The sequence below is a fragment of the Leopardus geoffroyi genome, chromosome B3, assembly GCF_018350155.1.
Source record: "Leopardus geoffroyi isolate Oge1 chromosome B3, O.geoffroyi_Oge1_pat1.0, whole genome shotgun sequence".
Taxonomy (NCBI): Eukaryota; Metazoa; Chordata; class Mammalia; order Carnivora; family Felidae; genus Leopardus; species Leopardus geoffroyi.
The window spans coordinates 116,380,636-116,502,531 of NC_059337.1; the positions used below are offsets into that span (position 1 = coordinate 116,380,636).

General features: G+C 46.8%; 1 protein-coding gene and 1 long non-coding RNA gene across 4 annotated transcripts; one reads left to right on the forward strand and one right to left on the reverse strand.

The window, feature by feature from the left end:
* Positions 1-22,737: 22,737 nt before the first annotated feature.
* On the reverse strand, positions 22,738-104,750 carry MAP3K9 (mitogen-activated protein kinase kinase kinase 9). Of its 2 annotated transcripts, XM_045451394.1 has the most exons (12): positions 103,993-104,750; positions 96,594-97,007; positions 56,035-56,215; positions 44,863-45,011; positions 43,816-43,991; positions 39,468-39,708; positions 37,644-37,766; positions 36,131-36,284; positions 33,724-33,792; positions 32,198-32,310; positions 30,417-31,220; positions 22,738-29,113 (listed from the first exon to the last, which is right to left on the reverse strand). In XM_045451394.1, exons 1-12 carry the CDS (start codon positions 104,390-104,392, stop codon positions 28,629-28,631), a joined length of 3,309 nt encoding a protein of 1,102 aa, XP_045307350.1. In that variant the 5' UTR covers positions 104,393-104,750; the 3' UTR covers positions 22,738-28,628. The 2 variants fall into 2 exon arrangements, with proteins under 2 accessions (XP_045307350.1, XP_045307352.1); XM_045451396.1 differs by lacking the exon at positions 33,724-33,792.
* Positions 104,751-104,990: 240 nt separating this feature from the next.
* LOC123584047 lies at positions 104,991-120,722 on the forward strand. Of its 2 annotated transcripts, XR_006705139.1 has the most exons (5): positions 104,991-105,152; positions 106,077-106,132; positions 115,144-115,222; positions 116,650-116,828; positions 120,494-120,722. It is a non-coding gene; the product is annotated as an uncharacterized LOC123584047 (long non-coding RNA). The 2 variants fall into 2 exon arrangements; XR_006705138.1 differs by lacking the exon at positions 120,494-120,722 and having other exon boundaries at positions 116,650-116,965.
* Positions 120,723-121,896: the final 1,174 nt, after the last annotated feature.

The following is a 121,896-nucleotide window of genomic DNA, read 5'->3' on the forward strand; positions in this document are numbered from 1 at the left end:
ACACCCCTCCCCACTCACACTCTGTCTCTCAAAAAATAAATAAACGTTAAAAAAAATGTAAGAGAAGGCCAATAATACTACCTTAAAGAGCCATTATAAGAATCAGAAAATAATTCTAACACAGAACATATACTTAACACAATACCTAGTGCATGAAAAGCACTCAGCAAATATTTGCTCCTTTCCCTAATCTCTATTTTTGCATCTAAAGGACTTTGGTAATTATCATTACATATAGTACAAACCTGAGGTGCCACCACCATTTAGCACTATCTTGTATGCATTAGTTAGATTATCTGTTTGTCAGTATAAGGGATAAAATAACAGTGGGTTAAACAAGATGGGAACATCTCCCAAATAACAGGCCAAATAAAAGCAGCCCAGTGTTGAGGCAGTGGCCATGTGTTGTCGATGTCCAGGAGAGAAGGAAAGAAGGGTGACAGGGGAGACATGCCTCTTTCCTTACATGGGAACAACTGAAAGTCGTCCACGTCACTTCCACTTACATTCTACAGAACCTACCCACACGACCACACCGAGAGAGCGAAGGAAACATCTTTGGGCAGGTGGCCAAGTGGTCAGCTGAACCTATTATTCCCTTGGATGAGAGAACAGACATCAGGACATACAGGAGTGCTGGTCTTTGCATGCCACTCCATCTTCCATAATTCCACTCAAGTCACCCTGCCAATCCCAATCTTTAGCTTTCAAAGCTGAGCTCAATCCCACCTCCTCCTCAAGACCTTTCCTGATTGCCTCCAGCCCAGAGCAACGTGCTTGCTTCTTCAACCTCAAACAGTATTTATTAACAATCGAATTGCCCAAGCCGGAGGGTTATACAGGCTAGAATGGCCAGTCACTAATCTATGTGCTTCTTTTTTTTTCCTAAAAAAAATTGCTAACTTCCTTCCTAACTTCTATATAGGCTTCCTTGAGGGCCCTAGCCCATGTTGTTTGCTTTTTCAAATGCCTACCTAAAACATAATGTAGCCCTACATTAGTTGCTAGGGATGCCATAAAGAAGAACCACAGAGTGGGTGGCTTACACACAAGAAATCTATTTTCTTATAATTCTGGAGGTTGGAAGTCTGCCAAGAAGGTGGATTCCTCTGGATGCCTCTCTCCTTGGTTTGTAGATGGCTGTCTTCCCCCCCTGTCTTCACATAGTCTGCTCTCTGTGAGAGTGTCTCAATCTCCTCTTCCTTTTTTTTTTTAATGTTTATTTATTTCTGAAACAGAGAATAGATGGGGGAGGGGCAAAGAGGGAGAGAGAGAGAGAGCGCTAAGCAGTCTCCACACTGTCAGCATGCACCCCAATGTGGGCTTGAACACACGAATGGTGAGATCATCACCTGAGCCGAAACTAAGAGACGCTTAACCGACTGAGCCAGCCAGGCGCCCCTCAATCTCCTCTTCTTATAAGGGCACCAGTTATATTGGATTAGAGCCTATACTTATGATCTCATTTGAATTTAATTACCCCTTTAAATGCCCCATCTCCAAATACAGTCACATTCTGAGGTACTAGGGGTTAGGACTGTAACGTGTCTTTTGGGAGGACACGATTCAGCCCACAGCAACCACACTGTAGATGCTCAGTAAGTTAACTCCTGTGCCTAGGACCTTTCTGCAGTGTTTGACGATTGCTTTTCCTCATGTCCCTCTTAGAAGTCAATACAGTTTTCTCCTCTTATCTGTGGTTTCACTTTCTAGGGTTTCAGTTATCTGAGATCAACTGTGGTCCAGACGTGATGATCCTCCTTCTGACCTGTCATCAGAAGGTCAGTAGTAGCCTAACACTGTGTCACAATGCCTACTGCCATTCACCTCACTTCATCTCATCACATAGGCTTCTTTTTAATTTTTGTTAACGTTCATTCATTTTTTGAGAGACAGAGCACTGGCAGGGGAGGGGCAGAGAGAGAGGGAGACACAGAAGCAGGTTCCAGGCTCCAGGCTGTTAGCACAGAACCTGATGCGGGGCTTGAAGCCATGAACCATGAGATCATGACCTGAGCCAAAGTAGGACACTCAACTGAGGGAGCCACCCAGGTGCCCCATATCACATAGGCTTTTTATCATCTCCCATCATCACAAGAAGAAGAATGAGTATAGCACAAAAAGATATTTTGATAGATCACATTTACATAACTTTTATTACAGTATATTATTATAATTGTTCTATATTGTTATTGTTGTTAATCTCTTACTGTGCCCAATTTATAAGTTACATTTTATCATAGATGTGTGTACATAGAAAACATAGTAGGGGCACCTGGGTGGCTCGGTGGGTTAGGTGGCTGACTCTTGATTTTGACTCAGGTTGTGATCTCACAGTTTGTGGGTGTGAGCCCCGAGTTGGGCTTTGTGCTGATGGCACAGAGCCTGCTTGGGATTCTACCTCTTCCCTTCTCTCTGCCTCTCCCCCACTCAAGCTTGCCCTCTCTCTCTCTCAAAGTGAATACATAAACTTAAAAAAAATTTATATATAGGGTTCAGAACTATCCATGGTTTCAGGCATCCATTGGGGGTCTGGGAGCATATCTATCACAGATAAGGGGGAACTTCTGTATTCTCTTTGGCTTCTGTGACTGCACTCATTCAGTTCTCCTCCCTTTCAGGCTACTCCTTCTCCACTCCTTAGTGAGTTCCTCTACCTCCACTACCCTTCAAAAAGTCTGTGTTTCCCAAAAAACAAATAATCCAGTGACAAAATGGGCAAAAGACATGAATAGACGTTTCTCCAAAGAAGACATCCAGATGGCTAAGAGCCATGTGAAAAGATGCTCAACATCACTCATCATCAGGGAAACACAAATCAAAACCACACTGAGATACCACTTCACAACAGAGTGGCTAAAATTAACTCAGGAAATAACAGATGTTGGCGAGGATGTGGAAAAGGGGGAACCCTCTTGCACTGTTGGTGGGAATGCAAATTGGTGCAGCCACTCTGGAAAAGAGCATGGAAGTTCCTCAACAAATTAAAAATAGGGCGCCTGGGTGGCTCAGTCAGGTAAGCAGCAGACTTCAGCTCAGGTCACGATCTCACAGTTTGAGTTTAAGTCCTGCATCAGGCTCTGTGCTGACCGCTCAGAGCCTGGAGCCTGCTTCAGATTCTGTGTTTCTCTCTCTCTCTCTGCCCTCCCTTGCTCACAGTCGCTCTCTGTCTCCCAAAAAATGAATAAAAACGTTAAAAAAAACTAAAAAAAATTAAAAATAGAATTACCCTATGACCCAGCACTACTAGAAATTTATCCAGAGGATACAGGAGTGCTGACCCAAAGGGGCACATACACTCCAATGTTTATAGCAGCACTATCAACAATAGCCAAAATATGGAAGGAACCCAAATATCCGTCAGCAGATGAATGGATAAAGAAGATGCGGGGGGCGCCTGGGTGGCGCAGTCGGTTAAGCGTCCGACTTCAGCCAGGTCACGATCTCGCGGTCCGTGAGTTCGAGCCCCGCATCGGGCTCTGGGCTGATGGCTCAGAGCCTGGAGCCTGTTTCCGATTCTGTGTCTCCCTCTCTCTCTGCCCCTCCCCCGTTCATACTCTGTCTCTCTCTGTCCCCAAAATAAATAAACGTTGAAAAAAAAATTAAAAAAAAAGAAGATGCGGTATATATACACAACAGAATACTACTTAGCGATGAAAAAGAATGAAATCTTGCTATTTCCAACAACATGGATGGAACTGGAGGGTTATTATGCTAAGTGAAATAAGTCAGTCAGAGAAAGACAGATATCATGATTTCACTTATATGTGGAATTTGAGAAACTTAACAGATGACCATAGGAAAAGGGACGGAAACATAAAACACAAACAGACTGGGAGGCAAACCATAAGAGACTCTTAAATACAGAGAACAAACAGGGTTGATGGCGTTGGGGAATATGGGTGATGGGCATTGAGGAGGGCACTTGTTGGGATGAGCACTGCATGATGTATGTAAGTGATGAAGCATGGGAATCTACTCCTGAAGCCAAGACTACATTGTGTGTTAGCTAACTGGACAATACATTTTTTTTTTTCAACGTTTATTTATTTTTGGGACAGAGATAGACAGAGCATGAACGGGGGAGGGGCAGAGAGAGAGGGAGACACAGAATCGGAAACAGGCTCCAGGCTCTGAGCCATCAGCCCAGAGCCTGATGCGGAGCTCGAACTCACGGACCGCGAGATCATGATCTGGCTGAAGTCGGACGCTTAACCGACTGCGCCACCCAGGCGCCCCAAATTTTTAAAAAATAATAATAATCTGCTTCAGAATTAATTAATAAACTATAATGCTTAATCTTCTTCATTGAAGAAAAAAAAAAGTCTGTGTTTGTCAGCATTCTTTTCTCCTCGCTCCAAGCTCTTTCCATGGTGATCTCATGTGCTCCATTGTGGCCATCATCAACTGCATTCTGGTGGTTCTCAAATCCATAGCTTCCACCAAGACCTCTTCTGGACAATTTATTCAAAGCACCAAGAATTCTATTTGGACATCCTACTGGGCCGTCACCTCAATGTGCCCCAACTAGACTATCAATCCCCTCCATCTTTTTCATCATGGTACACTTCCCTCCCCTACACACACACACACACACACACACACACACACACACACACACACATTCTTCCTTCTCTAAAGATCTTTATCTCAGTGAACTATGTCACTATATCTCCAGGACTAAACTCTCTCTCCTCTATCCAACCCCTAAATCCCACCAGGATTTCCCTTCTTGAGAGCTTGTTTGGAGGTTCTAGCAGGGGAGCGCAGCTACTCGTATACCCTTGACTGAAGAACGGTCTTCCTCTATCAGGGAAGGTTGTCCTTTGGGATGCACATGGAGTGGTGAGGGAAGAAGGGGACACCTGCCTAGCCAGCCAGATCAGCCGAATCAACCCTGGCGATCAATGGGGTGACTGATGTTGTAGCCAGATCACCCTCACATGCCAGGATTTCCCTTCTTAATACTTCTTTCCTTCTGCCCTTCTACCAGTTGGCTTTGGGGCACTGTAACCTCTCATGTAAACTACAAAAACAACTTTCTTTCTAATCCCCCTACCTTTAATGCACTCTCATCTCTTCAACCAAATTGATTTTCTAAGACAGAGACAATGACGTCACCCCCCTGATTAAAACCTTTTAAGGCCTTAGACAAAATCCCAAATTCCTTCATCTAGCAAAGGGATTCTTCACACTCTGTGCTCTGCTGTATTCAGCTTCACCCGCCACCTGTCCTCCTATACACTATTATGTTACATTGCTTTATTCTATCATGTTACTTACAGTTTCCCAAGGAGTCCTACACTTTCTTTCAGTCTTTGGCTTTCATGCCTGTGTTTCACTCTGCCTAGACTCCTTTACTTCCTCCTCTTCTCCTGGCTAATTCTTATTCACATTTCAAGTCTCATTTTAGACATTACTTCCTCTGAGAAGCCTGATCTGCGTTTGAGATACAATTCCCCTGCACTTCCTTCCCAGGAACCAATTTCCTCCCCCAACTTACAAACACATTAACACTTTCTCTGGCAGAGATCATTTCCTATTTCCTAAACCCTGAACTCCTCTTGTACTTTGTTCATATCTTTACTAAAGCATTAATCATGCTGTAACCTACTTTTGCACTCCTATCCACCCCCCACCCTACCCCCGCTAATATGGAAGCTCCTTGAGGACTCAGGACTGTGTCTGATTTCTGTGCTAGAAATCTGTTTGTCCTCTGCCCTACTGTGAGTCCCCAAGAGCCTGGACCATCCCAACTACATCAGTGGAGTTCAATAGGAAGAAGAGAGGAAGGTCAAGGTGTTCATTCACAAGCTAGATGAGTTTCTCAACCAGAGGTCTGTGTGACCTTTGGCTCCTGCCAAATGGCCCTATCCACATGCTCTCTCCTGCATTCTGGGAATTTTCTCTCTTATCGTTGCAGCCTAGGTCTGACAATCTCTTTCTGATGTTACCAGCTTCAGGGTACCACACTAACCCTAGTTTTCCTTTACTCTGTCCTCACTGTTGAAAATAGTCTCTTCATTAAACTCTCCTCAAATTACCAATTACCCAATTTAAGTGTGCCACAACCTGACTAATTTACTCTTTGAATCCCTGACAAAGAGTCTAGCACCTAAATGTTGAATGAAACGAGGAAAATGACCTAAGCCATGGGCTACTTCAGCTTACTCCATTTCACCTCCATTTCACAAGAAAGGGGAAAATCCCTAGCTCAGAAGTCAGAAGTGAAGTGAGGCAGTTTCAGGGTTGGCAAATAAGAGGATTGTGGGGATTCCTTTGACAGGACATGTGATGGGGAATTGGAAGAGGCTGTCGGGCAGATGCCCTCTTACATAAGCAGTCCCCAAGCCCTTCTGCAGAGCTTCCAGAGAACTGAGCAGATGCCCCCTGTGATCATCCCCACAAGGGAAGTCCATTTACTACAGTGACTCTGTCCCTGGTTGGATGGGAAAGCTCTCAAGTCTTTCTTTTCTTCCTCTTGGTCTTGACCCTAGAGAAGTACTTAGAAAAATAATTGGAAATGCTGCGTCTTCCATCCTCACACCCAAATCCAGCAGCCTGAAACTCAAGCTCAAGAGGTGTAGGAGGGGCAAGGCCCACAATTATCAAAGCTGGATAGACTGCATTATTGAGCAGAATGAGGTCAAGGCCACAGCCTGGAAGCAGGATCCTGAGATGATTCATGTACCACACAACCCTGTGGGGTCCTCCCACCGTCCAGGGCTGCTACAGCTGAGAGAGACCTCAGTGTCACCACAACGGTAGAAACTGGTCACCAGGAAGAAGAAGGAGATCTTGGTCACCAAGATGACACAGTAAGTTAATGCAAAGGAGGTGCCAGAATGTATGTCCCCTAGTGAGCAAACCTACTGTCTCATTGTAAATACACCGCATTGCCTTTTTTTTGTTCTTTTTTTTTGTTTCACGTTTTTATTTAACTTCCAGGTAAACATAACAGTGTAATATTAGTTCAGATATAGAATTTAGTGATTCATCACTTATATGTAACACCCAGCGCTCATCACAAATGCCCTCCTTAATATCCATCCCTATTCAACCCATCCCCTGCCCACCATTCTTCCAGCAACCCTCAGTATGTTCTCTATAGTATGGTTTGCCTCTCATTCCCCTCCCCCCCGTTCATTTGTTTTGTTTCTTAAATTCCACATATGAGTGAAATCATATGGTCTTTGTCTTTCTCTGATTGACTTATTTCATTTAGCATTATACTTTCTAGCTCCATCGACATCATTGCAAATGGAAAGATTTCATTCTTTTTTATGGCTGAGTAATATTCCATCACACACACACACACACACACACACACACACACACACACACACACACCATCTTTATCCATTCATCAGTCAATGGACATTTGGGCTCTTTCCATAATTTGGCTATTGTTGATAATGCTGCTATCCTTTCAAATCAGTATTTTTGTATCCTTTGGGTAAATACCTTGTTGTGCAATTGCTGGGTCATAGAGTAGTTCTATTTTTAACTTTTTGAGGCACCTCCATACAGTTTTCCAGAGTGGCTGTACCAGTTTGCATTCTCACCAACAGTGTAAGAAGGCTCCTCTTTCTCCGTATCCTTGCCAACATCTGTTTCCTGTGTTGTTAATTTTAGCCATTCTGACAGGTATGAGGTGGTATCTCAATGTGGTTTTGATTTGTATTTCCCTGGTGATGAGTGATGTTGAGCATTTTTTCATGTGGCTGTTAGCCATTTGGATGTCTTCTTTGGAAAAATGTCTATTCATGTCTTCTGCCCATTTTTAAACTGGATTATTTGTATTTTGGGTGTTGAGTTTAGTAAGTTCTTTATATAATTTTGGATACTAACCCATTATCAGATATGTCAATTTCAAATATCTTCTCCCATTCCAAAGGCTGCCTTTTAGTTTTGTTGAGTGTTTCCTTCACTGTGCAGAGGCTTTTTATCTTGATGAGGTCCCAATAGCTCATTTTTGGTTTTGTTTCCCTTGACTCAGGAGATGACTCTAGTAAGAAAATTCCATGGCCGATGTCAGAGAGGTTACTGCCTGTGTTCTTCTCTAGGATTTTGATGATTTCCTATCTCACATTTAGATCTTTCATCCATTTTGAATTTATTTTTGTGTATGGTGTAAAAAAAGTGGTCCAGTTTCATTCTTCTGCCTGTTGCTATTCAGTTTTCCCAACACCATTTTTTTCCCATTGAATCTTCTTCCCTACTTTGCCAAAGTTTAGTTGGCGATATGGTTGTGGGTCCATTTCTGGGTTTTCTATTTTGTTCCATTGATCTATGTGTCTGTTTTTGTGCCAGCACCATACTGTCTTGATCACTACAGCTCGGATTATCTTCAAGTTTGGAATTTTGATGTCTCCAGGGTTGTTTTTCTTTTTCAAGATTGCTTTGGCTATTCAGGGTCTTTTGTGGTTCCATACAAATTTTAGGATCATTTGTTCTAGCTCTGCGAAAAACACTGGTGGTATTTTGATAGGAATTGCATTAAGTGCATAGATTACTTTGGGTAATATAGATGTTTTAACAATATTTGTTTTTCCAATCCATGAACATGGAATGTTTTTCCATTTCTTTGTCTCATCTTCAATTTCTTTCATAAGTGTTCTATAGCTTTCAGAATGCAGATCTTTTACCTTCTTGGTTAGGTTTATTTGTAGGTATCTTACGGTTTTTGGTGTAGCTGTAAATGGGATTGATTCCTTGATTTCTTTCTGCTGCTTCATTATTGGTGTATAGAAATGCCACAGATTTCTGTATGTCAATTTTGTATCCTGGGACTACTTAATTCATGCATCAGGTCTAGCAATTCTGGGCGGGCGGGGGGGGGGGGGGTCGGTCTTTCAGGTTTTCTACATAGAGTATCATGTCATCTGTGAATAGTGAAAGTTTGACTTCCTCCTTGCTGGTTTGGATACCTTTTATTCCTTTTTATTGTCTGATTGCTGGGGCTAGGACTTCCAGTACTGTGTTAAATGGCAGTGCCATGTTACCTTCTGAGAACAGGGGGTTCTTCCAAGATGTTAGGCTTTAGTGGGAGGGGTAGATTCACACACACACACACACATACACACACACACACACACACACACACACACACACACACACACACACGGGACAGACTACAAGTGTCTCCCACTGAGTGATCTGGAGAAGAGAATTAACACTGGTTGAGCCATGGCTACTTACCGGGCCCTGTGCACTATATTGGCAAGGTTAAGAGTCCTGGCTTGGGGCTCAGACAAATATGGACAAGAGTTTTATGTGACCCTGGATAGGTGACACAGCTCCTCCAAGCCTCAGGTTCCTCTTCTGTAAAATGAAGATAAACAGAATGCCTCACAGGCTTGGGGGGAAGATTAGATAAAATAATCCATGTACAGTAATAAGCCCTTGGAACATTTGAAAACTGGCACTGAATAAGCCACAAGACATTTTTTAAAGTTTATTTATTTATTTTGAGAGAGAGAAAGAGAGAACGAGATGGTGAGAGGCAGAGAGAAAGAGGTACAAAGGATCCTAAGTGGGCTCTGTGCTGACAGCAGAGAGCCCGATGAGGGGCTTGAACTCAGGAACCATGAGATCATGACCTAAGCAGAAGTTGGATGTTTAACTGACTGAGCCACCCAGGCGCCCCTGTTGGCTGTTATTTTTATCTACAGCAATTGTCTTCTTTAATCCTCACAACTTCTTTTTAAGAGAGGGAGGACATAGGCTCAGAGAGGTAGGTTACTTGCTCAGATTCATGTATTCTTGCAAATGTGTTAAGCTCCTGTCAAGAACCAGACACTGTTCCAGACACTGGGCATATTGCAGTGAACAAAGCAGATGAAAATCCCTGTCCTCATGGGGCTTCCATTGTAGCTGGGGAAGACAGACAATAAACAAAAGTCTAAGTGAACTGTATGCTATGCTGGGGGTGGGGGGTGGGGTGTCATAAGTGCCCTGGAGAAAAAAAGCAAGGAAGGAGATGAGGTGAGGGCACGGAGGATTGCAATTTTAGAGACTGGTCGTGGAAGGCCTTCACTTGATGACATTGACCAAAGGCTTGAAGAAGGCAGGGGTATAGGCATGTGGATCTCTGGCAGAAGAATTCCAGAGCAAGGGAAGCACACGTGCAAAGGCCCTGAGGCAGGCACCAAGTATTAGAGGGCCCACACGGGGTAGTGCTCAGAAACAGGAGTGCGGGGAAGAGCAGTAGGAGATGAAGTTAGAAAACGTTGTAAATCATGGTGCCGGAAGCTGGGATTTGAACCCAGAACTGATTTCCAAACCCATGCTCACACACACCCCCTGCCTTGCTCAGCCCCATCACAGGCTCCCTAGATGATTGGCCGGTATGGTTAGGCGAGTAGCGGGGGTTGATTCTGGTCTTTCCAGAGAGGGCTTTGTGTGGTTCAAAGTCAGACACCAGGAAGGGGGGTGAAGAATTCCATTAAGTGTAATGAAGAATTCCAAGTAAGTGTATTATTTCTATATTCAGAACCAAAAATCAGAATCTAAGTTTCAGTCTGTACATGAACTTATAAAGAAGGTCGTGATGAGGGAGCATAAGGCAAGCTGAGAGCAAAGCACAGACTAACACCCCCCATCCCCCAACCCAGGTAGGATATGTGTGACAATCCCCAGGCACTCCTGGGTGCCTAAGAACAAAGGAAAGGAAAGAAAACAAATGGTCAACTGATGGAGATCACAATCATACAGGACATGAGTCTCCTTCGGTTTACAAATACCTCAGTAAATTACAAGAAAAAGGCAATCTTATCAATAGCCTAATCTCCAGAAACGTATAGTCTCAGTTTCCTGGAGCCCCAACATCACCCTCCCCTCCATAGTGATGTGGGGAACAAAGGCAAGAAGGAAATGGCAAGTAAAATTAAATTTCTTTATAACCAGCATCGACAAATACTTGAAGTAAATATTGAGTATGGGAACGCCCTACTGTCTTTTTTTTTTTTTTTTTTTAACGTTTATTTATTTTTGAGACAGAGAGAGACAGAGCATGAACGGGGGAGGGGCAGAGAGAGAGGGAGACACAGAACTGGAGGCAGGCTCCAGGCTCTGAGCCATCAGCCCAGAGCCCGACGCATGGCTCGACGCAGGGCTCGAACTCACGGTCCGTGAGATCGTGACCTGAGCTGAAGTCAGACGCTCAACCGACTGAGCCACCCAGGCACCGCCCCCCCCCCCCCCCCACTGTCTTAATGTTAATGCTCTACTAGAGAGAAAGCAACCTTAGCTTCACAATAGCACTGCCCCTGGCATCTTAGGAGTCTCCTTTAGCACATCAAAGTCCTTCTGGAAACCTCCCTTTTGCCTTTACCTCCCCCAACTCCATAGTATGTAACCAGGCACCCTTCACAATCCCAGCAGCAGCTCTTTCTGCCTTTGGGTCCCCTCCCGCGCTTTGATGAAATCACCCCTTTTGCACCAAAGACATCTTCAAGAATTCATTCTTGGCTCTCAGCTCCAAACCCCCTTCACTCCAAAAACAGAATATTTGAAATCAGGGCACCCAAGACATCCAGAATGTGGTCACTTTATTTTTTTTTTATTTTATTTTTTTTTTAACGACATTTCTTTTTTTAACGTTTTTATTTATTTTTTTGGGGACAGAGAGAGACAGAGCATGAACGGGGGAGGGGCAGAGAGAGAGGGAGACACAGAATCGGAAACAGGCTCCAGGCTCCGAGCCATCAGCCCAGAGCCCGACGCGGGGCTCGAACTCACGGACCGCGAGATCGTGACCTGGCTGAAGTCGGACGCTTAACCGACTGCGCCACCCAGGCGCCCCAGAATGTGGTCACTTTAAACAAACACAAATGCTCTTCAATCCCAAAGATCCTCAGCTGCTTTAGCTTTACCCCCTCCAGGCAGGAGCGCTGGAGAGCGCCCCCTTCACTGGCCCTGGGAAAGGAGACCTGGGACTCCTTAAATGCCTCCATGTGCTATAGCAGCAGCAAGGTCCAAATGGACAGACAGAATGCAGGAGGGCAGCGGGGAGGCCTGGAGACGGGGTCCTGACTTCCAGGCACTCCCAGGAGTACCTTCCTCATCCTTCCATAGGAAGAGGACCTCCACCCACACCCCTCCCCCGCCCCCAGGGAATTGCTAAGAAAGATCAAAGAGAACCTCTTGAAAGGGCTGGCTCCCATTCTGAGTAATTGCCAGGTAAGCATACTGTGTCTTTACTTTGCCATGGGCCTGTGCTGGCAGAGCTGGATAGAGGAAATTGCTCACCTTGGGGAGGGGCAGGAACTCTTCTGGGCCATCACGGTCCACTGGGTAGGTTGCCTTGGTCAAGGTGAGATGGTTCCCCGTGACTGGAAGAGTGAACTATCTTCTACTCACAAAGCGTTTCAGTTATCTGACTGGTACATTCCTCTTCTTTCTCCGTCAGACCTCTGAAGCAGTCACCACACCTCCGTGCAGACTGAGAAAACAGGAAATATGTTGGAGAGGGTGGGAATTCACGTGGCAGGAGACAAGATTGCTCTATGGTTACAGGAGGAGGCCGTAGGGCTACCTCCGGAGAGGATCCTGTGCTGGTTCCCATCCTGGTCATTCTCTGATAGCACCCACCAGCTGAGCAACCTTGAGCAAATCAGCTTTCCACTCTGGCCCTCAGATTTCTCGTATGTAAAACGAGAAGATAAGGGCTAAGTTCACGTTGGGCTCTAAAATTCTGTGATTTTAAGCCGAAGAAGAGATTGCACGGGAGCATTTGTAACGAGTGGGATGGCTCATGATCACACTGAGATGATCCACCTGTTTCAGATCCAGAAACCCCTCCAGCTGAATGTCATTGCCACAGGCCAGACTGAGCCCTCGATGGGAATGTTCTTAGGGCGAGCAAAACCAAAACCAAAAAACAAAAACATGAAAGGGGCTGATGGGAATGTTCTTAGGGCGAGCAAAACCAAAACCAAAAAACAAAAACATTAAAGGGGCTCGTCCTTTTTGCTTGGAGCTTGGAGGCCCCAAGGAAAAACATGCAAATAGAGCTAAGGACACACACATACACAGCCCCTGAATTTTAGTATCACGAGATCGCTCTCAGAAGCTGCATCAACAACTTGGCCCCCCAGTTGGTGCCAGCTAAGCCCTCTCACTTAATTACATGCCTAGGGCACTGCAATTTACAATCCGGGCAACCATGTTCTATGCAATTACAAACGAACAAAACAGGTCCCTAATATTTTGTTAGAATTTGTCCCTGCCTTTCTCCCCCCCTTCCCTGGTAATACTAATGTTCCTCACTTACAGTCCCCTGTTCCCAGTGCCTGTCCGTGACTCTCCAATGTCAGCCAAGAGGCCCACTGTTGGGTGCCACTCACATCAACAGTTTTGCTCACTCCCAATCTGACCTTCCAGGTCACTGTGCTTCCATTTTTTCCCAACTGAGAAACACAAGATTCCTGGGCTGAGTGGGGACGCTGAATGGATTTTGCACCATCATTGGCTTCGAGAGTGAGATTTCAGATTCCAGCCTCGATTCCTTTTCATTTATGAATCAGCTCTGCTTTTTCTGCCTTTCTGGGTTTCTGAGCAAAACTTGGTGCCTAAGAGACACGACCAGCCAGAATCACAGGGGACAGGGAACCCTGAACCCAGTGCATTCACTTTTGTACATCATCTCAACCAAACGTTACCCCAACTACACACTCTTATGAGAGATGTGAGCAGCTGTGTGGTCTGGCTTGAATGTTCCTCCCTCCCCTCCTGCCCCCCCCCCCCCCCTGCAAATGCTACCACATCAGCAAGCCCTGGGGGTTCTACTTTAAAGATGGTGAATATTCGTCTCCCTTTCTCCACTTCCAAGTGTCACCACCCCTGTCCAGGCTACTATCACTTCCTGGGCGTCAGGCGGACAAGTGCTCCAGCTTCCTTTGACAGTTGTGACCTTTTCATTCCTCCTGTCAATCCATTCTCCACTCCGCAGCCCGAACGATCTTTTCAAAGCTCCAAGTAGATTATGTCACCCATGACTGAAAACGTTGACTTCTTTCAACTTAGAATAAAATCCAAACTCTTCACTATGGTCTGAAAGTCCTCCAGTGCGGTCCTCTCTCGACAGGCTCCGCATCTTTTGGGTCTCAGCTTAAATCAATGGTTCTCAACAAGGAGCAATGTTGGCCCCCGAGGGACTTCTGACAATATCTAGAGACATTTTTGGTTGCCACAAGTGGGATGGAGGGTGCTGCTGGCATCCAGGAGGCAGAGCCAGGCGCGCTGCTAAACATTCTGCAACACACAGGGTAGTTACCACAAGGAACTGTCTGGCCCAAAACGTCAGTGGTGCCGAGGGTGAGAAATCTTGGTTCAAATTTCCTTCTGCAGAGAGACCTTCCATGACTACCTGTATCTAAAGTGGTTCCCGGAGCTCCTGGGTGGCTCAGTTGGTGAAGCATGTGACTTCTATTCAGGTCATGATCTCACGGCTCAGGGGTTCGAGGTCCACATTGGGCTCTGTACGAAGGCACAGACCCTGCTTCGGATACTCTGGCCCCTCTCTCTCTGCCCCCCTCCTGCTCATGCTTTCTCTCTCTCTCTCGAAAATAAATAAATACATTAAAAAATAAAAAAATGGCTCCCATTCCCCTTGCCTTTCACATCACTAACAACAATCTGTCAGTGTGTTCTTGTTGCTTACACACTTGTTGTGTGCCCCAGCAGGCTGGAGACCAAGTCTGTCGTGTTTAGCTTGGTTGCCTCAGTGCCCACCATATAGTAGGTGCTCAATAAATACTTGTGGCATGAAGGGCAGGAAGGAAAGGAAGATGGGAAGGGGAAGGGGCAATCAAGGTTAAATATAACTCTTTATTTTTCTGAGAAGTATAATGCCCACCTCCATCTTTATGTAGAAAACCTGCCGTTCAGCTTGGCTGCCTGCACTGATAGTGTTACTAGAGAATAAGCCGAGTGGACTTTGAAACGTTCTAAAACGTCTGTGGCCGATGGTGGCACCAAGCTGTCAAGATTCCTTCGATATTGACTTTTTTTTCCCCAACAAGTCCACCAGAGGGTAGGAACTGTGTAATTCAGTCTTTATTGTAGACCCAGATCCTTGCATACTGCTTAGGACCCAGAGAGCAGATTAAACAACGCATACGTGAGTCAATGAATGAATGAATGAACAGCTACCAGAGGACATATGTAAATCGCCAGCCTAGATGCGAAGGAGAGCTGATACCCAGTTTCACCCACTTCTCTAGCAGCTGATGAACCCAGTCAGAGAGTCAGCCCCCAATTTAGGCTCTAGCTCCTTTTGCTGGTGACCCTTAAAAGAGCATTGCCACGAAAAACGTCACCTCTGGATGAGACCTCTACCCTCTGTCAGCTGTTTCACACTGCCCTTGGAGGGAAAATAAATTTGGCTTCAAGTTTCCCCAACGCCCATTTATAGTTCCTCACACAAAGCCCAGACATTTATACTATTTGGTCACCAAAGGCCAGCTAAGTCTCTCAGAGGTGACCTTTTCTCCACCCCGCCCCCAGCCCCCCAACTACCCCCTCAGGGCTTCCAAGGGCCAATGGGAAGGAGCTGCAGGCTGTGAGGTTTCCAGAATGCACTCCTTGCTGGAATGAATCTGCCTAAATTTCACTCTTAAACCCCAGAGATTAATGTTATCTTATTAGCAACACAAAATGGAAAAGACTGAGCTCTTTCAGTTTAATCTGCTTAGTTTCCCAGGGCTGCAGGGAGCTGCTCCAAGGAATGTGGTTGGCTTTTGTTTCAGGACGTTTTAAAAAAAAAAAAAAAAGTCCAACATATTATTTGGCATAAATCTACCTATCTAATTTAAATTTTGAAAACCCACTGATTAAGTCCTGGGCCTTTCACTTTTTTTCCTATGGAGTCTACAAATATCATTGCTATTAGGAAATCTCATACTATGAAACTCGCTGCTGCCAATCTTGCTTTTATTCTCTCCCTCCCTCCCCACCCACCGCCCTTCCTCACTCTCTCTCCAATCTTCTCTATTCTCATTAGCACCATCTGGTGGTGATTCACATCTTCTAGTACTTTTAGACCCCAAAGAGTGTATGTGTATATATACGCGTTATCTCTACTATATTTATCTATCTTATTCAAAAATAAAAACCAAGAAAAAAGTTTTAATTTCTTGATTCATTTTAAAAGGAAAATAATCAGGGGCACCTGGGTAGCTCAGTTAAGCGTCTGACTCTTAATTTTGGCTCAGGTCAGGTCATGATCTCGTGGTTCTCGGGAGTGAGTTCAAGCCCTGCATGAGGCTCTGGGCTGGCAGTGCTGAGCCTGCTTGGGATTCTCTCTTCCTCTCTCCCTGCCCCTCTCCCACTCGCTCTCTCGCTCTCAAAAAATAAATAAAGTTAAAATAAAAATAATAATCTTATTAAATGTTTCACATAAATAACGTTTTAATGAAAAAATAACCATATTTTCCAAAACGCAAAAATTTTACGAACAGAATGTCAATATTTCACATTTTTTTGCACCGCTCTTTAATGTCTGGCTTAATAAAAGACGGCCAAATTCTATATCTGCTTCTGCATTCAACCTGTTGTAATATCTTGTTTTCGCTGAAACATATAAAGAAAATCTGGCCTCAGATAGACATGTAGTTGGAAAAAGGAGTGTGTTGATAACTTTTTCAGATAATTATGGGCATTCTTTTTTGACACTATACCAAATCTCAAAAAGTTTTGGCTTTTTAAAGCTTAGTTGGAGTGTGGAATCTGAAATAATATCCATGCACTTTGTGTACTGTGCTGTGTTCATATCCATTGGTCTATCTTGGACTTTGAACGGAGATCTGATGCATGATTTTGTAACTTCATTCATTGTCATGTGAAAAATGTTAGTTTATGAGTTATGGAGAACTTCTAAATGTTGGCACATTTCATGATAACGACATCGAAAAAAATCACAGTCGTAAACATCGCTGCCAATCTCATCAGAAAAAGCGTTAAGTGTCAGGAAGCCGTCAAGCTCATGACAGACTCGAGTTTTTCCAAAATCCTAATTTTCACTTGAAAGCTTGAATTTTGTCATTGGGAACAAATAGTGTCAGCTGTCTGAAGTAACAGTCTCACTTCATTCATTTTTGGGAAAATATCTGCCAAGTCGTCAAGCCCGAATAACCACAGTCTGCCTGACAATCATTCTTGCGAGTAACAACAGTGTTGGGTGAAGAAACAGCAGCTCGTGCAGCTGGCGACTCAGCCACACGCGTGCTTTCCCTCCAGACAGCCCTTGGATTTGCATTTGCTGCAGGAGGGCTTTGTGTGAACTTTGCCTTGCAGCGCGTGGAACGTTAAAAAGGTGTACTCACAAAACCAAGATGCAATTACATTAAGAACGCTACCTGTTTTGTCAAGGACATTCTTCAGCGAGACTGGCATTTCCGTTACCGTGAGTGCGTGGCGGTGAAGGGTGCAAACGCTGTCCAGTTTGGTGTCGCTGCCACGACATGTGCCAAAGTGCCAGGAGTTTGCCGCACCACTCTTTTGCGCCCCTGGTGCAGATACGAACACAGTGGAAAGGTAAACAATAGTTTAATATCATTGGGAAAATAGCGTTGACCTTGACGACCTCCAGGGGTCTATGGAACAGACTTTGAAGGTCTTTCCTCTACCTCCCAACATGGGCTGCCAGAGGCTGTTATAGTCTGTCATCAATATCATTTGCTGAGAGAGGGGGTCAAGACAAAGATGCCCTGTGCCCCAAACCCTTCACTCCATATGTTATTTTCCGTTGCCTGCCCCTTTTTTGATTCTCTGGAGCAAGTCTCCTTAGAGACTCTTTAGAGACTCTCCCCCTCACTCCAGGGCAGACTAAATAGCGCAGGGGGAACCCAGCTGGAAGTACCCACACCTCCTCCCACCTGTGCTAAAATTTATCTTTTCTTTTTCTCGCCCAGTTATCACCTAAGCCTAACACTTACGTAAAGAAAAGTCTACAGGAATGAAGTGCCCTGTGAGGTGAGGATAAGATAAGCAACCTGGCAGGAGGATTAAAAAGCCCTAAGGGTGGCTCAAACAATCCTTGGAATCCCCCTTACCATCGGTCACCCAGAGACTACTTCAGTCTTACTCATCTTTCAGGCCTCAACTTACATATCGCCTTCCACCTCTTCCCCGCCCCCCATGTTCCAGTGCCTTCCTTGTGGCCTTACCGGATTTTCCCCACTACACGGTAAATTCCTAAAAGGCTTTTTTGTCTTGTTCACTCTCAGGAAGTTTAAAACACAGAGGGGATGTGTTTATGCACTCCTTTTTTTTTTTTTTTTTTCCTTTTTAATGTTTATTTATTTTGAGAGAGAGAGAGAGAGGCACAGAGAGGTGGGGTGGGAGAGAGAGAATCCCAAGCAGTTTCCACCCTGTCAGCGCAGAGCTTGGCTCGGGGCTCGATCTCACGAATCGTGAGATCATGACCTGAACTGAAATCAAGAGTCAGACACTTAACCGACGGAGTCACCCAGGTGCCCCCATATGCATTCTTTTTTTAAGTGGATGTCTTCAGATGGTGCAGGCCTCTCCATTCACCACCGCCCATTCCGCATCCTACTGTCTTAAGAATGCATCCCTCATTGCCTGTGCCCCAACAGAATTGGAATTTGCTGGTCACACTGAATCGCAGCCCAGAGTAGGCCCTCAATCAGTACTTATTAGAAGGATTCTTCTCTTTTCAGGTTGGGAGTCAGCGTCTTTTTAATTGGCTACTGTTCACGAACCATGGCCCCCGGGACTACCTTATGTCACAGGAGTCCCATTGTGCTTGGTAACCTGCTTCAGGGCACCCCCACATCTTCCATCTCACCAGAGTCTATGTCCTTCTAGAAAGCAGGGTCCAGTCTCTCTTCCTTTCTTCTCCTTCCTTCCTTCCTTCTCTTGACTAATTCTCCCTTGCCTCCTCCCACCCCAGATTCAAGCACTTGATTAGGTTACAGTCAGCTTAGACACCTGGGTAGGTAGTGGAGAGTCTGGTCATAAAGAAGATAATGCTCTCTCAGGCAGGTGGCCTCAGTTCCTGGAAGATGAAATCTTACCAGAAATAGGGGAGGGTAGTCTTAGGGTGGGGAAGAGCCGGGGGCAGGGAAATTGTGGTAGGAGTTTGCGAAGGTAGGCTGGGAAGAGGTCAGGAAGGGCCCTCAAGGCCATGCTAAAGAATGTGGATCTCTTCCTACCGACACTGGGGTGTAACATGACCAGACCTGTGTTCCAGGAGCATATTTCCTAGGGCTGATCTTCTCCCCCAACCCTCCCCTTTTCCCTTGATCACAAAGAAGCGCCCAGTGCCTGCCGTTGAAACTGTGCAAGAGGCCCTCCTGATTGGGTGGATGCAGTGCGACCGGTGTTGGAGAGGAGGAGCAGGGCTGAGCAGCAGACAACTCTCCCTCCCCCCACCACCTAGGCCAAAACACGTTCTCCAACTTAAGCTGGTTGGACTAGATTGGGTGGGGACTGGAGGGATCAGAGGATTAGCACATCAGTCCCAGCCTTGAATGAAGCACATTCCACAGTCAAGCAAGCAGGGTGTGGTTGTACCCAACCCCAGCCCAGCTCCTGGCCGGAGGGCTGTGTGCATGTGTGTTCCAAATGTAAGGGCATGCTGTGTGCCTGCCCAGGACCTGACATTCCTAACCAGCTATGCCCTCTAGGAGACCTCCATGGTACTTCCTTCCAGAACTTTCCCTGTGTGTCCTCACTATGTTCTGCTTGCATTTTGCAGATGACTCACCATTTCAGCACCATCTCTCAGTTGGGAGGAAGAAATGAGAAAGGATTACATTAGGAACGGGAAGCTCGTCCCTGTCCTGTTTCTGGCCTGGAGTCACCTTCCTGTATTGGTCAGGGCAGGGGGCAGCCTTGAAGCAAGGGACCTGGGCTTCTGGAACATCTGCAGGAGAAGCTGGTATTATGGGAAAGTACCCCAAACTACTATAGTCACCATTCTTTTGCTGACTGTGAAAGTGGCATATAATCACTGTAAGAAACAGTCTTAAAAATTCCAAAAGTAAGGAACACTTTTAGATCGTCTGTAACACCAATCCATAAAAAATGGTGATTATTGATCTTCTATCTTTTTCATATTATGCCTATCCAGTGCATGTTTTTTTAAAGGATGAAAATGAAGTATATTTTCTGTATATAATTGGGATCATTGTTTTAAAGTCTTCTGTATCCTGCCTTTTCATTTATGAACATTTCCCTATTTCCTTATTCTTAAACTATCTAATTTTAATGGCTGCATAATACCACATATGGTTGTATCATAAAACCAGTGATAGGATCCTAGAGTGAGGTTATCACAAGGGGTCCGTTTCAAAAAAGAAAGAGACAGAAGTGTGCTGCTTAATAAGAGAGGGAGCCATGCCATGCCTTTGTGCCTTTGCACCCCTCCACCACCTTTGGACTCAACTCAAGCATCATCCTCTCCATGAAGTCTGTGCAGCCCCAGCCTGAGCTCAGGCTAACACCAATCCATTGTGCTCCCCTAAGACCATCATAGCACCGATCCCATTATATTAAACAGATGTCTTCGTATTTCAATCTTTCCCACCAGACGATAAGATCTTTATCAACTGGACTCTACCTGAGCAAGCCATGAAGCTCCAGTGTCCAGCTGGTACCTGGCATATAGAAGATAATAAATGCCTTTTAAAGAAGCAAAGTTTAAGCAATCCCCCCATTGTCAGATATATAGACTATTTCTGATTTGTAGAGATAGCCTTCACTTTCTCACTTCCCCATGTTCTCACTTCCAACATTTGATGTTGAGTGAGGAAGAGGGTGGAGGTAGACCAAAAAAATCATATCCGGGGCACAGGGGTGCAAGACCACCTGGCTGCTGGGGTCCCAAACAGACCGAGTTCATCTACTTGCCACTGACAACATCCAAAGGCAGACAAACGAGTGGTGGGAAACAAGAAATGAGATCAACACGGGGAAGACAGAGGACGAGCGTCTCAAAGACCGTCTCCAAAGTGCTGAAAATATTTCCAGGTTTATGCAAGGGAAATGTGGGACAAAGCTCGGTGGGACGGTGGGTACATGCCGTTGCGCAGTGAAAGTCAAGTTGATTATTGTCTTGGGGTCAGTCACAGGGTCTTGCCGGCTCAGGGCAGCCCTTATTGTTTGAGGGGGTCCCTTCAGGGGATGCTTTGCCCATGGGGTCTTTTGCCTGAGTTAAGAGATAAGTTGGAATGAAGAACGTGATCAGTTAGAAAGAACAGACTGAAATCAAAATGGAGGTAGTGGAAGTCCTCTCTCAAAATCTTGTTTGGGTCACTTGTTGTCATTTGAACCCTCCTGTAAATGATGTTGGGAGACTTATAAATAAATCTTTGTCTTCATCTGACTCATCTTGTGGTATAAAGTGCAGATGCCAGAATTGGAAAAATCCCAGCTCCACTATTTGATAGCTCTGTGGCCTTGAGCATGTTACTTGATTCTGACGCTCATTTGCCTCAATATACAATGGAGATAAGGGCACCTGGCTGGTTCAGCGAGTGGAGCGTGTGACTCTTGATCTCAGGGTTGTAAGTTTGCGCCCCATGTTGGGTGTAGAGATTACTTAAACACACACACACACACACACACACATAAGATAAAATGGGGTCTACTCAAGGATGTCGAGATGTTGTAAATGAGATAATGTGGATCAAGTCTTAACACAATGCTTGGCACCTTGTAGCTAGTGTTTATTACTAAACAGAACTTTTGGGCCCATGTTATGGAATTCATGCCACATGGCCAAACTGCTTTCCAGAAACATGAGCAATTCACACACAGACCTATAGCATATGGCACCTTCCATGGCATCTTCTCCAGTAAGAAGTTTGGTCATTTTTTCTCTTTGCTCAATGTGCCTTACAAGGATCACGTGGGTCCTGGTCAAACTCATCGTGAAGTTCAACCAAGGGTCATCTTTCTTCTCACAGTCTAAGCACCAGCGTGGAACCCCATCTCAGTCACCCCTTCTGGGCTGCAGAAGATGAGGCTAAGCTACATGGCATGAAATACAAGGTCACACCAGTAAAATATGAGGGTGTCAACACAGAAGTTTCAGAAGCTGTCTTCCGCATTCAGCTGAATGAAGAAATAGGGGACAAAGGCAGCAGAGGATAGCCCCCAACACAGTTCTTCCCGTCTGTTTTCACCCTCATCCCACCCAATATACAATCATGGAAAGTGAAAGCACAAAGGCTGCCTGGTGATCAACTTGCTCCAGAAGAGGCCCAGAGAGGTTAAGTGGCTTGCCCGAGGTTACACAGCTGGCAAGTGCCATTGAGAGTATCAAGATGACAAGGAATCCAAGATTTTCCTCACAGGCAGAAAATCTCGTGTACAACTCCACTTGTTTGTCCTCTTAGCCCCATTTACAACTTCACCAGGAACATCAGGGTGGATGATGATAGGGGTGGGAGACAGCACACGCTTCCAGGGGCTCTGAAAGCCCAAAGCCATAGCCTGTGCAGAAGTCAGTTGTGAGAAGAGACTGAATCATCTCAGCAGGTGTGGCTCAGCACCATGTGCCAGAAGGGCCTCTGTGGTCCAGCTGGGAGCTCCAGGGGCTTCAGGGAGGCTTTCCCCCCACTTCTTGTTTCCTGTGCCACAGCCATGGTTTTTATTTTTCCCTACATATGGAAATCCCCCCACAAGAGCCAGTTACTTGGATATCTTGTTTAATTAAAAAGTGGGGAAAGGATAAGCTTACAAAGCACCACGGCAAACCAGAAGTCATTGTTATAACAGTTTTATTCAAGTCTGTGTGTGCTCTGGTGGTGGGACCAGGCTGAATCGGCATTACACTGTAATACGATAAGAGGTTTAGCCATTGAACCAAGCCTGCTTGGCATCCCTAGTTAACAATTTACAGTACCTTGAAAAAAAAAAAGCCAAAGAAAAGAACCTGGTAAGTTTCCTTCAGGACTTTTCTATTTTTAAATATTGTTGACAAATTACAATAACTTAAATCCCAAAGCAAAATGGGAATTCAAGGACACAGGGTTAGGACATATGAACAAGACACTGAAACAGGGAAGGCCTAGGGATGAAAACTAGTAGCTAATTACAGAGAAACAAAACGAACACATATGTGAACTTTCACTTTACCTAGACTCAAAGGCTCTAACAGGAAGGAAAATCCCAAAGAAAGCTTTTCTGCGAACTAAGTAAAACCCATCTCCAACTTCTTTCCTTAATCCTCTAGAAGATAGTCTAAATCTGTATGTGAGCATGTGAATATGTGAGTGTGTGAATGTGCGAGCGTGTGTGTTTAGGATGGATAGTGAGGAAAATCAGAGGAGAAAGTTGACAAGTTCATCATCTCCCTTCTTTGCTACAGCTGGGTACCAAGGGCATGAAGCTCAACACAATGGCTCTTCTCAATTTCTAGCTGTAGTCGTGAGCTAACAACCCGAAGCAAGGCTACAGGCGGGGGATGCAGGGAACCACAGGCAGTAAGAATCAGGAAGACCAGTCCTACTGGCTTCCAGGTTAAGGAAAGAGCCCGACCTTCAGAACAACAAATGACCCGGCTCCCTGAGCTGTCTAGGGAGGCCAGGGTGCTGCCAGTGCCCAAGACCGGAAATGAACAAAGCGGGAGGGCTGTCAATATCTCATCAGAACAAATGGGAAATCGTCAGCAGTCTGAGAAGATGATGAGAGGTTCACCTGACCTGCACAGCGAACCAGAAGCCCAGAGCTGGGTCAGGCTGGTTAGGCACCTAAATCCTATTAATTAGCCGTTATTAGCCGGGACTCCGGTTTCTGCCTCCTGCCTTCAAACACCAGTGCCTGAGATGCCAAGGGTCCAGTGGCAAGGCCCGGAAGGTGCCAGGGACCGAGAACTCCCAGAAGCAGCAGCGGGTTCTCCTTTCTGATGTGGATTTTTACTAATTTGAATTCCTGATCTAAGAAAGCAATGATTTGTCTGAAAGAAGAGAGCATTTAGGAATGTGTTCCTAGGACTAAATGTAGCTTGACAAGAAGCCATCCTCAGGCCTGAAGCCAAGGAGAGAGGCAAGTGGCCTAGTAGGCTGAACCGCAGGAAATTGCCAGTATTCGGCTGGTTTTGACCTACAACCACCCCCCACCCCACCCAACCCCCACACTTTTCTCCACAAAGGGAAATAAACTAGCAAGGTGAGGCTTATCAGTGCTGGACCCTGGGTTCCAGGACCACACATTTTAAAGTTAAAGGGCTTCGTGCTTCAGGTAGGGAAGAGAGCATCATCCTCAGTTCGTTGTTGGGCTCACAGGTCCACAGAGGGGAGGAGACACTTGCAACTTCGCACACTAGCATGTGGGCAGCTCAGGTCACCGTGTTCCTGCCGTTCTTGCCACCATGGTCATTTATGATCACAACACACTGCGGTGCGGGCTGCTCTCACCCCTGACCCAGGGCCAGTCTCTGGCAGAGCTTTCAGGAAAGGCCCAGCACTACAGCAAGGGCAACACCTGCCTCTTCCCCCAAATCCTCCAAGAGGCAATGGAGTGTTTCCAACCAGCTTGAAGGCGGGTGGGGGGGGGGGGGTTGCTCACATACCTGAGTCAAAAGCACAGGCTTAATTAAACACATGAAGAAAAGATCAAGGCTCCCTGAAGTGTAACCATTCACAGCCTTCCAGCCTTTCAGAACCCGCTGTTCTGTGCTTTTGTTAAAAGCAAGCTTGAAGAGTTAGCAACGCTCAGGAGGGGTCTCCCTCCTTGTGGGGGCCAGCGGGAGGAGGGGGGCCCAACGTGGGGACTGAGGAATAGGAGTGTTGACAACAAGCCACACCTAGATGCCCTTGGGGTGTCCTGTTGTGTCCCTGAGCAACCGTGGTCTGAAGGGAAAGGGGCCTTGTCAAGAACCTCACACCAGGACATGCATCCCAAGGGCCGGCAGACCTTCTCGCAAAGATTCTTCCAAGAATTAAATTGGCCTCATTCCAGTCTCGAAAAAAACAAGACTCTGGGAATGACTCCTAAAAACTCCAAGACCCCAAACTGTCATTCTGATGCTGACTCCAGCCTCCCGGTCTCCTATTTTCCTCCTTCCTAAGACACTAATGCTGGGAAAGACCAGCCTGACAAGTTAAGTGGGGGGATCAGGAAGGAGGTCTGTAAGTAAACACCAGGTGCTGCATAAACGCAGAAGAAGATGTGCCTGACCATGGCCCCCGTTAGTCATTCTAAGCCAGCTCCAAACCACTACTCTTCCAGAAACCAAAGTAAGAAACACTAGGCAAGTCCCTTAGAGGCAAAAGTGGTGAGGACCACACTGTTACGGTCAGCAATTTGTCCTAATGGGCGGCTGGGAGCTGCATGCTTCGCCGACCTGCTCTGAAACATGTTCTCATTGCCCTTGACCGGGAAACAGGTAATGGTTGCTTTTACAGGAAGGAAATGTGAGAGTGGCTAAAAGGGGAGCCAGACAGCAAAACAGATGGTGGAAGACAGACACCTTGTTCAAGTCTTAGAGCTTGGTGCCCGACTCAGCGACCAGTCCAGGCAGCTTTCAAATTTCCCTTCCCTTGAATTTCTTCCTCTTTAAGCATTTTCTCTTCTCTACCAGCAAGTGTATCAGAAGGAAAATGATGCAATTTTGTAAAGGCCAGGAGGAAAGGGTAGCACTATTCTCAGTTGACAAATAGAAGACATCATCATCATCACCTTCATCATTACTACCAGACCCTTGGGATACTAAAGGATGTGAAGTGAAGAGAGAGTAACCACCAAACCTCTTGGAAATAATATGAGGATAATGGAGACATCCACTCAGCCCCTGGCAGGGACCTGGATCCCCAAGGGGGGGTAAACAGAGGATAATCCTGTTTAGAATCAGTGGAAGGAGACGAGGGATCTGAGGAGAAAGGGCAGAGAGCAGTATCTGTTTCCAATCACCATCACTGGTGGCCCCTGTTGCTGGGGGCCACTGGATTCCAATCATCCAATCACTTTTGGGTAATGAACACCTGCCAAGAACAGAGAGAAGGAAAGAAACGGAAAGAGAAAAAGGGATTCTGGCTACTGCCAACGCAGGGGCTCAATCCCAGCTTCAAGGCCTGCTCCTGACCGTGACCATAGAGACAAGGGAGCCTACGTGGACAACTCAAATTCTATAGGATCCTTATCCCACCACGCCTCACCCTACAGAGAGAGAACGTGGCAGGCAGGGGCCCATCAGAGACGGGATATGGAGGAGCTGAGAGAACGCCTCTGTCTTTGCGCCAGCTCACGAAGCAGCCTCGGACTAATCCTGCTTCCGCCTCCGACAGGTGCAATTCTACCAATGGCAGACCCAGTCTTTGTCTTTCCTCTGGCTGGAGGGGTAAGAAATGGGTTCAGCCTCTTACTCAATGGCGAGTGGCCACCACTCCGTGCCCATTACATCAGTTATACTACCACTTCCCCAAAAGATGGCTGCAACCTAACAACAAAAAGTAGAAAACGGTCAATTGCCTCACAGCACAGAGCACTGCCCAGAGCCAGCAAGGTTTGGATTATGCTGTGTGCTGCGCCCCGCCAAAGGGCCATTTAGTGGAGCCAAGGGCTTATAGACACATTAGAGACTTAGGAACTGGGGCTATGGAGAGTCCAGGGAAGGGCCCAGAACACACCATCTGTGGCCCCCTCCCCAATCAAGAATGAAGAGGAGTCCCTCGGTTGGCTGGAACTGTTAATAGGATTCACATTCCACAACCCCTCCCCCCCCACCCCAGCCAAGGGGTGAGGGGACGGAGGCAAAAAAAAAAAAAAAAAAAAATCTCTACAGTCTTCACTGAAAAAAGAGGAGAGAGATGAGACACCATGGGCAACAAAACTGAGTGCCTCCCACCCAAGATGAGGGGGGGCCCTTGAACCAAAGTGCCAGCGAGCTCATAAAACAGGGAGCCATTCGAAAACCAAGGTCACCCCTTTCCTCATTCCCGGGTTGGGACTTGATCATAGTGACAGAGAGACAGAGCGGTGACCAAACTCATCATCTGTGCCAGCTTCACTGCTTTCCTCCTTCTGGCAGGCGGGCAGCAAATGCAGGGAACCTGCAGGCGGTCCGCCAACGTCTCCAAGGAAATATTCCATGATAAGAGACAGGGAAGCCACATTTGGAGAGTCTGGAGGGGAGAGGAGCATGACCCAAGGCTCTGCTCCCAATCAAGTTTACGTGTGCGTCCTGCACAAAGGCAACCGCTCACACTTGACACGGGAGGCCCCAGGGGAAGTGGAAATGGTGCAGGCACACAGGAGGAAGCTCCACAAGCAGCTAAACATTCCAGTTAAGGAAACAGATTCCAGAAAAGTCAGGGTTGGCCTCTGCTCTCCTTCCTACCCAGCTCAGGGTCCAGAGCCCAGCATCAGGGGCCACCTGTGCCCAGAGGCATGAGCCCTCGGTCAGTCTGCAGTGCCTGGGGCTCAAAGGTTCCTGTATATCAGTGGCTCACTAAGCACCCCACGAACATCATCGCCTCACCATATCCGTGCGTGGAAGGTACCACTAATGGCTCCGTTTTACTTCAAGGGCATTCCGTAATGGATGGTGTGGCTGAGAAGAAATCCCCACAGTTCCAGCTCCCAGTGTCCGGGACCCTCCCACCCCCCCACCACCAATATGCTATTTTGGTGCAGTGCAGAGATATCTACCAGCCAAACACATAATCCACTGGCTCCAGGGATTGGAGGAAAGATCCAGGGAAGGGCATAACACATAACGACCAGAACAACATAACGGACCAACACAGGAACTTTGTCTCTGGCTTCAGAACTGGCACCAGTGAGTGAGTCTCCCAAGAAACTATCCCTGGGATGAGCATGTTTGTATCGGAAACTGGTCTGGCCACGTCCAGACCCCGGGTAGGAGATGGATGCCATCAACAGGTGCTGGTTTCTGCCTTTATTTGTGTGTTTCCGAAAGGAACAAGGGCAGACTCTGTTACCCTCTTTGCTGCCACTCGACTCTGTTTTTCCTAATTCCCTCTCCTCCCCCCAGGTCCCCTTACCCCTGTGGGGCTCAAATAAATAAGCGGGGCACCTGGAAGGGCAGGCGGGTAAGTACCAGGTCCCTCAACTCCTACGTCCCACACTGGGGCACCTTGCCTTCAGTCCTCCAGCGGGCACGTAAGGGCTTAGGGCACAGAAAAGCGTGTATCTCACACCAGATGAGACTCTGATTCATGGATGCTGGGGAAGAATGTGGAAGAGGAGCAAAATCAATCACAGATCATCCAATACTGGTGTTTGGGAAGGCTGAACTCAGGGCTAACAAAAGGACTCCGGGACAGGCTCCAGGCTTACCCAGGGGGCTGAGGAGAGGGGGCAGCAGACAGATTTGGCTGAGTGACCCTGCAGAGTCACCGTAAAGGCGAGGAAGACTGTGGAGGGTGGGGGACATGCACGCACCCCTCCCTCCCCTACACAGCCAGAGCTGATGGCCGCAGCCCCTTCCAGTGGACATGGGCAGAAAGGCCCTACAGGGCAGGGGGCCCTCTGAAGTGGCCCTGCTTCCATCCCTTCCACCTTCAAAGTGCATTATCAGTGCAAGAAGTAGGGCTGGATTTCAGGGGGTCCAACTCCGAGAAAGGGCTGTGCCAGCCAGCTCCCCCCATCTCCTCCTGCTTCCCCCTTGCCCGCCCCCAACCCTTTTCGTGTTAAGACCAGAACTCTTGCTGAATCTCGTAAGGGGCGGGCCTGTGTGTGTTCAGTTCGGCTCTGCACAGCGGCACGGTGCTGTCCTGACTCTGGCCCTCTGCGTCCAGGTCCAGAAGCGTCCGCTCAGCAGGGGGCAGCGGCCCCGCTTGGAACGGGAGCAGGGCCGGGAGTCCGGGCCGCTCATCCACAGTGCTGCTGCTGCTAGCGAAGCAGGAGTCCAGGTTGCTGGGTGTCTCCGTGCTGGAGCTGTTGGCTGGGGAGGCGCTACGGGCATGGCTGGGGGACACAAACCACCAAGGGTCCAGCCGTTGCCGGTTGGCAGAAGGACGTGGCCGAGGCAGAAACTCCAGGGTCTTGGGTCTCTCCAGGGTAGAATCCTGCTGTGTGTTCCAGCGCCTTGGGGTCGGGGGAAAGACCACATTGGGGTCAGGGAGGCGGGGGAATTCACCTGGGTCTCGGCTGGGGCTGGGGGTTTTCAACATTCCTGGGCAAAGAGACAGAGGGAGAGGCATCAGGTGATGGCACACATTTCTAGACCAGATAGACACTGCTCCCTCCCCATACGTGCCACATCCCTATTCACCTGGAATAACACGAGCAACAAATATTTAAGCAGCACCTACTATGTGCTGGGAGGCACTGGGGATACAACAGTGAACTAGAAGGCCATGATCACTGTCTCCGATAATAAAATAAGAAGAGGACACACGGGGGTCACATCTGCAATGCAAAACCTACGACCCATGGGCCACCCTGTGGTCTGCAAATCAAGGTTTATTGTAACACAGCCACACCTACGGCTTGTTCTCCCACGACAGCAGCAGTGTTGAGTAATTACGACGGAGACCGTACGACCCCAAAAGCTTAAAATATTTACTATCTGGCCCTTTACCGAGAAAGTTTGCTGGCCCCTGACGTAAGGAAGTGTCTGTTTATTTCCAGTTCATCCATTTAATAAACATGTGAGGCCAGAACAAATCTAGGTCTCAAAAATCTGAAGATGAGTCATAAGGTCTCTTCCCAAAGAGGACACACACCTGAGTACAATAAAAAAATCTAAAGCCGAAAGGGAAAATACAATTGTCATTTACACTCAAAATCTCCCTGAAATCCCAGTCGCCATCTCCTCTCCTACTGGGTGAGAGGGGTTGCAAAGTCAGGTTTCGGTCTTCTAGGGAGCAAGTGACAGTGGCAGGAAAAGACAGGGATGTGGACACCCAGGTGGCTCAGCGTCAGACAGGGAAGGCGAGCTCATGCCCAGGCACAGGAATGTATCTGGATTCGGAGTCAGGCACGAACAAGGGATGAGCGATACAGGCAGGATGCATGGGAGGAAGCTTGCCCACGAGTAGGTCTGTACTAAGCTGTAATCACAGGCAAGAGCCCAGCTACGTGGCACAAATACCCCTCCTGTATGAGTGTAGCATTCCTCCTGGTAACTTTTGTCTCCACTTCAGGGAACGAGCACAGCTCGGCTCCTGCCCCTCCTATGCCCTGAAGGCACTGCACTGTGCCCTCCAAGACCCAGGGCCTGAACATCCTACAGGAGCCCTGGGTCCGATTCTTCCCAGAACCTGCGGTCTGCCTTCACTCCTCAGAGAAGCCCCCTGCCGAGGCACAGGACAGAGAGAAATCAGTCGGCCTGGCCATCTCTCCAACCCCAGGGCAGCACGTCCTGGTGGGCCGAGTCAGAGGAGGAACTGTCATTCTAATTTTGCCATTCACTCCAATCTTGCCACACCCGGGAGGCCCAAGAGCAGGAAAGAGAAAAGGAGGACGGGACTCACCTGTTCCTGGGCTGGGGCTCAACCCATTGCTGGAGGGGCTCCTGCTGGCTAGGAGAGCCGCTGGCTTGAGGGCCCCGTCAGAAGGAGTCCGCCGGTGACCGCTGGGCTGCGTGGGGGCCGTAAGGGTGACATGGGTAGGAGTCAGGGATTGGTTAGGGTCTCGCTTGAAGCGTTCCACTCGGACGTTGACCAGGGGGTTGTGGGTGCAAGGGGTCAGGGGTGGGGCTTCAACCGGACTGATGGGCATCTCGTACACCACGATCTCGTCACTGTCGGAACGCAGCAGGGAGCGGGTGGAGTTGCACTCGGAGATGGAGGAGAGAGAAAGCAGCGTGAGGGAGGCAGAGGGGTCTCCTAGCAACAGCATGGGCTCCTCCTTCTTGAAGAGCTTCCGGGATGGGGGGCTGGTGCTCCGACGAGGACGGCTGGCCCTCTGGAAAAGACCCTCACGCCTCTTCTTCTCCTCCCGGGCTGGTGGCTCAGGCTCCTCTGGGGGAAGCAGCTGGCACTTGCCAGCTTCAAGCAGGTCAAAGCCCAGGCCTGTGGCCGCGAGAACAGCCCCACAGCCAAGCAGAGCCACCTCACAACGGCGGTGGTGGGTGCCACCCCGCTTGAGGCTGTTAGTTGGCGTCAGCTGAGGGGTACTGGTGGCTGAATTGACTGGGGTGGGCTCCTCGTGGACTCCATCACTGGAGGGGCCCTCCCCATCCTCTCCGCGAGGGAACGGGATACAGAGGTAGGACTGGTTGGGTGAATGCTGTAGACGACTCTCCCCACTCCTGGGGCCTTCGCTGTCCTCATCCTCTGGAGACGACAAAAATGGCAGGGTGTGGGGGACAGGAAATGGGAATGAGGCAGCAAGAGTAAGAATCTCACCCTTCTCCCCAACCCTGGGCCTCCTGGTGGATTTTCAGGAGTGCAAGGGTCAAACAGTCTCACAGGCAGGATAAGGACCGGGCATTGAACCCACAGGGTTTTACCCCTCCACACTCAACTGTGGCCAATATGAGGCAATCACTCTTCATTCCAGAGCCTATTTTCCTGTGTACAGACAAATCTACTAATTTCCTGCTTCTTGCATTGGGATCCTCAACACAAGAGGTACAGTGTGTGAGTTTCCTAGAATAGTGGGTAGAACAGAAACATCCCTAATTGTTTTGCACCTTAAAACTGGAAGGGACCTTGAATTTCTACAACAGTGGCCTAGAGGCCGGTCTCAAGACCAGTGTCCCGCAACGGACTGGAATCCCCTACATGGGTGAAGGCCCATCTACGCTGTAGACTGACCTACTAAGACTTGGAAATCTTCAGAGAGAAGAGGACATCCTATCTGTGAGAGAGAGGGAGCCTGGAGAAGACCTTACCCATTCAGCAATCACAGGCAACTGGAAAGCTTCCTTAGAGAAAGACCACAGTGTCTTCCACCACCATCTCCTGTCTTGCAGACTCCCCACGTTAAAATACAAAGAGACCCAAGCAGATGGAAGCGCCTGATTCAAGTCCTCACCCTCTGCACTGCCCTAAGGAGACTACAACCGGCGCCCTGGGATAGGAGGCCAAGGGCAGGCTCCATGGCAGCAGTGGGAACAAACTGTGATTTGGGGAGGTTTGATGCAATGGGAGTAGAGCCAATGAAGAGGGAATAGGATGAGGGCCCAGGAGTTGGGTCAAAGAGGAGACAATCCCCATGAGGTGGTACTAGGAGTCCTCAAACACTCCCAGAAGCTTGGCCAGAAGTTCCCTGAGGGAACAGGGACAGTCAGGACAAGGGCCATGCTTACCCATCTCCATAAGGCTGGTGAACCCTGGCAGGGCTGGGCTACTCCTCGGGCCCTTCCCCAGGTTGGGGGCACTGGACGACCACTGTTTATATCCATCTACCAGGGACTTGAGGCTAAATAGGAGGAAATGGGGGAACTGTTAGAACTGGTGACTTCCCTTACTCCACCCTCACCTCCAGGGGCCCATGGAAACGTCTCTTTCTGTGTGCTTAATTCCACCAAAGCCCAAGAGCCTCGGGGTAACGAACATTACTGGGTCCCCTCGTGTCACAAACAGAAGTGCACATGCTCCAGGAAAAGAAAAGCAGGGCCATGAACCCACCCCTTCACATGCTGCTACGGAGCTGTGGAAAGATCTAGCAGGCAGGCCGGCAAGAAGACAGGAAGAATGAGGACTGCCCAGCACTGGCCAGGGTCTTGCCTGAGCCCACCTTAAGGCAGAGACGATCACTCCAGGACACTGTGTCCAGCACACTGCTGACATCAGAGACACTGCAATTCGAAGCCTTGTGATCCCAGGCGAGCCCTGGGCAGATGAGCTAGCAGGGATGGGCCATTTCTCAACTTCTCCTTCCAAGCTCACGGCATGCTTAGGCAACTTTCCAAGCCATCCACTTTTCAAAAACAAAAATCAGCCAACAAAGCTGCACCAAAGCAGTGCACTTTGGGACAGACCTATGTGGGTAGTACATAATGCTGCACTCGAGCCCCTGGTTTGTCTGGGAATGAAGAGGAAAAGGGCAGGAGCTTGCTTTCAAGTCCCTGTGATGAGCTCACATCTGCCAGCCAGTAACTCTGAGGATCCTGACGGGGCACCCCATCAACCCCCTTTACGATGGGGGAATCAGAGGCCCAGAAGCACTGGTCTTTTCTCTAATGGACAACGAAGAGAGAAGGCTGAGGACTCCGTGGGTTATGGCTGCCTTGGACATACCAGGATTATAACCAGAGGTGGCTCTCATTTTAGGGCCAGGAAAAGCTGTTCAGCTAAAGCCCACTCTTCCCGGTCCATCTCGAGGGAGAGAGAGGGACCAACTTTTCCCCTCACTTCAGATCTCTATTTCAAGTGCTGTCAGAAACACCAGTGAATTCAAGTGTATTCCGGCCACCATTGGTTTCAACCAAAATACACAGCCAGGGATAAGCATGCTAACCAAACCCACAGCCTGGGACTTTTAGCTGATGATCTTATAACATCACCTCCAGCTCTGAGTTCAAGGGGAATCCAGATTAGCAAAGTCAAAGCCAGTGCTAAAGTTCAAAGCATAAATAGTCATGTACTGCCCCCTAACACTAAGGGTGCCAGGAGAATCCCCACAACGGGAGTGATCAGAGAAGTGAGGAGAGGGAAAGTCAGACCAACACAGGAATTTCCCAGGGTGCACGATGGTACTGCTTTAAAGGAAAAAAATCAGCATAGCCTTGGCAATAATGAGGTTTGATTCTACCGGATGTGCTGTGAGGACAAGGAAATGGAAGGGGACTATTACGAACACATTTGATGAAAGGGTGAAGATTAGACTCACCCCAGGTGGAAATGTGGAGACTCTGATGGGGTACTTAAACCATTAGCTTTCTCACGTCTCTGAGGGGATCTTCAATGAATAAAGAAAATCAGTAGTAGGCGACAGTGGGTACATCCAATTCAGTATCTCCCACATGGGAGCCCTCAAGGCTTGACTCTAGCTACATTGGTAGCTGCCCTCCTCTGGCCCGGTAAGCAAAGCCCACGCGATGAAGGAATCCTAACAAGGAGACCCAGGACCTCCCAATCTGTGGGACAAAGGTCCTTGAGCAGCCACAGCATAACTGCAGAGGCCGTGTGAACCCACAGATACCCAAGCTATCTACAAGCAAGTGCATACGTTTCCTACAGATATGTACTCGTTTTTTAAAGGATGTATATTCACTTAACATTACTGAATTCAATATAGCTTTTTGTTGTTAGGGATTATTTTCTTCCATTGATAGGGGCTAAAATTAGAAATATTATCACACAGAGGCTCCCAAAATTTCTGACGTTAAAGAAGCTTTTACTCGAGAATGAACAGAATATACTTTATTTCTTCAACAGGAATTGAGAATCATAAAAAATTCAAGTCATATTTTGGGGCGCCTGGGTGGCTCAGTCAGTTAAGCGTCCAACTCTTGATTTTGGCTCAGGTCATGATCTCACAGTTTTTGAGTTCGAGTCCCACATTGGGCTCTACGCTGACAGTGCAGAGCCTGCTTGGGATTCTGTCTCTCCTTCTCTCTGCCCCTCCCCTCCCCCACCTCTATGAAATGCTTCAGTAGTTTTGAGGACACATCTATGCAAGGAGGAAGAAAATTCAAAGTTAATATTTTGAAACATGAACCAAAGTTAATTTACTAAACAAGACGAAAAACATCTATAAATGAAGCAGAACCAGAGAAGCTACTGAAATGTCAGAAACATCCAGGGATTCAGCGTGACTGACTTTCAGACCCATCCTAACCCTACTCTACCCCAGGGCTCGAAGGAATCCAAACTGAGGGAGATCCTGCCTCTACAGGACCTAGCACAGCAGAGCAATTCACCATTCCTAGAGGACCATCATCGAGCCCTCACAGAGCTCAGGCCGTTCACCCTATGTACCTAAATTTTCTATTCCAAGGTATTTGTGATTTCTAAAGCCTGGCTTCGGAGTCAATCCTTTTTGAATCAAATTGCTATTTTCGTTCTCAGCTCAGATCTGACATGAGAGAACAGATTTTGGACATGAAATCTTCTTAGTATTCAAAGGAATACCAAGGCCACTTACAGGTTCAGGCACAAGTTCAGGAAAGTCTCTGAAAAGGGCAAAGGGGATTACTGCCTATTCTCACACTCAGAAAAGTCAAAAAACAGGATTCTAGCCTCTAACACCAAGAATAAGGTAGGAAATAGAAAATGCACCAGGAGCAGGGAAGAACCATCACAGCAGGTATTACAAATGCTTCCTATGAGCCAGCTAATCTTGTATGCACTTCCCCAAATGGACTTATTTAATCCTCACATCAACCCCGGGAGATGGGTACTGGTATAACCGCCGATTTACAGATGAGGAAACACAAGGCCACACGGTGAGGCATGGCGGAGCCAGGATTCACGCCCAGGCAGCCTGGGGTCAGGGGTTATGCTCGCCACCACTACACAGTGAGCGACTGGCCTACGAAGAACCGGGACTTGAGAGAATTTAACTTGTAAGAACACAAACACATCCAGGGCACGAAGCCGGGTCCCCTGCTTCGCTCAGAGGACGCGCTCACACCTGTCCGTGTAGCAATGAGGTGGGGCTTAAGAGAAGCTCCGGTTGGCCCTGGGGTCACATCTGAGTGTACTCGCTACCAGGGCTGGGTCATTCCACGTGCCCTTGCTTCGGAATAAGCCTCCAAGTCAAGAGAGGCCTGTAAGCCTTGCTCTTCCTTCTCTTGGCTCCGAGCGGATGTTTTAAGGGAAGAGCCGGGTACAAGTAGGACACCTGGCTGAACTCATCACATTTGGTTCATGCTTAATGTACCTGCAACTCTGAGTCAGACCCCTATAGGTGTCGGCAAACTACAACGAGGGGGCTAAATCCTGTCCACCACCTACCTTCGTAAAGTTTTACTGAATCGACATAGCCACGCTCATTCATTTACAAAGTGCCCATGGTCTATGGCTGCCTTTGCACTACAACACAGGAGGTGAGTAATTGCAAAAGAGAGGATGTGACCCACAAAGCCTAAAATATTTATTATCTGACCCTTTACAGAAAACGTATGCTGAGCCCTGTCCTAGGAGGTTCAGGAAATGAGGACATTGGAAAACTGAAGCTTGTAATTTCTCAGAAAGCAATGAAACACAACAGAGGAGACGGTGTTTCATATCATAGTTTTAAAAGGGTATACCCATCTTTAAGTGGAAAGAATCTCTTACATTCTGGCTCTTACCCTTCGTCTCCCGAGGCAAGCTCCTTCTGACCAAGTGTACTTGGCCCCCACGTCCGTCCTTTCTTCTTGGGGGCCCTCTTCTCCTCCTCCTCCCCTTCTTCTTTGGGGACGACTGAGTTCCGGCCCCAGGTTTTGCTGCTTTCACCTGGTGTCACTGTGAATAACAAAAGTTGGATGGGATCCGGAAAGAAAGACAGGGCCCCCCCCCCCCCCCCACAAAACTAGCCTCTACCTCACCAGACAGACACAGACACATGCGCACGTGGACACACACGCACGGAGTTACAGGGAAGAAGTCACACCTCCTCAAAAACTCCGTGCCCAAGTGGAGCCTTCAAGTCCTCAGCCACCAATCACTGAGCACTCGCAAAGTACCAAACATGGAAAAACTGCCCAGATTCTCGTAAGTCCAATGCAAAGCTGGAGCTCAGGCCAGCCAGACGGCAGAGTTCCAAACAGAGCTGACTTAAAGAACTTGGTTTTGTTGGGTGGGACTGGACAGGGAGGGGCAGTGGGTGAGGAGTTAGGAAGGAGAGAAAAAATATAAGGGGGTAAGGAAGACTTGGAAGTGCAGAAAGAAAGATAATGAGGAACTCAAGACTATGGAGAAGGAAGTCAGGAGTAGGAGAAGGGGAGGGAACAGGCCTAGAGAAATATACTAGATAAGAGAGGAGGAACATTCTTCTGACATTGCTACCTTATAACAAGGGCTGAAACTCAAATGCTTCAGAGGCTTACATCATAAATGAGTGAATGATTCCAGACACCAAAAAATAGGGAGCCGAGGGGACTGAGGCAAAATACGGTGCATAAGGAAACTGCCATTGGTTCTAGCCAACTGCGGCCACGTGAAAAAGGGAATCCATTGATACGAACCGATTTTTCAAGGATAGCCAGAAATCTAGGGCTTTTAAAAAAATGAAATCTCTGTCTTTAAGTTAGGGGAACTACTTTGTTCATGTACACACACACACACACACACGTGTGTGTGTGTGTAAATTCTTTTCAGTAAACACGGTGGTGAAAATAAAATCGGTCCCAATTTGGCCTATCACAAAGTCTTTGACGAGTTCTCTTAGGAACTACACTTTGAAAACACCCTTCCCTGGGAAGCATGAACAAAAGCAAAACAGTGATGCCCCAAACATGGCGGAGAGTGCACAAGGTCCCTAGGCCAGGGTACCAACCAACCCAGGCCAGGTACCAGGGTATCTATATCACACACCAGTTTCTAAATTGCTTTGTAGTTCACTAAGGATCCCGTCGATACCCACAACCCCCTTTGCTGGGATCTAAGAGTAAAAGGTAGAGGAGGCAGTAGTAAAGCTAATGGAGAGAGACAAGAAGGAGGGCTACGGGTTTGCGTACATATGTGCATGTATATACACATTGTCGAGGAGAGGTGGCAGAAGTTATGGATGGAGCAAGCCTGGGCCAGTCGGTGGCTGGACAGAGCAGGGGACAGGTGCCCCCGGTGTGTTCTGGCCCCAGCTAATTTGGGAAACAGTCTCACACTGGATGGCTCGAAGGCGAGGAATGATGGTGGGGCTCGCAGGAGGACTGGAGCGGCTGTTGGTGAGACTCTTCCTTTTATCCATGGTGGGGGAGGCCTGAACCGTGAACTTGTGCTGGAAATCTGCTTGGGGAAACACAGACATGTGTGTGCATTAGCATTTTCCCATACTCTAGTTCCTATGAGAAAAGCGAATGCATCCCCGCTAGACACATTTTCCCATAATCTAGTTCCTATGAGAAAAGTGACATGTCCTGGGCTTGAGGGACAGGCCCCAGTTTCCCAAGAAGCAACTTGTTCACCTAGGAAATGTTCTCTTTCTCCCCAAAGAAGGCAGGGCAGCAGGACCAACATATGAGGAGAAGGAAAATTCACTGTCTAAGCGAATCTTATATATACAGATTTACAATAGTTGTTTAAGACATGAGACTTGTTGCGTATTCTAGGAAATCTAACTTAAAATTCTTTTTCTTGGGGTGCCCAGGTGGCTCAGTCGATTAAGTGTCCCACCCTTGATTTCAGCTCAAAATAAACAAAAACAATTCTCTCAAAATTCTCTCTCAAAATAAATAAAAACAATTCTGCTTCTTACAATCTATTAGTACATGCCCCCTTTTCTTAGGGACCAAAGCAGGGAGACTGATGTTTCTCATTGAGTGCAGGCAGGGCAGAGTAATTAGGACTAATCCTTGGTGGGAACCTAGGAAAGTGAGGGCAATGGGGCTAATGGTCCAGACTGTGACGTCTTCCAGAGGCAGTTATGGCAGAGCATGAAGAACGTAAAACTCGCAGCTCTGGATTTCTAAGTTCCAGTGTCCTCATGTATCGAGAAGTGTGAACAGCTGAGTGTTCACACCTAGGTCTCCCCACTAGATGCAGTGTCCCGGAAGGTGGGAGCTACTGTTTTCCTATGAGCCTTCCCCAGCACACGGCAGCAGCGTGGCACCACACGCAACACGTTTGAGAGGGACTCAAAGACTCCCTGTTGCCTGGCCAGAAAAAATGTGCAACATGGACACCAGTAAACATGTCCCACAAACAAAGTCACGGAATTTCACTGAATGGATTCCCTTGTCTGTACTGAAGCCACCAGTGCTTATAATCATCGGCTATTGTTCCTATTCCGCCCTTTTCCCTTGCTTCCTTACACTTCTATAGGTTTGCTTCCCAGACCTGATAAACTTAGACTACAACGAATTTTTTTTCATCTACATAAACACACACTCACCTCCCTCCACGGGTACACTACACCCCACAAAGATTCTAATTCACAGATTCCTTTTACTTTGCATTTCCCCAAGCCTGGACGTACTCCAGATATGCCTTTATTCACCCAATGTGCTTCTGAAAGGTTGTGCATAAATCAAATTCTTACACATTAATCCTGATCTCCACTGCTCACACACAACTAATTATTTAAAGAAAGCCAGAGATAAGTTATTCTGCTCTCTCGTCTCTGGCATACGCATGCCCCGGAATCTGCCCCTGCAGCTCTGGGCCTCTTCACCGGGCTTGCCTCATGTGAGACGTGTCTACGTGAGCCACCACGCGACTGTCAGTCTGGACCGTGCCCGCCTGTCAGGTCCAGCAGCCACCAGTCGGTCTTCCTTCACACCCCGTGATCAGTCACCCTCAAAAACTCCCCCGGAGCAGGGTAGCTTTTCCGCAGGCCAGTCTTTCCGGTGAGCGGAACGGGCCACGTCCAATCTGCTCCGTTCTGAGCCCCAGAGCCCCGTCCCTGGCCGCCCCCCCGGGTCCCCTGCAGCAGGCTGCCCTGCTCCCTACCCCCCCCCCCCCCCAGCCGCCCCCAGCCCCACCGCTGACCGGAAGGAAGGCTGATGCGGTTCCCATCCTTGAGCTTCAGCCGGCTCTTCCTGAACTTGCCCTTGCGTTTCTTCACCCGGGGCTTCTCCTGGCACAGCTGGTGGATGATGATGTTGAGCTCCCGCTCTAGGATGTCGATCTCCCGCTCGGCCAGCTCCTGCTCGCGGCGCCGCAGCAGCTCCTCCTGCGTCTTCTGCTGGAGCGCGGCCCGCGTCAGTTCCTCCTCCCAGGTGCGGAGCTCCTGCAGCGGCAGACGCAGCGGGGAGAAGACGGGGCGTTCAGTGCAGGGGTGGAGGCCGAGGGCCCCCGAGGGCCAGTGCTTCCCGGAAACCTGGACAGCGCTCCCGTGATGCCCATACCCCCGGTCCCAGGAGGAGATGCAGGCCTCACAGGTAGCTGGTAAACGGACACCTGACCACGCCGGACGCTGGGGACAGGCAGGCTGTGCACGGCCACACTGAGGACACGGCTACCGCAGCCCTGGAGACAGGGGCTGGTAGTTCCCAGGTGCTCCCTGATTACTGATAAAAATTGCCTGTGATTGGAAAAAAATGGGGGAGGGGGTTGGGTAGAAAATATAATCCTGTCCTTAAATTTTACAGACTTGGGGAGCGCCTGGGTGGCTCCGTCGGTTAAGCCTCCGACTTCGGCTCAGGTCATGATCTCACAGTCGGTGAGTTCGAGCCCCGCGTCAGGCTCTGTGCTGACAGCTTGGAGCCTGCTTCAGATTCTGTGTCTCCCTCTCTCTCTGCCCCTCCCTCCCCTGCTCATGCTCTCTCTCTCTCTGTCTCAAAAAATAAATAAAAACATTTAAAAAAAATTCACAGACTTGGTTCTATTTTAATTTTTTCCCCCATTATATAAGGGACGTTTCTTAAACCGGAGCCAACTAAATGTGATCTAGCTTAAAATGTGCCCCCCCTAGAAATGAATCACCCTCCAGGCATCACCTAACACTCAAATAAAAATATATTTCCAGAGTGATTGTTCAAAAAAGGGAGTCTTCTAAACCTCTGTTCAGTTGGTGAGCGACTCTACTGAGGCATGTGGTTTGAACTCTCCTCTTATCTCAAAGGACAACCATTTGCTCTGCAAGGACCACGACAGCACAGCAAAGAGAAGAGAAAACATTTCCCAAAGTCTTTGCCAGGTGCTTGCTCTAGTACCACTGCCCTAGTAGATGGGCAAGCCCTCTTGCCTGCTTCCCCTTTTTCCTTCTGCATGAATTTATGAAGTTCCTGAGATGGGGGGTGGGGGGGAAGGGGAGGTAGTATTAGGTATTAGGAGAGGAAACAGGAATGAGAACAGAACATGTACCTACAATTGTCAAATCTGGCATCTAAACTGTTAGCACTGGTTACCCAGGGCGTAAGACTGAAGTGAGGGGGCATGGATGTAGTCAAACCTAAAAAAAAAAAAATGGGCATTTCTTCAATAAAGTAGTCAGAGCAACACTTCTGTGGTCGAAAGCTACAGTTTCTCCATGGAATGCTCCACTCTAAGAAGTCATTCTGGACTGTAGAAAGGGAGCCTAGAGCTAGGAAAAAAGTTTGTGAACACGTATTGGCAAAGCTGAGCAGTGGGTAGAGAACAAAGAGAGAACAGAGACCTGAGGGGAATAAAATATTCTGACATTTAGGAACTTTCACTCAACTTGCCCTCTACTCTCAAGAGAGTATCAAAACTGATAATAGATGTTATAGAAAAGGCAGAAGTGAGAAAAGGATTAGCACCTTGAAAACTGTCTTGTACATGATAGGTGCTCAGTGTCAACGCGTGAATGAGAAAGCAGGGGGAGACAGAATTCAATTTTATAAATACACGCCTTTACGGGAACCCAGATTCATCCAAAGTGTCTGAGAGATGAGCCTGAACTTTTGGACTTCTCCTTCTTTAATGAAATAAGCAACTGTTGTACGCTCCCCCCAAAACCTTGGCTCTCCTTTCCCGGTACTTTGTTTTCACCATCAGGAGAACACACACACACACGGAAGATTGAGGAAAATCATTCCTGGTTGGTTGATTTTGCTGCCAGATGGGAAAGTTAAAAAGTTCAAGCTGCTTTCAGCTTTCCTAAGTCATCTTCTCCTGTGCGCTCTTGTCTAGGGGATGGTTTGTGTTGTAGCCCCCTCTTTTGTGGGAAGTCAGACCCCAGTCCAGAGACAAATCTATTGTCACTATATGTGGAAGCTGTCAAGTTGAGACACGCTGAGAATGAGCTGAATCATATGGGAAACCAGGACATTTGTGGAGTACTTGCCAATGGCACCATGTATCTGGAACACTCAAACATGTGAGTCTCCTGCTTGTGAAACGCCTATTTGGGGATCAGTCTTCTAGTATGCAAATCACGTTATCTGCATACAATGATTGAGTAGGAATCTCTCCAGAGAGAAAGCTCATTATCCATCTCGCCCTCACTTGCCCAACTACAAGCCTTATTATGGACAGGCATCATAGCAAGGGCTCTGGGGGCACCTGAGTGGCTCAGTCAGTTAAGCATCTGACTCTTGACTTGGGCTCCGGTCATGTTCTCAGGTTCTTAAGTTGGAGCCCCGCGTCGGGCTCTGCACTGACAGTGCAGAGCCTACTTGGGATTCTCTCTCCCCCTCTCTCTCTCTCTGCCCCTTCCCCACTTGTGGTGGACATGCTCTCTCTCTCTCAAAATAAACTTAAAAAAGAAAAAGAAAAAAGAGCAAGGACTCTGGAACAAACTGGCTGAATAGTGGCCTGGAGTGAATTACCATGGGCATCATATGCAATATGGAATTAACAGCACTGACAGCACATGGTACATAAGACAATTATTATCTTATTGTGTAAGATTACATAAGAACTCATATTAATTACTTAGAGCATGGCACAGGGAACATGCTCTATGAATGTTAGCTGTTATGAGAATGGGTTTGGCTTTTCCTAGTAACTATTTACTGACAAAATCCAAGTTCTTCTTAGTGGCTAGTACCCTTATAATTTCATCAATCAAAAGAAAGAAAACCAAGAGTCAAATGATTCAACAGTCTAAAAAGAACCAGCAACTCTAGGTTTCTTCTAGTTGGAATAGCATTAGTAACAGGAACAAACTCGATTAATTACTCTGCTCCAAGGTCAGTGTCAGATTCCCCCCACCCCCCAGGTCACAAAAGATGTCATAGACTCACTCCATTCCCCTGCAGAATGCTCACTGACTTGCCAAATAGTACCAGGTTTAGGACTGCTATATGGCATTAAAAAAAAAAAAAAAAAGTTTAATTTCTTCACATCAGCTCTAGAAATGATTTTTAAGTCATTTGTTTAGGGAAACAACAATGATATTGGAGAGAAAAAGGTTTTGGAATCAGAAGATCCAGATTCAAGATTCTGCCTCTCACTATACTGGCTGTGTGACTTTAGACAAGTCACTGACCCTCAGCCTTGAGATGAAAAAGATAATACCTGCCCTACATGCTGGGGGCAAGGGCCATAACCCCCCCCCCCCCAAGATAAAAAGGATACAAGGTTCTTTTATCATCAGACATTTCAAGTGAAAGAACTTGAAAGACATACACAATTTTAGCTACTGTTATTATATTAAATTGCTTCCCAAATGCCCATAATGGGGAATGAGAAGGGAAAACAGAAACTAACCAAGAGACACATGGACGCCGCTTATGCCCGCAGCTTTAGCCCTTAGGTCCAGCCTGGCCCCTGTAGTAGAAGCAACATAGGTGCTGGTGTTAAGCTTCACCTCTGTGGATACTGGCTGCTAACCAGGCATGAAGGGCAAAGAGAGGAGCCACATAGGGAATGGACCCCAAAACAAAAAGGTAGATCTTTAGTAAGCTAAGAATATCTGAACTCCTCAGTCAGTTTGGGCTTGAGCCCTTTTCATAAAAACACGCAAAATACCAAACAGTTTCAGAACCATAGTATTTTTAGCCCATTGCTATTTCTGATTCTGATACCTGTGCTCAGTGTTGAAGTATCCCTGTAACAAGTTAACCCGCCACCCCCAGAAGTCCACTACAGAACCAAGAAACATTTCTAGAACTTTCTCATACTTTCTGCTGGTACTTACCCAGTGGTGCTCTTCCTCTGGTTTGGACAATGAAATAGATACTCTGTAAGAAGAGCTTTGGATCGTGACTCCCCTACTTGTTCCTGCCATATCCCGGAAAGAAAGAAAACGTCTATACTATTTCAGGGCATACCTAAGGCCTGGAGAACTCTCTCCATGTAAAGCCGGGAAGAAAAAAGCTGCTCTGTTACCACAGACCAAGCAGGAAGGTGGTTGTATCGGAATTTGTCCAGAGGCCCCAGTGGGGAAGGTCCACTGATTCAATGCATGGCTTTTTCTTGTTTTATTTACCTTTTCTTTGGCCCTGAGTTGGTCAAACATCTCCTGAATCTCATGTTTCCAGTCATCCTGCAGGCAGTGGAAGGAGTCCTTGGGCATTTCAAAGAAACCAGACTCCTCTATGGTAGTTAGCTGGTCCAGGATATTTGTGAAAGATGGTCGTGAGTGAGGGTCGGGATTCCAGCAGTCTGCACGGAACACGTGAGCGGACAGAAAGCATGAATGGACAGAGACAAGCGTTAAGACTTAGAATATTACAGGACCTCACTTACCAGAAGTAGTTTTCCCTCCAGAAACTGAAACACTGGGTAGGTAACCACAAATAGGGCTAGGGAAATAAAACAAGCTGCCCACCCTCAATATTATAAAGACTGAATGGGGAAATATAATGCGGCCGCCCCCATCTGACTCTGTTGAGTTAGCATAAGAAAAGCAAGTCCGGAGACTCTGCCTGCGTGAAGTTCAACAGCCATGACTTCTCATGTTCCTACACGATTCCAGTCTTGACAGTGGGTCACGAGACTTGGGGCCTCAATCTCCCACAAATAAATGAGCCAGCCTTGCCCACCTCTATGGGATGATGATAAGGCAAGGATAAAAGGCACCAGGCTGGGCAGCAGGAAAAGTGAACTCTACCTACTGTCAGCTCAGACACTAGCTAATGGAGTGCACCTCGCCTCTCTCAGCTTTGGGTTTCTCACTTAGGGTCTGACCAGATGACTTCTAGAGTTCCTTTCTTCTCTGATGTTCTTTGCTTCTATATGTGTAATACGCTCATTTTTTATTAAGTAATAAAATGCTCAAGCCCTGGATAGCAGGCTTTAGTTACTGAGCCAAGCTCTACAGTCACTGTAGATGGACAGAAGGGACATCTGTGACATCAGCAAGGCTTGACATATCTTCAAGCAGGTCTTCCAACCACCCACAGTATTCCTCTGTGAGTGACCAATGCTTCACCTCCTCTTTCAGTAACCGACCCAGCAGGATTGTCTGCAACGTACCCAAGGGCTGCCGAAAGGTAAACTTTCTCCAGTTTCGTTCCAGCCAGGGGTCACTTACCTTCCATGAGTTTGGCAAAAGGTTCTGGGCACGTAGAAGGAATGGGAAGAGCGAGCTTGTTCATGGCCACTCCATAAGCTACGGCTAAGCCGTCGATTCCTCGGAAGGGCACCTCGCCAGTCAGGAGCTCCCAAAGCAGCACCCCGTAGCTGAACAGAGGAAGAAGACAGAAGCCACAAGGCAGTCTCACCGACAGGGCTCATGAGACCTTTCTGAGCTGCCCACACTCTTTCTGGGACGGAGGGACACCAACAAAGCAGATGCACCAATGGAATACAGACCGGGAGACCACGAGGCCGACCCACTAAAAGCAAAAGCTTTGGAGTCAGGCACACTTGATTTCGAAGGCTTGTTCCTCAGATTCCTCATCTGTAAAGTGCAAACAACACGGCCAGTCTCACAAGGCTGCCGTGAGATTCACTGAGCCACTCTAAGGGTTTAAATCCGTGCCGGCCAGCCACAGCTATTCTGCTGTTATCCATAACGTAACACTCTGGAAGAAGAGGCAGCCTCCCAAGAATACATTTTTTGTCTGTTTTAAGAAAACTTCAGCGTTAGCCACAGATATATTTCTTTGGCTTTAGAAAAGCAGAGACCTGATCACCTAGAACAGATTTTGCTCCTGTAACAGATTTCTTTAAATGCCCATTAGGTTGGATAGATTCCTGCCGCTGATCACTTAACAGAGACTCTGTCTAATTCCAAGGGGAAAGTTGCACAAGCGTGGCCGACATGGGGACAACAGAGCAGTGTGTCAGCTGTGAGGACTTCAGTTTCCTCTCCACCTTTCAAAGCCACATGAAGAATTTCTTTTCACATGTCCTGTGAGTCAGAGAATGGGGAGCACAGAATTTAGCGGAATAATTATTCTATGCATTCACAGTCAGAAAGAGGCAAAATCATGTAGGGTTCAATCCTTCCAGGAATAACAATCCTTTCAGGACAAGCACCATGAGGCCACGAACAGTAAAGAGTGGCTCTCCTCATATTTTTAACACAAGCCTCAAATTTTTAAAAATACTCATCGGTAGTTTATAACCAACAAAGTCATGTTATTTTCAAACAAAACATAGCTCAGGTGGGAAAGTGTGTGACTCTTGATCTCGGAGTCGTGAGTTCGAGCCCCACACTGGGCATAGAGATTAATTGGAAAACAGCCTAATATTTCATCATGGTACTTTGTATGCACATGATGCTAAGACCTTTATAAACATCATCTTAAATCCTTACCACGAACCTGCAAGATAAATATTATCACCATTTTGCAGATGAGGAAAGCGAGGTTCAGGTAAGTTTAGCAGCATATATTAAGGGCATACGTGGAATAAGTCATGGTGGGCCCTGGACCAACTCTCAATTTCTTCTCTCTAGAATCTCCTTGTACCATTTCTCTGCTTGGTGAACTATAATCGTCTTTCAAATTCAAATGCTCCACCCTTTATTCATTCATTTTAAACATCTACTAAAGATTTATTGTGCATCAAGCTCACTGCAGGCCACTGGGATACAAGACACAGATCTTATCTACAAAGAGACTACCGACAGGAACAGAAAAGATGTCAATTAGCACACAGAGTGGGTCACAACAGACATATTATGAGTGCACAAAGAGACAATGATGGGCCCCTGGCCACCTAAACCAGACCAGAATGGGGCCAGGAGCCAGCTAAGCCCGGACTGCTAGGTAAAAGAAGACAGGGATCGGCTTATACAAAGCCAAGGCTTGCCCTCAAAGAATCCCAGGTGACCTGGCATGGCTCCAAAGGAGAGCAATGTGCCAACCAATGCACCAGGGCATCCCAGAAGATCCCCGCAGACGGTCCTCCAGAGTGGCCTGGCCAGTCTCCTTGGACAACGGCGTTCCCCCAGTGCGCCCTCCAAATATCATCACTTTCTTTATGTATCTCAACAGCCACAAAAAGCCTGGTAGACAGTTACAGGTCTTGTCTTGACACGGACTTGGCTTTTAGTCTGAGGCTGATGGCAACAATGGACACTTTAGGAAGCCTTCCCTGATGCTGCCAGTGTTACTTCACCCTTGTCTGGGCTGCCGTGGACTGTGGTTGTTTGTCTGCCAGCCAATGAGCCCTGCGAGAGCAGGGATGGTCGTTTAACCTTTGCTTTCTCAGGGCCTCGTACACAGTAGGCCTCGTCTAGTGAGTGAGCTGGTGGGAAGCACTGTATGGATAGACAGTCCCGCAGGCTGCACTGGGCGCCCTGGAGTAAGCCCTGAATTCCCAGAATAGCACTGTTATTCTTCCTGCCAAATCTTTACTGTGACTCATCCAGACAGCAGTCGTGCTGGGCAGCTGCTACCAAGTGACCTCTAAGAACTGTCCGCACTGCGGACTAGACTCCTAGGCTACGGTGACCCTCAGCTTCAGTTGTCTGCTCCTGGCATCACTGCCAACCTCCACTCTGGGGAACAAAAACCCGAGGGCCCAAAGAACCCCTCTCCTGGTGTCTGAGCCCTAACTACCTGGAAAGACAGTAGAGGATTTCAAAGATCTAAACATGGGTCCTATTTGTGTCCTCACATCTACTCTGTGACGCTTTTAGTGTTGAGTCCTAGGTGACCCATGGAGATGCCTCGGGCCACCTCGAAGAGGGTGGAGCCAGGGACTCCGTCTCTCTCAGTTTCGACGAGGGCAGCCCTGCTCTCACCTGGCTTGTTTCTTTGTTCCACCGCATTTTGTTCCATGTGAAATGCCCCACAACTAGGAGAAACGGGTCAAATGCTGCCCAAGGAAGATTCAGACAGACTTGAGTCAAATGTGTCTGCTTCACCACTTACAGTGGTGGGGCCGTGGGAAAGGAAGCTTACCTGTCCAAACCTCAGTTTCCTCACTTGTGCAACAAAGACAGCCAATTCCCACCGCACAGAGTAACTGCAAAGAATAAATAACAGTAACTACTGCTTCTCCGGAAGCTACCCTCCACAGCTAGTAAACACTGCGTGCTTCCCCTTGGGAAGGTCCTGAAACAAGAAAGCCTCTGGTGGGATTTAGGGCGAGACTGCAGTGCCGGCCGAGAGCCTTGCTGAGGGACGACAGCAATCAGGGAAGAAGCATTCCTGGGGATGACTGAACCAGTTAGTTCTCCTCTGCCAATGTTCCTCTTTATTTCTGTAACAGAAGGTGGTGATGTAAATGAAGACTTGGCATTCCTTTGGCAGGAATAGAGTCCAAGAAAGGAACTAAAGAATGACACATTAGATGTGTCTGAGCCCCCGGGAGAGGTGGGCAGGAGAAGCCCACATGGTTTACCTCAGGTTTGACCCACTCTGATGCCCTCCCAAGGTTGAGAGAAGGTCAACAGGCCCTTTCAAGACCTTGTACAAGTGGCCTGGAGGTACCAGCTCAGCTAAAACTCTGCCTCCCTCTCCCCCAACGGGGAGCCACCCGTTCCCACAGTGCTGTCAGTGATTTCCCAGGCGTCCTTGCAAACCTTGGGGAATGCACCCTGTGTCAATGATTAACCACCTCTAGAGGTATGGTAATGCCTTCCACCATTTGGTGGGGTCACAGTTCAGGGAGGGGCGTTCTGTGTTCTCAAAGTGAGGAAAAGCATCAGAGTAGATAGCAACCCAACCAAAGGCACAGCAAATCCACACCTGAGCTGGACCAGGACTATTTTTCTTATTAACCTATGTTGTCTCTAAGACACACATCCTGATAGGAGAGGGTGTCCCTTGAATGGGCTTCTGCACTTGGTAATTGGCTGCGACCCCACATTCCAGAAACCATGCTATTTAATAATTGTTGGTGAAGATAGTTGAACTACCACATATGAAAGCACTCTGTAAATCGTGAAGTAACACAAAACTGTTCTTGTTGTTGTTGTTAACCAGACCTCATTCAAAATGATGATCTATTTGTTACTATATATGTAATATATAGATGAATACATTGACATGGTAAATATTTACTGATATGGTAATATGCGCATGCTATATTACATTATTATTTTTTTTTTAAGAGAGAGAGAGACAGACAAGCAGGAGAGGGGCAAAGAGAGAGAAGGAGACACAGAATCTGAAGCTGAGCTGTCAGCACAGAGCCTGATGCAGAACTCGAACCCACAAACTGTAAGACCATGACCCGAGCCGAAGTCAGACACCCAACAGAGGTGCCCCTGTATTATATTCAAAAGCAGCTTACAAAAGAGAATGATCTCATTTTAAGGGATGAGTAGATGAGCACAGGAACAGAAATAAATGCACCAAAATATTAACAGAAGTTATCTTTAGAAGTGAGTAATGGGTGTTTTCTTTTTCCCTTTTTTTTTCTTTTTGTTTACCCATATTTTCTAATTTTTTTTCCTACAGTGAACACATTTTACCTCTATAATTTTATTTTAATGTTTATTTATTTATTTATTTTGAGAGAGAGCCAGGTAGGGGCAGAGAGAGAGGGAGACAGAGAATCCCAAGCAGGTTCCATGCTGTCAGCAGAGCCCGACACAGGGCTCGAAACCACACACGATGAGATGGTGACCTGAGCTGAAACCAAGCATCAGACGCTTAACCCACTGAGCCACCCAGGTGCTCCAAGTTCTATAATTCTGAAAACTTAAAATGCCTCCACTCCATCCCCCCCACACCAGGCAAGAAGTCATTATAGGAGACCACTAACCACTGCACTCTGTGCACACACAACCAAAGGGAAAGGTTTTGTCAATTACTCCTCCTGAGGCGGTCTAATCCAAGCACATCAGGAAACACATGAAGTCGAGGATCTGGGCCGTGATCATCATACCCTCCATCACAGCATGTGGAAGAGACCCAGAGACCTACATTCGAAAAGCAGTAAGACAAACTCAGCTGGCCCTCGGCACACAGCAATAGAAGAGGCCCAGAGGCCCCAGACCTTGAGGAGTTCCAGGAGGGGTAGAGGACGGACACAGGCTCTGCCCAGTACCTGGCACACAGTAAATATTCCACAAACATTTCCTGAATGAGTAAATGAGTTACAAGTCGATTTGTGAACAAACGTTGTCCAAGCTTCTGGGCATGTGTGGACCCTCTCTGGGACATCCTGCTGAGCCCCAGGCCTAGTGGGCCAATCATCCTGGAAGAAGCTGCCCAAAATGCAGGCACAAGGGTATACAGATGGCAATATGGCTACACCACAAAGTTTTAGGAGACACCTATTAAGTTCCTTTTTTTTTTTTTTAACTAGGCTTCATACCCAGTGCAGAGCCCAGCATGGGGCTTGAACTCACAACCTTGAGATCAAGAGTTGGACATTTAACTGAGTCACCAGGCACTGCTCTGATTCTAACCACAGCTTTGTCTCTACCACCTGGATGAACTTAGACAAATGACTTAAACCATCTAAGCCTCGGTTACCTTATCTGTCAAATGGAAATAATATCCTCTACTTTTGGGGATTCTTGTGAAGAATAAAACGAGATAAAATAGAGGTATAGTGGGGTGCCTGGGTGGCTCAGTAGGTTGAACGTCCAACTTTGGTTCAGGTCATGATCTCGTGGTTCGTGAGTTCAAGCCCCATGTCGGGCTCCGCGCTGACAGCTCAGAGCCTGGAGCCTGCTTCGGATTCTGTGTCTCCCCTTCCCTCTGCCCCTCCCCTACTTGCACTCTGTCTTTCTCTCAAAGAAAGAATAAAACATTAAAAGTTTTTTTCAGGGGTGCCTGGGTGGCGCAGTCGGTTAAGCGTCCGACTTCAGCCAGGTCACGATCTCGCGGTCCGTGAGTTCGAGCCCTGTGTCGGGCTCTGGGCTGATGGCTCAGAGCCTGGAGCCTGTTTCCGATTCTGTGTCTCCCTCTCTCTCTACCCCTTCCCCGTTCATGCTCTGTCTCTCTCTGTCCCAAAAATAAATAAACGTTGAAAAAAAATAAATAAATAAATAAATAAATAAATAAATAAAATATAAAATAAAAAAAAAATTAAAAAAAAAGTTTTTTTAAATGGGGTCCAGGATTTAGCATAGAGCCTAGCTCATAAGCATTTGTGTGGGTAGCAAATACTGTCACCAGTGTATGCATATTGTACATACAGCAATGGGCACAAGTTTTCCTCGGACACAGGTTTGAGATCATTTGGAGCCACTTAGGTAAGTAGCCTCAAGGAGTAAAGGCCCATCTAAGGGGTTCCAACACATTGTTCCTTGCAGGGAATACTGCAGCACGGAAGCTAAAACAGCTGGAGGGAGCACAGTGAATTATGTCTTCAAACCACATTCCTCGACCGAGATGAGTCAGGAAGCTGAAGTCCTGGGAACAACTCTAAACTGAAGACCTAGTGGCAGAGCAGACCACATGACCATTTCCAAGCCACCTCATCCAAAGTGCTACTGATTTGGAGTTTACCTCCAAGCCATTCCCTTCAGAGAGCAGAATAACTTCATCAGATGATTCACCAAAGGCTCCTCAAGCCTGCTTTCAGGATCTGTGGTTGAAAGGCAAGACCTGGAGGTTAGCCTTAGAACAAGGACACTTTGGGTAAAAGATGAATGGTCCTGCCCTGTTCCTTCCATGATGGACAAACTCCTACAATGGCCTTGCTCTTCCTTGCCGGCCACTTCTGTCACCATGAAAAGACCTTACATTAGATATTGGGGCTTTCGCTTCCCACTAAGAATGTGCCTGCATACCTGCAGCAACTCTGTCCAAATCAGTATAGCGACAGAAACTTTTGGCGTCTGTGGCAATAAAATCTGCACAATTTCAGGGCCAGGCTGGAGAAGAAGCCTAGCAGGAATACAGGAAGTAGAAAACAGTAATGTTACTGAGAAGTCATGGTTTCCTATGAAGAAAGGTACGATCAAGTTGAGTGTGGCAAGTAGCTGATTGTCCCCCAAATCCACTCTCCCCTTCTTCCATCATAAGAGTTTTAGCTGGACACACAGTTACCCAGCTAGAGCCTACATCTGTCTCCCTCTTTTGGAGCCGGGTGTGCGCATATAACAAAAGAGCAGGAGATGTACACAACTTCTGGGTTGTTTCCAAATTAAAGACAACCTGCTTGTCATGGATAAGCTCTCTTTCTCTGTTTCTGCAAAATACAACGTGGAAGCAACAGTCACTTAGATGTAACCATTTAGGTAAGACCAATGCACTGAGGGACCCGGAAAGAACCTGGGTTTCTGAAGGATCTCACGGGGCACAGCTACCCCACAGCCTGGACTGGCTGGACTACTCTTTGAGTACTACTTTATTTAAGCCACTGCATCTATAGGTCTCTTTGTAATAGTAGCTTAGCCTAATTAATATATTAGCTATTGTCATTTAGCCTATAGTCAAGTAGTGGAAGCGTTACACTGAAGCCTAAGAAATTGCTGTTTTTGTAGGTCAAAAACATTGGAATGTCACTACACAGTTCACACTGATGAAATCTGGCCAGACATTTTAAGGGAAGAAAACTCTTTTCTGCATGATAGTCACTTCACACTATAATTAATGCTTGGGGATATACGATGCAATATACAGAAGCTACAAAACATCACTAAAAGAAATTAGAAAATATCTACGTAAATAGGAATATATCTCATGTTCATGGATTGGAAGACTTAATGTTGTTAAGCTGACAACAGTTCCCAAAGTGACCTACAGGTTTAACACAATTCCCATCAAAATCTCAGCTGCCTATTTTGGAGAAATTGATAAAGTGCTCCTAAAATTCATTTGGAAATGCAAGGCACACGGAATGGCCAAAATAATCTTGAAGAACAGCAAAGCTGGAGGACTCACATGTCCTAATTTCAAAACTTAGTACAAAGCTACAGTAATTAAAACAGAATGGTACTGAGGTGCTTGGGTGGCTCAGTTGGTTAAGCATCCAACTTTGGCTCAGGTCATGAAATCATGGTTTGTAAGTTCAAGCCCTTCATTTGTCAGGCTCTGTGCTGACAGCTCAGAGCCTGCCTTGGATTCTGTCTCCTCCCCTGCCTCCCTCTGCTCGTCCCTGCTTATGTTGAAAGAAAGAAAGAAAGAAAGAAAGAAAGAAAGAAAGAAAGAAAGAAAGGAAGAAAGACTGATTAAAACAAAAGAGTCGTACTGGCATAAGATACACACATAGACCAATGAAGTATAATTGACAGTCTAGAAATAAACCCTTCCATCTGTGATAAATTACTTTTTGACAAGGGTGACAATTAGAAAAGAACAGCCTTTTCAACAAATGGGCTAGATACAGTAGTCCCCCCTTTATCCATGGGAGATATGTTCCAAGACCCCCAGTGGATGCCTAAAATTGCAGGTAGTACAGAACCCTATAGATGTTTATTCCTATACACACATAAATATGATAAAGTTTAATTTATAAATTAAGCATAGTAAGAGATGAGCAATAAAATGGAATAATTATATTATAATAAAAGTTATACAAATATGCTCTTTCAAAATCTTATCATTCTATACTCACCCTTGTGATGATGTGAGATGATAAAAAGCCTACTTGATGAGATGAAGTGAGATGAATGATGTAGGCATTGTGACCCAGCGTTAGGTAATACTGACCTTCTGATGATAGGTCTGACCTTCCAGACTATGGTTGACCATGGGTAAATGAAACCATAAAAAAGCGAAACCACTGATAAGGAGGGACTACTGTAGTCACAGGCAAAAGAATGAAGTTAAACCCCTTACTTCACACCACATACAAAAATTAAGTCAAAATGGAACACAGACCTAAATGTAAAAGCTAAGAGTTTTATAACTCTTAGAACATGGGTATAGATATTCATAAAACTTGGGGATGGTTTCTTAACTATGACACCAAAAGCCTAAGCATAAGCACTCAAAGCACAAGCAATCAAATAAAAAAATAGATAAATTGGACCTCATCAAAATTAAAAATGTTTCTGTTTCAAAGAATACCATCAAGAAAGTAAAAAGAGGGCAGCTGGGTAGCTCAGTCATTAAGCATCTGACTTCAACTCAGGTCATGATCCCATAGTTTGTCAGTTCGAATCCCACATTGGGTGAGCTCAAGTCCTGCTTCTGGTGAGCACGAGCCCCGTTTTGGGTGAGCGTTGCCTCTCTCTCTCTCTACCTCTACTTCTGCCCCTCCTAGGATTCTCTCTCTCTCTTTGCCCTTCACTCAAAAAAAAAAAAAAAAAAAAAAAAAAAAAAAAGAAAGAAAGAAAGAAAGAAAAAGAAAAAAACAAGAAAAAAGAAACCCATAGAATGGGAGAAAATATTTGCAAATTATGTACCTGATAAAGGACTTATATTAAAAATATATAAAGAACTCTTTCAACTTAAAAATAAGACAGATAACCAACCCAGTTTCAAAACTAGCAAAGGATTTGAATAAGCATTTATCCAGAAAAGATATACAAATGGCCAATAAACACACAAAAAGATGCTCAACATCAGGAATCATTAGAGAATAAAATCAAGATTACAATGAGATACCACTTCATATCTAACTGGATAGCAATAATTAAGAAGACATATAATAACAAGTATTGAGACAATGTAGAGAAATTGGAACCCTCCTACATTGCTAATGGAAATGGAAAATGGTGCAGCTATGGTAAAAAAAAAAAAAAAATAGTTCGGTCATTCCTCAAAAAATTAAACACAGAATAACCATATAACTTAGCAAATCCACTTCCAGGTATATACTTAGGAGAACTGAAAATCTATGTTAATCTATGTTCACACAAAAGCTTGCACAAAAATGTCCACAACAGTATTATTCACAACTGCCAAAAAGTGGAAACAACTCAAATGTTCATCAACTTATAAATGGATAAATAAATTTCCACAGGATGGAATATTATTCAGGTATAAAGAGGAATGAAGTTCTGACTCATGCATGCTACATGGATGAACCTTGAAAACACGATAAATGAAAGCAGCCAGTCAAAAAGACCACATGTTGTATTGATTCCATATGTAAGAAATGCCTGGAATAGGCAAATCCATAGAGACAGAAAGTAAATTAGTAGTTGCTGGGGACAGGGGGAGGCAGGATTGCGGAATGACTACCAACAGGTATTGGGTTACTTTTTGGGATGAGAAAAATAATTCTGGAAATAGATAGCAGTCGTAGTGGTTTGAATGGTAGCCCTAAAAAGATACATCCATGTCCTAATATCCAAAACCCTTATGTGGAACAGAATCTCCCCCAAAGTCTCAGAGGGGGCATAGCCCTGTTAGTACTGATTTCAGACTTCTGGCCTCCACACTGCAAAGGTCTATTGTTTAAAGCCACCAGGCCTGCGGTAGTTTGTTACAGCAGCCTTAGCAAGCTGGTAACCATGCCGATTGGTACAAAGTTGGTAAATTTACCGTAAACCATCGACTTCAACATTTTGAAGGGTGAACTTCGTAATATGTGAATATCTGAATAAAGCTGTTTTTTTTTTTTTTTTTTTTAATACACACATTCGTCTTATACACACACAAGCTCACTTTACAACTCACCAGGAAGAAACAACTTCATAGACTGAAGTCCGATGATAACCTATGGCCCTTTCTTTCGGTGTACCAAGGTGATGCTACTTCTCACAGCCAGGAGGATGCACCCTCTGCACAAGCTCTTCCTCCCATCAGTGGGGATTAGATTTTTAGATGCATGTGCCTATGACCTCTTAGGCTGACATTTACTAGGGGAACGGCTAGTCTAATCTGTGACTCTGCAGTTCTCAGTACATGCTTGAGACCCATCTTTTCCCATTTCTGTATCAATGTTCAACAGATAGTGCCCTGACTAAAAGGTTAACCATATAACTAGAAAGCATAATTTCCAACCCACCAAAACAACAGAGATAGCACAAAGAATACTCATCAGCTGAAGAGCTTAGAGTGAGAACAAGTCCAGCAATAACAGCCGCAGTTGCTAAGGAAGCCAGGGGGACCCCGTGGAAGGTCAGTCCCCAGGAATGCCTGGGTGCCCTCACCACCCTACAGTCAGAGATGGGAGTACACACTGCCCCTGGGATCTACTGGTCTTTCCTACGGAGCAATCACTAACACATAGAGGCGGTACCTGCCACAGCACTAAAGGAATTTTGGATAGATGAAGGCGTTAGAAACTGTCCCATGGCAACCTGGGAGTTACTACAGATTGCTGTGAAGGGGTCACTTAGACCTACTTGGGGTGTCTGGGAGTCTATGCATCCTCAGTTCTCCAAGTCCTGAAACACGTGTACAGCCAAAACAGACCAGGGCGGCACTGCCCCTGACCCTTTGGACCTTACCTCCACACATCACTGCCTTTGGAAAACATGGAGGCACGGATGACTTCGGGTGCCATCCAAGCATATGTCCCTGCTGCGCTCATCTTTGTGGTTCGGTGCCATTCTCGAGCCAGGCCAAAATCAGTGATCTTCAGAATCTTGTTGCTCAGGTCTCCATTCTCCACCTTCTGGAGGATCAATACTGGGAAGAAAAGGAACATAGAAGAAACCAGAAAGTCTGCATTAATCACAGGGAAACCACCAACTACAGAGCCCTCCTGCCAGATTCTTACCCTCTCCTCTAGGCTCCACTGTGCAGCTACCATGGACTGATGGTAGGAGCCATCATTTTCGGTAAGATGCACCTACGATGCATCCATTTTCGTGGCAAGTCCTTTATAGGCATCATCATTAACTCACAACAACCTTATGAGGTAGGTACCATTGCCATCTCCTTTTTACAAGATGAGGAAACTGACATAAAAAATCAACTAATAAGCCAGGACTGACACAGGCAGCCTGACTCAAAAGCCTTCCCTCTTAACCTTCACAGCACACAGCCCATTCATGCCCTATGGAGGGACCCGTGATGTCACAGCTGACCCTTCTGAGGAGAGGCTCCTTGGGCTTCCTATCTGGCCAGGCACCCCTGGGCCATAACCACTCTCAGACCACAAGGAATGGGGTGCATTTTGGAGGTGCAAGGAATGGATTTTCAAGGTTCCAGGCAGTGCCTGCACAGTTCCCATGAACCTCTCCCAAGTTAAGTGTGTAAGAAAGCTGTCTCTCGGGCACAGAGATTTTCCTTTGATCCAGGAATTCCCTCCCCCACCCCCAGCCACTGAGAACTGCCTGACAAATTGAAGAAGTCAGAGGATACATGTATGTTCACAACCATGAATCTCTCTGTGTGTATGACCCAGGAGGAAAGAACTAGTTCACTGAATCAGTAATACTCTGGGCCTGTCTCCCAAGTTCTAACACCAAAGCACCACAGTGTGGAGCCATCTGGGCTCTCCTAGGACAGTACTGAGGCGGCTACGTCACCTACATGACAGCTCCAGCTGTCTGCATCCCCTTGCAGGAGTCAATCGTCCTAAAAAGGGCAAACACGCTAAGGGGCACCTGGGTGGCTCAGGTGGGTAAGGGGCTCAGGTCACGATCTCGCGGTTCGTGAGTTCGAGCTCCCCATCGGGCTCTGTGCTGACAGCTGGGAGGCTGGAGCCTGGTTCCGATTCTGTGTGTCTCTCTCTCTGCCCCTCCCTCACTTGCAATTTCTCTGTCTCTCAAAAATAAATTAAAAAACAAAAAAAGAGCAAACACGCTAAGTGACTGAAGCGCTGTATGCCAAGCCGAGAAGCTCTGAGTGGGCAGAGGGTACGTGCAAGCCAGGCCTCCATTTCCACAAGCAGGAAGGTTCTGAAGGCCTCATGAAAGCACAACCTCTCCCGGGCCGGACGCTGAACACCTGGGATTCAGAGCTTTATACTCAGGACTTCAGAGAAGGTAGGAAGAGTCTCTCCCCATCCCTGCTGTCCAAGTCCAAATGGGAAGGGGAGGGAAAGGAATCCACTGAAGACAGAGCAACAAAAAAGTTGACTCGGTTCCTCCAACCACTCTGTCTAGGTAAACAATGAAAAAAATCAGTTCTGAGCCCTACTGTGCTGGGTCACACCCTCCCAGGGTTGACTTTCGAGTGACCCTCGCTGAGGGCCTCTTCAGAAGGCTTTACCTTTACCTCTGAGAGGCAAACTCCTTCAATAAAGCGATGTGTGATGGTGGTACTCTGGGTACCATGGAGGGGTTTAGGGGTGCTTTTTAGGGCACAAGAGCCTTAGGCAGTTCCTTCAAGTCACACAGCTATACTTTTCTCATCCTGCCCCCAGCCTGCAAATGCCCACTGGATTGTTACCTATTGGAAGGATGGTTACCTATTGCTACCTATTGGAAGGACAAAGATCTTTCTGTCCTAAGTGCTTCTCAGAAAATCAGCAGTGAAGAGGGGATTACAAGCAGCTATAGAGCTGGAAGCACAAAAGAAAACAGTGCTGGCCCCTCCCCAGATCTAATGGACTAGGTCTCCTTCCTCCACACCCTCTCCCGGACTCCCCTGACACACCCCTCCCCACTCTGAGCTGAATGGATCCAAGTCTCTAAATGCTTGGACAGATTTTAAAAAAACTTTCTCCATCTCCTCGAATAACAAACATCTTTCCAGATTCTTCTGTGCCCCTCTCCCCTTCTCTGCTGGCAGATATAACAAATGTGCCCTCAAATTGCTGGGCCAGTGGCACTAAAGAAACCCACCATTCCCTGATTAGAGGCAGCCACCAGCTGCTGACCCTCTCTCTCTAAGCCTCCCTTAAACCAAAGATTCAGAGTGAGCCCATCCCCTTACGTAGCCAATGGGATTTAGTCTTATCACCCAAACTCCAGGTGCTGGGACAGGGTGAGTGGGAGGAGGGTAACAGTTTGATGATGCATCTAGAACCAGCTGACCTTCCGCAGATCCTAGGCTGGAAGGGGGAACAAAGAAGTTTAGGTTCTGTTACAGGACATGGGTTTAGAGAGAATGAATGGTACAGCGAAGATGTTTAAATACATTAGCCTGCCAGATGGCTGGAGAGGGATGGCAGAATGATGGAGATGGGGCAAGAATCCACCCAGGGAAGGTCTCCCTGAATACGAATGCCTTTAGACAGAGCAGGTCCAGCCTAGTTCCACCTAATCCCCACCACTCCCTGCTGACTTCTATCTGGCTGACCTCAGACACAGATCCCCATAGATTGGACCCGTGAAGGCATCAGAGTTAGAAATCGCCGGCCATGGGGTCCTGACCTCAGCAAAGAAGAGACTGTCATCAGAAGCCAGCTAGTGATCCTGGCTACATCTATCTCTGTCTAGTTCCAAAATATTTTTCATCACCTCCAAAAGGAAATCCATATTCATCAAGCAATCATTCCCCATTCTCCCCTCCACCCAACTCCTAGCACCAACCTGCTCTCTCTCTATGCATTTACCTATTGTGGACATGTTACATAAATGGAACCATGCAATATATGACACACTTAGCATAATGTCCTCAAAGTCCATCCATATTATACCTTGTATCTGCACTGTATTCCTTTTCATGGTTGAATAATATTCCACGGTATAGACGCACCACCATTTGTTTATCTCTCCACAACAGACATTTCGGCTGTTTCAACCTTTTGATTATTGTGATTTAGTGCTGCTATACACACATATGTACATAAATATATTCATTTGAGGACTTGTTTTCAGTGGAATAATAGCTATAATGGTAATTCTATGTTTGCTGTTTCCCATGCCAGCTGTGCCATTTTATTTTTCTTAAATTTTTTATTTTTAATTTTGGGGAGAGAGAGCATGCGTGAGCAGGGGAGAGTGGCAGAGGGATAAAGAAAGAGAATCTGGGACAGGATCCATGCTCAGTGTGGGGCCTGGTGCGGGGCTCAATCCCATGACCCTGAGATCATGACCTGGGCCTAAATCAAGAGTCAGACACTCAAACAACTGGGCCACCCAGGTGGCCCTTTCCAAAAAAATGTTTTAGTTGTGCCATTTTACACCCCCACCAGCAGTGTATGAGGGTTCCAATGTCTCCACATCCTCAACACACTTATTTTCCTTTAATTTTTTTAGACGATAACCATCCTAGTGGATGTAGAGTGGCAGCTCATTGTGGTTTTGACTTGCATTTCTCTAATGACTAATGATGCTGAGCATCTATTCACGTGCTTGTTTGCTGTCTGTATATCTTCTTTCAAGAAATGTCTTTTTGGGGCACCTGGGCGGCTCAACTGGTTAAGTGTCCAACTCTTGATTTCAGCTCAGGCCATGATCTCACAGTTCGTGAGCTCGAGCCCCATGTTGGGATGTGTGCTGACAGGCAGAGCCTGCTTGGGATTTTCTCTCTCCCTCTCTCTCTGCCCCTCCCTGCTCATGTGCTCACTCTCTTTCACTCACTCTTAGTTAAAATAAATATCATTTTTAAAAGTAATGTCTTTTTGTTTTGAGCTATAAGACTTCTTTCTATATTCTGGATACTAAACCCTTACCAAATAGATGATTTGCAAACATTCTCCCCCTTTCTGTAGGCTGTCTTTTTCCTTACTTGACAATGTCCATGGATGCACAAAAGCTTTTACTTTAGATGAAGTCCACTTTATCTGTTTATTTTGTTGGTCATGCTTCTGGTGTAAGAATTCCATGGCCAAATCGAAGTTTATAAAGATTTACTTGTATGTTTTAAGAGTTTTACAGGTTCAGCTCTTGTATTTAGGTCATTGATCCATTCTCAGTTCATTTTTGTATATCATATAAGGGTGTCCAACTTCATTTGTTTGCATGTGGATATCCAACTGTCCCGTTTGTTAAAGAAAATGGCTTTACTTTAAAAAAATTTTTTTTTTTTTCAACGTTTATTTTTGGGACAGAGAGAGACAGAGCATGAACGGGGGAGGGTCAGAGAGAGAGGGAAACACAGAATCGGAAACAGGCTCCAGGCTCTGAGCCATCCGCCCAGAGCCTGACACGGGGCTCGAACTCACGGACCGCGAGATCGTGACCTGGCTGAAGTCGGACGCTCAACCGACTGCGCCACCCAGGCGCCCCAAAATGGCTTTACTTTTAAAAACAGAACAGAGTAGCTGTCTCCCAACACACTTTCCCCAGGGAGAAAAAGGTTTAATCACAGCAACTCACTTATCTGTACCGCTGCAGTTAGACCATTCTGAGTTTCTACCACTGACAAACAGCCACAGAACTAACGAATGACTGTGCTTTACTTCTTAGAAAACTTAAGAATCGTTTATCAAGGGGCGCCTGGGTGGCGCAGTCGGTTAAGCGTCCGACTTCAGCCAGGTCACGATCTCGCAGTCCGTGAGTTCGAGCCCCGCGTCGGGCTCTGGGCGGATGGCTCAGAGCCTGGAGCCTGTTTCCGATTCTGTGTCTCCCTCTCTCTCTGCCCCTCCCCCGTTCATGCTGTCTCTCTCTGTCCCAAAAATAAATAAACGTTGAAAAAAAAAATTAAAAAAAAAAAGAATCGTTTATCAAAATCTACTGAAGTCCATCCAAGCGTGTTGCGTGGCCCTCACCTCTCATGACTAGGGTAGTGGAACAAACCCTAAAATCAACAAGTCCAGGCCTAAGTCAGTGGAGGTGCCGGCCAGGGTAAGGGGAACAGGGGGAAAAAACCAAAAACCTACTGGCTAACCAGATACAGAGGCTTGATGGAGAAGGGGGCGGGGTTCCCATCTTTCAGATATGCGGGACAAGTAGAATAGAGGTGTCACGGACTGAAGTCGAGAGGCACAGCCCTTTGAGGAAGCCAAGTACAGTTTGGGAAACATCATGGGTATACGGTGACAGTAACAAGAGTCAGTGTGGATCAAACAAACTAACAAACCAACACCCAAAAAGCAGACAATTTAAATCCCAGGCTCGACACTCCACATAGGACCCTGCACAAATTTCATCAACTCTGCATTTCTATTCTTGTTTCTGTAAAATGGGGATAAAGATTAAAGGTGATGTAGTAACAAATCACGTGGCAGAGGGTCTGACACATACACACTCAGGACACTATAGCTATTATGATTACTATCATGATTAAGTGTCTCATGCATAAGTGGAAGCCATGGGACTCGGCGTTAAAGGTACTGAGGACACTGGTGGGGAGCCTGGGAGTCCCTGACAGATGATAGCCATATAAATTTTCGCTGCATAAATAAATGGAGTGGTTGATAAATTAATAATGATAGCTACCCAATATTGATCACTTGCTATGTAGAGGCATGATGCTCTTTACATAACGTATGTGAAGAGCTTTACATAAATCACCTTAGTTAATTCTTAAATCAACCCTATGAGGTAGGTGCAAACATTCTCCCAATTCTACCCATACTAAAACAGATACAGCAAGGCTAAGTGAGGGATGGAGATGGGACCAAAGCCACATCTCTCTTCATGTGCTGTGCCATCCAGAGGACAGTAAGGAATCCTATGTGTCTTTAAGGCTTATCTCAAGTTCTGCCTGATCCCTAAACTGTCACTGGTTAACTAGTCTTCACTGCTCTCCCTTTTCCTGAATTATTCCTTCGGCACCCAAAATCAGTATCACAATTGAACTTTATATACTTCTTTTAAATCCTTCCCAACTGCTGCACGTAGGTGTGTCTCATCATCCCTGGAATGTGATGGATAGGACTCCTCGAGGACAAAAATCCCATTCTCTTTCTTCTGGAATCCACACCATTCCGTCTCCAGGAACCAGAACAGAGCCAGACTCTGAAAGAACTGACCCTTCACTTATTTCACTGAAGAAGTATCTTGTACATCTTCTCAGGCAGTCCACTTCCCCACCCTATGGGCACTGGGGGTGACACCCTCCAGTGTCATCCGTCCTGAGGCACAAAGGGGAGCCGATAAGGACCAGGCAAGATAACGAGACTGAAGAAAGAGGAATGCTGCAGCCAAGGTTTACTGATGAATAACGCATCCACATCTGGCTGCTTCCAGGTCGGATGGGGGTTTACAAGGGAAGAGAAGCTAGAGACTCTGCCCTTAAGGGCCTTCTACGTACTGAATGGAGAGATACAAGACAGGGGCACCTGGGTGGTTCCGTCGGTTAAGCATCCAACTCTTGATTTCGGCTCAGGTCATGATCTCATGGTTTGTGGGATCGAGCCCCGCATCGAGCTCTGCACTGACAGCACAGAGCCTGCTTGGGATTCTCTCTCTCCCTCTCTGTGCTCCTCCTATGCTTTCACACATGCATGTGTGCATACTCTCTAAAAATAAATAAACAAACAACAACAACAACAAAAAGAAAGATACAAGACAAAATTGACTATCAGGTCAAGACAAAGGGAACATCAATAATAAGGGCCCACATTTTGCTACAAGGAGAAGCAGGAGAAGCAGTCTTCTGAACCTGAGTAACCCATGGACATTATTCTTGATTATGTCCAGATCAGGATACCACTTATATACCATTAACTTAATAGTTTTCTTTACAGTGACTTTTTAAAAATTACTAAAAGAAATTTTATATTGTTATAAATGAAAAACACAAATATTCTCCTAATAGCAGTTAACCTGTACAAATAAAACAAACGAAAACAAAAATCACTGTTATTAAGTTTCAGTAGACCCTGTTACAGGTCAAACTCCTTTTTTTTTTTTTTTTTAATTTTTTTTTTCAACGTTTATTTATTTTTTTTGGGACAGAGAGAGACAGAGCATGAACGGGGGAGGGGCAGAGAGAGAGGGAGACACAGAATCGGAAACAGGCTCCAGGCTCCGAGCCACCAGCCCAGAGCCTGATGCGGGGCTCGAACTCACGGACCGCGAGATCGTGACCTGGCTGAAGTTGGACGCTTAGCCGAATGCGCCACCCAGGCGCCCCTCAAACTCCTTTTTTAAGGCCTTCTATCTCCATTAGAAAGAAGTGATTAGAGGTGTTGGAGAGTGGGGTGCCTGGGTGGCTCAGTCATTTGGGTGTCCGACTCTTGATTTTGGCTCAGGTCATGAACCCGGAGTCATGGGATCAAGCCCTACACTGGGCTCCATGCTGTGCATGGAGACTGCTTGGAATTCTCTCTCTCTCTCTCTCTCTCTCTCTCTCTCTACCCCCGGCCCGCCCCAACCCCGTTCCTCCCCTGCTTGTGTGTACACTCTTTTTCTCTAAAATTAAAAACAAACAAACAAACAAACAAAAGGTGTTGGAGAGGAATCAAGAAAGGTAACTATTGCCAAAGTGAATCTTAATCCTCCATGAATATAAAGAGCTTGAGTGACTTTCTATGGAGCTCAGTGGTATTTCAAACTGACCACCTAAAAGGCTAGCTCCGGTCAGGTTATCAGAGGGAGAAATGAGTCAGGCAGGGGAGGCCACAGAGGGCTCGGAGTCTGACCTAATATCCTTTAGCTGGAAGCCAGGCTCTCAAAACTTGGCACAACTGAGGAGACACTCCCATATGTCGTAATGGCAAATTTAGCTTTGGTGGATGATTTATCATTTTGAGATTTCTTATTTATTATTCATCGCCATTAGCACAAGGGGCTCTGACTTGCTAAATGTTCACCTTGGCGCCAAGGCTCCGTCCCCAGGCCTTCATTCGCTACGAATGATTCAGCACCAGATTAAGCAGCTGGTCTAACTCTGTTCCGAGTGTTGTTGTGTTTTGCTTGGTCTAGTCTTTTTTTTTTTTTTCTCAATTTATTGTCAAATGTGTAGACACATAGGAGAGTGTACAGAACACGTATGTAGTTTAAAGAAAATGAGAGGACAACTCCTATATCCCCATCTAATCTCCTAGAAGCTCTGTGTGTCCCTCCTAGTCACATCCCTTTCCTAGCTTCTGTCATTCATTCTCTTACTTTTATTTTTTTAAGATATTTTTTTTAATTTTAAAGAATTCTTTTACTTTTTTAAACTTTACTTTTTTTTTTTTTTTTAAGTTTGTTCATTTTTGAGAGAGAGACAAAGCACGAGCAGGGGAGGAGCAGAGAGAGGAGACACAGAATCTGAAGCAGGCTCCAGGCTCTGAGCTGTCAGCGCAGAGCCCGATGAGGGGCTTGAACTCACCAGCCGTGAGATTATGACCTGAGCTGAAGTTGGACGTTTAACCAACTGAGCCATCCAGGGACCCCTAATTTTTAAATTTTTTTTTTCAACGTTTATTTATTTTTGGGACAGAGAGAGACAGAGCATGAACGGGGGAGGGGCAGAGAGAGAGGGAGACACAGAATCGGAAACAGGCTCCAGGCTCTGAGCCATCAGCCCAGAGCCCGACGCGGGGCTCGAACTCACGGACCGCGAGATCGTGACCTGGCTGAAGTCGGACGCTTAACCGACTGCGCCACCCAGGCGCCCCTAGGGACCCCTAATTTTTAAAAAAATGTTTATTTATTTTTGAGAGAGAGAGAAAAAGAGTGTGAGCGGGGAAGGGACAGAGAGAGAGGGGAGACCCAGAACCGGAAGCAGGCTCCAGGCTCCGAGCTGTCAGCACAGAGCTCGACGCGGGGCTCGAACTCACAAACTGCGAGATCATGACCTGAGCCGAAATCAAGAGTTGGGCCACTTAACCGACGGAGCCACCCAGGCGGCCCTCATTCCCCTACTTTTTATAACGTTACCGCCTGTGTATACATCCCTGCAGGAGGTGTTTTGCAAAGGCGAGTGGCCGGCACAAATGCAGCTCGTTTCCCAGGGCTGCTGTAAAACGGTCACGACAAATTTGGTGGCTTAAAACAGTAGAAATTTCTTCTGAATTCTGGAGGCTAGAATTCAAGTCTAAAACCAAGGTGTCAGGCAGGGCTATGCTCCCTCTGAAGACTCCAGGGAAGGAAGAGTGTTTCCCTGCCTCTTCTAGCTTCTGGTGACTGCTAGCAATTCTAGGTGCTCCACGGCTTTGGGCAGCGGTAACTCCAGTGTCTTCATCTGGCTGTGTGCCCTGTGCGTGTGTCTGTGTCTTCCCACGGCCTTCTCGTCTCTGTGTGTCTGTGTCCAAGTTTCCCTCTTCTTACAAAGACACCGGTCACTGGATTAGAGCCAGACTTCATTCGTGTGGCCTCATCTTAACTTGATCACATCCGCAAAGACTCCACTTCCAAATAAGGTCACAGACACAGGTGTGAACTCCTCTGGATTTTCTATTTCTAAATTCACTTTGACCTACCTCTGCTTCTCCGGTTGGGCAAAGAAAACACTTGTCTATCCGGTAAGCAGGGCAAGGAGGAGCGCCCAGGAGCTTCATCAACACATGAGCAAGACAGCTGAGTGTAGATAAGAATCTGGACCAGGCTTCCCGCAGGCAGGCAGGCCTCAGGTTAAATCAATGTAACACCAGCAGCAGCCGAGGTGGCGATGTCAGTCCTGACTCACACTGCAGGATGTCAACTGCCCAACCTCCAGGTCTGGGGCACAGCCGTTCTCCTGGGCTCTTTCTTCACAGTCTGCGGGGTTTTTCCTTCATTTCCTGCGGGGTTTTTCCTGTTGTGTTAATCCCTGGGTCCTGCAGGGACAGGACACTCTCTCTCTCTGCTGGTTTCTTCTCTGGCTTGAGCGGTGTGCATTCTCCAGTAGCTCCTTAGAAAGAATGCACGGAAGGTACCTTGTTGTTGTTGTTTGAAAATGTCTATATTCCATCCCCATACTTGGTATAAAATCGGAGATTTCCGTTCACAATTTTGAAGGCATTATGCACCATTTTCTTGCTTCCAACACTGTTAAGAAGCCTCGGGCCATTGAGCCTCGTGATGCCTGTAAGTGATGTCTTTTTCCCTTGGGAAATTTCTCCTCTCTTCTTCGTCCCCTGTGGTCTGAAATCTTAGAGGGATGTGGCTTGAGGCGGGAACTTCGTACTTTGAAATCTGAGCACCCATGTCTTTCAGTTACAGAGAATTTTCTTGAAGTGTTTTACTGTTAATTTCCTTGCCTGTATTTCTGTTTTCCCACTCTAGAACCTCTATTATTCAGATATCGGGCTTTCTAGACTGGTCCTCCAGTTTTCTTTTCTCCTCTATTTTCCCCATCTGTTTTTTCTTTTTGTTCTTCTTTAGGAAATGTCATCACTTTACCTTCGAACTCTTCTATTGGGTTTTTCATTTCCCTATCATGGTTTTAATTACTAAAGGAGCTCTTTTTCCTTCTCTGATTTTTTTTTTTTTTTTTTTTTTTGGGTGCTTGGCATCAGGTAGCTGTTTTGTTTTTGTTTTTTTTTTTTAATATGGGCACAATATCTTTTCTTCTACCCCCATGTATCGCCAATGGTTCTTTTTTTTACTTCTTTGTTTTCTCCAGTGCACTTTGCCTCAGCTGCTTTTCCTATCTGTGTTTTGGCCTCTAATGCACTTTCACTCAGAGTTATAGCAACCCTTGATTGTCTGTTTGTGATTAAGAACCAAACGGTGCTTAGGTTTATTTTTTTATTTTTTATTTTTTTTTTTAAAAAAAATTTTTTTTTTTTCAACGTTTTATTTATTTTTGGGACAGAGAGAGACAGAGCATGAACGGGGGGGGGGGCAGAGAGAGAGGGAGACACAGAATCGGAAACAGGCTCCAGGCTCCGAGCCATCAGCCCAGAGCCCGACGCGGGGCTCGAACTCACGGACCGCGAGATCGCGACCTGGCTGAAGTCGGACGCCCAACCGACTGCGCCACCCAGGCGCCCCAAACGGTGCTTAGGTTTAAAACAAATTTTTTTTTAATGTTTATTTATTTTTGAGAGAGAGAGACAGAGTGCGAGCAGGGGAGGGGCAGAGACAGAAGGAGACACAGCATCCGAAGAAGGCTCCAGGCTCTGAGCTGTCAGCACAGAGCCCGATGTGGGGCTTGAACTCACAAACTGTGAGATCGTGACCTGGGGCGAGGTCAGATGCTTAACCAACTGAGCCACCCAGGCGTCTGTGCTTAGGTTTTAATCCTGGGGCACCTAGCTAGCTCAGCTGGTGGAGCGTGCGACTCTGGATCTTGGGGTTGCGAGTTCCAGCCCCACATTGGGTGTAAAGATTACTTAACAATAAAATCTTTAAAAATAAATAAAAGTAAAAAGTCCTCATATTTTAAAGGAAGTACTGAAATAGTTACTGAAAATATGAAATGATGCTACAGATTTCCTTCAAAATAATCAAGGCTGGGGAATGAGCGGGGTAACAAAGGAAGATTACCTTCAAGCTGGCCAGTGTTGAAACTGGTGAGTACATGGGTGTTCGTTATACATTCTCCCTTACTTGTAAGTTTTCCATAATAAGTAGGCAGCAAAAGGTGTGAGGAACCATAAGCTGACTAGAACCTCTAAGCACATAGGAGGAATCTGTCAACTTTGAGCTTCACTGTGGGCAAATCCAGATAAGCCTAGAAAAGAATATCAGAGGTCACTCCTCTTGAGCTGGTCAGCTCTCAGGGAGCAGTTCTCTTCCAAATGGCTGGGAAAGGAAAGGCCTGGCTACCAAATGTGCTAGGAAGCCAGTCGTGAGGGCCAAGGAGGTCTCAGAATGCACACTGCAGTCTGTAAACGCTTACTTTGTCCCTCCTTTTTTTTAATGTTTATTTATTTTTGAGAGAGAGAGAGAGAGAGAAAGAGACAGAGCATGAGCGGAGGAGGGGCAGAGAGAGAGGGAAGCACAGAATCCGAAGCAGGCTCCAGGCTCTGAGCTGTCAGCACAGAGCCTGACATGGGGCTCAAACTCATGGACTGCGAGTTCACGACCTGAGCCGAAGTCGGACGCTTAACCGACTGAGCCACCCAGCTGCCCCATCCCTCCTTTTTTTAAATAAAACACCCATACCCTCCACTGTGCTTAGTCCCCCTGTCTAGAAACTGTTAACCTCTTCCAAATGGAAAGGCGGTCGGTGGAGGAGTGGAGGAGAAAGATCCACGGGACTCCAATGCATTGCACAGCACTGCTACCCAATCTTGCTCACTTTAGGACCTCACTTGGCCCCAGCTCCAGAGGCGCCTGGGGCTGCCAGTTGCTAGACTTTTTAGGAGTCTGTGATATAAACTGACTGGTTCTTTGCTTTTCTGTCAGTTTAAAACGATCTTTTTCAAATGTCCTACGTCACCTAGTTACCATTCACCCCCCTGTTTTCCAGCTTCCAAAACTTGGTTGTTGCGGCCTCCTCTCCTGCCGGCCTGGTGAGTTCTTGCAGCTTTAGCTGGGCTTTAAGAGTGAGCACCAGAAGATGCAGGACGTGTACGTGTTCAATCTGCCGTCCCAGCCCGGGATCCTGCCTTCAGTTTCGCTTGTTTTCTTGGTGTAGGGAGAAGGAGCTGGTATAGTCTGTACCCAAAGGTACCTGCAGGGGCTTCCCCTTTGCTTGGCTTAGTTCTTCCACCTCTCCAGTTACGGAGGTTCTCCTGCGTCTTCCCGCCAAAGCCCAGACCTACGTCACAGCTTCCCCTCTCTCCCACCTTAGCAAAAACAACCTCTGAGCTGCAAAAAGGCAGAAAGAAAAAAAGTAACAGTTGAAGAGCCAGAACGTCTGGGTTCTGGCTCCACCACTGCGGATCTGCACCAGGCCCCCGTTCCCCCTGCTTCTGACATTCCGAGTCTGTAACTCCCTGAAATCAGTGTCGGTCTTTCCTGGGGCCAGCCAGGCCCCACCACCCATCCGAGTGGAGTAACAGCTAAACCAAAGGGCAAAGAGGAGTCAGGCAAGATGACTCTACCCCAGAGAAAAGCCCCATTCACTAGACGCAGCCAGGCCTTAGGGCACCTGAGTCAGTGCGCGAGACATTTGCTTCCTGCGGCCCGTTGTCTCCAGCGGAGGAAGGAAGAACTCGGGCTCTAGCCCCACCCAGCAGCCCAGAATGCCAACAGGTCCGTGGCTAACATGGAGCCACCTCCCTGCCGGGCTAACTCAGCAAGAACCACGCGGAAAAGCTTGCCTCACGGACCACTACCGTGCATGCATCCCCTGGCCTCTCCCAGCCCCTGCTGACCCTCAGCCCACTCTGTCCCTCTAGGCAGGGCCAAGAGAGGCCAGACTCGCTTACTGAGGCAAATGATTCACCACCTAGACTCCCCGACTCTCCGCCTCAGCAGGTGCGGCGCTGCCTGGAGACGGCCAGGAGACGCAGCCTCGGAGGCCCCAGCCAGTTCAGCAAGGTCAGCAGAGCTCCGCTGGGTTCCGCTGGCACGACCGGCAAAGCTGTGCTTCCCGGCAACACTCAGCGCGGGCAGCCGAAGCCCCATCAGAAGTGCAGAGAGGTGACAGAACCGGGTCCTCGAGGACTTAGGATCCGCCCTCTCTTGGTGCAGAAGAGGCAACCGAAGGAAACAGAAGAGGAAGCCCTGCTGGAGCAGCCAAAGAGCACTCAGCACAGTGACCTTTGCCTGTCCCAGAGCTAGAGCAAAGCTGAACCATGATGGCTCCCTTTCTATGCCTGCAGCCTGAGGAGGCGTAATAGGTGCTCAATAAGGACTTTTCTTGGTTGAATCAATAAATGGACACAGGGGCACCTGGGTGGCTCAGTCGGTTAACCAGCCGACTCTTGATTTAAGCTCAGGTCACGACCTCCCGGTTTTCTGAGTTTGAGCCCCACATCCGCTCTGCATGCTGACTCTGCAGAGCCTGCTTGGGATTCTCTCTCTCTCCCTCTCTCTCTGCCCCTCCCCAAATAAATAAATACATTTTAAAAACTTAAATAAATATATAAATACATACATGCAAATCATCCCAAAAGGTTTCTGACTGAATCAGTTTACATGGTGGTCCCCAAACTTGTTTGAGGGCTGGCTACGTCGGAATCACCAAAGAAGCTACAGCAATGGCTCCCAACCTCTTGAAATATGTCCTTTCACCCTTAGAAAAAATGCTATTATGATGACAGATGTACCTTTAATGTTGATTAAGAAGAAAATACGACTCAGAGCTAATGTTCATGGGAGCTTCAGTGTGCCGTGCACTGGGCAAAGTGACTTACATCCGTAATCTTACTTCGTTCTCCCAGTAATTCAGGAAGGTACTTTCAGATGTGGAGACTGAAATCCAGAGAGGCTAGTCCACAGGCGATAAGAGGCAGAGCCCGGACCTAACCCAGGTTTGAATGAAATCACATTCAGTGCCCCGACCACCCTGCCATATTAAAATATTCATTGAGAAAAACACTTTTAATCGAATTTGCATTCTATCAACACAACAGCACCTACACACATTTGAAAACCAGACATGAATGTTGACACTCTCTGCAAACACACTTAGATGCAAAAAGGCTTTGCAGTAGCCCCCTCCCCAGAGGGCTACAGCCCATCACTGGGAACCACTGATCTCAATGATGTCACTGGAAGCCCACCACGCACAAAACAGAAGGCTACTACCCTTGAGGAAAAGATCTACCTGCCAGCCACCAACTCATATCCAAGCAGGTGTCTCAAGGCCTCTGACTCCAGAGGAGGTGATGGGAGAGAAATCTCCAAGGAAGGGTTAAAATAGAAGGACAGAGTCAGCAGCGTTCCATGAGAAACAGAAAACAAACTGAAAACACAGCAGAAAAGAATTGCTACATTAGCAATCCTGGCAACATATCATGGAAGGACTAACAAGGGATTAATGATAGGAACAGAGCCTGAAAGCTGTGACCCAGACTGCTAGTCGCCCTTCAATGGTTATTCTCCCCTCATCCCATAGTAACAGAACCCTCAAGTGCATGATGGGCACCCGGCCACATACAACATTAACTATGTTTCCCAGTCTCCCAGTTCGAAAGCATAGCCAGGTGACTCGGAAGTATCATGTGGCTGCCTTCTGTAACTGGTCTTAAAGGTCATCAGCTCAAGGCCTTTAGCTGTTCTTCATCCCTTCCCACATCGTGCTGCCTGGAACACAGGCGTGATACCTGGAGATCTAGCTGCTACCCTGGACTCTGAGGATAAGATTCTGCCTGAAAGTTGGCAGAACTGTGAAATGGAAGGAGTCTAGCGCTTGTGGAACAGACATGTCATGCTAACCGCGGGCCGTCTCCTGCCAGACTTTTACATTTAAGACAAAAAGATTTCTTAGTTCAGCCACTGTTACTTTGGGTGTCTGTCTCGCATCAGCTAACCTAATCTAACAGGTACGAAGTTCAATTCCACTGCTACAAAATCTCTTTTAGCAAATAGACACATTAAAATCGAAAATCTAAACCCAAAGCAACAATTCCAGTCAATAAAATCTCTGTACAATATAGCCAAAGATTTGGAAAACCTCTCCAAGCTTCTATAAAATGAATCCACTTGACACGTTTCAGCTGCATGTTTTTTAAGTAGTATGTCATGTTCTATAATAAGTGTTGACTTAAATTTTTTTTTAAAGAGCCCCCCGTAGAGAGAGCCCATATGTACTGTGCTAAGTACAATGTGTTCAACTATAAATTAAACTAGTACTTCCTCTCAAGATCACTAGCCAGGAGGAAGATTCAGGGAGTAAGAAAGGCTAGAGCAGGAGATCTTTGTTTCTTATTATTAACCCTGTGATACAATTTAGCTTTTTGATAGATACGGTATATGCACTTTAAAATACATATAGAAAGGGGTGCTCGGGTGGCTCAGTGGGTTAAGTGTCTGACTTCAGCTCAGGTCACGATCTCATGGCTCATGGGTTTGAGCCCCGCCTCGGGCTCTGTGCTGACAGCTCAGAGCCTGGAGCCTGCTTTGGATTCTGTGTCTCCCTCTCTCTCTCTGCCCCTCCCCATCTCGTGCTCTCTCTTTCTCTCAAAAATAAATAAACCTTAAAAAAAATTTTAAATACATACACAAAAAAGATGTAGCAAGCAATAATATATATTGACTATACTTAGATAAAACATTAGTATACAAAAATACATGGTTTGATCAGATTTCTTTTTTGTTAAGAATATGCTGTCTGTTTACCAGACAGAAAAACACCTGAAGGATATATACCTAAATGTTAACCATAGTTACCTCTGGGTACCGGGTTTTGGGGCAATAAGTTTTTCTTATATCCATCTAAAAATTTTTTTTAATGTTTTATTTATTTTTGAGACAGAGACAGAGCATGTGCAGGGGAGGGGCAGAGAGAGAGGGAGATACAGAATCCAAAGCAGGCTCCAGGCTCTGAACTGTCAGCACAGAGCCCGACGCAGAGCTCAAACTCACAAACCGTGAGATCATGACCTGAGCCAAAGTCGGAGGCTCAACTGACCTCGCCACCCAGGCGCCCCTCTTATATTCATCTTTATTATAAAAAATTGTCTACATTAAACGGGTATTCTTTGTTAATATTTTACAAATTAAGTCGTTAGGGGTGCCTGGGTAGCTCAGTTGGTTAAGCGTCCAACTCTTGATTTCAACTCAGGTCATGATCAGGTCATGGGTACAAGCCCCATGTTGGGCTCTGTGCTGACAGCTCGGAGCCTGGAGCCTGCTTCAGATTCTGTGTTCCCCCCCACTCTCTCCACCCCTCTCTTGCTTGCACTGGCTCTCTCTCTCTCTCAAAAATAAACATTAAAAGCCATTTTTTTTTTTAATTACAAAAAAAAAAAAAAAAAGAGTCGCTTTCCCATAACACTGTCAAGTTGACGGCTATGTCTTAGTGGTAGGGAGGGACAAGGAGGAAAACCTGCATTTAGAACAGGAGAGAACTGGCAGAGAAGCCACCAAAGTAGGAGTCAAACCTAATTATACCTGTGTGCACACTGCCCTTTTCACTGGAACTCCGGGGTCTCAGACTAAAGCCAAACCACCTGAGTAGTGCTCTGTATCCTTGTAGGGAAGGGAACCAGCTTTTTATGTTTAAATAAGAGTATATTAGAAATAAAGACTATATTTCCAGGAAGCTCAAAGACACCCACACCAGGACAGCTTTGGCAAGGAGTGGTGGCAAAAGCCTGCTGGTGGGCAACATCTCACCAGGCATTATTTAGGGCAAATGTGTGCTAAAAGCGCCATGGCTGAGACAGTACATCAGCTTGGGGGCACGGGGAAAGGTGTTGATGGGGGCAAGACAAGTAACTGTCCTACACCAGGTCTGAAACTGTTTTAGAAGTCGTGAGTCTTGCGGTGAGTGGTGCAGGCTGGACCCTGCAAACTCAGTAGCACTGGTCACCTTCCAGTCACACCCCCCAGATGGTAACTCAGTGAAGCCAGTGGGAGGGCTGACTTCACATTAAATGTTCAAACGTATGAGGAACTAACAAAGCAGGGGAATCCTGGGGCCTTAAGTCCTATTCTCTCCACTGGACCTTCACCCTCAAAATAGGTATGTATTTGGTGCTGAGCAGTGGCAGGAAGGTCCAATACAGCTGTTCAGCGACACCCAACACAGAATGTTGTTGTTGTTGTTGTTGTTGTTTTTAATGCTTTATTTATTTTTGAGGGGCAGGGGGAGAGAGAGGGAGAGAGGATCCCAAGCAGGCTCCTGGCTGTCAGCACAGAGCCCAATGTGGGCCTCGAACTCACAAACCATGAGATCATGACCTGAGCTGAAGTTGGACACTCAACTGAGCCACCCAGGTGCCCCCCCAAACACAGGATGGTCTTAACCCAGGATCTCTGCTTTGACTTACAGAATCTTCTCCCACTGGCCCTGCAGACACTAGGCCGTAAGAGCTATGAAACACCCTTGACTGACAAGCCTCCAATTTCCCATCCATCACCAGGGTCCTGTTAGTTGGTCCAGTGCCTAGGTCACTATCCCTTTCACAGCGGGACCTTCTGTTCCTGTCCCCACCCATGCCTCTCTTTTCCCTTTTTCTAAAATGTGTGTCTTACCAGGCTAGCATAAAGGGCCTCCAGAGAGGGGGAAAAGAGGTTGAGGTTATATATCAGAAGTGCAAAGAATATGGGTCAACTCCAAAAGCTCTGTACCTCAGCTCCCCTGTTCACCAACAGCCACAATCCACCATGGGAGAAACATTGCTCACTGCTCATTCACCCCAGGAACGACCATTCTCTACATCCCAAAATGGAGAAAGGTTATTTTAGAGAGGAAGATTCTCCTTGCTCCATCACAGTCCAGGGGCCAGAAAGTCTCCCCTGTAAGACTAGCCTGGTGCTATTATAAGTGGGCAAGGTACGGGGCAGAGTTCGGAAGCACAAGGGTCAGCCCTTCACTGGAGGGGCCCAGGCCCCAGCAGATCAACTCTTAGGGTGCTGGGCGTGGCCCACAGACCATGAGGCCCCACCCTGCCTAAGTGCAGCACCCACCCTCCTCTCTGGGAAGAGGGTGAAAAGGGATTCGGGGTTAGCTAAAGCCTCTAAAATACAACCAACATCCAGGATCAGAGAAGCCAGGATGTTACTCAAGAGAGCAAAACTCCTCCCTGGTAACCCTCCTGCCTAAGAATCTGCGGACTTTGGTTAAAGATACTAGCTGTGCTGCTTAGGCCGGCAGTCCCCTACACAGGGGAGAGGGGGAGGGAGGAACGAGGAAGAGGTGGTCCTATAAAGGAAAACAGGAATGGAACCTCCTTCCCCCTCCCATCCCCCCTCCCATTCGTTCTGGCCATAAGTCGCCCCTTACAAGCACGGCCACCAGCGCTGCGAGTATTTATGGAGCGCTAACTACGTACCAGTCACCGTGCTAAGCAGCCTACATGCACTACCTCCATCACTCAATCATCTCAGGAAACGGGTACTGTTTCATTTCTGTTTACAGGTGAAGACGCTGCGGCCGAGCAAAGTGAGCACATTCGTCAGTTACACAGCCAGGACGTGGTAAATCTGGAACGATTGGCTACCACTCCCACGCTCTGGATGATGATCTTAGTGTAGCGCACAAGCCCATCTTGCTTTAAGCATCTACTGTGGAGAAACATGGACACGAGAGATGAGAGACGAGAGACGGAAAGAAAGTCCTCGGAAGGAGGTCACAGAATACACAGCCGCCGGGGCTCCTGGGTGGCCCAGTAGGTTAAATGTCTGACTTCGGCTCAGGTCATGATCTCACAGTTCATGAGTTCGAGCTCCGTATCAGGCTTGCTGCTGTCGGCGCAGAGCCCGCTTCAGATCCTCTGTCCCCCTCCCCTCTGCTCCTCCCCTGCTCAAGCTTTCTCTCTCTCTCTCTCTCTCAAAAATAAAATAAACTGAAAAAAATTTTTAAGAATACACAGCTGCTGAGCTGTGAAGAAAGGACAGGGCTTCATCCAAGGGAAAGAGGCAGGAGGCCACTCTCAGCAAGGGGAATAGTGTGGTTTCAGGCCAAAGGGAAGAAACCCCGACACATGTAGGGAAGAGGAAATAGTCCCCGGTAGCTGGAGCAGGACGTAGCGGCAGCGAAGGGCTGGGGCCGGACCGGAAGACTGCAGGCCACGCAGACATGCTGGGAATCTGTCCGGAGTGACAGGGAGTTTGTGAGCAGGGAAGTGGTGTGGTTGCAGCGGGACAAACAGAACTGAAAGAGCAAGAGACAGGCAGCGAGGACACAACAGTGACCTTTACAGTTACCCAGGGGAGGTGGTGAGGAAGGAACCACGGTACTGGGGACGGAGATGACGGGCCAGCGAGATGCAGCGATTAATCACACGAACAGGGAGAAGGAGCGGCCAGTGAGTCCTGGGAAATCTCTCCGGCTTCACAGCACCCACGTGCTCCGGCTGGGTACCTGTAGGTCATCGATCTTTCAGGAAGGTATGCGCATTCAGCGAGGACGGGGGCTTTGGGAGGTTTCACTGCCCCTACCTCTGTGCCAACACACGCCCACCATCTCACGGCTTCCGATAGAGACTGAAGCTTCCCATCCCCTCCCAGCTCTCCATAATCACCTGGGAACACGGTTCCTTCACTTCCAGGCACAGTCACAAACTCACACATTACGAACTGCCACGGTCTGGACCACATGCAGTTCCACGGCCCTGACATGCTGGGACCAGACACTATTTGCCAACGCAGCTCAGTGCCGCGTTCATCTGGGACAACGGGCAAGCCCCAGATACCAGTGCTCTGTGCTTCACGATGTCAGCCAAGGGCAGGCAGCAGAGAGCTCGGAGAATGGCACGGGCTGAGAATGAGGCCAGAATTGATAGATGGGCTTCCCGGGGCTGCCTGTTGAGAGCCAGTCCTCCGGCACCTGGGCCGTAAGCACAGTGTTCAGACAGGCTAGTTAACAGGACTGTGATACTGGGGCCTCGGTTCAAACCTGGAGGGCGTCCAGGGCTCCAGGCCACTCCCAACTCTGGCTGGTTTTCTCACGAATACGTGCACGGGGGACAAGGGAAACGATGTATACGTGTAAGCCAGCACTCGAGAGACAACTCCAAGCACCAGCCTTCCTGACGTGCCCACATCTGTGCCTGCTACATGATTCAACAGCATGAGGGGTGGATTTCTGCTGCTTTGTAGGGCTGGAGGATAGAGGGGACATGAGAGAACTCATATATTTATAGACTAACAATGGCTGGTCTCAAGAGACACAGCACAATTCAGCCTTTTTCAAGCTATTTTTCAATGACCCCTTTAACCAGCCCCAGCTTTCCATGGGAACTTCACTTTTATCTCTTCTCTCGACGCAGTGGCCCCTTCCCACCTCTCTCACGCTACCGAGTGAAGGTTCTCTCACAGCCAAGCTTCTTGTGATTAAAACACAAACAGCCGCCGCCACCTTGCTGGCCAAACTTCCCAGCGTGTGTTTGCAGGACACCTTGCCCCCTGCCACATCCTAAAATAGGACTATTTCAACTCGGGCACCTATAGCCATTGCCACCTTGTGCAAATTAAGCTCAGATAACACAGCTGGGACTCTAGCCCTGAGCTCGTCCAGACACAGATATCACCAGCAGGAAACGGAAAGGCAGAGGCAGAGCTTTTATGCAGCCACTTTCCTTATTAAAGAACATCTCCACAAACACCTGTCAGCTCTGACCATTCCCACCACACCGTCTCACCCTGACCGTGAAGAGCTGCCAGGTCTCAGTCATGCCTCAGCTACAAACTGGATAAAAATGATCAGGAAAGAGGCAGCACATCAAACCTTTGATGATTCTGTCGACAAAAAGCCATTCTTCTTCCTTGGCATGTGGACATGGGGCGTTGTTCCCAGGCTCCCCACGAACCTGTGTCCCCAGGCTCTGCCACCAGAGTCCCCTAGGCAGGCAGGGCAGGTGGCATTTTCAAAATGGCACAACATCTCCCACCTTCTATGCTTTTCTCCGATGTGATCTGGACGCTCCTCCCGCAGACAGGCGGGTCTCTGTCCCCTCTGAATCGCAGCGGGCCTGAGACTCCCATTAACCACCAGAACGCAGCGTAAGTGACACTGCATGACTTCTGAGCCAGATCAGGGAAGACGACACAGCTTCTGCCTTGTTCACTGCAACACTTGTGCTTGAAGCCTTGAGCCACCGTGTCAGAAGGCCACCAGCCCCGAGCCAGCCACACTCGGAGGGCTCACACATGGGCACCATCACCAGCAGCCCCAGTCTTTGAGTCCTCTCAGCCCAGGCACCAGACATGTGCAAACAAGCCTTTCTGAAGAGTTCTGCCTCCAGCTGCGGCCTCAACCAGACCCTCCAAATTGTTCCAGCTGAGGTTCCAGACATGGAGAAGCAGGAACAAGCCATTCCTCCTGAGCCCTTTCTAAATTCCCAGCCTGGTTTTCATGAGATAATGAAATGATTCTTGTTTGGGGTGGTTTGTTCTGAAGCAACAGTAATGGAAACAGTTGGTGACACGCTTGTGAGTCTATTGTCATATCGGCTGCTACCAGAGAAGCAGCTGCTCTCGGAGACGGTATTCTTTTTTTTTTTTTTCAACGTTTATTTATTTTTGGGACAGAGAGAGACAGAGCATGAACGGGGGAGGGGCAGAGAGAGAGGGAGACACAGAATTGGAAACAGGCTCCAGGCTCTGGGCCATCAGCCCAGAGCCCGACGCGGGGCTCGAACTCAAGGACCGCGAGATCGTGACCTGGCTAAAGTCGGACGCTTAACCGACTGCGCCACCCAGGCGCCCCTGGGAGACGGTATTCTTAAAAAAGAATGAAAAGCTCCCTTTTATTGAGCATTTACTTTGTGCCAAGCATTATTCTAAGGGCTTGTGTGCATAATTTCATGTAGCATTACAATGCTATGAGTAAATACTAGGATTATCCTCATTTTACAGAAGAGGAAATGGACTCAGAGGTTGAGGACCTTGCCCAAGCCCGATCTGCCTGACTCAGAGCCTAGAACACTATGCTCCCCAGCTGCTTTGAGACAGGAGTGGTTTCTATATGGGAGACGTAAGTACTTGGGGACATGGCTTTCCTGTTCAGTAGTCCAGGTATGGGAATTTACTAAAGAATCTAGTGACAGAGGCACAACATTGACCAACACTTGGCCATGGCTGAACTGGGCAGTCCCCTCCTCTGGAAAGTCACTGCTGTGGCCCACCATCCTTTTATCAACACCCTCTCCGCCCCCCGAACTGCTTTAAGACCTAACTCCTCCATCAGTGCCTGCCAAAGAGTTCTCCCTTCTGTAGACACCATCTCATGTACCCTTGGCACACTATTCCATACTGCATCATACTGTTCTGGTTGTCCGGGTGTGTTTATGCCATATGGCTCCTGAGGACGGAAAGAATGTGGTCGAAGTGACGTCTACATCGCATACATAATAAAGGGCTGTGTCGTATTTCCTACAGCACCTATGCAATCACAGGCACGTCAGTTTCTCATGAGGACCTGCTGGTTGAGAATCATAACGCACGCAAAATGCAAACACCCCAGGCATCACCCAAGGCATCACAGAGGAGAAAAGATTTTATTGTGGAGGAAGAAACAGCACGACCCACCACAGCTGCCCATCACCATCACCATCACCTTGTAGCCAAGGAAGCCCGACCGCAAAGGCTCAAAACAATGGGAGTCGCCATTTTGAACCACAAATCCTTAATAGTCCTGGAAAGCTAAGAAAAACACAGTAAAATTTCCTATGAGTCATTTCCCAACTTCTCATCTAAGAGTAGGGAGAGGCCAACCTCAAGTAACACCTCAGGCTAAGACTAGCTTTGTTCTGACTCACTGTCTTCCCGTCTATGCTACGGATGCCTTTCTGAGTACCCACCTTCCACCTCCATGCCTACTGGGATGGGTGAGATGAGGTTTGTACCTGTACCTTCCTGGCCTATCTCCAAAGATGACTCGTGAAATCCAAGCGATAGAGTTGAGGATCTTACTATGGTTGGGTAAAATCACAACCACACAGGTTCTCAAGGTGGTACATCTCTGTTTCCAGAGGGAGACCAGTCTGTTGGTTCCTTCCCTGATACCTAGAAAGGTAGCCATAATGGGCATACCCTGAAACTGCCAGGAAAATGTTCAAATGTCTTCTTTCCTGCCCTCAGGGAACCTCCTAGTGAGGAAAGGTCTTAGAATATGTCCCTTTTCCTGAGCAGGGACATTCTTACTCTTCCTATAAGGTCATTATCAGTGACCTTCTCATTCCCAGCCTCTCCTTCAGTGTACTACATATCAAATCAAACACCAAAAAACTTATGAGGAGCCTAAAATTGGCTGGATTCATGGTCCATATGACCTAGAAGGATGCACACAAAGCCAGCCTTATGGGGCATCTGGGTGGCTCAGTTGGTTAAGCATCCGACTTCAGCTCAGGTCATGATCTCGTGGTTCGTGAGTTTGAGCCCCGCGTCAGGCTCTGTGCTGACAGCTCAGAGCCTGGAGCCTGCTTTGAGTTCTGTGTCTCCCTCTCTCTCTGTCCCTCCCCCACTGGGGCTCTGTCTGTCTCTGTCTCTGTGTCTCTCTCTCTCTCTCTGTCCCTCCCCCACTGGAGCTCTGTCTGTCTCTGTCTCTGTGTCTCTCTCAAAAATAAATAAACATTTAAAGAAAAATTAAAGCCAGCCTTACATGCAATGATCACGGGTGGAAAGGTGTCCAATGGCAGGGGCGGGTGGGGTGGTGGTGGCAACATCCAAAAGTAAATCAAAATTACATAGACTTTCTACTTATTTTGCCAGGCATTAGAGGATTCATGTGCTCCACAGAAACACTTCTGCAGATCCCCCTTTTTTCTCCTATTTGTTGTCCTCACATAAAGAAACTCATGAATTTCCTGCTTAAAATTCCTTTTTAAAAAGTGTTTCTAACATGGGGCAGCCTGGGTGGGTTCGTTGGTTAAGTGTCCGATTTTGGCTCACGTCATGATCTCATGGTTCATGTTCGAGCCCCGCATCGGGCTCTCTGCACTGGCAGTGCACAGCCTGCTTGGGATTCTGTCTCTCCCCATCTCTCTCTGCCCCTCCCCCGCTCCAAAATAAATAAACTTAAAAAAAAAAGTGTTTCTGTCAGGGTGAATTTGCTGGATTCCAGTCCTTGTCCCCTCTGCTTGCCTTCCATCACCATAGCTTAAAAATACCGGTGGCAACAAACTCAAAATTCTCTTGGTGAGGCAGGAGAAGGGAAGAGCTGGGAGGCTTTACTCATAGTGGTTGGGTGTTATTTCACCAGCAGTCAAGTCAACTCAGAGCATTAAGGAATGAAGGCTGGAAAGCCCAATTTCTCTTTCATGATATTAATCTATGAATGTAAGTCAGCACTACAAAGCCTGCCCACCCGTCCTCCATAGGGAATGGAACTGCCACATGGGCCCAACGCGATCCATCTGGTTACAAACTCAGTTTGCAGGGCGCTTGGGTGGCTCAGTCAGTTGAGCATCCGACTTCAGCTCAGATCATATCTCACAGCTCATGGGTTCAAGCCCTGCATGAGGCTCTGTGCTGACAGCAGGGAGCCTGCTTGATATTCTCAAGAGTCAAATGATGTGGAAGCTTCTGTTATGGTCCAACTTTTGGATAGCTTTATATAAGCATAACTTTGATTCACCCTGAACCCTAACAAGAAGCAAAGCTGAGGCTACAGAATGATGGCTAAGATTCATACTGTGCTCCTGGAGGGGCCCTGGGGAAAGGGCAAAGGAGAAAGCAGCCCTCCGCTCCTATGCATTTTAGGACCACCAGGTCTAGCTCTGTCAGGTCCCTGGGTTAGAACAGTGAAGGATCCCCTCCCTGCAATTCCAGATGTGGGGATGATCTGCCCCCACAAGAACCCCAAGACCAGGTTTAAAGCCACGGCTAGCCCCAGCGCACCCAGAGTCTGGTGAGTCACAGGGTCAGTCCTACAGAACAAGCTGCTAGTATGGGGTCTCCCACTGCAATCTGCTCCCAGAGGACAGAGAAGAAAGACCACCACACGAGTGCTGGAGGGCCCTGGACTCGAGTTCAGGCCCCACCATTCTCTAGCTACGTGTTCTTGGCAATGCATTAAACCTCTCTGAGCCTCAGTTTCCTCTACTGCAAAATGGGGTTACCACCACCTCCGCCTTGAGCATCTGAGACAGATACTGCTCCAAATTAAATTCTATAGCACCAAATACAAAAGATGATTATTCTTCATCTCGTCTCTAGGAATACTGGGGGGCGAAATGGAGGGCATTTATCTCTGTCACCATGAATAATAAGCTAAGGAAAGAGATCAGATAATGTCACTAATAATCTTAAATCATCGGGCTTATGTGGGAAAGGCTTATGAGAGGCTTATGTGGGAAAAATTTAAGTTGCTTTTCTATTACCATCCATGGGACTTGATGGGCCACCCTTCCTTGTCACCAACTGCCATGCACTTGGAAAGGACAAGCTAATTTATGATGAATTTTATGATTTTGAGGGAAAGGGGAGAACTGGCAATTACAGAGAGATTGTTAATGACCCACCATGGGATTCCTATCCCTAAACACAGATAGCTAGGAGCTGACTACTTAAAAATGTTTTTCAATCTGATCAGAACATGGGCGGAGGCCCCTCTTTTCCAAAGAAGACAAACAAATGCCCAACAGATACATGAAAAGAGGCTCAACATCACTAATCATCAGGAAGATGCAAATCAAAACCACAATGAGATATCATGTCACATCTGCTAGGATGCCTATTACCAAAAAGCAAGAGATAACAAGTGTTGGGGAGGATGTTTAAAAAAAAAAAAAGGGAATCTCTGTGCACTGCCGGTAGAAATGTAAATTGCTGCAGGCACGGTGGGAAACAATATGGATGCTCCTCAAAAAATTTAAAAGTAGAACCGCCATATGATCCAGCAATTCTACTTCTGGGTGTACATCCAAAGGAAACAAAATCACTGTCTCCAAGAGATATCTGCACCCCATGCTCACTGCAGCATTATAGCCACGGTATAGTAAGAATCAAGTGTGTCTATCCACGGACGAATGGATAAAGACGACGTGCTGTACATACATATACGATCAAGTATTATTGGGTCCATAAACAAAGAAAATTCTGCCATTTGTGACAACGCGGATGGACCATGAGGGCATTATGCAAAGTGAAATAAGTCAGACAGAGAAAGATACGTACTGACTCTAAAAAAGAGGCAAACTCAGAAACAAAGCAGAATGGTGTTTGCTAGGGGTTGAAGGGTAGAGGAAATGGAGACATGCCGGCCAGAGAGTGCAAACTTCCTGTTAGAGGATGAGTAAGTTCTGGGGGTCTGACATACAGCATGGTGACTATAGCTAACAATACCGTACTCGGGCGCCTGGCTGGCTCAGTCGGTAGACCATGCTACTCTTTGTCTCAGGGTTGTGCGCTCAAGCACCGCGTTGAGTGTAGAGATTACTTAAAAATAAAATCTCTTAAAGAAAAACGCAAAACGTATTATATATTTGAAAATTGCTAAGAAGAGTAAATCTTAAATGTTGTCACCACACCAAAAAATAATTATGTGAGGTGACAGATGTGTTAACTAAGCCTGCTGCGGTAACCATTTCGCAATATATATGCATATCAAAACATCACATTGTACACCTTAAACTTACGCAATGTTACCTGTCAATTATATCTCAATACAGCTGGCAGGGGTGGGGGCGGGGGGTGGAGAGGAGGAGTCTTTACTGTTTTTACTTCCTGAAAACTAAAATACATGGCAGAGCTTGAACAGTGGTCTCTTTTATATAACCCAGTGAAGACATGATCGTTAGTGGGCAGGAAAGATGCAGACTTTGCTGCTCAGCTTCAAAAAAAATTTTTTTAACGTTTATTTATTTTTGAGACAGAGAGAGACAGAGCATGAACGGGGAAGGGTTAGAGAGAGGGAGACACAGAATCCGAAACAGGCTCCAGGCTCCGAGCTGTCAGCACAGAGCCCGACGCGGGGCTCAAACTCACGGACCGCGAGATCGTGACCTGAGCCGAAGTCGGCCGCTCAACCGACTGAGCCACCCAGGCACCCCTGCTCAGCTTTGACCTCTGGGGCTATAAGCAAGGCATCCCTGATCCCTTGGATGGTGCAGATGCCTCAGATGCTGTCGCCCACGATACTTGGGACCTAGCTGGGAAACATGGCAGAGTGACAGGCCCCACTGTCAGGGGCTGGGAGTGCCTGGAATAAAAGACCTGTCACTGGACCCAGGCAACCCAAAAGCCTGACTTTAGGCAAATTACTCAACATCTTGTGGTCACAGCTCTAAGATTCCATTAAGCTCTAGTCTAATCCATAAACACAAAAGGGAGTTATGAATGACTGGAAACTGGAGACTATCACTGTTTCCCCCAACTACAGCTTTCACCTTCTTCTTGGATTCTGAAGGTTAACAGAATGCAGAAACAAACAAAAATAAAATGTATCCAGATGGTATGCACTTCACGGAGGGAAGTGGCAGGAGATGAGGTACACAGACAGGAATAGGCAAATCACACAGAAAGAAAACACAGTCACATCTGCACTGTGCAATCTGGGATACCTCTTTTTCTTTTTTCAAGAATACCTTTTCCTGGGGCGCCTGGGTGGCGCAGTCGGTTAAGCGTCCGACTTCAGCCAGGTCACGATCTCGCGGTCCATGAGTTCAAGCCCCGCGTCGGGCTCTGGGCTGATGGCTCAGAGCCTGGAGCCTGTTTCCGATTCTGTGTCTCCCTCTCTCTGACCCTCCCCCGTTCATGCTCTGTCTCTCTCTGTCCCAAAAATAAATAAACGTTGAAAAAAAAAAATTTAAAAAAAGAATACCTTTTCCTGTTACCTTGCCTTATCGGGCATATCAAGTTGCAAGCAGTCACAAGGATCTGCAGAGAAAGGTCTGAGTTCCTAGATCAGTCGCTGCCAGGTCCCCACGGACCCACTGTGAAGGCTCAACCCCCAAGGTAGACAGATGGGTAGAGAGTCAGAGCCTCCACGGCTGGGCAATTCCAGAAGCAAACATTAGGCTTCTGACTTTCTAAGCTCCAAGAAACACCCTCTTCTAGAGTCCTAAGCTCCTGAAAAGTTTATGAAACAGAAATGGACATATAAAAAAGCAAAGGTTGATGACCGCAAATGCAGTTTGTTCAGTAGAGGAGTTTGAGTCCATCCAGAAAGGAACTAGGGGTAGAAAAGGCAAGGCTATATGCAAAGTCCTATACTGGGGGTGATTTGTGGGAAAGGGGAGGCAGGGAGGAGGAGAAAATGGAAGAAAGAAAAATATTACCTCTGCCGTCAATAATTCTACTGGGATTCCTGTGTTTCACAGAAAAAAATTATCGAAGGAGACAACAGCAACAACAAACCCCACACATTAATTACATTTGCTTCTAAGAAGTAAACTTAGGGTTTCGGGTAGGAATAAGATGGACTTTTCTTTGTACTTCAGTTTTGAACTATTCTTAGCTTCTGTACGTATCACTGTGTCTATAACTATAAATATCTACACTGCAATTGGAGAACAGGACTAAATCACTTAACAGCCAAGTACAAGACAATTTATACTTAAAAGTAGAAGATCACAAATTACGGATCTAAAGACTGAGGAAATAAACGTAGCCTCTGGAATTACAATAATAATGATCGCTATGTGGAGCCCTTACCGTGTGCCAGATGGTGCTAAGCGCTTCATCTAGATTATTTCACTGAATCCTCACCTCTACCCTATAAAATGAGATGGGTGCAATTATCATTATTCCCATTTAACATTAACAAAAACTAAAGCACAAAGAGTTTATCATTTGTGCAAGGTCCCAGCTATCAAGTAACAGAGCCAAGGCATCAACCACACCTCACCCAGAGCTCACATGGGCTCATCTCCAATGAAAGAGGGGGTTTACATCCTAAATGTGGACTCTAAAGGAAAGTGGGGGCATTGTTGAGATAATATCTTGGGCTGGAGAGAGACGTTAATGCATGGGAACAGGCACAGTGCTGGAATCTGTGATGACCAAACCCACAAACATTTCCTGAGGACCTACTAAGTGCTGGGCCCAGCCAGATGTGCAATAGCTATAGGCAATAAAGCTGCTGCACAGAGATGGGCAAGGGGCAGTGACGCACCATCCTCCTACCAAAAGAAGACCGCAGCATTCAAAAAAAAATCTCTTCAGCCCGCCCTGAATATTCCAGTCTTAAAAAAGGCCGTGCAACAATCATGCTAAGTTGACTTGGGGAAGAAGCCAGGAAGAGGTGTGAAAATGGCCTTCCCTTTGACCTTGGCCGTGGACTGGTGCAGCAGAGGAGAGAGAAATATACTGCCTTCCTCCTGGGGCAAAATCATTTTAATTATCAACTGAGAGGCCAGCAGAGCCATAAAACCGGCCAGCTGTCCCATTCATTCAGGCCAAAGGCCGTAACAAGACAAGGCAGCATTTCTCAGGGGGGTAAGCACTGTGAGTTAAGATAGGTCTGGAGACAGTGAGAGAGACACTGCCTTCTCTACAAGAAGCCCAGACATGGCTGGAAGCTGCTGGGGGAGTACCGGTCCCCTTCTGCGGCTTCAGCTGAAATAAATCTGCCTTTTACAGTAAAACTACCCTTGGCCGACTTGGGAAAAGTCAGCTCAGGGCTGCCTAAAATCCTCAGGCTACTTTCTTGTTTTGTTTTAAGTAGGCTCCATGCTCAACGTGGAGCCCAGGGCAGGGCTTGAACTCACAACCCTGAGATCAAGACCTGAGTTGAGATCAAGAGTTGGATGCTTAACCGACTGAACCCCCCAGGCACCCGTCCTCATGCTACTTTAAACAGGGAAAGTGAACTATATCCTGTGTACATCTAAAATAACAAGGAATAGAAAGACGTTTCTCCTACTCCTTGGAAAGAGGGAAAGAGCACAGCTTCGTTACTGAACGTGGTCCCTATGGGGCACATGGCACACACTGTTTCATACCACCTCTTTTTTTTTTTTTTTTAAAGTTTATTTTGAGAGAGAGAGAGAAAGTGAGAGTAGGGGAGGGGTAGAGAGCGATGGAGAGAGAGACAGAATCCGACAGTGCAGAGCCCTATGCGGGGCTCAAATCCATGAACCGCACAATCATGACCTGAGCCAAAGTCGGATGCTTAACCGACTGAGCCACCCAGGCGCCCCTGTTTCATACCATCTTAAAACAAAACTGCTCTTTTCTGTAATGCCTACATTTTGCAGATAAGGATCCTGGAGCTCCAAGAAGCTACCCACATGTCCCATGTCAGGGCTCAAGAAGTAGCTTTAATCCAAGTCTCTCTGACTCCCCAGCCAGCGTTCCTTCCATGTGTGGAAGGACCAATGGGATTCCCAAAACCAAGCATAGGGGGAAATGCTTTCTTCTCAGATCAAAACCTCCAAGTTTCCTACAGAGAGCAAAAATCCCGGGGACGAGCAATCCTCAGCTTTAATGTGTCTCATTTCTAGACCTCTCTGTCATGCTCCAGCATCTGCATGAGCACAATCTTCCTGCAACTCTGTTGGGGAGGGGACGGAGGCACACAAACACCTGACTGGTCTTGAGCCCCATCTGTAAAAGCCTAACGTCAATTCAGAGAAGTGGGGATGGGAAGCTGATAGCAAAGTTCTGAGACACCAGGATGCCCCTCATTCAGTCCCAAGGACAGAAATGGCGTTTGACGAACTGCGTCCTGCCTCCAGGATGAAGGCTGCCCTTGGTTTATTGTGAATCCCCATCATGATTCATGTGACTGGAGCATCTTCTCTCAGCAAGGCCATCTGTCATGCCCTGGGCAGCAAAGGGGCAGGGAGCTCCTGTGAGCTCCAGTCAACTGTGTTCTCGCTAAACCACTCGGAGAATATTCCCCATCAGGAGCTCTGGCCCCTGCAACAAAAAGCCAGAAAGCAGGGAATCCGGGCCTGTGGCAGACCACGTAATCACCACCTTCTCCCAAACACCCATTCACACTTTAAGTCACACAATGTCAGTCCTGGAAGGGACCTCAGGGACCATCTCGTCCAAACCTTTCATTTCACACTCGTGGAACCTGAGGCTCAAGAGAGCATAAAATGTGCCCAAAGGCAACCCAGCCAATCAGTGCCGAGGGTGGCACGTGGGTCTATGCTCCTTCCACTGCACCCATTCATTCTTCCCTTACTCACAGGCCCAGTTTAAGAAGTTTGCTGTAACAGGGGCACATGGGTGGCTCAGTCGGTTAAGTGTTCAACTTCGGCTCAGGTCATGATCTCACGGTTTGTGAGTTCGAGCCCTGCGTAGGGCTCTGTGCTGACAGCTTGGAGCCTGGAGTCTACTTTGGATTCTCTGTCTCTCTCTCTCTGCACCACCCCCCCCTCAAAAATAAACGTTAAAAAAAAAAAAGAATAAGAAATCCTCTCTAACAGTGTTGATTCATAACCTTCTCAGAGTCTTGGATTAGTCAAAGTAGTACACCCCAAATGAACCTATACACATTCTGTGTAAATTCCAAGGGATTCAAGGGTGCTGTGTTAACAACCTGTCCCTAATAAGAGCAACAAATATGGCTCTACAAGAAGCTGATGGGGGACTGAAAGGGATTCTAAGGTAAAGAGATGGGTGGCCCGGGGAAGAAGCTACATTTGTCTCTCGACTCAACAAGACCACACACATCACACCTCGAGTCTCACTTTCCCTCTCCATAAGTAACCCTTAGCTACCTCACAGAAATGAGGTAAAACACCTGGTCAGGAATGGAAATTCTTCCAAGAGGCATGGAGGAAGGTAGAGCCAGGCAGGCTCTGGTCTCCTTAGAGCCCCTGAAGCACAAATCTTGACCCTGTGTGGTGACAGTGCCACAGACCAGCTGCAAAAGGTTCAGGTCACTACTTAGCTGTTACCAGGCTTGCCTGGGGAAAGGTGTAGGGAAGAGAAGACACAGTAATTTGGCTTTCAAGGCAACAGCAGCTCAAATCAGAGGAAACAGAGATAAAAGGGAAAACACTAAGGAATCTGGAAATCAGAGCCCGCACACCACTAGAAGCCCTGCTTGCCCTGCAACTGCACCCTCACTGAGGCTGTTTCCCCAAGATAACAACTCAGGGTCCAGGATACCTACCAAGATCCTTCGCACAACACCATCTTCTGCTCCGACAGCAACGCAGGCTTTAGAGGTGCCTAAACATTGCCCAGGGCCCCACACTACCTCCTACACCACTGAGTAAGCTGCAGAGAAGTCCCAGAGCCACCAAAGGTGAAGGAAGGCACTCCAGAGCAAGCTTGGGGAAAGGATGGCAAAGAGACCAGTTTCCCTCCTGATCTTTCTCAGCAGCCCCTCAGCCCTACCATCCACAGAAAAGGACCCAGGGGATGTCAAGGGCACTTGCCTCTTGTGGGGGGTGGGGGGGGGGCATGCTCTCACTGGACATTTGTGCCTGCTGGTCTCCTTGCCTGGACCGTCCTGGCCTTACCTACCCTCACTGCTTTGTCTCATGAACTCCTCCCTACTCCCTCGGGAGATTCTCAGGCATGTCCCTTTATTATCATTCTCGTGGTACCAACATCTGCCCTGAACACTATGCGCAGAGTCATGACTTTACATTTTAGGTCTTTCCCCCATGACCCCCTGGGGAGCTCTGTGAGGGCAGGGCAGGTGTCTGTTTTCGTTTACTGTTATATTCTCAACACCAAGCGCTCCAATTGACACACAAAGAAGAAGCATCTTTGTGCGAAGACGGCCACGCCCAGGGGAAAATGGACACGCAAGGTTCCCAGGCAAAGTTAAAGAACTGAGGTCTGCAACCCAGACCTTCTGGCCTCACCCACTTCTTCTGCCGAGTCGTGTTCACCTGGCTGGTTGGTTGCTTCGTCTCAGCCTCATCCACGTATGTCTTCATTTTGACTCGCAGAACATGTCTCTGTGTTCATGCAAAATGCTACCCATCAGCTGAACAGAATACTCTGGTACATGCCTGGTGGCTGCTAGCTAACCTTAACCATTGCCTCCTACAACCAAAATGACCCAATTCATTAAGCACTGATATGCTTTTGCCAGAAAAAAAATCCTCAAAACATGTCCATCACCCTCCAATTCCAAAAGAAGGAGCTTGAGGAAAGAACCACAAAGAACAGAAATGGGAAGAAAAATGGAGAGAGAGACAGCAGCACCCGAGCCAGGTACTGTTGGAGGTATCTCACTGGGGATGCATTCCTGAGGCATAAAAAAAGGCATTTACGCACCTCTTATAAAGGACTGGGAACTGGGCTCTCTAGCCCATACTTTGCTGCCTCCCAGACCCATCCTGGGGATGTTTTATAGTTTATTTTATGCTCTTATAGGAAAAACTGCTGTTATGGCCACTCTTCATCCTTTTCTAGGCAAGTCCTTCCTGCCACATTGCTCTTGGCCAGGATCCCTGTGCCCTACTTGCTTCTTCCATTCCTTCTTTCTTGAGCATAGGAACGCGCTCTACCTCAGCATACAGGAGGAAGGGCACCAGAGAGTGGAATCCAGTGGGTCAGACCATTCCACAAGCCTTACAGCTGGCATGCTGTCAGTCTGGAGAAATCCTCCCCAGGAAACACAGTCGGGGCTGTGGCCAGTGTCCAGTCCAGGTGTAAACCAGGGCTTAGATGTTACAGCCTGCCTGAGGTCAAGGGCAAGACGGAAGCTCTGTCCCCCTGACTCTTCCAAAGAAAGCAAGTCTTCGGCTTCCTTATCTTGTCAACTCCGGAGAGAAGGCGGAAGAAGGGCACCAAGTGCAACCGAGCAGAGACACCAGAGGGAGAGGTGCTACTCAGGCCTTGAGTCGCAGGGGGAACAGCCAATCAAACTCAACAAAACTAGAACTGAGACTGTAAGGAGCACAAAAGGGGATTCACAAGTTGGGAACACAAGGATCGCTGAGGTTGGATGGAACGGACTGGCAGTGGATGCAGGCAGCACAGGGGCGGGGGGGGGGGGGGGGCCTGCTCCAGCAGTATCCGGCAGCCCGCAACTGGCTGCAGTGGAGACACTGGCCAGTGGATTATTCGGGGCTGGCACCCAGGAAGGGTGCAGGGAAAGAAGAGGGCAGAGGCACTGGAGGACGGCAACAAATACACGGCGAGAATACCACCCTCGGCACCGGAAACGATGGCGAACTCGGACATTAGGAAGGGGGTGAGGGCCTGGAGATCACACGGAGGATGAAAAGCGACATCTGTACCAGGGAGGCAGGAGGGACGTCCTTTGACAAGAGAAGCAGAAGCTTTACATTTTGAGATCCTGTAAGCAGGCCAGTTCAAGTGATACTGCGCTCGCTCATTTATTCACTCATTCATGTACCTGGGAAGCTAAAGACACAAAATCCGTTTGGAGGCAGAGCGGATGCTCCTGAAATCATCGCCAACATAAAGAGGCCAGGGGATGCAGGCTGGCAGCTGGCTACAGGCCAGCAGTGGTTTGTTCTATTTTCCAACGGCCCGCGCTGGATGGAGCACGCACTCCCTTCATCATTCCCACCAAGCCCTATAGCTTCACACCAGCGGCTTCACAGACGTACTGAGCCTGGAAGACATCTGAGCTTGCCACGCTAATATCCTCTACATGCTCTCAGGTAGCGTGTGTTCAGCACGAGGCGACTACTTAGCAATGACCACAGTGATGGACTGTCAGGAGGAAGCGGCCAGGTTTGCGCTGAGCACAGGAAAATGGGTAAGGTTTGGACAGGCAGAGACACGAGGCAAGGCCACCCCGGGAAGCAAGGTTATTCCCATGGCAAGGGTGTAATGAGGCCTCAGTGGCCCGGAAGCACAGAGTGTATTCCAGGGGAAAGAGGAAACCAGCTTGGCTTAAGGGGAAAGTGCCTTTAGAGGAAGAGAGAGATAAAGGCAGCAAAGACCACATGAGAAGTTTCGGGTGACATCCAAACCAAAGAAGGCGAGTGTGGTTAGTCCCAACCAAATGCAGTTCACCACTCACCTCTGGTTTTCAGCTATGAAGCTAAGAGTAAATTGATCAGCTCTTTTTTTTTTTTTTTTTTTTAATTTTTTTTTTCAACGTTTATTTATTTTTGGGACAGAGAGAGACAGAGCATGAACGGGGGAGGGGCAGAGAGAGAGGGAGACACAGAATCAGAAACAGGCTCCAGGCTCTGAGCCATCAGCCCAGAGCCCGACGCGGGGCTCGAACTCACGGACTGCGAGATCGTGACCTGGCTGAAGTCGGACGCTTAACCAACTGCGCCACCCAGGCGCCCCTAAATTGATCAGCTCTTAATGAAATGTGGCTGCTATGGCTCTATGAGTAGGACAGCAATAGCATTCCTAATTCTATAAAACCAAAGCACTATAGGGCCACGTGAAGCAATTCAGCGAGACGCCCCAGCCGCCCAAAAGCAGTGTGCCAGCAACAGCATGGTGACTGGGAACACAAGCTGAGGGGTCAGGCCTGGGTGCTAAGTCTGCTCTTAGGCCTGGAGGTGAGATCCTAGAGAAATGGATGACCCCTCAGAGCCTCAGTTTCCTCATCTGTAAAATAAAGACATTCATAGTCTTTACTCTGCAGGGTTGCTGTAAGAATTAAAGCAGAATCTACATGAAATGCTCAGACAGTGCCTGACCTAAAGAGAGCACTCATTTTATATATATTACATACATATATATATATATTATATATATATATATATTTTTTTTTTTTTTTGAGAGAGAGAGAGAGAGAGAGCGAGCGAGTGCATGCACTTGTGGGGGAGGGACACAGAGAGACAGAATCCCAAGCAGGCTCCACGCTGTCTGCGCAGAACCCGGCAAGGGGCTCAAACTCACAAAACCATGAGATCATGACCTGAACCCAAATCAAGAGTCAGACACTTAACCAACCGAGCCACCCAGGTGCCCCAATCGCATCAGTTATATTATTATTGTTACTGTTATTACTAAGGCTTTGGTTTAGTTAATACAGCATATCTAAGTAGCAGAAGACTGTGCAACCTTTAAATACCTTGTGGTGGAAGAATATTTATTTACGTAACGAGTCACGACCCGCTGACAAGGAGGGCAGCATGAAAGCATGCTACACGGTTATTAGGATTTCCTGTGTATGATTCTGGGTAAAAAAAAACACATAAATGCAAAAACTGGAAAAACTGCTTTACCTCTTTTTCTGTGTTTTCTAAGAGGAGAAAAGAAGTGATTTAATAATAAAAGTAATAACACAACCTTCACTTTGGGCAAGGCTTTTCAATGTCCAAAGCTTTTTCCTATGATCTCATTTTTACACTAATGTAAGCTTGAATGACTGCTATTAAACTGCTATTCTGCCAAATGCCTGTAAGCCAAAATCCAGAAATCCATCTCGTTACCCCCAAAAGGGCAATCTTTCCACTAAAAGACCATCTTTCACTGACACCTTTGCTAACCATCAAGTCGCTGGTTTTCCCCAGTGGATGGAGCAGAGACACAAATCCAATTATATAGCCAAGGTTTTCTGCAAGTAGTTTAAGAAGGGATGTTTAAGTTAATGATGCAACATGGTAAAGTAGTATAAACCATTAGTTAAATCGGGGGTCTGAGCCACACGTCCCAAGGCCTGGCTAACCTTGTTTGGCTATATGATGCTTAATATCTGAAGTAATCGTTCTTCCCAATGCATGTCCCACGTTAAGATGCCATGGTAAGACCGCCAGCTGCTTCCACCACTGGCCTCCCCTGGCAGCAGACCCTGATTACTAGCTGGGCTCGCTGCCACCCAGATTAAAGCCCTGCCTCTCCCAGCCTCCTCTGCGCCAGCCATGGCTATATGATTACATTCTGGCCAATTAATGCAAGCAGATGTGTCTTGCTGGACTTCTGGGAGGTTCATGGGAGCCAACTCAGTGTCAGGAGCACCTTTTTCTGTGCTTCTGCTTTTTGTCCCCCTTCAGGCCTGTTACTTGGACCAAATAACTGGCATTTCAGCAGCCATCTTAGACCATAAGGCAAGCCTAAGGATGCAACCCATGTACTGGGCTGCAGTGAAAAATAGGAGCCTGGGTCCCTGATGACACTGTGGTGTTCTTAACCCTGCAGACCTCTTTTCAAAGACAAATGAATGTATACTTTGTTTTAGCCACTGATATTTTGGTTTTTTAGGTGATGCACAGCCAACCCTAAACTTATTGAGGATTATGGACCAATATAGGATGCTATACATGTTCCATTGCCAGTTAACAGCACGTGACTTTTAAAAGTAGGTGACTAGGATAATAAAGCATTTTAATAAATCACCTTTTTACTGAATCTTTTGTAACATATGTTTGTCACCAACTACTTTCTTTTTTCCACAAAGACAGCCCCAATATATACATTCTCTTTTCTCTAGTGGTTCTAAGTCAACTAACACGTAGGATTCATAGCATTCTGCCCTCACATGACAGCAACCAAAATCCAACTCTCTGGAACCAAGAAAAAAACAGGCCAGTGTACCCAGGTCTGCAAAAACACTAAGTTCTGACTCTCCAACTGGAGGGTAAAAACTAGCACAACATTATTTTAAATGATTAAAATGATTTTCAAGTCACACCCACAGAGCAATGGAGTAAAAACAACAATGTCATCAAGGCTCATATTGGATTTATACAGTCCCGGCAAACAGCCACCACAGACAAATTTCAAGAAGGTACCCCAACTCCCATGAGAGATATACAGCAGACATCAATATCAGCACCAGCCACACAGCCCAATGGACTATGCACGTTTCTGGGCATCTGTTACCATGAGGAGGTCAAGGGTCATACTGCCCCATGTAAGTCCAACTCTCATCACGACATAGTACACCTGAGGGCTCCACCTTGGCAATCCTAAAGCCCCCTAAAGACAAAGAAAGACCAGGGTTTTGTCTCTCAGATGACAGAATGGCATTGAGGTCTCTTGCCATCTCCTGCAGCAAGTAAACTTTTCCTTCACAAGAACCTAGACTTCCATACATAATCTCACAAAAGGTAAATCCTTGTGTTTAGCTTCAATTACACCCAAGTTTGAAACTTCTTGGAGGAAATGATTGACTTTTACAGTTCCATCATCCTAGCCCAAGTTTTTAAGATTACAGCACTTTGCCTACTTCTCCTAGCATGATAAGAAAAAATAAAGTTCACTTTCTACATTACATTTTCTACCAACTCATCTGCTTATTCTTACCCCATCATCCAAAGCAAAGTCTAGGCAGAAATGTGAAAAGGGTCACCAAAAGTTTTAGCTTATTTAAACATTTACAGAACAGAATTTGAGAGGAGGGATGAGAATAATCGTATTTTATTTTATGGAACTTAAATCCCTTACATGCATTATATCTAATGTTCCATGCTTTTGCAAGGATGAATTTTTCTATTGTTAAGGGTGAAGAAGGCTCAGGTAGAAGAGATAAGGGTAAGAAAGGCTATCTTAAAGTAAATTAGAAAATATATATTGGTGTGTGTGTGTGTGTGTGTGTGTGTGTGTGTGTGTGTGTGCATGTGTGTATTTACTTTAAGGGTAAGAAAGTCTATTTTAAAGTAAATTGGAAAATATTTATTTGTGTGTGTGTGTGTATTTACTTTAAAAATATTTAGAAGGTGGGGCGCCTGGGTGGCGCAGTCGGTTAAGCGTCCGACTTCAGCCAGGTCACGATCTCGCGGTCAGTGAGTTCGAGCCCCGCGTCGGGCTCTGGGCTGATGGCTCAGAGCCTGGAGCCTGTTTCCGATTCTGTGTCTCCCTCTCTCTCTGCCCCTCCCCCGTTCATGCTCTGTCTCTCTCTATCCCAAAAATAAATAAACGTTGAAAAAAAAAATTAAAAAAAAAAAAAATATTTAGAAGGATATGTCAAATGTAATACTTATGCTTCCTGAAGGAAAACATGGGTTACCTTTCTCTCTCTCTCTCTCTCTCTCTCTCTTTCTTTCTTTTTTATCTACACTTACTAACTTTTGTACAACAAAAACATGCACTACTTATATAATTTTAATTATTTTAAAAAATTTAAAAAGTATTTTTTAAAGTAAACAGATTCACAGTAGTATTAACAGAAAAATAAACCACATCTGGAACAGCTCGGAACAAAGTCTGAAGGATTTCTGGGCTCAATGCTGAAGAAGACAGAGTGAAGTTCCGGGGACCCACACCACTCTCCAAAACCCTAACTCCCTCCTCTCTGGACAGGATGCTCAAAGTGATTTATATACCATTTAACAAATTTTATCCTCTATACCACACAGTTCAGGCAAGAGAGAGCATGAATCACCACACAAAAGCAGCATAGACCCAGCACCTGCCGATTCTGCCAAGGAGACTGGTTTTTACCAACTTACCATGTAATTATGTCTAACACTTGCTTTACAATCCGGTTTATGGATTCTGGATGTTTAATAAACAGTTACTACTCAGTTCCCTGCTATTAAACACTAGGTAGTTACAACAATTAATTAATAATACCCGTAGGCTATCAGGAGTCCATAATACTACCAGCTGGTCATGCTCTCCCGGTTGACATTATCATCTGGATCGGCCTTGCAGCTCAAAGAACATGCTTCTTTTTCCTTATGGCCCCTTCCCTAGTGGGTACCTCAAACTGGGGTGCTCAGGCAGAATGCATGCAGGCAACATATATTTGCATTATCTGCTGTTCCTCCAAAGGGGAAAACCCCTTTTGTAATTACAGACACACTTCCCTCAAGTGGAAAAATAAATCTATGTACATATGTGGATTTTTGCACAGCATATCAGAATTATACACTGCCAACCTTGCCTGCTAGTATGAGCTCAAAATTATCCCAAACCCCTGAGCTGCCTCATTCTTCTTTTCCTACACCAATTTTTCCTGGCACTCATTGTACCCCTACATCTCAACTCAAGGATGGGATGGTTTTAAGCAAGGAATTTCACTGCCCACTGAGATTCCATTCGGAATCCACTCCCACCAAGCCATGGACTGAGTATAAAAAGTGTTCTTGAGCCCTCCAGCCCCATCTCTTCATACTCACTGTTACTGGACTTAAGGTCGCGGTGGATGATGGGGACAATTGCCTCATCATGTAAGTAGTTCATCCCTCTGGCAATCTGCACAGCCCAGTTCACCAGGATGTCCGGGGGAATCCTTTTCCCAGATAACACTCTATTCAAAGGCCCTCCACGTGCAAACTCCATGACCAAGCAGAGGTTGGGTTCCTTCAGACACACACCCCTGAGGGCAATGATGTTGGGGTGCTTCAGCATGGCAAAGAGCTTGGCCTCCTGGCGAACATTCTCTATGGTTTGGCTGATGTCCTCATCGGGGTCGTGGCGAGCTGCTTTCACGGCAACCTCATCCCCTATCCAGAAAGCACGATAGACCTTCCCAAAGCCCCCGATGCCAATAATCTCTTCCAGGGTTAGCTCCGCAAAATCAATCTCTAACACTGAGAAAGAAAAGAAAAACAGAAGTCAAAAACATTCTGAAAACACCCTTGAATCACCCATTTACCTGGAGGGTTAACAGCAAGTTGTCTGTTCACTTGGCTTTTTTGTCTCCCCACTGTAAGGAAAACTCCAAAAGGGCAGGAAATGTTAACCTCTTGCATTATTCTTAATGACTAGTACATAGCAGGCATTCAACAAATATTCATGTAATAATTTCTATTTGGGACATCATACAGAATGTCATACCAAGACAAACCATTTTAACTAAAGGGAACACAGAAGGAGATCGTTTTACTGTGTACTAGATGAGGAGAAGCGTACAACCCAGTGACAAGGCAGACACACAACAACCAAGCCACGGTGTGAAAAGAACCTTTAGAGCAGTATAAGCAGATCAGGAAAAACACCAACTCCCACTGCAGGACAAGGATTAAGAGGGTGAGTGGGAAGGGATTCTCAGGGAAAGCAACATTGGGAATGCACCCTAAAGGATGAGTCTGCTAGAGGGGAGCACCTGGCTGGCTCGGTCAGTAGAACACGCAACTCTTGACCTCGGGGTTATGAGTTTGAGCCCCATACTGGGTGTAGAGATGACTTAAAAATAAAATCTTAGAAAATGAGTGGGAGGGATCCCATCAGGCAGTGAAGATCAGGGGTGGGAGAAGGACAATCCAAGCAAAGGGAAGGTCACGAGCAAGAACATGGGGCATGAGAGTATATGGCATATTAAGAACTGTAGGGAGTCCAGTATGGCTGCATTAGATGCATTAGGATACAAAATGAGGCTCAAAGTATTGTTGGGGTCACCTAGGCTGTGAAATGTTTTAAAAGTCATTCTGAGAGGCTTGAACTTCACACTGTGAATGATAGGACTAGTGCATTTTTAAGTAGAGGAGTGCTTTTAGACTGGGACTTAGAAAGGACATCGACTCTGGCAGCCATGGGGACTATAACCTGGCGGATGGGGAGCCTACTGCAAAAGGTACCACTAAGGAGGCCACTGAAGTAACCCAGGCATGCAAACACCAAGGTCTGAATAGCAGCAACAGTGAAGACAGAGAGTGTGCAGTAAACTGGGAGGATATTTTCAAAACGCGGTTCTACCAGGACCTGGTGACTAGGATACGTGGGAAAGGAGCCTCCCAGGAGACATCTTACTCCAGAAGTCATCTGCTCCACAGCTCTATCCTGATTCTCCCAGTACCACACCCAACCACACATCTTCTTTCCAATGCAGAGTTTGAATCTAGGGTACCTGATTATATCTTCCGCTCTGTTTGGAAAGGCTTCCATGGATAGATAATAATAGCTATCAGTGATTATAAATCTTGAGCTAGATAAGGTGTTGCTATATGAGTAAAGTGCTATTTTATGTTTCTCTCATGAAAACCCTGTGCTGTGTCTTCTCAGTTTGTCTTTACCTGGCTGACTCATATTCAACCCTCAGGTCTCAGCTTAAACAAAATCTCCTAAGGGAACTTTTCCTAACCCTTGCCTCAATGAGGTCAGGCCCCCATCAAACATATCCATAACAGTCTCTGTTTGGCAAGACTCAGCAAGGTTTAATTACTTGTTCAGTGCCTGCTGTCCTGCTAGATTGTGAGATTCACAAGGGCAGATTCTGTCTGCTTTACTCACCACTGTACTCATCCTGCTGAACACTCAGCAGGTAAGTGATAGTCAAGTAAAATGGGGGCAAAATCTAACTCAGTAGGGACTAAACCAAAGTCAGACAGACCTGAAAAGTTAAAAAAAAAAAAAAATGCATTGGACCTCCTGAAAAAGATAGAGAAAATAAGGTCGCTAAAAAACAAAACAAAAAAAAAAACGAAGAAAACAAAGATACATTTCTGAACTTTTGGCAAGATCAGAAGAGGAAATGCCCACTGCTGTTCTCTTCCTTCCTCAGCCAGCTCCAGGATGCTGGATGCTTCCACTCAGATGCTGGCAGTCCTCAAACCTCTATTCTCCCTGAATTAGAGTATTCCTAGCCTATCTAGGGCTAACATTCATTTGTAGTTTACAATGCAACTGGCAGTCTGCACAAAGGAATACAAAAAGTTATACAGAAGGTATAGCCCATCTTGACCCAAAAGTTTCAGCTGTTCAAGCTTTTCATCTCAATCTGGTACTCTTCTTGAAGAATCAAAGGTGTGGCTGGTCCTGCAGACAAACAATCAACATCTGCTCTACAATTCTCTACATGATCTTTCAGAGGCCCGAAAGTTAAGAACTACATTTCCCAGACTCCCTTACCGCTACTGTTCTGCTTCTGCCAGTTAGATGCACAAGATAGGGAAGGCAGAAGTGAGATGGACACCATATTCTTGCTTTTCTCCTGGCAAGCATGGCTGTGGAGAAGTAGGATTTTCCTTCATGTCAGTCATTAGCTCTGGGCAGATGGAGAAAGGAATGTTGTAAGGTCAAGTGGTTGCCTAATCTCTGGACAGTAACTACAAGAGGGTGTTCCTAAGATTGACAACTTCGATGTCACCCCCTGATTCTGTACGTTTCTAATTAGAGAAGTGGTGGCTTGCCGGGTGGGCCAGGTCTGCAATGTTCTGAGGGTTGTTCCCACAGATCCAGCTAAGAGCCCCTTCTCCCTGCCCTTCCAACACTTCTGTAAGCACTCATTTTCCTAATTCTTGTCTTATCTCATTTATACGAATGAGATTACTAATTCTTGTCTTATCTCATTTATACGAATGAGAAAAACATGGGTATATTAAGGGGCTGTTAGAAACTCTCTTGGAAAGGAGCGCCTGGGTGGCTCTGTGGGTTGAGTGTCTGACTCTTGATTTCGGCTCAGGTCACGATCCTAGGGTCACGGGATTGAGCTCTGCACAGAGCTCTATGCTGAGCGTGGAGCCTGCTTAAGATTCTTTCCCCACCCCACCTCCGTGCACCTCTCCCTGACTTGTGTTCTCACTCATACACACACTCTCTTTCTCTTTCCATCTCAAATAAAAGAAAAAAAAAGAAAAAGGAAACCCTCTTGGAGAAATATGTAAGTTATGTCAGGACTCTCCTTGGTCATGGAGGGAAGGAACATTCACTTTTCTTTTCTTTTTTTTTTTTTAAAGATTTTATTTTTAAGTAATCTCTATGCCCAATGTGGGGCTTGAATTCATGACCCTGAGATTGAGTCGCAGGCTCTAATGAGCCAGCCAGGTGCCTCAAACATTCACTTTTTCTAATAGCTTCTACACTGATAAAAAGATATGTCTCTGTAACAAGTTGGCATTTACACATCTTATTTCCTCAACTGAATATCTGAATTTTCCTTAAGGGAATAAACTGTTCAGTACTTTGTTTTATACCCTCCCTTCTTTCCTCTGTTGTGAGGCATAGTTGTAAACACACAGGACGTGTTAAGTACTTATTTAAACGTACAAGGATTTAAAAGAAGGGATTCTGAATCAGGGTGCTGAAAGGACAGCTCCTCAAATGGCATTTCACAGAAGACGGAAAACCTCTGTGGGGAAGAGAAAGTGATAATCTCTCTCTGGTAGAACATAAACTCTCGGGTTCTTGCTAACTAGCTAAGGAAATAGTATGACCAGCCTTCAAGAAAAGTATAGAGCACAGCTTGCAAGCAGATAGAAGACAGAACAGTGAGGACTGGGGGGAGGGTACTTTCTTTTCTCCTCCCTGTGAAGATTCCTTTGGGTAGGAACTAGACCTTCACTGCAGCTGAGAGAATGTGGGGCTCTCCTTTCCCCCTCAAGTCAAGACCTGGTTTTAAGTAAAAATCAGGTCAAGTCACGTTCAGTACATTTTTCAGTTTCTGTGGATGGATATTTTCAGGAATATCAAGAACAAAATCTTATTTCGTTCGTTTTTGCAGTCAAGATGTTATTCTCTCTCAATTGTATTCTTGGAAACTAAATGTATAGGCACATTCTGGTGGGTTTGGGCGAGTGAATGGTACACACGTGACTCATTTAAAAATCCCAAGTATGCCTGAAAATACATTCTTATGTTTCTAGTAGATGTAAGAAAAAAATGTAAATTAGTAATAACCTTAATTTATACCCTGCTTGAAAACAGACACAATCCTCCTGTAAAGAAACTGTTGTGTTTTTTTTTTTTTAAATAACCTAGGGCTATTTATCTCTCATGATGATAAATTTGGAACTGTACATTTTTCCTCTTTCGTTAAAAAAAAAAAAAAGATGACTGAGTTCCTAGGTTATTTGTATTTGTCAGCTCCATGGAAAGCTAAACTTTCATATCTACATTGGTGGGGATAACTGCACTATGTAAATATTAGATGATTTCTAGCATCACTGTTTTTTTAAAATTTGTCACAAGGTTTGGTAATTTCCCCTCTTTTGTTTTGAATGAAGTTTGAAACAAAATTTTCAGTTTGAAAAGCAATATTTGAAACTAAAACTGAACATTATTACTTAACTGAGTGTCTGCTGTTCTTAATCTAATGTCACAATTCATGCCTCAAAGGAGAAATTCAAAAGGGTAACTGGGGAAAAGCTGTCAGTGGCTCAATTTTATTCCAAAGTCTTTGGAGACAAGGTTGCCAATCACCTTGATTTTCTGAGTGACACTAACTGAACTGGTGGACACAGGAGACCCATCAGAGCACCTGTTAGCAACTTCCCATGTTCATCTTTACCAAAGCACTGCACTGAAATGATGTATTTACATCACCAATCTCCCTCGGGCATGACTTACAAGCACCTCCTTATCTTATTATTTCTTTATCTCTTGGTATTTAACACAGTATCCATCTTTCACAAGGCACTCTAATTGGTTTTTGGATGAAATTAAACTTTCTGAATTATCAAGAATTAATCCCATTCAAGTTCAGAACTCGTGGTGAGACTAAATAAAATAAGTTACCAGGACCTTCAAAAATCATGTTCTTCAAGTCAGTTCTTTTAAGAAGCACAAAGTACTCCCTACTTTCTCATCATCTGAATTCTATATACAGGAATCTAGTCTACCCAAGGTAACTTTTGTTACATTAAAGATTAAGTCCTGGCTCTGTGCTGTCAGTTCAGAGCCTGGAGCTTGCTTAGGATTCTGTCTCCCTCTCTCTCTCTCCCTCCCCCACTCACGCTCTGTCTCTATCAAAAAATGAAGAAAGGATAAAAAAAATTTTTTTTAAGATTAAGTCCTGGGCACCTAATGGAGGAGCTGCTAATGTAGCACACTGTGGTCACATCCGGTGTTCTGCAGATGAGTTCTTCCAGCCCAAGTCATATTCACTCTTGACTGCTCGACAGCTGGAAGTACAGACATTAAAGAAACTGAGTCCCTGCTCAGGAGCCTCACATAGCTCTCCTACTCTGACATTAGCTGTAAAAAAAAAAAAAAAAAAAAAAAAAAAATCACAAGAAGTCACTCACAAAGAAACTCACAATTTGACTCCTGTTTAAAACTACACTGTGTCTAATATGCCAGGCCATTCTTCCAATATCTCTTCCAATACGTGACCATGTTCACCTTCAACACTATTTCAAACCCGTATGCTAAGACCCTTAGCCTACACCTTCCCAGTACTACAGGCAAAAAGATTTAACACTCAGAAACAATTTAAAGTCATTTGTCCCCTCCAGGCTTTATATAGATCAAATTGTAGAAACACGAAGTTTTAAATTGAATGAGAGGGAGATAAAAACAAAGGGAACTAAGGATTTGAACATCAATTTGATAGTCAAAACACCAATAAAAAAGGAGAACAGAAAAATAAGGAAAGAGGTTGTGACTGTCATATTAAGTGATGGTATTTTATAAACATCTTAAATAAAGTAACACAATTCTTCAGGTGAAAATAAGTTATAGGACCAGAAAGATAAATGGTTTGTTTGTTTCAGAAAGATAAATGTTACGAATGAAATTTAAAAATTCAATGCCTGAAGTTGGCCCTTGGTAATGATTTTTTTACTTGACTAAAATGCAAAGTATACAAAATCTGGAATAAACAATAATAAATATGTATTAACAAAACCCGTATTAGCAAGAAAGAAATTATGAGGACCCTCAAATACAAAACAGTGTAAACTGCACAGGAGATATTTACATCTTTCTTCTAAAACCACCTAGCAGAACTGATTAAGGGATTCTAATGGCAATTTAACTCCTTTAAAACAAAACAAAACAAAAAACAAAACAGGGAATTTTATTGCAGGGTGTGGAATAGGGGGCTCCTGGGAAACTGATGAAAACCAGGACACTGGAAGAAAGGCCCTGGGAGGGACCCGTGGGCATGGTCCGCTTGAGATTTGGCAAATACCAAATATAGGCAAGGATCTAGGATGAGAAGAAAGGAGAAATGTATTATGTGAACAGCCTGGGTGTCAAGAGACTGGGATTTAGCCACTCTCACGGGGAAGATCTTTTTCCCTCTCTAATCATTTCTCACCCCATCACCTGCTTCTCCACACACTAGACCCTTCTCAGTGAGACTCCTAAAGGTACAACTTCTGAGATACATGATTGCGATCCAAGAAATAGGCAAGACGTTTCAAAGACACTTCCGACCCGAGTTCACACAGGCTTCCGGGACTTGAGAGCCGGCCCAGCCAGCCCTGCGGGAGACACCCCCATCTGCTCCCTAGCAAATGCCTTGAAGGGGCGGGGACAGGCGGCAGAAGAGGTCAGGAAGGTCCCTGATTTGGGGACTAAGGTTAGGACAGAAACTACCAGCTGGCCTGAAATCCTTCCACAGTTGGGGGGAGTGGGAAATGGGGAGATTCTCACGCTGGGGCTTCAGGATGTGGAAAGCAGACGCTGCCGCTGAGGTGGTCAGATGAAGGTTAAGGAGCCCGAGCGCCTGAGGTTCCAGGCAAGGCCTGCGGCATCTCTACCTTACCCAGCGCACCCACCAAAGCCCCTACAGCGCGAGCGCGCGCGCACACACCCACCCGCGGGTCAATCATTCCCCACCCGTTACGAGACCACCCCTAGGCCTCCAGCCCCCCCCCCTCCCCGCCCGGCCCCGCGGCCCCGCCTTCGCCTTACACTGAATGGGCGGGTAGCAACTGGGGTCCTCGCCGCCGTGCTGGCAACGACTGGAGAAGGCGCTGCGCGGGGTCACGTAGTTGCTGGGGAAGATGCCCACCCGCTGGTTCAGCTGCCCGGTCCACCAGCCCTCGTCGCCGGACACCTGCGAGTCCTTGGACAGCACCTCCACCACGTCGCCCAGCCGCAGGGTCAGCTCGTCCTCGCCTGCAGCCTCGTACTCGAACACCGCCGTCCAGTAGGGCAGCGGTGCTTCGGAACCCAGCTCCCCGGGGGCCGCCGCCGCCTCCTCCTCCTCTTCCTCCTCCTCCTCGGCCGCGGCCCCCGCTCCATCCTCCCCCGGCGGGGCGGCAGCGGCGGCGCTCGCCAGGCAGCCGAGAAGCGCTCTGGAGGGCTCCATGGAGCGGCCGATCCATAGGGTGCGGGGCTGCCGCCGCCCGCAGGAACCGCCGCCGCCTATTGTTCATGCGGCTCCGCAGAGCTGGGGGGACCCCCCTCCCCCGACGGCGGCCGCAGGTAGGGCCCGGGCTGGCGGGGCGGAGAGAGCCGGCTCGCTGGGGCTGGCGCGGAGCGGCGACAAGTGCGCCGAGCGCGAGTGCTCACCGCGGCATGGGGGCGCGGCGGGCCCGAGCCCCCGCCTTCGCGCTCGCCCCCCCGGGGCGGCCTGGCCACCTCCGCCGCGGGTACCTGCTCGCGCAGCCGGTGCCCGCCGCCGCCCGCTGGCCGCCGCTCCCCTTTCCGCGCCGCGCCCCGCCCCCAGCGCCGCCCGCACGCCCGGGACCACCTGACGCGAACCTGGCTCCGCCCCAGCCCTGCGGACCCGAAGGGGCGGGGCCGCCCGGCACCGGGCCCACCCCCCCACACGCCAACCCGCCCTCCCATTGGCCGCGGCCGACCGTCCGCAGGTTCCTCCCGCCTGCCACCCGCCCGCCCCTCTCCACCCCCGGCGCCTACGTGTCCCTCCCCCGAGTCCCCGCCCCCTTTTGCGGGCTCTCATTCTCAACCCCAGGTCGACCCATTTCCCTCTCCCATTGGCCCGCGGCGGCTCCAACCATTGGTCCGCGCTACCTGTCCATTTCTTGCGAGAGTTCAACACCTCCTGGCTGGAGGAGGCTGCGGCCTCATTGGGTGCATGCGGAGGGATGGGTGGGCCCAGAAAGGTAAGGCCGAGCCTCCATTCAGACCAAAAAGGCTGTAGGAGGCTGCGCCCTTTGTTTGCTGGCGTAGGGCACTGGCCCCGTTGGCCAGCACCTGTGCTCTTGATCCTAAAGTGAGCTTTTGAGAGGGAGCAGAGGAAGAGAGCTGGGTTGTACCTCCCCCGCCAGAGCCCTTTCTTCTCTAGCTCCCTCATGCAGTCGGGTTCTCCCCGCTCTTGGATGTGCGTCTGCCCCTGTCCAACCAGGTGGATCAGCTTCCGCTCCCAGCCCCACTCCCACCCAGGAAACCTTTAATCTCTATAAGGCCTTTAGGCCCATTGGAACGTTCTTTAGAAGCACTCTTAAAACTACAGTTCCCGCCCTTTTCACACAGTTCCCGCCTTTGTAAGAGATTCCAATCTTTTTAGAATTGGCACTTTTTAGAATTCAGAGAGAATGAATGAGAGACCACCTTACTGGGGCTTCAAACTGAGGCCGGAAAGCTCAGTTTGAAAACTATCCGTGAAGAGAGGGCTTGGCCTCTCTGAAGAGACTTGGTTTTTCTACTTTTGCTCGAATGAATTGCACCTCAGATCATGCTGATCTCTAGAAATCAGATTAAGAACCAAAGTAGAATATACACACGGGCCAATGGTACAGTTCATGATCAAGGACCAACCTTTTCCTACATCTTTTTCTTATCCTCCATTTCTCAAACATCAGGAAAGAATGAGGTAAGTGGCCCCCGAATACTTCCTCTTTGTTGTAATCCTATCATAGTAATGTAGATTTCCAAGGAGAAAGTTTTCTGACATTTCAAAACAAGTTAGCGCTAAAAGGTCCAGCCCAATCTCTACCAAACCGTGTACCCTTTTCCCTGATCAGTGGCACGAGTAAATACAATTTGCTTGGCAAGAGTTGGTGCTTCATTGAGTATTTTCCGTTTAGTTTTAGGTGGAGGTTGATTGCTAGACGAGCTGGAGACAGTGGAACAATCTGTAAAGGTAATCAAGGCCGGCATCTTCAGCCCTGTCCCAACTAGCTGCATGATCGTGGGCAAGTACTTAACACTGTAGTTCAGCCTGCTCATCCTTTAAGTGAGGGGGAACAAGATCTGTGTTCTTGTAGGCCCCACATTTTGTGGTTTTCATAAAAGTATGGCTACACTGTATACCTAGGCATCCCACACATTGGAAGTCTTGGAACTTCTGAAGAGCATCCAGGGTAGGTCTTGAGGAAGGACTTCTGAGGAAACACCATAAAACAATGTTCAGATTCTTATCTGAACATCGAACTGGAAAAGATATGGATGAGTCCTTGAGTAAATTCGCTGGGTTTTGTTCAGCCTCGAACAAACTTTCCACCTTCAAGCAGAAGAGCAGGAAAGTGGGGGCGGGGGGGGGGGGGTAGATGTATTCGGTTAAAAAAAAAAAAGACCATAAGAAAAAAGATTTTTCTTGATAATCTTGGAGGGAAAATAAATTTTCCTAGACATACACACAGAGAAATAGAAACAGAAACAACTAGGAAGATAGAAAGCTGTCAGTGGTAGATCTCTTTCAAGTAGTAGGATTTTTGACGCGGTTTTGGAGTGGTGGGCATCCGGAGCTGACAGCCAAGAAAGAATTCTTGAGACATCTTTGGTGCAAAAAGGTGATTTCATTAAAGCACGGGGACAGGACCCGTGGGCAGAAAGAGCTGCACTGGAGTTCTGATGGGTGACTGATTATATACCTTCAGGCTAGGAGGGCGTTAGGGATAGTGAAAGTCTAAGGAATTTTGGATGCAAGGTTTCCAGGACTTTGAGGGGGCTAGCTGTTGTTAGGAAAATGTTATTTATTATTGTCTAATAAAACTTTAGTCATGAGACCCTTAAGATATATATCAGTGAGGCATATGCTTGGAGGATGATTGCCAACATATATCTTGAGGGCGGCAGTAAAGATAAAGGAAGTTTCCAAAGGAATTTTTATATGTCAAAGTAGACTTACAGGATGCTGGGGGATCAGGATCACATTAAGCTAAGATTCCCTTTTGCCCTTAGCAAAGTGTCGTCATCGAGGCAGCTGAGCTCCTAGAGGGAGATCACTCTGCCTGTCTCAAGGACTTGTCAATGGGCGGTAAGCGGTAAGGGAATTTAATTTTTCATTTGCCTGTTTCCTACATCATTATGAGTGATTGGGCAATTTTTATTGTCATTTTGTTGATTGGTAATTTTACATGTTTTACTGTAGCTTTTTTGATCTCCACTCTTCTCCCCCACCCCCACCCAGAGAAGAGGAAAAAAAGATCCTTGATCCCTCTCAGTAGGAAAAGTCTAACTCCTTATATAATTTAAATCTTTAATACGTAGCATGTGTTTAGGACTTCATGAAGAGTCATTCATCAAACATTTCAAGAAGTCATTCAGTAAATATTTGTCCAATGGATAAGTGCTAGAAATTCAAATGAGGGAAGATCCTTTGGGTTCAAGTTGTGGAGCAGGGTTTCATGGAAGACGTGGAACTAAAGCCAGTCCTGGAGGGGTAGAGGGTGGAGCAGGGAAGAACCCACACCCAGGAAAAACAGGAGAGTAAGGGCACAGCCACAGAGGCGGGAATGGAATGAGTAGGCTCGTCTGAATGGAATAAAGGATGAGAAGGAACTGAAAATAGGTTGAGACCAGATTCTAGAGAACCTTGTAATTGCTTGAATCATACTAATAATTATTTAGTTGATTATTTGTAATTATTTAATGTCCAGTTTGTTCACCATCAGGATAGAAACCCGTCTGTCTGGTTCTCTACAGTTCGCCCAGCACCTCAAGAGTGCCTAGCACATAACTGGCTCTCAGTACCTATTTGTGACTGAATGGCTACCTTGAACACCACGCTAAGAAGCCTGGCTTCTGTTTAGCAATTAAAAGGCTATCACTGAAAGCTTTTGCACAGAGCTGTGAGGTGATGAAATGTCTCCGTCACCTAGGACCAAGAGATGAGGAATGCGTAAGGAGGTGCTTAAGGTGGGCACTGAAGGATGTATGCAGCTTGATAACGGAGACTAGAAAGCGTGGACGAGGAAATCAATGTAATAGACAGCAGTGGCACAAAATACCAGCCTGCAAAGAGGAGAGAGTGCAGAAAGGGAGTTGTGGGAAGTGAAATTGACCAACTAAAAAACGGGCAGATGGCAAAAGACTTTGAAAGCCGGGTGGAATTACCAAGATTTTACCATTGTTAAGTTCTTGAGGAGAGGTTGACAAATATCACCCAGAAAAGGACCATTTTCTCCACCATACTGAAAAGTATAGCATAAAGCGGGGAGACAATAATAGCGATCGGCAATGCAAGTTGGCACCCGACTTCTGTCAGATCATGATTTATCCTAGCTCTGTTCATTAAAAACTGTGTGACTTTGGGCAAGGTGCCTGTCTGAGCCTCAGTTTCCTCATTGTTAAATAGGTATAACAATAGAAACTCCTTTTTCTAGAATCTTATAGGATTAAATGAGACCAATCATACAAAAGCTCTCAGCATGCTGCTTAGCGCCCACTAAATATTCAGCATGTTTACTTCCTTCTTTGCTCCACTCATCACCCTCAGAAACAGCCTTTCATCACACCCAAGGAAACTGCAAAGGCTTCCTGACTGGGAGTTCAACTATGGTTTTTCCGTCTAAAAAAGAGAAGGGAGGCAAAAGGAAGGAGAAGAGAGAAGGGAGGAAGGATGGGAGAAAAGAAGGAAGGGAGGAGGGATGGAGGTAGGGAGTAAACAGAAGGGGAAAAAAAGCAGACTGATGGTTAAGTCTGGGGCCTTGGACTCTGACAGAATCCACACTCACTGTTTGCCATTAGGCAAGTTAATCTCCCAGTGTCACAGATCCCTCTTTAGGAAAATGGGGATGATAATACTTCTCTCAGGGCACCTGGGTGGCTCTATACGTTGAGCGTCTGACTCTTGATTTCAGCTCAGGTCATGATTTCACAGTTTGTGGGACTGAGCCCCACAATCTGTGCTGTCTGTGGTGACAGCGCAGAGCCCGCTTGGGATTCTCTCTCTTCCCCTCTCTTTCTGCCCCTCCACCCGCACTCTCTTCTCTCTCAAAAAAAAAAAAAAAAAAAAAAAAAAATTAAAAAACATAAGATGTACTTATTTGCTGATCAAAGAAGTATGTTATTATAAATGATTATGAAAACATTTAATGATGTGGAAATGTGCTTAATATAATGATAAATGAAAAATGAGTGAAAAAAAAACAACCTTTATACTGTTAAAAACATGACAGCAGACCCCAAATGGAGTCACTTATGCTAAGCCCTGGGTCACCAAGTTGAGACTTATTTACAGTTTCGGCCTCTCCCAGAAATGGAGTCTTAATCTGGTCAATGCGAATCACCCAGTCAGCACTCGTGAGGTCATCTGCCTGATAGACACTGGCCATGCCCTAAAGGAATGTGATTTTGCTATAACCAATCCACTTGTTGTCCAATTAACTTCCTTGTTTCTGCTTCTTCCACCTGTAAAAGTCTTTCGTTTTGCACAGCTCCCGAGAGCTCCTTTCTGTCTGCGAGGTGGGATGCTACCCAATTCGTGAATCGTTGGATAAAGCCAATAAGATCTGTAAAACCTACTCGGGTTGAATTTTGTTTTTTAACAATACAACGTGATCACAAATGTGTGTGTGCGCGTGCATTTGCATAGTATCAACATCTTCTTAGTTATTTCTGAGCTGCGTGGTGGGATGTGGGTAACTTGTATTGCCTTCACTTTGCTTTTCTTTATTTTCCAGGCAGCCAAAATAACCATGTAACACTTTTGTAATTAGAATAAAGACCCACAAAATCTTTTTTTTTTTTTTTTTGTAACCTGAAGTAAATTTCAAGCCAAAAGCACTATTGTTAGTTGGAGAGAGGGTAGAGGAGGGGAAAAACTAGAACCCAAGGATGACTGTAATAATGATGTTAATAACAACAGTGACAATGGCTACTATGAATTTAGGGCTGATTGTGTGCCATGCACTGTTCACAATCTGTTTTATTTGTCAGAGTCTTTAATGGCTGTTTCAAGCAAACAAAAAGGTCCTAGAATATAAACAGTCCAGTACTTCCCTAGCCTTCCTACCTCCTGGAGGGAACATTCTTGGTTATGTGCAGACAGGTACGTGGCTACTTACTTTTAGAACTAATTTAGGATAGCTATGGCCTCACCTAACACTGGCATAGACTTCTTTTGTTGTACAGCTTTTCAGTATGTTCTTTAAATCACACTGGTGACACAAAGATTTAGCTGAAATTTCCACTCTCCGTTTTGCTTTTGAGATTTATGCCGTCTTATCTAAAAAAAAAAAAATCCATTTAATGATTTCTGTTGTTATTGAAACAAACCAGAGAGATGTGATGAATGAGCAGCTCTCACAATTGTCCATGAAAAATGTATTTTACGACAGGCGGGCTGTTTAGTCACAGGCTTGGCACAGCAACACCCTCTTAGAGACGGTGGTAGACAACTGTGCCACCGTGTGGTATTGAGGGGTATGGAGGCAAATTTTTTCTTTTTCTTTTTTTTTAATGACTTTAATACTTTTACACTTGAAGTGCGGAAAGTAACCTTACTGGCCACTGGGTGGAGCTCTCTCTATTTGTTGTGGAAACTAAGACCCAGACAGGTGTTCTCCACCTGGGCTTGAAGGCTTGAACCCAAATCTTCAGACCCTCTTCAGACCCTTTCTTGCCAAACAGCTACTTCCAGTTCTAGATGTTCCACCCAAGGATGTCTTCATGTCAACTTCGGGGACGTTCAGAGCCATCTAGTGCCGACTCAGTCTTACATGCAAGGATACCGAAGCCTAGAGAGGCTAAATGACTTGCTAAAGGATCCACAGCTAATGTTGTGTCCCTTGTTTATTATTCCATTCACTCATTTGCTCACCAAATATTTAGACATGTGTCTACTATGTGTCAGGTGCTGTTCAAGGCACTGGAGATACAATAGTGAGCAAAATAGACAAAAATCCCTTCATACATCTTATCTTCTAACGGGGGAAACAGACAAACAAGATAAACAAGCAAAATACATAATATATAGTATTAAAGAGGAATCAATGCTAAGAAGAAGAAAAGGTGGGGTGGGGAGTGGGGGGAGAGGGGTCACATTTCAGAGTGACCAGACTAGGTCGCTTTCACAGGTGACTTTTGAAATAAAGATCTGAAGGAACTGAGAAAAACAGCCATACTGATATGGGAGGAGAACATTCAGGCAGAGGAAACAACCTAGCAGGAGTGAGAATTTCAGGCTAGGAGGAGGTAGGAGATAGAGGTCATGGGGGAGCCAGATCATGTGGGACTTTCAGGTCAAAGAAGGACCTGGGCTTTTACTTTGAGTGACATGGGAGCCACTTGGGGGTTTTCAGCAGAGGAGTGGTGTGGTCTGACTCAGGACAGAAGCACCAGGGCTTCCAGGCTCACAGTGGGCTGCAGAAAACAAGGGCAGAGACAGACAAGGAGGCTCTTCAGTGACCCTGGCAAGTGATTACGGCAGGTTAGGACAAGGGAGGTGACAGTGGTATGGTAAAAGGTGGCCCCACACTAACCAAAGAGGCAGCGTCCCCAACCCCTGACCCTCTCCTTTTCCTGCCACATGAGATTATTTTATTAAAAAGCTCAAAGGAGGGGTGCCTGGGTGGCTCAGTCGATTAAGCGTCCAACTTCGGCTCAGGTCATGATCTCGCAGTTTGTGAGTTCAAGCCCCATGTCAGGCTCTGTGCTGACAGCTCGGACAGAGCCTGGAGCCTGCTTTCGATTCTGTGTCTCCCCCTCTCTCTGCCCTGCCCCAGCTCATTCTCTGTCTCTCTCTGTCTCTCAAGAATGAATAAACGTGGAAAAATTAAAAAAAAACTCAAAGAAAAAAAAAAAAAAAGAAGGTGGCCCCAATTTTAAAATCAATCTAGCTTTGCTGATGGGTCAGAAGGAGTATGAAAGAGGAATCAAGGAAGACACCAAGGGGTCTTTGGCCTGAGAAGATAGGAGCATAGCATTGTCATTTCTGGAGATTGGGAGCAGCACCTCAGCAGTGTGCTGTTAGACCTACCGAGTGTGAGGTCACTACTCCATACCCCAGGGGATAGGTCAGGTGGGCAGTCCATTACATATGTCTGGAGTTCAGCCAAGGATCATTAAATGGTAACAGTCACTCAATAAAAACATCACTTCCATAAGGTGACTAGGGAAAAAAAAACAAAAAACGGGGCGCCTGGGTGGCTCAGTCGGTTAAATGTCTAACTCTTGATTTTGACTCATGGGATGATCTCAGGGTCTTGGGATCGAGCCCTATGTCAGGGCTCTGCACTGAGAATGGAACCTGCTTGAGATTCTCTCTCCCTGTCTTTCTGCCCCTCTCCCTTGCATGCTCTCTAAATAGAATAGAATAGAATAGAATAAAATAATAAAACAAAACAAAATAAGGGTACCATAATGACTAGAAAACCTCCAGGCCCAAATTATACAATACTTCCTATTTTAGCATTGGGCTTTCCAGATCTCTACCCAAAGAAACTTCTTAAAATGGCTCTGCTTTGCATAGTTGACGGCTGTTAATCTTTTGCTCACAGACATGAGACATGAGTCTCCTGACACCTGTTAGGCCTTTAGGAGGATGGTTGTGTGTTTCCTGGGTTAAGGGATGAAGCCTGCGTGAGGTCAGCAGGAACCCCAGAGGGCAGCCCCGCCAGGCCTGTGAAACAGGAGGAAAGCTATCCTGTGCTTCCTGTTTTACTAAAGGTAGAGGAGATCCCAGTGTCAGGACTTCCCTTCCTTTGCTTCCTTGGATTTCATTGTGCACTGGTCAGGTGCAGTTGCTTGCAGCTGTGTGGTCTGTTTCTTTGCTATTGCATTACCTGCCCTTGACACGCCCACAATAGCTTTGTACATGGGAGGACTGACATTCCTTATTTTGCGTCGTCTCCTCTCTTGGAGACAAGGGCAAGGGTGGCAGAGTGACTGAGCGCTTCTTGAGTACCAGGCAGTAGTTTAGGAGCTGATCCACATGCCCTCACTTAGTATACAAAGACCAGATGTGCCACTGATTGTAATAACAACTGGCCTTCAAACAGTGGTTTGCAGTTCCAAAGACACTTCTATGGAGGCGGCTGGGTGGCTCAGTCGGTGAGCATCGGTCATGAGCTCATGGTTCGTGAGTTCCAGCCCCGCGTCAGGCTCTGTGCTGACAGCTCAGAGCCTGGAGCCTGCTTTGGGTTTTGTCTCTCTCTCTCTCTCTCTCTCTCTCTCTCTCTCTCTCTCTCTGCCCTTCCCCCGCTTGTGCTCTGTCTGAATCCCACTTCTGCTATGACTCGCTATGTGGTCTGGGACAATTTACTTAAATTCTCTGTTAAGCCTCTTTCTTCAACTGCAAAATGGGGATAAAAAAATCATACCTATTTCCTAAAGTGTTTTTTTTTTTAAGTTTATTTATTTTGAGGGGAGGAGGGGCAGAGAGAGGGACAGAAAGAATCTGAAGCAGGCTTTGCACTGTGAGCACAGAGCCTGACGTGGGGCTTGATTCCACAAACTGTGAGATCATAACCTGAGCCGAGATATAGGGTCGGATGCTTAACCAACTGAGCCACCCAGGTGCCCCCTTAAAGTGTTTTCTTAAGAGCTTCGCTGAGGTATAATCAATACAAAAAGAACTACACACATTCAATGTGTACAGTTTAAAAAATTTTTTTTTTAATGTTTATTCATTTTTTGAGAGGCAGAGAGAGACAGAGCATGAGTGGGGGAGGAACAGAGACAGAGGAAGACACAGAATCCGAAGCAGGCTCCAGGCTCTGAACTGAGAGCACAGAGCCCGATGGGGGGCTCGAACTCACAAACCGTGAGATCATGACCTGAGCCGAAGTCGGACGCTCCACCGACTGAGCCACCCAGGTGCCCCTCAATGTGTACAGTTTTATGATTTCAGATACATGCAAACATCCGAGGCCTAAAGTGGTTTCAAGGATTAAGTCAGGTGATACACGGGCAGCACTAAAAACAATGCCTGGAACATAATGATCCTTCAATTAAGGCGGGAATGATTACATTACCTCTTTGGGCCCTCAAAAACTTCCTGTCAGTTGGAAAGTCTTTTTAGCCAAGGCTCAAGAGGCTCAGAGAGGCTATTCAATGTGATAATGCGGTAGTAAGGAGCAGAAGCACTGGACCCCCTTCGATTCCCAGGCTTTTTCCCCACTCAGAATCGATTCCTCCAAGAGTGTTGGTTCTGTGTTACACAAACCAAACTTTCCCACCACATCTCCTGGTGTCCACCAGCTTTGTCCTTGTGAAAGGACACACGGGGGTTGCAGGGGAGTGATGGCAAAATGAACTCACCTTCTCAGGCCCATCAGCCTGTCAGGCCTGTGCCAAGCACTTCTTGGGCATTTTCCGCTTCATCTTCACCAAAAAACCATACCCTGCGTACTTTCAATAACCCCTTTGTATAAAAAGTGGGTCCCACAGCCATTAAGTGACAGGAGCGGTAGCAGTTGGAGCAGAACCCAAGATCTGCCCAGGTTTACCCACAGGAAGCCTTCCATCAGGAGCAGTTTATCTCTGTGCAAAATTCACTGCACTGGAGAGACTCCCTTTTAGGACTCAGAAGGGACTGGGGTGGGGAGGCAGATGGGACGTGCCCAACGTTGACCCCGGGGGCAGCCCACTCAGCCTTCATCGCTGCTTCTCTTTCTTCCTCCCAAACAGAGGCTGGGGCCAGGTTGACCACCTCCCCCCTCCACTTCAGAGGCAACGTAGCCTCTCCCTCAGAGAATTCCCAGTTCTGACCCAGTGTGGACCTAATCCCATGCCCTGTTACCATTTCTGACGGGGCACTTGCAGCCCTCTCTCCAGCCCCCCAGCCACCTGCCTAAGGGTTAGGCGTCTGCAGTTACCTCTTGCCTCTTGACACGGAAGTTCCCATGCTCCACCTCTGGGCCTCTGGCATGTTATGAGTAGAAGTTTTCTCTCATGCTGAAATGGAACCATTTCCCCATTCATATGCAGGCTGGATGTGGAAGAATAGAAAACCCCTGAGGAGGACACCGGGGTGGTTCAGTCGGTGTTCCACTTGATCTCACGGTTGGTGAGTTTGAGCCCCGCATCCGGCTCTCTGCTGTCAGCACAAAGCCAGCTTCAGATCCTCTGTCCCCCTCTGTGTGCCCCTGCCCCGCTTGCATTTTCTCAAAAGACAACCTCTGAGGGCTTGGCCTGAGCTTTGGTTTTGACGTGAGGAGCCTGGTGTCTTTTTTTCCCTCCTTTTCTCCATCCTCCCTTCCTTCCAACCTGCTTACATTCCTCCCTCTCTCCCCTCTGTCCCCTCTTCCTTCTTTCTTCCCCGGCTCCCTCCCTTCCTCCCTTTAAAGAGAATGGTGCTCTCCCTGCTGGGCTGCAGGTGCGCCAGGGGCAGAATTGCAACAGACAGCTTGGGCAAGCACTGAAGATCTTGCTACTCCTACCTGAAGCAGCCTCCTTGCTAAACTGGGCGAGCTAGGTTCCCAAAGAGCACTTTGCACACTTCAGGTGTCTTTGGTTTAGGGCGTGGATTTGGCTAGGTGTGACTGGTCTGCTCCTAATTTAAGCCACTGGTTGTAAATATAGGTCTTAGTGCCTATTAATAACCCACAGTCAGCACACTTGTCTCCTGTTACTCCAATTACTGCAACCGTGACCCCCTGTCTTCCCTGCCTCCCCCCTGCCCCACAGCTCAACATGCACAGGCTGAGCCATCCGGGTACCTCGTGAGCTGTAGCTGGGCCTGCCGTGTGGCCGTTCAGTATATCTCCCTTTCTCTCTTCGCAGCCATGACACTAAGTCACTAACTAATAGGGGTAGGTGAGAAGGAAAGAGGAAAATAAAATAATATCAGTTTATTCCAATAAATCTTGAAACCCTTAAACTTATACCCCTGGGCTCCTTCCCATCATTAGCTAGGACAACAGTGGTCCTGGTTCTCAGAGCTCCCAAGGTCTGTGGTTTGGATAAGGAGCCTTTCCACTGGGTAGGATTGCCACAGGTGCTGAATCCACTAACAGCCACGGAAGTTTCTCTTTTTGTCTGTGAAGTCTCCAGTGCCCCCATTCTGTTTGCTCCCTCCTGTCGGCTTCTCTCCTTTTTATAACTTGTTGCCAAAAAAGAACTTGAAACTTGAGGTATAAATAAATAGTTCCACAAGTATTACCTGAAGTGGGGATTTGAAACTTAACAGGAACCAAAAGAAGCATCTTGATAGAGGAAAACAAGAACTCTAGGAGAGGGGCACCTGGGTGGCTCAGCCAGTTGAGTGTCCAGCTCTTGATTTCAACTCAGGTCATGATCCCAGGGTTGTGGGATCGAGCCTTGCATCGGGCTCTGCGCTGCACATGCAGCTTGCTTAAGATCCTCTCTCTTTCTCCCTCTGCCCTTTGCTCTTGCCCTCTCTCCCTAAAAATAAAAAAAATAAAAAAGAACTCTAGGGGAAACTGTCCTGGGTTCTTTATCCTTAGTTACCAACTGGCCCTCTCTTGCCCACAGCTTCCTCTTCCATAAAACGGGGATGCCAATCCATACCTACCTTGGTGTAGAGGACGACACCAGATTGTTTCTCAAGATCTCTTCCAGCTCGGGAGAAACAGAGCTTAACAGATGAATGGCTGCTACCAGCAAGCTGGGGAAAAGGAATCCAGAGCCTGTGATTTCCAAGAGCCTTTGTGGTTGGTGCCCCTGAAACCAGACTGCCAAGTGTGGCCTGTGCAGCATGAATATGAGGCCCTGACAGTATCTGACAATACTAATATCATCCTCAGGCCCTTTTGTAATTCAATCACCTCATAATTAACCTGTTATAATTTCACTGCTTCCTGTAGGCATCGCTTCCTCTGCCTAGAGAATTCCTTTAAGACCTAGCTCCAAAGCTCTGCACACTGGGAACCCTTTCCTGACTATCCTAACGACACACAGGTGGCTTCCTCTCTGGGTCCTGTAGGACTGACCCACACTCAGAGCCCCCAGCACTTTGCACTGCCATCTGCTCCCCATCCTGGATCATCAGGCCTTTGAGAGAAAGGACTCGGCCTCTTCATCTTTGTGGTCACAGTTCTTATATGTCTTCCTTGAAGGGAGAGAGATAATAGCGCTTATATAACTATCTCCCATCTATAAAGAGGTGGGACGATGGACACAAAGGGGTGAACTGACTTGCCCAGGTCAGTTGGATAATTGGCGTAACAGGAAGATCCAACCCAGTTCAGAGACCATAAAACCCTCGTAGGTATCCCTTACTGCTTCCTGTCATGTAGTAGAAAGCTTCCCAACATGGTACTGTCCTCCTCAGCTTCTTTCTCCTTTTTCTCCCATCAAGTTCAAGTTCAAATGTCAGACAGCTAAGATAGCTGAGTCAAGGGGCACCTGGGTGGCTCAGTCAGGTAAGCGACCGACTCTTGGTTTCCACTCAAATCATGATCTCATAGTTCATGAGATCAAGCCCCACACTGGGCTCTGTGCAGACAGTGCGGAGCCTGCTTGGGATTCTCTCTCTCTCCCTCTCTCTCTCTCTCCCTCTCTCTCTCTCTGCCCCTCTCGTGTTCTTTCTCTCTCTTTCAAAATAAAGAAATAAACTTTAAAAATAAAATAAAATAGCCGAGTCAAGTCCCAAGGAAATGATAGTTTTAATAACCTTCCTTCTTTTCTTGTTTGTCTACCTCCTCTGACAAAGACCCTTTCTGGAGAGCTGAGGCTGTTCTGGAGGCCTCTAACGTCAGAGTCTTGGCCCTTTGCCTTAAGGTATGATCTTTCTAAGCTGCTACATGACCCTCTTGCCCAGTTGGCAACCTAGTGTAAGCCACAGCATAACTGGGGGCTCTTGAGGGCTCATCTGCATTATAATACTCTGCACCTCAATTTTCTTATCTGTAAAAATAGACATTCAACTGGTTGAGCATCAATTAGATGCCACCATGTATGGAGCCCAGAGCTAGGCATTACAGATATAGACGCAAAGATAAAGAGAATATGGTCTCTGCCTTCAATAAATATAAAGTCAAGTGGGAAAGGCAAGAATTGAAAAACAGATACCATGGCAGAGTCAAAAAAAGTAGATATGAAAGAAATACTCTTACCTGATTATGCCTACCTCATACAGTTAGGCCAAGAATTAAGTATTCTTCAATTATTCTTAAAGCACTCTAGAAATAATAAGCAAATATTATACTATTTGGCTTCTGTACGAGACACCAGTTGGGTTGTTGCTCACATCCCCCTTCCTTTCCAAGAACTGCTCTCATAGCCAAATTCATCATGTAATGGTACTCCCTCCCCCCACCCCACCTCCACCAAGAATCATTGGCCATCTTGGTTGGTTGAGTCAGGGGCAGACCCCTGGCCCAAGCTGGGCCACGTAGAGTCAGTCCCTGCTCTGGGTTTGGAATGGAAATGAAAGTAACAACGTTTCTGTCACCCTGGGCTTTGAGAGGAAAAGATACAAATCCTGGAGGCATGGAGAGCTATTTATTGGCAAGGTAGACTGAAAATTAAAGAATGCCAAACTTCTGGAAGAGTGGAGCAGAGGCTTAGAGAGGAGGGAAGACAGGGCTGGAGGCTTCCTGATATTCAGGACTAGGTTCATCTCTGACCCTGCCTGCCCGAAATGATACCCCAGCAAGGACCATCTTTTGCTGAAGATAACTCTGATGGGCTTTAGTCACTTGCAATGGAAAGATACATAATTAAGCAGTTTCTAAACAAATTCAACTCAGCTAATATTGAATAGAAGTCCCCCCTTAGCCTGTGTAAGAGTTGTATCATTCATTTATTCAGTCAGTTAATGAATATTATTGAATGTCAACTATAACAAGCCTCATAATGAGAAGAAAGAGGGGCACCTGGGTGGCTCAGTTGGTTAAATGTCTGACTTCTGATTTCTGCTCAAGTCATGATCTCACAGTTCGTTGAGTTCAAGCCCCACATCAGGCTCTGTGCTGACAATGTGGAGCCTGCTTTGGATTCTCTTTCGTTCCCTCTCTGCTCCTCCCCTGCTCTCTGTCTCTCTCTCTCTTTTTCTCTCAAAATAAATAAACTTTAACGAAGGAGAAGGAAGGGGGGAGGGGGAGGAGAAGAGGGGGAAGAAGAAAGAGTTGGCTGTATCCTCTATGATATAAACTACCACTGGGTGTCAGCCAGCCCTCAGAGCTCCTGAAATTATCCATTTGTGCCCTGGGAACATGTAGTGTTGCCTGAACTTGCTGTCACTTGCAGATATCCCTGAGTTTTGGAGCCTTGGACACTATGATGTTTGTCTGCCCCTCCCCTCCCCCTTCTGGTAGCATCCACTAGACCCCACTCCTACCACACACATACACAAACTTTTGAGGGACTTTCCCACCCCTGTCCATGCTCTTCTGGTGCAGTTGTTAATCACAGGACCCGTCCCTTGATCATAGGGTAGACATAGGACCAAAGCTGGGCAATCAGAATCCCTTCCCGGGAAATCTGAATTTTGAGCTGGGACAAATCCAGAGGGTCATTCACAGTGGTATGCCATAGAAAAGATCCCCAGGTGCCTTGTTGAGCTCAGGAAGCTCACTCCCTGAACTCAATTGTTCAGTGTGTTCCTTTAAAGCTCTAGCCACTCCAGTATCCTTCACTCAGAACATATCTTTTGAACTAAATTAGCCAATCAGTTATTTATAACCAGAGTCTTGGCACATTTCCTTTTAAGATAAAAGCTCATGGATGAGTGAAGAAAAGACAAGGAAAGGGAAGGTGAGAGAGGAACGTTGCATTGTATCCCATACCCAAGGCTACAGCCCAAGCCTAGATCCTATTTTTAAGACCGTTTAATGAATCTATATTTACCATGAGGTTTTTTTTTTTTTTTATTTATGGAAATCTACACATGTCATTTGGCTGAAGGCTCAAGCTTATTTCAGGAAAGCAAGTCTGTCATTTCTCCAAAACCCCTGTTAGCTCCTTCCACACCTGTTTTCCATTCTGCCAAGCCTCCTAGTGCTCATTTCCAAAGCAAAGAATAAGGATCAGGACCCAGATTCCAGAGCAGGTTACCAGTGATGCTTGAAGAAACAGGCCTGTGTTTTTTGTCATAAATGTTCTTTTTTTTTTTTTTAAGTTTGTTTATTTAGTTAATAATCTCCACACCCAATGTGAGGCTTGAATTCACGACCCCCAGATCAAGAGTCGCATGCTCTTTCCACTGAGCAAGCCAGGTTCCCTGTCATAAATGTTCTTAATGGACATTCTGTATTCTCTTCAGTCAACATAGATCCCTCATGAAAATGCATTCCTTATCTCACAAAAGTTGTCTCCCAAAGTAAGACTCATAGAATCCCTAATTGACCATTAACCCAACTCCTTTATTTTACAGAGTGGGAAACTCAGAAGCAGGGAAAGTAAATGGCATGCTCCAATAACATGGTGCTAACCAACAGCAGATCTAAGAAAGAACTCAGGTCTTACAGAGTGGTGCAGATCCTTTTCACTACTTGATGCCTCCTTCCATGGTACAATTCCTTTTCTTTAAGAATAAGAATTTTCTTAATCTCTCTATATAAATAAATGTTTCATTGGGCAATAAATAATTGACAAAGAATCTGGATACAGAAACCCTGAAGTGTTCGCCTCCACTACTATGTGAGACCTATAAATTATGCAAATTATGTCACTAAGGATATAGAATCCAAACAGCACGATCTGAACACGTCCAACTCTTAATCAAGTATAATGTAAACAAAGTAAGTTACCTGGTGTGTATGTATGTATGTATTTTAACTCCTCCAAGTGACTCAATTACACGGTAGACTTAGAACCAAGGACAGAGGGGGCACCTAGGTGGCTCAGTCGGTTAAGCATCTGACTTAGTCTCAGGTCATGACCTCATGGTTCATGAGTTCTAGCCCCGAATCAGGCTCTCAGCTGTCAGCGCAGAGCCTGCTTTAGATCCTCTGTCCCTCTCTCTGCCCCTTCCCTGCTCATTCACTCTCTCTCTCAAAAATAAATAAATAAATAATTTTTAAAGAGAAAGAACTGGGGCGCCTGGGTGGCGCAGTCGGTTAAGCGTCCGACTTCAGCCAGGTCACGATCTCGCGGTCCGTGAGTTCGAGCCCCGCGTCGGGCTCTGGGCTGATGGCTCAGAGCCTGGAGCCTGTTTCCGATTCTGTGTCTCCCTCCCTCTCTGCCCCTCCCCCGTTCATGCTCTGTCTCTCTCTCTGTCTCAAAAATAAATAAACGTCAAAAAAAAAAAAAAATTAAAAAAAAAAAAAAAAAAGAGAAAGAACTAAGGAAAGAAAATGACAAGCTTGATTTGGCCAGGAGGTGTTTGGGGGGACTGCTCAGAGGTGGTGAGTTCCCCATGACAAGAGGTCAAGCAGGGTCTGGGCAAACAACCGTTGGTCAGGGATAGAGCATCCCGACTATTTCATAAGCAACAGAACCTCCCCAAGGGGTTCTCAAAACAGACCTTGCTGGGCCCCACCGCAGAGTTTCCGATTCAGGAAGTCTGGGAGGGGGCTTGAATCTTTGCATTTCTAACCGGTACCCGGTTACTGCCAATCCCGCTCATCCAGGACCACGCTTTGAGACCCACTGTGGGGAATGGGAATTCAAAAGTCACCGACATGAGCCACTTTGCTCCATTTAAGCTTCACAAAGCGAGGTCACATTTCTCTTGAATGTCCTATCAGACAGCTTGAGTCCGGTTTTGCCATGTGAGACTGGGGCTACCTTTGGTGATAGCCCTAAATCCTATGCAGGCTTCTCTGTGCTCACCTT

Excerpts from the sequence above, each read along its gene's own strand:
- MAP3K9 (XM_045451394.1), bottom strand. The coding sequence starts at position 104,392 with ATGGAGCCCTCCAGAGCGCTTCTCGGCTGCCTGGCGAGCGCCGCCGCT. Across the intron at positions 56,216-96,593 it reads CGACCTTAAGTCCAGTAACA|TATTGATCCTCCAGAAGGTG; the intron begins GTGAGTATGAAG and ends TTTTCTTCCCAG. Across the intron at positions 29,114-30,416 it reads GAGCCCCAGCCCAGGAACAG|GAATGTTGAAAACCCCCAGC; the intron begins GTGAGTCCCGTC and ends CTCTTTGCCCAG.